A 143,759-nucleotide genomic window follows, 5' to 3' on the forward strand; every position below is an offset into this window, starting at 1 on the left:
CCAATACAGGCACGTGTCCAATCTCCCACGTCCTTGTTCATGGAAGGCCAAAAATAACGATCGGTTGTAAGCTTTCTAGTAGCCCGAATGCCAGGATGTGAGTTATTGTGGATCCCTTGGAATGTAAGCTTGCGCAAAGACAAGGGAACATACAAGCGTTGTCTTCCTGTCGAAGACTCAATAAATAGCTTAACATTGTTTGAAGATATTTGTGTCAGTTTATATTTAGTTTTTCTGTTCTGTTTTTCCAGCAATATTTTTAAATGTGAATCTTTCTTTTGCTCTTTTGAGAAAGTTTGATCCGTTAACACCGTTATGGAATCCATGCCCCCAATCCTAGATAAGGCGTCCGCTACTACATTGCTCTCTCCCCGAATGTACTGTATATCAGATGTGTACTGGGAGATGAAGTCGAGATGTCGACTTTGTCGCGGAGACTTTTCAGCCTTGGATTTTAACGCCATTGTTAGGGGTTTGTGGTCTGTTAATACCGTAAAGTCTCTCCCTTCGAGAAAATGCCGAAAATGTTTGATTCCTAGGAAAATGGCAAGTAGTTCTCTATCAAAGGTTGAGTATCTCTGTTCGGTTGGTGTTAGTGTTTTTGAGAAAAACGCCAATGGTTGACTTTCACCATTAAGATGTTGTTGTAGTACTGCACCAACTGCATAGTTAGAAGCGTCGGTAGTGAGAGAATAGTTGGCATTACTCTGTGGATGAGCTAACATGGTTGCATTTGATAGGTCATGTTTTACTTGAAGTACTGCTTGTTCACATTCCTCTGACCATTCAAAATTTTGTTTACTCTTTTTGCCGTTGTGCTCAGCGATGAGTTGATACAAGGGTCTCAACTTGTCGGAAACCTGTGGAATAAATCGATGGTAGTAATTTATCATTCCTACCAATCGCTGAAGTTGTTTAACGGATGACGGAGAGGGAAATTTAGTAATGACCTCTACCTTAGAAGAAGAAGGAGTTATTCCTTTTTCAGAAATGTTGTGGCTAAGGAAATCCAACGATGGTACGCCAAGAACACATTTAGATGACCTTATTTTTATGTCATGACTAGCCAGCCGATGGAACACTTTATGTAAATGTTCAATGTGCATTTCTTTCGTCGGACTAGCTATAAGGATGTCGTCAATATAGACAAACACAAATTCCAGATCTCTAAAAATGCTATTCATGAATCTTTGGAAAGTTTGGCTCGCGTTCCTAAGACCAAATGGCATTCTTAGGAACTCAAACAATCCGAATGGAGTGGTAATAGCAGTTTTGTGGACATCTTCCTCGGCAATAGGAATAAGGTGGTACGCCCGTACAATGTCCAATTTTGAGAAAAAATTGCACCCATGCAAGTTCATTGTGAAATCTTGCACGTGTGGTATGGGATATCGATCGGGTGTAGTTATGGCGTTTAGTCGTCGATAATCCCCACATGGTCGCCAGTCATGATCTGCTTTGGGAACCATGTGCAGTGGCGAAGAAGCTGGAGAAGAAGACGGCCGGCAAATACCTAAGTTCAGCATATGCTGGAACTCTGCCTGGGCAATCTTAAGTTTCTTCGGTTCCAGACGACGAGGCTTAGCAAATGGTAGAGAGCCTTTTGTTTCAATGTAGTGTGAAACAGAATGACTGACTGGTGTGTTGTAGTCAGGGGGCTCGATCAACGAAGGGTATTGTCGTAAGACTTCACCGAACTCATTTGTTTCCACAGAAAAATGTTTTGGTGTGGGAGTGTCCACTGTCGCTATAGTAGCTTTTGACACAAGATTTGTGGTTGGATCAATTAGGCGCCGTTCCTTAAGATCAACTAACAAACCGTGTTTGTGAATAAAGTCAGCTCCTATTATGGGACGATTCACCGCTGCTATAACGAAAGTATGAGTGAAAGACCGCCTCAATCCAAGAGATACTTGTATTAGCTTGGTGCCATATGTAGCAATGGTACTACCGTTGGCTGCAGCTAATATGTGGTCAGTTGGTTTGGCTACAATGCCTACCAAATTTTGTGGAATGACGGATATGTCAGCTCCGGTATCTATAAGAAATGTGAATAAAGTAATCTCATCATTGATGAAGAGACGACGTGAGGAGCTTAAAATTGCTCGTGGGCTATCCGTCAACGCTTCAGAGCAAATTAGTTTTTTTGAAGAGATAAATTGTTCCCTCCCTGCGTTGAATGAAAATTGCAAGGATTGATACACTTTTTTTGCGTTCCGTCCATATTTGTGGTGGTACCAACATAGTGGACGTTGTCCCTGTTGTGAGGGTGTGTTGTTCCTATTTCGCGATTTTGAGCGATTTCTCTGTCGTCCCCTCCGCTGATGATTAGAATTGACAGCCATTTGGCGAATCATGTTTCGCAGCTCCGATATTTCTTGACGAATATCGTCAGTCGCATAATTGTGCGAAAAATGATTTGGCTTAGATTCAATTGCAGAAACGCTACCTGAATTGGTGCATTCCCAGAGTCTATCAGCGATTTTCATTTGCTCATCGTGGTCCTTAGAATCGACTGCAATGAGTGCTACCTCAATGGATTTTGGTAATCTCGATTTCCACAACTTTTGTATAAGTGTAGCAGAGATATCAGCCGAACCACCCGCGAGCTGCACCATGTGCCGATAAAGTTCGGATGGTGACCTGTCACCCATCTCCACGTGATATAAAAGTTTCGAAAGTCGGGCCTCCTCACTGGTTGAAAGGCGACTCAAAACCTGTTCCTTCAAATGAGTGTATGGTGTTTTTTCATGTGGAACCTTGATAACATCCAACACTTTCGCTAAGGTTTGCTTAGGAAGAGCGCCTATAAGATACGAGTATCGGGTGCGCTCCCTTGTAATTTGAGATACCTCAAACTCAGCCTCCGCCTGAGCAAACCAAATTTCAGGCATATCATCCCAGAATGGGGGTAGCTTGGTGGCGATGCGCTCCACCTGTGGCACTGATGTGGGGTTCTGCGTAGAGATGGGTTCGCCGGATCGCACCCATGGTTCCGCTCCGATTCCGGCAAGTATGATTCCGATTCCGACTCCAGAGAAACGGAATCGCTAGTTCCACCGGAATCGTCCGGAATCGTCTGGAATCGTCCGGAATCATCCGGAATCGCCCGGAATCGACCGGAATCGCCCGGAATCGACCGGAATCGCCCGGAATCGACCGGAGTCGCCCGGAATCGACCGGAGTCGCCCGGAATCGCCCGGAATCGCCCGGAATCGCCCGGAATCGCCCGGAATCGTCCGGAATCGCCCGGAATTGTCCGGAATCGTCCGGAATCGCCCGGAATCGTCCGGAATCGTCTGGAATCGATCGGAATCGCCCGGAATCGCCCGGAATCGCCCGGAATCGACCGGAATCGACCGGAGTCGCCCGGAATCGCCCGGAATCGTCCGGAATCGACCGGAATCGCCCGGAATCGTCCGGAATCGTCGGAATAGTCGGAATTCCATTTCATTTCATGTCCAGTGGCGTTAAACGGTGGTCGGACTGGGCGGCCGCCAGGGGCCCCGGCGATCTATGGGGCCCCGTCATTGTGGATGTTCGACTTCGTATCGATTCTACCCCCCCCCCCCCCCCTGGATGGGACTTTTACCATCTATTTCAAATAAACTTATTTTTAATTAATTAATTTTTCCCATCGCTTCAAGCACTGTATTACGAGGGCCCCGAACTGCAGAAAACCGGGGCCCCATACTACTCAAAGCAGCACATAAAATGTTCTAAGAAATCTGCCAATACTTGCATCAAAGTCGCAAGCAAAGAACGCTGCGACACGCGCGCAGAGCTCAAATCAATACCTCATAATCGTTGGCGCAAAGTATTGGACAGAGCGAGAATTCGTCAATTTTTGCTAGAGTGGATGGCCTGTGCACGAGACACCCAAACCCAAAACCACGCAGCAACTTGCTGCTAAAATCAAATGCACAGAACGCTGCGCTTAACTACCACCGAAAACCCGTTACACAACACAATCATACAACACACCCAAACAAAAATTGAAAGGCCCCGAAACACAATATCAATACACCGGCTCGTAGCCGGTAAAATTAGCAGGAAAAATTGACTAACACCAAGCAAGCAACGGTGCTCCAGCGGGTAGAGGTTTCATTCGAGAAACGATTCCATCGATATCGATGTGTGCGCTTTTCAATTTGGCTTGGATGAAACGTGCCTGTGCTTGCTGGGGGCCCCTATACTTGTTTTGCAGATGTGTGCCGAAAACAGTCAGCTTTCACGCGAAAAATGGTATTCACATTTCAAGCCTGAGATCGTGGAGCGTACTTGCTTTTAACCCAAAACCTTAAATTTTCACGCGGGGCCCTACTCATCTTTTGTGGTCAACTGACAAATAGGGGAAATCGGGAAGGAGTGGTATTCATATGTTCAAAAAGGAGCTGGGCCATGTTAATATTAAAATGATGTTTTATCACTATTTACATACAACTTTTTGGGTGAAGACAAGATAAAAAACCGATACAGCTATACTGAAGCCAAAACTCAAAGGTGGTTTACGGAGCCCCAACGATTATATGGACTCTTCGATGAAGGGGCCCCGTCGGTAAGGGCCTCCGTTGGTAAGGAGGCCGCGTCAATACAGGGTTTCCCACGATTTATTGGTTGGTTCCCATCAATTTTTGGTGGGTACCCATATTTTTTTGGTGCGTTTCCACTATTTTTTGGCCGTTTCCCAGAATTTTTTGGTCCAATTGTATTGATATCCAATCGGAAAATACCAATAAATTATGGGAACGAACCAAAAATCTATGTGATTCGACCAAAAAATCGTGGGAACGCACCAAAAGCTCACGGGAACTAACCAATAAATCGTGGGAAACCCTGTAAGGGACCGCGTTTATAAGGGGCCCGTCAATAAGGGTCCCCGTCAATAAAGGGCCCCGTCAATAAGGGACCACGTCCATTTGGTGTCTTAGTGTGGATGGTCGGTGCACGAGCTCACCAAAAAAACGCGGAGACACTTGCTGCTAAAATCCAATGCACAGAACACAGAACAGAACACTGCATTTAACCTCAAAGAAAACCCGTTACAATAGCCACAAGCACACATCATACACAGACAAAAATTTAAAGGCCCCTACACAGAATTTCAATACACCGGCTCGTAGCCGGAGAAATTAGCAGGAAAAATTGACACCAAGCTCGCGTCGCTTTAAAAAGCCTAGGAAGGTCGTTTGGTCAACGGTGCTTCAGTGGGTTGAGGTTTCATTCGAGAAATGGTTAAATCGATGTCATTGTGTGCGCTCTTGGCTGGGATGAACCGTCCTGTTCTTGTATACGGGGCCCCTACTACCGCTTTGCGATTGTGTGCCGAAAGCAGACAGCTGTTTCACAGCTGAAAAATGGTATTCACATTCCTGGCCTAGGATAGTGGATTGTGTGTGTCTTTTAATGCAAAAAATAAAATTTTCATTCTTGGCCCTGGACCGAAGAGAAGGGGAAATGGGAAAGGTTTCAGGTTAGAAGGAAGGGGGGAAGGGTATAAAAATACTCAATATGGTTTTTATCGACTATTTAATTTTTTGCGAATACAACAAGACCAAAAACCGTTACAGCTGCATCTACATACAGCCATACACAGCCATAATACGAAGAACAATCTCCATTGCCTCGGCCATTTGGGGGCCCCGTTGATGATCCCGTCGATTGAGGGGCCCCAGTGAACGTATGAATGACTTGAAACGTCTAATATATAATGTAAATATAGTTTTAAGTTAGAAACTTATAGTATGTTATGATGAGTTTACGAAAAAAAAAAAAACGAAATTAAACAAAAGGTATTGTTCGTATTTCACTGCAAATATCAAGTCGTACGACTTTAAGAACATGGCCTTTATAGGTTCGATTCCTAAGCTCTTTTGTTCCGGGTTCTGGGTAAGCTCTTTTGTTGCCAGTATACTAAGAGGTTTCATGAACACTCCAAACATTTTTGGGAAGCCATACTTGCCGGAGGTGCATGCAAAGCAATGACGGAAAAAGTAAAATATGTATTAAATGTGGCTTCTAACATTTACTACTATTGGTTGACTACGATTCCTCACGATTCCGGTTGATTCCGGTCGATTCCGAACGATTCCAACAATTCTAGATGATTCCGGTCGATTCCGGGCGATTTCAGTCGATTCCGGTCGATTGCGACTGTTCACGTTCCGGCCGCCGCGCATCTGTCAATGCTGGCTGTCGTTCATTTGAGCCAGGAATGTCGCGCACTGAGTTCCTCAATATCGTTCGACATGCAATCTAGCTTCTTGTGTTAGTGGTTGTATCTATTTGTATTAGGTTATGCACTGAAGAAATGACATGAAATGAAATGGAATTCCGACTATTCCGACGATTCCGGACGATTCCGGGCGATTCCGGGCGATTCCGGACGATTCCGGTCGATTCCGGTCGATTCCGGACGATTCCGGGCGATTCCGGGCGATTCCGGGCGACTCCGGTCGATTCCGGGCGATTCCGGTCGATTCCGATCGATTCCGGGCGTTTCCGGGCGATTCCAGACGATTTCGGGCGATTCCGGACGATTCCGGACGATTCCGACGATTCCGGACGATTCCAACGACTCCGCACGATTCCGACGATTCCGACGATTCCAGACGATTCCGGACGATTCCGGACGATTCCGGGCGGTTCCGGCTTGTCGGATTGAACCTACCCTTCGGAACTGGGTTCGAAATTTGTTGGAGTCGTCCGGACCCAGTTCCGCTTTTTTGTGCGTTTTGCCCAACTCTAGTTCTGCGCCGTGCTGGCACTAGGCCTCTCAACCTCCCGTTCTAATGTCATGTTATACAATTCAAATTTTATGTGTATGTGAATTAAGATAAAAATTTAACGCAAAAAAATATAATGAAAATTTAGCGAGTAATAAAAATATAAAAAATATACCTTACCTCGTAAATGCCGTTGCCGGGGGAATCTGCTGTGCAGAATCCGTGCGCTGGATGTACCTTTTTGTCAGCGTGTGTGTAGCGTACGCTGAATACGTACTAACGTACGTTCTTTCTTTGCTGCTGCCGGAGAATTTCGCGTGAATGCAGAGCCGTTCAGCTGAAGCAGCGTGTGCCCGTGTGACGTGAGCGCGGCCGTTAACCTGCCGTCCTAGCTGTATCAGCGTGTGCTCGTGTATATCGTGAGCACGGCTTTTACACGTGGCGTCACCGCTATCGCAATGTATCCACTCTAACGAGTATTAGGATTTTTTTTCGCGACGATTAGCGTTTGCCGTATGTCTACTCAGTTGGCGTAGAGAAGACAAAAAATAACTGCTTTTTCACTTCACTGCACAAACACAAGCTACTTTATTTCACTCGTCGGGGTCACCACTTATAACTCTCGTGTGTGAGTTATCAATTACTTTTATTGCGTCCTGTCTCTACAACGGTCAGCGAGCAAAAGAGATCGAGCTAAGGGCCGCATGTCCTTAGTTCCCTAATTCTCACTCCACAACGCAGTTGGCAACCATGGCCTAACTTGATTCAGTGGAAGGTTGAGGTGCACAGCGACAGGTGGCGTACCTGCTATAATTTGTTGCCTGCTAGGCGAAGATCGCTAGAACTGGTCTAACGCGAATCGAACGGTTAGAACCGGTCTAAAGCCGTAACGGTCACTACAAATACTAAACTCCAACGGAAACCACCAGCACTGAAACAAGTGAGATTTGAGTAATGGTCGTTGGTGTCGATACCCACGTATCTGACCACACGACCATTCATGTAGATTTTTGCCCAGAAAATTAGAAGGCTATATAGGTCATGATAAGATGAAACTTGTCGAAACACATTGCAAGAAAAGGATAGCAATATAATGATGAGTTGTAATACGCCATCTATTGATCAAACCAATGAAGCTGTGGAGCTTTCATTTTTTTTCTATGGATATTCAATTTTCCAGTCGTTTAAGCTTAATCTGTTGCGCTTGGGTAGGAGCATCAATGTGGTGGTTAAGTAGTCCTGATATAAAAAGGCATTTAGCTATCTCACGGCGCTTTTTCAACGACTGAATCCCTAAAAGCAGACACCGGGAATGGTATGACGGTAACACATCGCCCTGTCGCCATGGTAAGAGTCTTACAGCATATCTAGTCGCTTTTCTTTGGATGGCCTCGATTCGATTACTCCATTGTTCGGTACAGGGGTCACTAACAATACTGCCATATTCTAACACAGATCGAACGTAGGCACAGTAGATGGTTTTTATGGTCATAGGATTACGGAAACCTTGCGTTGATCGAATAATCCAACCCAGTAGTTGGTTCCCTCTAGACACTATATTCTCTAGGTGATCGTTAAATGTTAAACGTGTGTCGAGAATGATCCCAAGGTCGCGGAATGTATCGGTGCGTTCAACGGATATGTTATCGATCTGGTAGTTAAATCGTGTGCAAGACCGAGAACGGTGAAAAGACAAAACACGATATTTTTCGATACATAGCACCATTGCATTATCACGGCACCATATGCTAAACAGGTTGATGGCATGTTGAAGATTGATGCAGTCATTGGTATCGTTGATAGGAGCGAACAGCTTAACGTCAGCAAACAGAAGAAAACGGTGTTTAGCTAGCAATTGCCCTACATCTTTTATATAAAGAATGAAGAGCAGGGCCCAAATTGCTGCCTTGAGGCACCCCTGAGGTGCCAAGCACCTCTCTAGATGTATGATCGTTTACCTTGATCTTGTATGAGCGTTCTGTGAGGTAGGAATGCAACCACTTAACTATTTGTTCCGAAAACCCTAATTTGTGCAATTTGGCGATTAAAATGTCGTGTGAGATGAGGTCGAAAGCAATTTTTTAGCTTATAATTTTCAGAAGCTATATGGCTCAATGTGGTTTGTAGCCTTTTGTTTGCCTCTCGCAGTTTTATTTTTTCTTTTAGCAACGCTGTGCTGGTGTTTTGTGGTATTTTTGAAACATCACTTACAATAAAGTGTCGGAAGTTGAAGGAACAAAATTTTCAGAAGAAACCTTTTCCTGATTCTCTGTTTCAGATGATAATACAGAGTGTAATTATGGAATCACTAAAAGCCTACAAAAACATAAAATGTTAGTTGTATCATTATTGAGAAAATAAGCTAATAGAAACTTATCGTTAGAAAGAAAAGTTGTTCTAAGCACTGTACCTCCAATAATACCGCTCTCAGGCATTTGAAAATCGCTTTCTTGAAAGTGTGCTGAGCAAATAACGTCACATTTCGAAGGTTCCCAATTTATTTCCCGGTTACAAAATTGAACCCATACATGTCGAAGGAAATTTCCGATGCACGTTTCTTTACATTGCGTCGATTATTACCACACAATTAAACGGAACACGGAACAGGCATGATAAAAATTAAAAAAAAATAAGTTCTTTTGAAATTGAATAAAACTAAACTTAACATAAATCTTAAAAGACTAAAAACCTAAATAACTTATTTGAAACTAACTGGTAAAAGGCACATTAATCCAAACAAATTATGAGCAAAAATTTATTTCAAAGATGATGTGGTTCATAAAGAATCTACACATTTAAGCAAGTTACAGGCGGTCCACGAGATACACGGTACGTCTTATGCGCGGATGCAGAGATACTCGGATTTCTAAATTTGACAATTATTTGAGCGAATTGTACTGATTTGACGCATCAATTGTAAATTGCCAAATAATTTCCGTTTTTATTGAATGCTAGAAACTATTTTACCCGGTCTCGTAGAACAGTCGTCAACTCGTACGACTTAACAACATGCCCGTCATGGGTTCAAGCCCCAAATGGACCGTGCCGCCATACGTTGGACTGACTATCCTGCTATGAGGGTGTTGTATACGACAAGATAGGTTGCTGACCCCTGGAGACGAAGTAGTGAGTGCCGCTCGGGGCTCGATCGTAGGTACGTGGGTGCAAGGAGATGGGAGTTCGAGGCTCTCTCCTACGAACCTTGATGGAGTACGGACGTTGCTGGTAGTGTGAGCAAATAAATGTAATTGTACGAATAAAGGAAATAAAGAGTAAAAGTGTAAGCGATACAACAACTGGCGACGAGGATTATTAGAAACCACCCGTGCAATAGGCAGTGATCGCGCTATGAATAGCAACGGAGAAGCTAACCAGCAGACGAGCAACGGTGATGAGGAGCGGCCATCGCACAGCGGCCATCGCGGTGACACGGGAAGCGTCGATCCAACGGAATCTGGCCCCGGCTGGATTCACGAGCTGTTTCGCCAACAGCACATGATGATGCTGGAGCAGCAACAGACGTTCATGAAGCAGCAGGAAAAGCTGATAGGCGAGATTTGGCAGACAGCGCAACTTAAGCAGCCCGTGAATGGGTCAGAGCAGCTTAGCGATGTGCTGGCGGGCCAGGTGAAAGATTTTCACTTCGATCCGGAGAGTACGACGTTCGCCGGATGGTTCTCGCGTTATGAGGATCTGTTCGAGAAGGATGCAAGTAAGCTAGAGGATGACGCGAAGGTGCGGCTGCTGCTGAGGAAGCTGGGGCAAGCAGAACATGAGCGGTACACGAGCTGTGTACTGCCGCGTAAGCCGAAAGATTTCAATTTTACGGAAACTGTAAGTACGTTAAAATCGCTGTTTGGCTCTCGTGAGTCAGAGGTCAGCAAGCGATTTAAGTGTTTGCAGTTACAAAAAAGTGGACTGGAGGATTACGTGACGTTCGGTTGCCGTGTTAATAAGAGTGTAGTGGAAGCAGAGCTCGCAGGGCTTACAGAGGAACAGTTGAAGTGTTTTCTGTTTGTGTGTGGGTTAAAGGACGACAGAAACGCTGATATCAGGTTGCGGTTGCTGAGTAGGATAGAGGATAGTGAAGTAACCACACTAACGCAGTTAGTAGAGATGTGCCAAAAGATGGTAACACTGAAAAAAGACACTGAGATGATTGAGAGTGAGAGCAAGGAGGTAAACGTCGTGAATGACGGGAAATTTGAGAGACCAGGTCCAAAGCGAGGGAGGGAGAGCCATGAGGAAAGACAGGAAGGATATTCTAATAGAGCAGCACCGAAATGTTGGCTTTGTGGTGAGGAGCATTATGCCCGAAAGTGCCATTATAAAAGTTACCGATGTAACGAATGTAGCAGATATGGTCACAAGGAAGGATTCTGCAACTCTGCAGAGCGCTATAGGAAATCCAGGATGCAATATGAAGAGGATAATTATAATGATTATAATTGAAACAGTGTATATGGTAAACGGTAAAGGCAAAGGTCACGTGAATGTGATATTAAATGGCGAGCCTGTGAGGAAGATGGTGGATACTGCTGCTGATATTCGATAATATCATCAATGAAGGAAAATATTTACCATACAAAAAAAACAGAAGAAGAAGTAGAGAAGGCTTCGGTTAGCCAATTGTACAATTGTTACAGCAAAAAAAAAGTGATGTAATTAGATAAATTTGATGAAATAGTTCATGGTGCGGGTCACCCAGGAGATATTAATTGTTATATCGTGAATGTGTGTGTATAAATCAACAATGAATAAGGAACAAAACGCGAGTCGTTCAATGTAAGGTGGAATGAGCCAAGCCGCCGGTATTAGTGGGAGAGATGTTGTATACGACAAGATAGGTTGCCGACCCCTGGAGACGAAGTAGTGAGTGCCGCTCGGGGCTCGATCGTAGGTACGTGGGTGCAAGGAGATGGGAGTTCGAGGCTCTCTCCTACGAACCTTGATGGAATACGGACGTTGCTGGTAGTGTGAGCAAATAAATGTAATTGTACGAATAAAGGAAATAAAGAGTAAAAGTGTAAGCGATACAACAGAGGGGATCAATAAGTCACTGAAAGCCAACCCCACAAGTAGTGTGGTACAGGCAGGCCTTGACCGGCAACGGTTGTTGAGCCAAAAGAAGAAGAAGAAGAAGAAAAAACAATTTTAAAAGGTTTAAAACTGTTATATTCAGTCAGAATCATATCAAATAATTCATAAAGTGACTAAAACCCCCTTTACTTGCAAAATTGCTCGAAAATTAGTGATATTTTAGCTGGAAATCAAGAGATTCCCCAAATAGCCAGAATTGCTTAAGCAGCTCATTTTGGCACGCCAAAAATCGCTGCTCTAATTTGCCTTTTGCAGTAGATAAACAGCATCAAAGTTCTATGTGGGTCTTTCAAACAGCGCCTAAGCAGGTTCCTTATGCCACGATGCCAGGGATTATTTTTCTTTGTGTTTTATTTTCAAGCAAGCGTCATCGATGAAATAAACAACAAGATTTGTTTCGTTTAAACACATATGTATATTTTTAAATATTTTGTATTGATGAATTACACAAAAGTTTACACAATTTACTGATAATTCACAATCACTTCACTCAATATTCATTCATTCAATTAACGAATCTAACTTGTGCAGCAGCAATGAGATTATTGCCGGCGTCCGTCTTTGACACTTTGACAAGAGCCATTTCGTACCGATGTCATGCATTTAAAAGCTATAAAGTTCTACCAAGTTCGGTACGCTTTCTTAACAAGCCTTCAAGTTCCACCATGAACCCTACACATAGGGCTAATCAGCCGCAAAGTTTCAAAAAGTACCATGTGCCTGTTAAAAAGCTCCATAGTTCCGCAAAGTACCGTCTATCTCTTAATCACCCACAAAGTACGACATCGGAACGATTTTTCGTTAAACAGCCCTAAATCAGCTATAGAGTTCGAGCTGGCTATTTGGGTCGACTTACGTGGAAATTCGAGATATGCAATTTTTGCGGATAGCCTGTATAGCTATTATCACTTATCCGAAAACCTTAAAATGATATAAAGTGATAATTATTTTCCACTATAACTAAAAAATAACCAAAAAAAACACACTTCCTAGCAATTTCAATTCAAAGCCATCAGAGATCGAATAAACACCTGCCGAACTGCACGAAGGAACCAAAAACTTTGAACGAAAATAATCCTCGCAAAACCAACACCCACAACCCCGTTCCTCACCAAGTGACATTTGCTCGAAATTGTTTTTCCATATCTGCTCGATTAGTACTCGATACGCCTAAAATTGTAAACTTGTGTGTGATCAAGTGTATTGAATGCGCTAAGATTTGGTGAGTTCGTAAATTAGACTTTCTTCTATCGATGCACGATGTCGTAGAGCTCATTTTACATTCGTAGCTTTGATTTTGTATGCAAAACAAAAGCAAAATTTTGTGTAACGTTTTTTTAAATAAAAAATCGATATTATTTAGGTATAAAATGGGTACATGACCAACTATAACGATAGGAAACATCATTTCCGAGCGAATCTAGAAGAAAGCAACGAAAAAGTTGCATCAGAGCTGATTTTTTTTATCTTTTCCAAATTCCCTTAAACTGGTGCAGTTTATGGGCAGTATATGGCTCCAGTTGAAGGGAATTTGCTCGAATTTCCGGTTATTCGTGCTCAAAAATATCAATTAGGAATTGACATTTTCGAGCACGAATAATCGGGAAGGCTAAGATTTCATATTTTTTAGTTTTCGCCTCGAGTTTTCGGGTCGTGTAGCTAGACCTTAGCAATTCTCAATGATGGCGCCCGGAAAACGCGCTATCAATACACCTAAATAAACACACCTAGTTAGTATGGAATGTTGTTGAGCAACAGCATTCGCATTGTTGGTCTATCGTAAACTATAGATAATTTTGTTGTGAACTATTGGATATATACCTTGGTACTGCGACTTTTCTCGAGCCATTGTGAGCAGTTAATGCATCGGAAAGTTTTTTAATGTTCTAATTTTTCCTTATTTCTTTTCGTGTTTCATAGTATAATATAGATGCTTGTTGCTTCCAAAGAAATATACAGAACGTCGAGCACTGTCAAGGTGCACTTCTGAATTAAACTCTTGAACAAAATAATATGAATATGCAACACAAATCTAAACAAGAGAAAACGACACCTTTGGACTATTCATTTTTTCCTGAATGTTGGTCCGATGATAGACGAATGGGTATTTTACTAGCGGAATTTCGACCAAGACAACTAAATATCGCGAGTTATGATTCAAAAATGAAATTCTGGAAAGATTTGATTTTATCATCATGCCGTGAATCTGGGTCCAGCGTGGTATCTGTAGCGATATTGAAAGAACGCTTTCGCCGCAAAGGCACTGTTCCACATTGCTTAAATACCGTATTTTATGATATGTTGTCAAAAAGAGAACTATGTAGTGACATCCTGCTTAAAGATCATGAGAAAACTGGAGTTTACGGTTTCAATTTGTGGACAGTAGGACAGCTCATAAAAACCCCATTAGTATGGAGTTATGAAACTGTTCGAGCTATTACAGGCTTTGTAACTTTCAATGAATCTGATAGTTTTATCGTCAAATCTATTGCAGTAGTGAGTATACCATATATCAATATAAAAAAAAAACATCAATTTTAATATTACCTTAACATGATTTATTTTAGGAACACATCAATATAATTGAAAATGTTGTTGCAACACACAACCTTCAAAACAAAACAATGAAATATGAGGATTTCCTTATTATATTGTTCCAATCGTCAAACATAACTCGCAATGGAGTCGATCCACCGATTATTTTCCTTGAAAAGGAAAAACGATTGACGACAAAAATTGTAATCATTGACGATACTAAAACTTTTCTTATAAAATTTGCATCTATTGATGGAATTGCTCAACCTATTACAAATATTGAAAAATCCATATACGAGATAGAGCAGAGAGAGAATCGACTGGTGGAAGATATTACCTCCATCGAGCATGATATAAGTCAAACAATGGAGAAAGTTCGTCAGCATATTCAAAACGGTCAGAAACAAATGGCTAAAATTGTATTAAAAAAAAAACATATTCTAGAAAAAAGTATGCAACTCAAAATTACTGCGTTAGATACGCTTCAAGGAATTCTTCAAAAAATTCATAATTGCCAGTCCGATAAAAATGTAATCAAAGCATATCAATTAGGCACCGATGCATTGAAAAACGTATTGAATACATCAGGAATCACAATTGAAGAATTAGATAACACATTGACTGATATGAAGTATGTTTTAGAACAACATAACGAAATGCTTTCAATGATCAGTGCTGTTCCTATTGATGATATTGATGAATTGGAACTTGAACTGGAATTAGGAAATCTTATAGATATGAAGCTAACTGAAAGCAATATTGACAAACATAATTTTTCAACGCCTGCTCTAGTACCTCCCGTAGACAATAGACCCAGCAATGCGCATGATTTTGATACAGAAATCGAAAAACGTTTGGCAGCATTAAGAGTCCATATCGAAAGCTCTAAATTAGCTAGTAATGCACAATGATAGTCTAAATGGGGCGGTCCCATGGTACCGTTCAAATAGACATAGAGCGAAAAAGTCGCGCGTAACAAAAAGTAGCTCAAAATTTCAACCCGGTGTAGACCAAAGTAGCTCAGTTGACTCAGTTAACCAAATTTTTTTTATGTTTGAAAACACACAAAAATAGGTTAAAATGTGTTCAAATCTAATTTTTTGCGTTTGGCATTAATCTAGCTTGTAAACAAACTATATAATTCGATTATTTCAGATGAATCAAAAATGTCGCGCGAGACGAGTAGCTCTGTTTGCAAAATAGAGCTACTGTATGTCGCGCGCGACGTTGTCGCTGTATGTCTATTTGATCGGGTACAGTCATCAATTCGTACAACTCAACAAGATGGCCGTCTTGAGCTCTAGACTAGATTAGCCCGCCCCCCGTAGCAAGGACTAACTATTTAGTAAAAAAAAATTAATTGAAATTATGTTTTATCCGTTTTTGACATGCAAACAAGTCAGAAAATGCTCCTACAACAAATAAACATGAAACAAATCGATTTATACGCCTGTTTCCATCTACGTTCGAATATCGTGCCATTTGCATCGAATCGCAAACCGCCTGCATCGAATTGAGGCACTACGATCGAAAATTGTGGTCCCTTGTTGATGGTAAAATCATTGTCTTTTACTAATATTCGGTGTTCGTTGTAGATGGTAAAATCCATGTTAAGAATCAATATTCGTAGGGTTTACCTATAATCAGAGAATAATTCCGTAATACTAATAATTTTTAGTATTTTACAGACGAAATACCATCATCGAAGAACGAATTAGCTTTCAAACGTAAACAAACAGTTAACTATGCTCTTGCTTTCAGAAATCCAATGGTAGCGACACACGATTCGATCGTAGTGGCATATGATTCGACCGTAGTGGAACGCGATTCAACCGTACTGGCACGCGATTCATCCGTGGATGCACGCATTCGATCGTAGTGGCATGTGATTCAAAGCAGGCGGTTTGCGATTCTAACGTAGCTGGAAACAGGTGTATTTCTTTTACAACCAGAATGTTCTCGCAACATGAGTGAAACTGTTCGTACCAAGGACAATTTAGGAACGAGCTCAAGTAATGTAGAACGATTTCCGTTTTCGAGAACGGACGAAAAGTAGCTAAAAGTTCGTTACAATGCGTAAAAGTAGTGACATGCGATTCGAAGCAGGCGGTTTGCGATTCGATGCAAACGGCACGGGATTCGAACGTAGCTGGAAACTTATTACTCCTTATTAGACGGAGGAAAATACTGGTGGGCTTATAGGTTTAGCGGGAAGGCCATATTGGACGAACGAATGACAGGAGGGGATTCGATTGAGATACGTAGTTTTTCACCCACACGACGACCAATGTGGAATATAGAGGAGGTTCTTCTTAGCGTTTGGCATGTTGCCATTTTGAGATTCAGTTTGACAACAGCCGCCGATATTTGTTTACAAGCAGCAGCCACAATATAACATAGAAAATGCTGATTTATAAAGTGTGGATGCCAAATATAAGTTTTTAGTGCTATACAAATATTTATTAAACGAAAACAATTCATTTATCATACCCGTAAATCAGCAACATTCATCGTGTTGTGTCTTTGGCTTGCATCAGGTATTTTATTGCAAACAAAATAACAGCACACAAAATAAATAATACTGACAAGCATAATACACATTAAAATACACGGCCGCCCGCCAGCCGTACCGTGCCCTGCCGGGAGCCCTGCTCGACCGGCTGCACGCAACACTTGCTTGTCCGAGCGCACCACACACCCTAAACGACCCGCGCTTAGTGTGCGTACACGCACACTGTCGTCCCCTGGACATTGACCAGTGGTAGCACAACTACCACGGCAAGTCCAGGGGTCGGCACGGCTGCCCACAACACATCACATTTGACAACTGCCGTCGATCCTGATTTTGTGCAAGGTTGAATGTAAAATGAGGTGTAGTTATAGCGCTTTTGGCGATCCCCCCCTAGGGCTCCGATTTTGAAAGATGGTTTTCCGCTTGTATATGTATTGATGGATTGTTTACGTTTTGCATGGTCAATGTTTGGTGGAGATCAATTTGGGTGAATATTTTAGTTTATTAGAACACAGCCCGTGATTTAAAATGGAAATTTTCCTTCGAGAACTTGAAGCGTTCGCCAAACGCGGAAAACTAACTGTCAGTTTTCTTCGTCGATTCTTCTTCCACCTAGCTGTCAAAACGGGCTTATAACTTGACCTGATATCTTTACGGTCCTTGCTTTTGTCAAAATTTTGTGACCTGGAGCCAAGGTGGATTAAAAATATCAGGTGGTGGTTAAAGGCCTTTGGGTGGTCGTTACCCTACCAGCATTAAACGGCTTTGAAGGCATTCAGAAGGCATTTAAGGCCTTAGTCGCCTTAGAAGGCGAATAAAGATTTCAACCGAAACTTTCACGGCTGAAACGGGATCTCTTCGAAATCTTTCAACTTTTTGATTCAACGAGAACAGATAACTTGCCGCCATCTTAGCTTGTTTATATACTGAATTTGCACCCATTCCAATGTAACTGCCAAATAGAGCAGTGACCACGCTTTTGGTTCCGAACCGAGAAAGCGTGTGTTCAAATCCAGATTTTTATGATCTTTTTTCTGCGTTTATTTCTTTTTAAATTAATTTTTTCTTACTATAATTACTTGAAACAAAATTTATGTGAAGCGAAATTAAAATAATACCTTTTTAAAAAACATAATAATTACACTATGTTCACCGTTCATTATCAGGATGGGAGAAATATGTATCTCATTTTTCCTTTTATTTTAGTTATCGAAATGAGTTTGATATATTATTACCTTTCAATGAGTTGGTATTTAACAACCGAATAATGTAGACCATCTTTAATAAAGTGAAATAGCTCAGAGCTTAACGCAAGAGAACATAACACGTAAATCGTGCTATCGAATCTCACGCTCATATCTGGGAACACTACAACAGTGCAGTGCTGAAGACGCTTGTAAGGTTTTCTTTTGACAGTTGCAATTTCAAATTTCAAATTAAAAGCGAAATTTTTCATTGACATATTTCAAAGGCATTTAATTACTGCTAAATGCACTGCTGATCGCCTTCAATTCGCCGGCGATTACAAGGCGATTAGAAGGCATTTAACGGAAATTTGCGGGTAGGGATGACTCACACTTCTGATCTCTCGTACATTGTCCATGCGGCTTGTAGATTCTTCTTCTTCTTCTTTGGCTCAACAACCGATGCCGGTCAAGGCCTGCCTGTACCACTTGTGTGGGGTTGGCTTTCAGTGACTTAGTGATTTTCCCCCCATAGCAGGATAATCAGTCCTACGTATGGCGGCACGGTCTATTTAGGGCTTGAACCCATGACGGGCATGTTGTTAAGTCGTACGAGTTGACGACTGTACCATGAGACCGGCGGCTTGTAGATAATGAGGTATTAATTTGAAAATTGCAAAATATAATAGTTTCTTAGTTTTTATCATCAAAAATGTCGAAAAAACAATGAATTATAAAATAAATTCACGAAATAACACAAAATACCACACTTAAATCTTTGTTTGAATGTTAAATAAGAACTCGCAAAGTTCAAAATATAATTTTCTAAGAATATTTAAACGAGAAAATGGGGTGGATAAAGTATATGAACAAATTTAATGAATGTAAACAAAGTTTGAATCCTGGGGACCTTACGTCAAATGACGAATTGTCAAAATGCACTAGAGTCCACCACCTGATATTTTTAAATTCACCTTGACCTGGAGCAGCCATGAAATTAAATTGAGAAGAGTTTACAAAAAGTGAAAAAACTTGACGTTCGCAAAAAAGCGTAGACAAACAGCTATTTGGCGCAGTTGTGACCCATTGCTATGATATAAATGCTAAAATGCATGATTCGAATTGATTTATACATCTATTTAGTACTTCTTAAACAAAATATCGATGATATTCAGATGTTGGAGCTTTTTGTCGGTCTTGTGTTTATTTTTTGTGCGGCCACGAGAAAAGCTCATTTTTGCAGTTGACAAGCAATTTTGACAAAGTTGAAAATTTTTTCAACATTTTGTCAGATCCTTGGCCACCCGCTATTATTGTTTCCAAATACAGACGGTCCCCAAGATACACGGTTAATGAGGACCGAAAACGGCCGCAAAATACCGCGTATCTCGAATTTCCGCGTAAGTCGAATCTCTTAATTTTCAGCCAAAATATTACTTATCTTCATGTAATTTGGCAAGTAGGTGTTGGTTTTAGCCACTTAATTAAATATTTGATATGTTTCTACTGTATTGAACAGTTTTAAATCTTTTGAAATGGTAATTTACATTCGATCGATACAGAAATTATTTGGTATTTCACAATGGATGTGTCAAATCAGTACAATTTGTTCAAAGAACTGTCAAATTTGGAAAACCGCGTATAAGAGGTACCGTGTATCTCGGGGACCGCCTGTAAACATTTTCAAGAATGCAAACTTACCGTATTAATATACGATGCGCAATCTCAGATTGCGCATATATTCGTTTTATCAAAATACATCAGCTACGTGAATTGACCCTGAGCTATAAACGTCATTTCCATACAATTTCGGATTGCGCCAAAATTGCGAATAAATGTTCAAGATTATATGTCTGAGATATATAAATTTCTTTTGACAGCTAAATAAATCAAACCGATCCGTTTGACATATAAATATATGCGCAATCTGAGATTGCCCATCGTCTATTCCCAAGCGCCACAGATTAAGCTTAAACGACTGGAAAATTGAATATCCATAGAAAAAAAATGAAAGCTCCACAGCTTCATTGGTTTGATCAATAGATGGCGTATTACAACTCATCATTATATTGCTATCCTTTTCTTGCAATGTATTTCGACAAGTTGCATTTTATTATGACCTATATAGCCTTCTAACTTTCTGAGCAAAAATCTATATAAATGGTCGTGTGGTTAGATACGTGGGTATCAACACCAATGACCATTGCTCAAATCTCACTTGCTTCAGTGCTGGTGGTTTCCGTTGGAGTTTAGTATTTAAACAATCGTATCGCCGTTCTAGTTCTAGCGATGCATAACTTCAATGCGAAACCATACAACAGTACAGAGGAAATGAGAAAGCTCTCCTCCAAGCGATGAAGCTCAACTGGTTGGGGTATCCCACCAACAGATAGCGCCACCAGCTTTTTTGCTATTTTTAGAATGCATGAGTCGTTTGGCGTCTGCTAAACGAAGTCTTTCTATATTCCGTTTAGGTAGAGAACTTGAGTCGTTTAGAAGCCGTTTAGTGGTCGTTTAGTGGATTTGTGGCACTTGGGTTGCTACGGTTACAGCATTTCCGTTTGAATTTCCCTGCGCTGGCGGGTGGTCCGAAAAGATCGATCGAAAAAAGAAGCAATACAATGCGTTATATTACATCTGCTACTTTTTTCTTTATGGTGCTTAATCGGTGTTTTTAGGCAGTCTGGCCTGAGTCTGCGTATCTCGCGAACAGACTGTATAACTGGAAGATAGTTGTGTGACATTCGGTAATCCGTGGCTTTCGGATTATCCGTAATTGGAATATGTGCAAGGTTGAATGTAAAATGAGGTGTAGTTATAGCGCTTTTGGCGATCCCCCCCTAGGGCTCCGATTTTGAAAGATGGTTTTCCGCTTGTATATGTATTGATGGATTGTTTACGTTTTGCATGGTCAATGTTTGGTGGAGATCAATTTGGGTGAATATTTTAGTTTATTAGAACACAGCCCGTGATTTAAAATGGAAATTTTCCTTCGAGAACTTGAAGCGTTCGCCAAACGCGGAAAACTAACTGTCAGTTTTCTTCGTCGATTCTTCTTCCACCTAGCTGTCAAAACGGGCTTATAACTTGACCTGATATCTTTACGGTCCTTGGAATATGTGGATAAAAAATCTTTAATGAATAGGGGTGATCAATAGTTAGGATTACGAGGAATTTTAGTGTAAGTACAACTTTTACACGTTATTTTTTGGCCCTTCTTGTAAATACGCTTTGAAATGTCATCTTACTTCTGTTATGTACCGATGAACATCGAAATATTCGCGGGCAGTCTCGTTTTTTGCACGCATATAGGCTATAAAACGTATATGGGTTATAAAATAGGCTTGAATCAAAGGCGCCTTACTTTTTGTTTTCCTTTAACCTAATGTATTTCTTTGCAGTTGTTTGCAGTACTCATCAATTTGATTATTCTAGGTCAAAGATTAGTTGTGTTTATTATTTGTCTTATCTTTGTTATTTCAATCGCATGGTGCCGTGTGGTGCTAAGGAAACAAGAAGAAATAATGACGACATGCGATGATGAGTGTCGGAACTCTGTTAATATTCCTTGATTTTTAACATGCTTGCATTTGCTTACTACTTTCGATTTTGTAAAATTTTCGTTACAAATATGTCCTGGCGGTTACTTGCTGATTAAACATGATTAACACATTCAGACCGATGGCGACTCCCACATTGGCAGTCCAATGAACTTTCACGTATGCCGGTGGCTGTGCCTTTTGTTAAAAAAAAAAACAACTAACACTGCAAACAACTGTACAGGCGGTCCCCGAGATACAAGGTCAATGGGGACCGAAAACGGCCGCAAAATACCGCGTATCTCGAATTTCCGCGTAAGTCGAATCTCGTGATTTCTAGCCAAAATATCACTAATTTTCGTGTAAATTTGCAACTAGGGGGTGGTTTTAGCCACTTAATCAATTATTTGATATGATTCTGAATGAAATAACAGTTTCAAACCTTTTGAAATAGTTTTTAACATCCGATCAAAACGGAAATTATTTGGTAATTTACAATTGATGTGTCAAATCAGTACAATTTGCTCAAAAAATTGTCAAATTTAGAAAACCGCGTATCTCTGAATCCGCGTATAAGAGGTACCGTGTATCTCGGGTACCGCCTGTACTTTACCCTCATGAAGAGCAATGGTGTACATGTAGTAAAATTTCTTGTTCTAAGAACTATTACGGTCGAAAAAAATCTCATCGCAGATGGTAGATGTTAGTTTTTCACAGAGAAGTGTTGAAAACTGAGCAAAACATTCAACTATACTACATGCATATACAGTGTATCCTAACAGTGTCCGTCGAGCTGAGTATTAAAAAAAATTGAATTTTGGTGGCAATAGGCATGGGTCGGTAAAAGAAGTGATGAAGTTTGATAAAGGCAGCATATTCATTGGAATAGTTCAATAGCAACAAAAGCACATTAAAAATTAAAAAAAAGTTGTTTGTCGACGCGTAGCAAGTATTCGTCTATCCGTGTTTTTTGCGTAATATGCATATTGATAAAAAAGCTTATGAAACCAAAAAAAATATTCAATCTGGTTTCTAAATACAATTATGCCTATTAGTGATAACAGGTATTCCCTGGTATACGCTATATTCGATATACAGGTATTCCCCGATATACGCTATTAACGCGGACCAGAGGCAATAGCGTATCTCAAATTTTAGCATAAGTCGAATTTCGGTTTTCAGTGAAATTATAGCTAATTTTCGTATAATTTTGCTTGAAGTGGTAGTTTTTAGTCATTGAATTAGTTATTAAATCTGATTTCAACTGAAGATCACAATTTTGTACCTTTTAAAATCGGATGCATTTCGTGTATATCGATCGAAATCGTGTATATCGAGTACGGCGTATAATCCTGTACTGTAGGTATGGGAAATACCTGTACTTGATCAAAACGCTAACTCAATTGAAGCTTGTTAAGGGTGTATTTTTTCCCACTGTTTCTACAAGACTTGTTGCAATAAATCTCTGGTAAAAATATTGTATTTACGGGTCACCAGGCCAAGTTACATTGAAAATTGACAATTGATATCAAATTGAGAGTATATTTAGCCGTTTTCATCAATTTAATTTCTGCTGGTTTGTTGTTTTTGGCACAATGCCAAATAACAATGCTCTGTATATTCTTCCGCCCCACAGGTTTTGAAATATGTGGAACTTTTTAAAGTACAATTTGTCAGAACTAGGTATAACTTACAACTTCACGCGTCTTTGAGAATACTCTTGAGTTATGCCAAAAAATCATACTGATATCTTGAAAAAACCTCTGAAAACCATGCATAAATGTAAGAAAAGGTATGAAAGTAATGCAGTCCGCCGAAAGTCGGACAGTTTCTATTCCATAGGAAAATGACTTAGTCGCTTGTCAACGTTGGCTGATATGGTTCTAAAATTGTTTGATATCAGTTGTTAGTGGTAAAACGATACTAGAGGAAGTCAGGGTTGGTTCGACACCTTGCCATTTTTGTATTTATAGCACTTTTTGAAGAAAAAAAAACTAGTACATATTATTTATGTCAACTGTTTCGAATATTTGAGTCACATTTCACTATTCAGAAACCTGTCAATTGTCAAAAAACAACAAAATAAACACATGGTGATTCTGATTTACAGTCGATGTAAGTTTTTACTTCTGGGACTTAAGGAATTGTGGCGTTATTTCAACAAAATTATAGTTTCTGTGTTAATAGTATTGTTTATAAACACTATTGATTTGTTCAGTATCACAGGGCGTAATTTGACTATATAATATAAAATGTTACTAAAACTTGTGCGGCCAATGGGGGTAAAATCGACACCCCACTTGGTAGTAGTGTAATGCTTATTTGTAGCATGATCATTTTGAATTAAATCGTAATTTGAATTAAATTTTAATTTAATTAAATTAAAATTTAATTTAAAAATTAAAAGTGCGTAATTTGATAGTGCCTGTATTTTATACAGATACCCCTTAACGATGTACGACAAACGTAAATATCAAGCTGAGCAAACAGGCAATTAAAAATACCGTAGAAGCTTTAAAACTCAAGATCTCAACAAACTAAGGAAGTTATAATTATGGAATTTAGCTATTATTCTCTCACAGAACGTTTGCCAAACTCGGACTCAAAACATGTACTTTATGGTATTGATTGAATATTTTTATATTTATATGGTTTATGCTTATGAAAATTTATATTCTTATGATTTTGACCGTATTTTAGGCTGACTTTAGGCCGGGTAGGCTTGACTGAAGAATAAAATAGCCGCTGGTTTGGAATCACATTGACCGATTTTCGTCTTTTGGCTTTCGAGTTGGCAGAGAAAAATAAAATTGAACACTTTTCGATTTTATAAAAAAAAAAAAATATAGTATTAAGAAGATTACTGGAAGATGGCTGCCAGGTTATTTTTAAAAGGAATCTTAACCAATCATTCCGTAAACCAGATGCTTTCGCCGCAACTTCTACTATATGGGGTCTGGCCCGATGCTATATGTATTGAAATTTTTGTTCTTGCTTGTAACTTTATTTCTTTCGCATATTTCAACAATCTTTTGTGTTAATTTTTCATAAAATTGGTACGAAACACTTTGTTGAACTCCGATGAAAACTACAGGCCATCAGAGTTTGTTATTTTAAAAGCTAAAACCAATGTGTCGAAATCACCCCCAAGGTGTCGATTTTACCCCATCATGATGTCGATCTTACCCGCACTGCAGTTGTGACGCAACAAAAAACATACTTTTTTATTTTTATCAAAATGTTATCAAAATCAATCCAGGAACCGTAGTTTCTCGTAAGATGGTAAATAATACATCAAAAAAGCTGTTTCGATGTCTTCTAGTAAGTTTACATTGGCAGAAGTATTGCAATCAGGGGAAAACCTTAAGGTGTCGAAACTACCCCCAGTTCCCCTACTAAGTAGCCTTTTAATGGTCCGAGTTTAGTCAAATCAAACAAAAGAGTAATTTTAAAGAGGAGATTATTGTAATTTTGCTGGACTTGTGGTACATTCGTCAACTCGTAGGACTTAACAACATGCCCATTATGGGTTCAATTCCCAAATGGACCGTGTCCCCAAACTAAAGATTATCCTATGCTGCTATGAGTAAATCAATAGGGCATTGAAAGCCTAGTCCATTAGTGGTACAGACAGGCCTTGACCGAAAACGGATGTGGTGCCAAAGGAAAAGAAGAATTATTGTAATTCATAATAATTTAATTGTTAAATCTTTTAGAAGCATCATACATGATCTATTCGTGAAGATTTACTGTCTAACTTGCCATTTGAGACCTGTTAGTTTAAGTGCTAGTGATTATTTTTTCCTTATAAGTAGTCTCAGGAAATTTCTAGGCTACCCCAAAGTCAGATAATGGGCCCTTTTCTCTTTTAAGATCGTAAGCTGAAATTTCTGCCTAACAGCTGTTTGCATTGTATAGCAGTTTTAGGCCGAAAATACACGGACCGGAATTCCGCGGCCACAGAATTCCGCCTGCTGTCAAACCCATATAAAAAGTGTCAACGGCAACTTTCCCGAATTGTCAAAGCCAAAAAATTTTCATCAAGCTGCTATCAAAGTGGCTGTAATATCCATGTGGGATTATGCCAAGGTGTATGTATTTAGTAGGTTGATTTTTTTCGCTTCTGCTTGTAAATGAAGATCCTAAGAGTGTTATGTGTATCGATCGAGTTAACAGAAAACTTGTTAGAGCCATGGTGGGTTAAAGAGATCAGGTGGTGGAATCTAGAGCATTTTAACGATTCGACACTTGACGTAAAGTGCCCAAGAATCTAATCGTTATTTACGTTTTCTTGACTTGTTCATGTATTTTATCTTCAACATTAAAACATAGATTGAAGTGAGTTCATTCGTGTTCATGAATTTCATTTCATGAATTTATATTAAATTTTCATTGTGACATATTTCTAGGATAACAACATAGAAATAATTTACTTTTCCAATTTTCACATTAATTCCTCAATGATCTACAAGACGCATTTTGACGCGCACAGACGGTAAATTTAAGTGAGAGTATTACTCTTACTCACATGATTTTAAATTATGTGATCAAATAAATCGTTAACTCTTTTGTTGATATTTCTCTTTTTTTTTGTAAAATCAATAAACTTACAAATGCACTTAATAATCAAGATATTTGTTCTAATTTTTATGCTTTGTGTTCGGGAACCAATGGTTTACGGTTTTAAAATTATGTAAGTTTCCTCAACCCAAAGGTCCTTTTCCACCATTTGGTATCTTTAATGCACTTTGATTTGAAAGTTTTCACTCGTCCTGTCAAAAAGTGACGTTCAAATTTGGTTATAAAAAAACAGATGACCGTATTACACGGTTTTACAAGTCAATGTGCAATTTGCAATGTGTGATACATATTTTGTCGCTCATGAAATTTACTTTGACTACTAGTACGTTCTTGGACTGGTCGAATGTTAATTTTATCCCATCCAAAAAGTGCTTGGCCCCCTGGGAAAGATTAACAAAAATGGTCTAGCACTCAACGAGTTAGAGAGATTAGGTTCCACCAATCTAGAATCAAAGTGTATGTAGACTATATGGTCTCATAGCGTGTTCTTTTATTTAATAGGAACGGTTTTACCGTATTGCTTAAGTATCACTGTATTAATAACATTAAAACATAGATTGATAACATTAATGCTTAAGTCTTCTTCTTTCCGTTTTTGTGCATACAATGTGTCAAAATGTGTAAAATAATGTAGAAAACATAGGAAAACCTGCACCTCGATAGGGCTGTTAAAATAAAGCTTGGGCGGGATAAAATTAACATTGGACTAGTCCAACTACGCACTAGGAGTCAAAGTAAATTTCGTGCTCGACAAAATATGTAGCACACATTGCAAAATGACTTGTAAAACCCTGTAACCGTATTAATAAACGATGCGCAATCTCTGATAGCATATCTATTCGTTTTGTCGAAAAATATATCAATTCGCGTAGCCAACCCTGGCCTATAAACGTCATCTCCACACATTTTCAGATTGCGCCAAGATTGCGCATAAATTTTTGAGATTATATGTCTGAGATATATCAATTTTTTTTTTGACAGATAAATATAACAAATAGAGTCGTTTGACTGATAAATATATGCGCAATCTGAGATTCGTTTATTCGTTCGCATCGTTTATTGATACGGTTATATGTCCGAAACATGTTAAGATTTGAAGTCAGTTATCCCTGGCTATTATATATGATAGCCATGGCACCCCAGGAAACACAACTGTTTATCATATATGATAGCCATTGTCCCCAAAGTGTTTGTGTACCTTGGGATGAATGAAAAACACGACCTTGTTTTGTCATTTTTTGGAGCAGGTACTGGAATCTAATTATAGCTTTGCGGCTGAAATAATATGGGCTGAAAATCGTAGACTAATCGTTTTGTGTGTTTGTATGGAGTGTTGACATGTTTTAGCCACCAACTGTCAAACTCTATAAATAAAGCTGACTATCGGGTATCGTGAAAGGCTTCAATATGGGAAAATATGAGGTGTCCGACTTTAAGTGGCCGCCACTGTACATTTCCCAATTTCTCATCCTATTCATTTGAACCATTTTTCTAGCTCAACTTTCCCCGCTGAGCTTTAGTATCATGGCACCATGGTGTTGTCATTACACGAGATTTTCCTGCTGCCTCTTAGTAGACTGTTTTCACCATACTAGACGACGGCCGTATGGCCTCGACAAGTTAATCTTATTTCAGTCACTTAGTACTGCGTTATTTGAAATGTATTCTTGAAATATTTGATGCTACGAACCAGATTTAGCCACTTTCGGCGGATACTATTATTCAAACGAAACATATTCGTAATAACTCATTCGTTCAAGCCATAATATGATCAGATACAATCAGTTCTACAAAATGTCAATGTCATAAAAAAATCTGACTTAAACAAAATCCATATCAGCGTCACGTACTCAATTGTGATAATCAGAGGTGATAATCAAAACACGATTAGAGTGACCAATACATGCTTCATGACATTTTTGCGACCATCGCTTGGTCAGTCACTATGTTATTACTCTTTTTTTACTGTGATCAGTTCTGATCACAGTTCTGAAATGTCACTGACATAGTCATGACAGATTCCGGCTGAAGACAAAATATTTGCAGCGTTACGAGCTCAACTGTGATGATCAGAGACGAGCCTCGAGCCTAGTGCGACCATCATATGCTTGGAGACATTGTGTGCAACCTACACTTGGTCAGTTACTTGGTATCGATATTTTCAGTCGGTGATCTTCACGATGGTCATGGAAGATATGCGATGCGTACGAGTGGTTCCAAGAAACAAAATGAGCATGTTTTCTCACTCTGTTTGAACCGACAGATAATCAAAACAGACAGAGCGAGGTAGCATGCTCAATTTACAGGGCTTTCGAGGATTATATAGGATTATATAGTTATAGATTCGTTCAGGCATGTAATAGACTCTTTTAACGAGATATAGAATCGTTCGGAAGTAGGCGTTGACATGTTCGGTTATACTTTAGAGCTATCACTTTCGTACCCCTTGGACTGCAGCTTGGATCATTCTCATCAGAAGGTAAACAAACGGTTTTCGTAAAAATATGTTTGTATTAACTTATTTATGTATTAAACAGCTTGGAGAATGATTATTAGTTATTTTTAGAACTTTTAAGAATGACAAAAAGAAAACCCTACGGCACAGTGTGTAAACAAAACAAATGACAGCACTACAGAATCGCTGAACATGTCAACGCCTACTTCCGAACAATTCGATATCTCACTGAAAGAGTCTATTATATGCCTGAACGAATCTAAAAATAGCTAAACATGTCTATATAATCCTCGAAAACCCTGTATTGCTTGAGCCCACACGCCAAGTATATTCTAAGATTGTCGTGATTAACGCCGACAAAAATGTCGTGACCAAGTGAGTGACCAAGAGTTGGGTGCTAATCAAAATGTCACCAAACATGTGATTGATTCACCAACTGTTTGACTCTCAGTGATGACAGTGATGATGATGATGATGATCAGTGATGATCATCTCAGTTGTGTACGTGATTAAGGCTTCATTTCAGTCATGAGTGACTGAAACAGTGGCATTTGGCAGCACTGTTCACAGCCAGAACAAATCATGATTGTGTTTGCGCCGGCATTAAGCTCAGCTTGTCGGTCAGAGTATCGGGTTTGACTTAAACACTCACACGTCGCGGTCGGGTTGTCATGACGCAATTTCATTGAATATCAGCAATGAGCATAAAGTTACCTCGGATATGTTCATTGTCTTCGTTGGTGAAAATCTCGTGATGGTCATGACATTTTGCAGCACTGGAGGATACAATGAATTTCACCATGACCCATCAACAATATAGACACATAAATACAGGCATGAATTAATTTTGAATAGAGTCACTAGCAGGTTGATAATAATACATTAAATTCGTGTGTACGTATTGTTTCGCCAGCGTAAATGAGTCTAACCGCGAGGCTACATGAGGTGAAATATACAGCGAAATGAACAATTTGACAGGCGAAATATCTGACGGATAAAGCATCACAGCAACCAGCTGATGTGCAATGTAAACTAATAATGTGCACAAAATCGTTACTAAATCCATTGAATAACTTCAATATCCAGTACTTCGTCAATTCTGAGTCAACAGTTCACAATTTCTTCCAATTTGTGAATGTTCTACTTAAGAAGATATAATTTTTAAGTGAATTTCGAAAGCGGATGTTGTGTCTCCCCCAACCCTTAAGCTGTACCTGTCATATATTTCGCCTCTCAAATAGTTCTTTTCGCTGTATATTTCACCTCATGTAGCCGCGCGGTAAAGCTAGATAGACTAATACTTTTTTCGCGTTCATAAAACGACCTTTTTTGTGTTTTAGTTACTGTATTTGTATTTTGTATTGCTCAATTTTTAGCAAAACGTGTGAATTGATGGTTTATTAAACCTCATGATTACTTTTACTAACCCATGCCAATTACGGCTATTGTTCGCCTTTTTTTTGTAAAATATTCAGCCAGACGAACGGAACGGGAAATCAGCGTTGAATGTGTTAATCAATAATTTACTTATTGCAGAAAAAAAACGAAATCCAACAAAACATTTCTTCCCATCAAGGCAGAATTAACTACATGTGCGTCAATATTGAATAGCCGCAGAATGGAATAGAATGAGTTTTACACATACAACGAGATGTTTTGTTTACACCAGATTGATTAAAATCAACGGGGCACTGCCTAGATTAGTCAGTAGAAGTTCAACTCTTGTTGACGTACAAAGCACCAATTCGCATACAAAAAACGTCAACATATATGGAGTGAAAAGAAATTTACTTTATAATTCAATAAACAAGGATCTAATAATGGTGCATAGCAAGTCCGGTCCTTTTCTTGAACAGCCGAAGGTGAATCTTGTCTCTGCAAATGCAACTATAGATCGAATGTTTCATTGTGCAACGAAATCAAATACCAGGTAAGCGTGGGAATTTTTGTTCCATAATGTTAAGGAACAGTTGGTTACCAAGATACTAACTGTTTGAATATAACAACCACGAGATTTTGTAACATACTTCGATGAAATCGCATCGGATAAGCCACTGCCACGGGCTTTATTTCCACGTCCACACTAAGCGTAAACTTTTTCATCAATTTGGAATTTGATTTAAACATCTGTACAAAAGTGTATGCTTCGTGTTTTTTGTTGGATCGTCTGCTATTGCGTAAACTTGCTTTCAAATTTATTGGATTTATTATTGTTAACATTTTATTTCAAGCATCGTGAGTGTGTCCCAGCGTGAGCGCTGGGCACACCTCCCCTCATTCTCAATGCCGCGTTTTTGGTTAATCCTCACTCCCACCCTTTCTTTCCTTCTCCTCAACGGACACACCATTCCCGCGAGCGTTGCCCGACCAAAAAATTCCAGGAAATTCCGACAGTAAGTGTGCAGTTTTTTATTCACAAAGCTATTCGGGAATATTTCAATTCTTGATGGTGCGTGTTGGGCGAACAAATCATTAGCTGCTTGATCCACCGATGGTGCGTGCTGTTGGAAGAAAAACATTTGCTGTTGGATGCGTTTGCCTGAGGAATGAAAGATAAATCGAGCATTAGAAAGGTGAACAAAACTAGTACTATTTAAAACTTACCGATCACGAAGATATTTTAAACGGCGACTCTGTATGCCCGTTCCATCTGCTTTGATCTGTTATCAGTAGCTTTGGTAATGAAATAGCTAGGTGTGATGGAAAATAATAGCAGTTGGAGCCGTCGGAGCCGTCCGGAGCCGTTAGTCGGCAGCTGGAGCCGGTCGGAGCCGTCGTAGCAGTTGGAGCCAACGGAGCCGGTTGGAGCCGGTTGGAGCCGACGGAGCCGACGGAGCCGTCCGGAGCCGCTAGTCGGAAGTATTCTGAAGCGCTTTAATTTCCCGATATTAGCGATAATTTTATTTTTAAAAACAGTCTCGAGTAAAAAAAGAGCCTTCTTCATTTATTGCTCTGTAGTTTTTTTTGTCTTTTAAAAAAAATTAAAAAAAATGTTTGCTCCGTGTATATAGATATATATATATATATATATATATATATATATATATATATATATATATATATATATATATATATATATATATATATATATATATATATATATATATATATATATATATATATATATATATATATATATATATATATATATATATATATATATATATATATATATATATATATATATATATATATATATATATATATATATATATATATATATCAGGGAGCAATAGAACTATGGCGGGAGGTGGAGTAGTGGTAACAGTCGGAAGTATTCCGAAGCGCTTTAATTTCCTGATATTAGCGATAATTAAAAAAAAACAGCTCACGAGTAAAAAAAGAGTCTTCTTCATTAATTGCTCTGAAGTTTTATGTGTTTTTTTTTGTTTCAAAAATAAAGTAAAACATAATTGTTTGCTCCGTATATATATAGGAAAAAAATGAATCAAACGATTATTGATCTTTATTTTCATAAAATACGAAACAACGAGGCAGACGAGTGTAATTATGGCAGTTTTGCACGGTTGTTTACATCGACAAACGTGTATGGTTTAGGCCGCACTTGTTTTTTACCGAATAACATGATGGCACATGGACAAGACAAAGAATATAACTATTAATCATCCGTCCAACTTTTATGAAAATAAAGATCAATAATCGTTTGATTCATTTTTTTCCTATATATATACGGAGCAAACAATTATGTTTTACTTTATTTTTGAAACAAAAAAAAAACACAAAAAAACTTCAGAGCAATTAATGAAGAAGACTCTTTTTTTACTCGTGAGCTGTTTTTTTTAATTATCGCTAATATCAGGAAATTAAAGCGCTTCGGAATACTTCCGACTGTTACCACTACTCCAACGGCTCCAATCGGCTCCGTCGGCTCCAACGACTACGACGGCTCCGGACGGCTCCGTCGGCTCCGTCGGCTCCGGACGGCTCCAACGGGCTCCGTCGGCTCCAACTGCTACGACGGCTCCGACTGGCTCCAGCTGCCGACTAGCGGCTCCGGACGGCTCCGATGGCTCCAACGACTCCGGACGGCTCCGACGGCTACGAAGGCTCCAGCTGCCGACTAGCGGCTCCGGACGGCTCCGACGGCTCCGGGCGGAACCAACGGTTTGAATTTTTCGGAATCGGAGCCGGAGTAGCAATGCTCGGAAGCGATTCCGAGCCGTGGGTGCGATTCCGGTTACCCATCACTATCCGGTATCCTCATGACATGCCCCAGCCATCGTATCCTGCCAGCCTTCGCCACCGTCAGGATGCTCGGTTCGCCGTACAGTTCAGCAAGCTCGTGGTTCTTCTCCTCCACGCTCCATGCTCGAACACACCGCCAAAGATGGTCCGGGGGATGCGTCGCTCGAACACGCCCAGAGCGTTTGCATCCTCCGCTCGGATTGTCCAGGTCTCATGTCCGTAGAAGACCACCGGGCGAATCAATGTGCGGTATATTTCACATTTCGTACGGGCTCGAAGTGTTTAGGATCTCAGCAGTCGGTGAAGCCCATAATATGCACGATTCCCCTGCACAATGCGTCTCCGGATTTCGCTGCTCATGTCGTTGCCCGAAGTAACGACCGTCCCGAGATAGCAAAACTCCTTTAGCACTTCGAGACTGTCGCCGTCAACTAATACACTGCTGCCAAGATGGTTTGAGTCACTGGCAAGCAGGTACTTCGTCTTCGTCGCATTGAATCTCAATCCAATTCTTGCTGCTTCGTGTTTGAGTCGGCTTCGCTGTTGTCCTGCCGATGATGTCGATATCATCAGCGAAGCCAAGAAATTGGAGAGACCGGTTGAGGATTGTGCCACGGATGTCGTTGTCCAGCCCCGCGCCTCTAATAACACCTTCCAGGGCGATGTTGAAGAGCAGACAGGAGAGTCCGTCACCTTGCCTCAGACCCCTATGAGTTTCGAACGATTCCGACGTCAAGTTCGATACTCTCTCCTTGCACTGCACCCCGTTCATGGTGACCTCTAACAGCTGGATCAACTTCCCACGGAAGTGGTACCGCTGCATGATGCTCCATAGCTCCTTCCGGTCTATGGTGTCGTAGGCCGCCTTGAAGTCGATGAACAGGTGGTGCGTTGAGATCTGGCGCTCTCGGCACTTCTGGAAGATCTGCCGTAAAGTGAAAATTTGGTCGGTGGTGGATTTGCCTCCAACAAACCCAGCTTGGTAGCTGCCGACAAAATTTGTAGCAAGGGGTGCAAGTCTCCAGAACAGGATCTGGGACAGGATCTTGTAGGCGGCATTCAGGACTGTGATGGCTCGGAAATTCGAACAATCTAGCCTGTCGCTCTTGTTCTAGACTGGGTGAATAACACCCAGCTTCCATTCCTCCGGTAGTTCCTCCTGTTCCCAGACTTTCACGATCAGCTGATGCATTTCGACGGTAAGCCTCTCCGGCCCCATCTTGAAGAGCTCGGCCGCCAGTCCATCGCTGCAAGCAGACTTATTGCTCTTAAGCTGCTTGATAGCGCTGGCAATCTCGTCCAGAGATGACGGGGGCACCTCGTTGTCTTCATCGATGCTGTCGCTGTTGTTGGCAATGTTTGCTGTTTCCTCAGTCGTCTATAGATCTCCACGTTCTGACGGGTTTGATGCCGTAGCATTCTTCTCGGATAGTGCAGACCACTCTTCGTCGAACCATTTCTTTTGCTCTCTACGAGGTAAGCGGACGATCTTGTGTTCGGCTGTGGTGCCAATGGCTCGTTCCACCATACGCCAGTGATTGGCGAGGGGCATCGCGGCGATGTTGTTGTCGGTTGGAAGCGCTTCCCCAAGCGTTGTCGCGTACCCCTCCGCCAGATCATCACACTACAATCGATTCAGGTTGAGCCTTGGGGTGGGCTGACTCCGTTGGTTGTTAACCACGGAGAGTTTCTGGCGCAGCTTAACCATGACCAGGAAATGGTCCGAGTCGACGTTTGCGCCTCTACGTTTTAACGTCGATAATATCCGAGAAGTGTCTTCCGTCAATCAGAACGTGGTCGATTTGGGACTTTGAAACGCCCTTCGGGTGTTTCCAGGCTATGGCGGTGTGCATGCTGGAAGAAGGTGCTGCGGATGCTCATGTGCTTCGAGAAGGCAAAGTTTATCAGCCTGAGGCCGTTTTCATTTGTCAGCTGGTGGACGTTGGTTTATATGCCTCCTCCTGTCTGACCTGAGCATTAAGGTCTCCGATGACGACCTTCACGTAATGTTTTGGGCAGCGGTCGTACTCCCGCTCCAGCTGCGTATAGAAGGCCTCCTCGTCATCGGTGCTCCCAAGATGTGGACTATGCGCATTAATAATGCTCAGGCCGAAGAATCTGCCATGAATTCTCAACCTGCACATCCGTTCGTTGATCGGCCACCACCCGATCACTCTCTGCTGCATCGCACAAAGCACCATGAACGCAGTACCGAGCTTGCGCGTCTCTCCACCGCTCTGGTAGATCGTGGAGTTGCTACGGTACTGGCGCATCGTCACGCCCTTCCAGCATACCTCCTGAAGTGCTACTATTTCGAAACCGCGGGCCCCCTCATCGAACGCAATTCGAGTCTTCACATCCGATGAGAGGTTTTTGCAGTTCCAGGTCCCTGGCTTCCAATCGTAAGTCCTTTTCGGTGCGTGGGTCTAAATCGATTGGTCCGATACGGTACTTCTTCTTGTTGACTGTTCGTTGTTTTGGTGTTTTTATCGAGAGACATGTTACCGTTCTGTACGACGGGGACGTATTGAGTAGGAGTAGGAGGTGAAGAGCCTATGTTAACCTTCTAGAGGCTTCGGATCAGCGAGGTATTGCTACAACACTGCCAACAGAACTGCTATATATATATATATATATATATATATATATATATATATATATATATATATATATATATATATATATATATATATATATATATATATATATATATATATATATATATATATATATATATATATATATATGAATAATATAACAATATATGTACTAGGTGTTCGTAATAAAATAATATTGAAGGGTGATAATGCATTAGTTAAAAACTTCTTAGTCTTGAAAAAGTAAGAAAGTAAATAAAGGATTATGAAATTTTAAAAAATATAATCAATTTATTAAATTGTAATATGAAAATTGTTTATCGTTCGACATTTCACTTCAGACATGTGATCGTCCACTCGATCTTGGAAATTTTCCTTACTGGAATTGCTGGAGCTAAGAGGCCTTCCCTTGGAAGGGGGACACTCCAAGCTCATGAGTAAGGACGTGTAGTCTCATGTATTGTATAATTTAATCTGTGTTTATTTCAAGAAAAATCTGGTTTATAGCTCGGAATTATTGGTGTGTGTTGGATGAGTATGTATATCTTATGTCCATGTGTAGGTGCATATGAATATGCTATGCCTATTTTGTATTTCTTTCCATTGGTCTGTTTTCGGATTTTATGGTTCTCTATGTATCCTTATGTTTCGCCTTAATATGTTTGTCTTCAAATGCTTCGCGTTTCTAGAACGTTCCTAAACACACTTGAGATTTTATGACCATGCGTCTTGCGTTATCCTACAGCAGCTGTGTCAAACTCATTTCATCATAGGGCCGCATATACAGATTTTCAATGATTCGCGGGCCGCAAATTTGAGAATAAAAAATATACCTAAATATTTATATAAAATATTGTTTAAAAACGTTATTGTTAAACAAATTGACTTTTTGGACTCCTCGCTTCAAATCTGAAATCGTTTTTTATTTACAAATTTTTCAATGTTATTTTTCTTTGTACTCTTTCATATTAAAAAAAAAAGTTTAATACAATATAATACAGTTTAATACAGTTTAGTACAGTTTTAAAGTCACATGCAATTTCTTTTATCCTTATTATTAAAAAAGGATATTTTTCACTAGTCGCGTTCTCACACGGCAGTTCTCTTAGAAAATATCGCTCAACCCCACTGTTTCACTGAGGTAGTAGATTTACCCTCGCAGCCTGTTGCGAATCTTTTTCAAGCAATCCGAGCTATCCATTGCTGGATGAATAACAAAAATATTTGCCCGCAATTTTTTGACAGATCAAGAGAAAAATTGTAATGAAACGTGTTTAAACATTATTCCAAGTTCCAAGTGTTCTGGTGGTATATTCATTTCTTATAACAAGATCCCGTATTTTACGAATATTTTTGTTTAAATAACGATAATTTTGTCTGACGAAGATTCGTGGTGTGTGATCCTATAAAGATCGGCAAACCTCTTTTTGACACTTGACTGGAGATGATTCGCGAATTGAGGAATTGAGGACTGTGTGAGCTAATCTATTAATAAGCTTTGTATTGCAAGGCTTCGGCATTTCGGTTATTTTAATCCTTAATCTAAATCCTTTAGGCTTAAGTGTAATCATATCATTTTGGTTTTGATTTTTGGGGTGGTTGGAAAGAACCGGTTAATTCGTTTGCAGAATGTGGGGTACAAATAATTACAACTTGGCTACAATCATTTTTATTAACATTTATGGTGGCATGATTATGAAAAAAAAACAGATGTTGCTCCAATCGAACATCAAAGATGTAACATTCTAAGGTCGGAGCCGTGCAAATCCGTTCAAAGAAATTCGGAGCCGAATGAATCGATTTCTCACTGCAGATTAGCCGCTCTGTGCGACAACCGATGACTCCAACGGTTCCGAATGGCACTAAACGGCTCTATAGGCTTCGGACGGCACCGAACAGAACTGTTGGTTTGATTTGGCCGGAGTTGGAATAGCTAAGATCGGAAATGGTTTTGAGCCGTGGATGCAATTCTGACAATCCATCACTAGTTGTTGCAAAGATTGGTTGTGTGTGTATCAAGTTATTTTCATTCCTTTTTCGTTTATAGACAGTTCACACAAATCTATTTTTCCACACAGAATGTGCAATTGAGAGAGCACAAAATTATCCTAATATTCAGAATTTCATCAAAACATAATACGACTGAGTTTGCATTCGATTCAATGTTTGTTGCGGGTCTCGATTGCTCTGTACGATTGTATAGAATAAGTTTATGAGATGTTGTGGGTACATTCATGTTAGTTTCGAAAAATATACCAACAAAAGGATTGTTCTTCTCTGGAAAATGTAATACACTTCGACAAATAGTAATAACAGATTTTTGGTTTGCAGTGCAAAAGCAGAGTGATTCTCAAAATAATCTCGCGGGCCACATTCAGAATCGACAAGGGCCGCATGCTGCCTGCGGGCCGCCAGTATGACATACCTGTCCTACAGGATTCAATTATTGCTACGCATATGCATGTTGCATCATGCAGTCTGTTTCCTATTTTCTTGCCACGCTGTATGGACATACGCTGAGATATATTATTGCCCTTCGCTTACCGATTCAGTCAAGTACCGGGCCGTTCCAAAATGCTTATTTATTTAGGCCAACGATAATGATTCCATACGATAAGTTTCAGTTTGGTTCTATCTTTGCATTTGCTGCATTTCTCAGTTATGTTTCAAATGGGTTTTTATTACTATGCTGTTTAACCGGATGTGTCAAGGATTTAACTATCTGTAAAATGTGATAGTTTCCAGATGGTTCTGTGATTATATAATTTTATATAGCAGACATGCTACAAAATGGTCAATGAAATAAGTAGTTTATTTGTTACGCCCATTAAACATCGCTTTATTATTGAAACCAGGACTAGTAATATTCAATCACTACGATCTCAAATGTAATACAAATGTGCTTTATAAGCCAGCAATTGACGATGTAAGAAATCAAAATAACAAACCGTACACAATGAAGGCGATCGTAGAAATACAAAGTAAGTTTTTTAACCAGTAATAAAAACATAGAAACACATTTTTTTTAGTTTCCGGAAGAACTGTTAATCGTTAAGCAACAGGATGACTTAGCTTTGATAACAATTTCAAGCAAATACGACGAACAGATCAAAAGAATACAAGCTGTAGAATCAACATAACTGCATTCTCTAGTATAAAATGTATTGTCGTTGGGTATGCAATCGTTGAACAACGTGTATTTTTTGGTCGTAGCCACAAAGGTTAAACGCTTTTTAACACTTTGAAAGCATGTCTGTTTTTGTTCAGCCTTGCTTTAAAAAGGAAATGTGATTTTATTATTTTTTATCATTCTAACCGTCATCATCATCATCATCATAAATTCCTCTCGGTATAGAATCTACATAAGGCAATCCGAATTCATTTTTTGACCCATGGTAGCTTCTGTCTAACGCTCTTCGACATAACGATTTTAATACCATCTACCAAACGTAGTAGCACTGTTAGGAGTTACAAGTCTATTTGTTGTATTTATTATATATAAAATAGATTATCTGAAGTGTATTCTATTATGAAAGCCGTTCCACATTGAGCGCGATTGCAAACGCGATTGCCTCTGCCATGCGGCCAGTGCTGGCAGTGTGTCAACCTTAAAAAAGTATTTCTGATTCTACGCATAATTTGAATTTTTAGGAAAATATCATTTGATTTTTCAGCGAAAAGAAATATTTTTAAAGAAGGGGTGAAACCCATTTTTGAAAACCGTTCCCCAGGAGTTCGCGTAATTCGAATATCCGCGTAAGTCAAATATCTCATTCAACGGCCATAGTACAACTGATTAGTTTGTATTTTTGATTAATTGTATTATTTTTATACATTTTATCATTTTTTGATACAATCCGTGCAGTAAATTCTGATATTTTTTACTCTAAAGTGAATAAAATTTATCAGCAAATATGCAATTTATTCTGACTTGAAGCAATTTTTACTGATTTGACATTTGATCTGGCAAATTTTGAAAACTGCGTATCTCTGAATCCGTGTATGTCGAGAACCGCAGTACTTGGGAACAGACTGTATTGATTTCGGATGTATCTGTTGACATGTTCCGCGATTCTATTGACTTGCCACTTTCCACGGCACCTTGAATCATAGGTAAACAATGCTTTCTATATTTTAATGCTGTAAGCAAGTAATATCGACCATATATTCTCTTCTATTTCATTTATTCATTAATTTTTTTTTATTTTATTATAAAAATAACGGTCGAATTGAAATTTGGAATCGCTTGAATTTGACTCGAAAATAGGCACAATACGAAAAAATGAAGAAGAGAAACGTCATTCTCCATACAAAATGTATGGAATACCCGGGTATGCTGGTTACCAACTTACGTGGTAAAGTTAAAAAAATCAAAATAAAATACTTACAGACTGTTTAAAATTACAATTTATGCACCAAAAAATCAGAAATTAAATGTTGGGAGGCTACGGAAAATTTCAGGTCAATAAAAGCAATGAATCAAAAGTTATTGCAGTTCGAAGTTTAAAAAAATACCCGGGTATCCGGTTGCCAACTTAAAGGTTAATGGAAGCTTCAGCAAGATTTCAAGTGCTGAGTATAAACGAAGAAGTGCCACATAGGGGTAAGCAAAGAAATGCTGTACAGGCGGTCCCCGAGATACACGGTACCTCTTATACGCGGATTCGGAGATATTTATTTAAATTTGACAGTTCTTTGAGCAAATTGTACTGATTTGACACATCCATTGTGAAATACCAAATAATTTACGTATTGAACGAATGTAAAATACTATTTAATAAGGTTTAAAATTGTTCAATTCAGTAGAAACATATCAAATAATTAATGTGGTGGCGAAAACCACCCCCTACTTGCAAAATTGCTCGAAAATTAGTGATATTTTGGCTGGAAATCACGAGATTCGACTTACGCGGAAATTCGAGATACGCGGTATTTTGCGGCCGTTTTCGGTCCCCATTAACCGTGTATCTCGGGGACCGCCTGTATTTTGTATGTGAATACTTCAACTTGGAGGGTATAAACGTATGTTTAAATGGAACATAATTCATTTTGTACTGAGCGCCGAAACGGATTTCGTCGAACGGAGTCCATGCTCTGGCCGAATATCTCGCTGAAAGAATCAATTATATGCTTGAACAAATCAACAACTCACTAAACATGTCAATAATATAAAAGAAAACTCTGTATATTATTTATTAAAAATTGAATGATAAATAAATGCCCAATAAGGCGGTAAATTACAAGGAATTGAAATATTGTGAGGATTTTGTTTCTCTTGTTTCTCTAGTGTTTCTAAAATGGCTCAACTGATAGACGGTAAGCAGATTGCCAGGGAAATACAAGAAGAGCTGCAAAAAAAAATCGAGTCATGGAAAGCTCAAGGGCATCGTTCTCCGCAGCTGACTGCAATACTAATTGGAGATGATCCAGCTAGTACTACCTATGTTAATAACAAAATGAAGGTAAGTAAGGTATCACTTACGAAGGGAATTGAGAACGATTCAGGGGCCACATTAATTATTAATAACAAATAACAATTTTTTTATTCTTTTGTATGATACTTTATACACTTGGAGTGCCAGTTTTCTGTTTGTTACCCTGGCCCCCAAGCACTTTTTGAAATTGTATGTGACTTTCATATATGATAGTCATCATTTATTGCAAGGAAATAGCGATCATGAAAATAACTTATATTTACATGTTTAGTATATTTAAAGTAATATCTGTTATATGAAGGAAAGAAAATTCACAACATCGATGAAATACATATGTGGTTACAGTATATTTATCAAAGAAATTATTATTTTCTATTTACACCTGTTCTCACTTTCCTCTGAATCGTTATCCGGTTGCTATGGATCGCAATCCATGAGAATGGATCGCAATCAACTACGTCTGAATCGTTGTCAGCTACATTGGGATCGTTTTAAGCTACGTTTGGATCGCTCTCAGCTCCGTTTGAATTTTACAGTAGCTCGCGCAAATTTCGTTGCCGCGCAAAGTTTATTTAGTGACTGCTTGGCGTACCGCACGATTCACATCATAACAGACAATATGAAAAGCAACAATTTCATATTGTTCTTTGTTCGAACCCAATTGAGAACTTGTGTTGAAAACCCATTTTTAGGCAATGAATTGACTTTGAATTAAATTGAAATTTGACAGATTTGACGGCTTCTACGCATCAGAATAGATCCAGACCGTCCCTCCATAGCAAAGAAGGAATATCCGACTAAATCTCGAAAGCCTAAACAGGATGACCACGTAGGCCGTTACGTCATAAAGAAGAAGATTGTGCAGGTTTGTTTGGAAAACTTGGTCAAATAATCAATCAAGTATGAATGGTGATGTAAGCCTCTAATAAAAAATACGATTAGATTTTACAATCCAATGTATTAATTATTTAATTCTTTTTATGGGATGCAAATGTGTCCCCCGGTCACTGAATAAATGATTGCGCTGCAATGAAATTTGCGCGAGCTACCGCAAAATCCAAAGGTAGCTGAGAGCGATCCAAACGTTGCTGAAAACTATCCAAACGTAGCTGAAAACGATTCAGACGTAGTTGATTGCGATCCATTCTCATAAATTGCGATCCATAGCAACCGGATAACGATTCAGAGGAAAGTGAGAATAGGTGTATATGCTCTATTCTTGACCCTTGATTGAAAATCAATAAATTATTCATAAAAAAAAACTTGTACGTTTGCATGAACCCCTATACATTACACGGTTATTGAACATTTTGTAGATTTTGTTACAAAATGTCATGATCATACTTCTCAACTATAAGAATATATTAAGATTTAAAGTCAATAACTCTTGGTTATCATATATGATAGCAATAATTCTTCACATCCTGGCCACCCACCCCCCCCTCCGAGGGCACACAAGGTGTTACAAATAACAACTAAACACTACTTTTCGGTGCACTTTTAGGCTGCAGCTGATGTTGGAATCGAAAGTAAAACAGAACGCTTCGGTACTGAAATTACAGAAGAGCAACTTCTTGAACGTATTGACCAATTAAACAACGATGACGCAGTTGATGGAATTTTGATTCAGTTACCGGTACCAAATCATATTGATGAAAGAAAAGTATGTAATGCAGTATCATGCGACAAAGATGTGGATGGCTTCAACGAACGTAATATTGGTCGACTTTGTTTGGATATGAATACCTTGATTCCGTGTACACCGTTAGGAGTGCAGGAACTAATTAAACGAACAGGAATTGAAACCTTTGGGAAGAATGCCGTAGTTGTAGGCAGATCAAAAAATGTGGGAATGCCAATAGCTATGTTGTTGCACGCAGATGGACGAAATGACACATGTGCCATGGACTGTACAGTAACTATATGCCACCGGTTTACTCCACCTCAAGAACTTAAAAGGTTTTGTCAAACAGCTGATATAATAGTGACGGCTACTGGTGTTCCGGGACTTATAACATCAGATATGATAAAAGAGGGAGCTGCTATAATTGATGTTGGTATAACTAGAATAACAGATCCATCAACAGGAAAAAAGAAGTTAGTAGGAGATGTTGATTTCGAAGGTAAGTTTCGTCTATCAAGTTTTATGTAAAAATGTTGACACTTTTTTCTTACTAGAGGTTCGCAAAAAAGCTGGCTTGATTACTCCAGTGCCGGGAGGAGTTGGACCCATGACTGTTGCGATGCTGATGAAAAATACAATGATTGCTGCTAAAAACTTGGCTAAGAAAAGAAATGCATTTTAAATATTGTTATGTATTAAATAATATTGGAAGTTCATGTAACAATCGTAACTTATGTTCATTGTTTTTTTTATTACTCTTTAACATCATATGTCAAAGCTATTCGAATCTAGCGATTATCACGCACCAAGAGTTTGAAACCAAATTTACACACGTAAGTTAGCAATCGGCATACCCTTGTATTCCATTTTCCATATTTGACGTATTCAGTAATGTTGGAAACTGTTATAAGGTTCTAACAAACTGTCAGCTAAGGCGATGTTTTGTGTATGGACATAGGCATAAAAAGGGAGAAAACCGCGCAAAATGGGACAATTGCGATAAAAACACCCAAGAGCGAAGATAACGGAGAATAAAGAAAAAAAAAACTAATTTTTTGGTGCACCCTCAGTGCTTACCTATCAAATTGACTTTGTTCTCTTATTTTTTGGTTAGAGCGCCAGTTTCTAACATTCCAAAAAAATAGTTTGGAACACATCGACGCTTAAAACTAAATCGCGAAACGAAAAATATCGGTAGCCACCGAAATACCGTTAGTGTAGAATCGCGCTCGTGATAAAAAGGAAAACGTTCACTAGGTCGAGTAGTGCAAACACCATGGATTTCATGCAGTATTTACACGGAGTGGAACGGGAGAAAGCAAACATTCCCGTAGCGAGTCGGACGGCAGGACGCAATAGTTCCTTCACAACGTCCTTTAGCTCGCTCGTAATGTGTGAAGCTGTAGCAGAATCTTCGCGTGAGGCGGGCACGAGCAGGTGCGTCACGGGCCGTGACGCGACACCAAGAATGCAGGTGCGGGACCACATCGCGACAGACTCAATCCATGACTCCAGGGCTGCAGTAATGACTACTGGCAACGTAGGTGAGACCTTTTCTGCGTCTGCAAAACGCTTAGACCCAGCGTAAGATCCGCGAATCACATAAAAGACAGCAACGAATAAAGCAACTAGAGCGTGAGTAAATCATATCCGTGGGCTTGAAAAGGATGAGGAACGGTGCCGGGCAACAGATCGTTCGGGCGCACCGTATCCTGATCAATTTGGCTACGGGCATCACGAGCCGCACGGGGACATGTTCCGGGGTCAAACCCCTTCCCCGCCGTGTATTGACCTCGACCACAATGGTGATGCGAATCGGACGCACGTCAGTGGCGACACAACTACACACACATGCCCTGATAAACGTCATTACCTAAATCATGATGTTACAGTGAGCGTAAATAAGAACTATTTTATATTTTGCATAATAAAAAAAATAAAATAAATAAATATGGTTCGGTGTCTCCGAGTGGACGTTAACCGATAATTACCGCAAAAGATAGATACTCCCCGAGTGGAGAATTAAAGATATCAGGGAGGATAGCATAATATCGGTGTCTCCGAGTGGGCATAAACCCGAAAATAATCTTAGAATTTGTTTAATTAAATTAATAAAAAAAAAACAATGTTTGGTGTCCCCGAGAGGATGTAAAACCAATGATAATTATTATTATACTAATAGTAATAATAATTATAACAAAGAAAAATACTCCCAGAGTGGAACATTCACGAACCCTACGAGAATATGAAGCCATCGGTGTCCCTGAGTGGACGTAAACCCGAAAATAATCATATAGTTTAGATAAGTGAAACAACACAAATTAACTGAAAAAATCGGTGTCTCCGAGTGGACGTAAAACCGATAACCTTAGAATTTGTATAATTAAAATAAAAAAAAAGAAAAACATTGTTTGGTGTCCCCGAGTGGACGTAAAACCAATAACAATTATTATTATACTAATAGTAATAATAATTATAGCAAAGAAAAATACTCCCAGAGCGGAACATTTACGAACCCTCCGAGGACATCAAGCCTTCGGTGTCCCCGAGTGGACGTAAACCCGGAAATAATCATATAATTTAGATAAGTAAAACAACACAAATTAACTTAAAAAAAAATCGGTGTCTCCGAGTGGACGTAAAACCGATAGTTACCGTAAAAGAGAGATGCCCTTCGAGCGTAGGATTCAAGATACCTGTGATGATAACAAAATATCGGTGTCCCCGAGTGGACGTAAACCCGATAATTATAACAAAAGAGAGATTCTCTCCGAGCGGAGAATTCGAAATCCCCGTGAGGATATTAGGACATCAGTGCTCCAGGTGGACGTTAACCTGAAAATGTACCTAAAAATGGAAAATTGGAGGAATATTGTTCGGTGTCTCCGAGTGGACATAAAGCCGATAATTACTGCATAAAAGAGATAATTTTTTTACTACAATTTACGACCCCTAATAATAACATAAAAACAATAATCACCGCATATAAGTGTTATTTAACACATTATTCAAAAAACATTATTTTATGATATATCCATGATTCGTTATCTACGAAAGAACACAAGTTCGAAATTACTAATGTCTGACAGTCATAGCGTGTGGGACCTTTCGGGAATATTTTATTTATATATGTTTACGTATTTGAGAGTGTAAGTAGGTGTATGTATATATTTATATAGATGTATATGGTTTTATGTATATACATATATGTATGTATGTATATATGGATACATGTACATGCATGTATGGATGTATATAGGCAGCAAGTACAGTTCTTTAGAGATAAATGCTCGTTAATTACCCTTACAATTTTCACTATTCATGTACAACCACAAAAACAAAAATAATTTGTACAAGATATTATACTTGCGGTGGATTGCTTATAGCAATGTCTTAGTTGTAATCAAGTAGCCATTGGTTACAGCAACCGTGGTTACACTGAATATCGAATAAATGTAGTTAGTCTTAGTTCACTCTTAGAACGGTTTACATCGTCTTTCAATCGCTCCTACATTGGTGACCCCGACGTGATCTCCGGATTGTTATTAGTTCTCCTAATTTGAAAATTTGTGAACGAACATGTCTACCGAAAACGTTACTAACGAAGAAACTTCCCCTGCTACTGCAGCCGTTTCGGTTAAACTTCCGGAATTCTGGAAGAACGATCCATCATTGTGGTTTTCGCAAGCTGAAATTCAGTTTTTGTTGGCCGGCGTTCATAAGGATGAAACAAAATTTTATCATATTGTCGCTAAACTCAAACAATCCGTGCTTTGTCATATCGCCGATTATGTAAAACAGCCTCCTGCGACAGGAAAATATGAAGCCGTTAAGCAGCGCCTCATCTCTCGATTCGAGCTCACGGAACAAGCCAAAATGGATCAGCTACTTGGATCGTACGATTTTGGAGACCTTCGTCCTACGCATCTTTTAACGAAGATGCAGGAACTTGCTGCCGGATTGAATGTGAATGATTCCTTGTTAAAAAGACTATTTCTGCAAAAACTTCCAGCTAATATACGTGCAATACTTAGCATCCACGATGGAAGTCTTTCGAAGCTGGCGGAGATGGCAGATAAAATGATAGAAATGGCTCCTCAAACATCAGTTATCCATGCTTCTGTGCAAAAAGAAACGACGGAAAATTTAGCAGAAGAAGTTGCTGCCATGAAAGTAGAGCTACGCCAAATGAAAGCACGGCAACCTGAGCGCGGTCGATTGCGTTCCACTTCTCAAAATCGTACCAATGAAAACATCTGTTGGTATCACCGGAAGTATGGAAATCGAGCTACGCGATGTCGAAGCCCTTGTCAGTATCATCAGTCAAAAAACTAGATTTCCGCCCATCCGAAATCGGCGAGGTGGGCGGATTAAGAATTAGTCGCCGTCTGCAAATCTTCGACAAATCTTCTAGTATTCGGTTCTTAATCGACACGGGATCGGATGTATCGATAATACCTGCATCCAAGATAGAGAAGACTCGAGAACCATCGCCGTTTTTACTCCATGCAGCAAACGGAACGAAAATACGAACGTATGGGAGCAAGTTTGTTTCAGTGGATCTCGGACTACGCCGAAAGTTTTCGTGGAATTTTTTGCAAGCCGACGTTACTTCTGCAATTATTGGTGCCGATTTCCTCGCGCATTTTGGTCTTCTTGTAGATCTTGGAAACAGAAGACTTATTGATGGTGGTACGAAATTACACACTGTTTGTGGATTATCGAAATCTTCGGTTTACGGTGTAACAACTATAGCAAAAGATCATCCTTTTCGAGACTTGCTGGTCGAATTTCGAGAAATCACCGCCCCGCCGACAATGCGCACTGAGGTAAGACATAATGTAACCCATCATATTCAAACCACTGGACCTCCAGTTGCTTCCAAACCTCGTAGAATGCCGCCAGACAAACTCCAAGCCGCTAAAAAAGAATTTGAGACCATGATGGAGCTCGGGATTTGTCGCCCTTCCAAAAGCAGTTGGGCAAGTCCACTTCATTGCGTACCGAAAAAGAATGGTCAATGGCGCTTTGTCGGAGATTACAGGAGTTTAAACCGGATAACTGTGCCAGATCGTTATCCTGTGCCACATATTCACGATTTGCTAAACAATTTCTTAGGTAAGAATTGTTTTACCACTCTAGATTTGGTACGAGCATATCATTTTGTTCCGGTCGAGGAAAGCGACGTTCCAAAGACTGCTGTAATCACTCCGTTCGGGCTCTTTGAATTTACCAAGATGCAATTTGGATTATGCAACGCGAGCCAGACATTTCAGCGCTTTATGCATCATGTCTTCGGTGATTTGGATTTTGTGGTGGTGTTTGTCGATGATATATGCATTGCATCGTCTAATGAGGAGGAACACCTATCGCACGTGCGAACTGTCTTTGAGCGTCTCAAATCAAACGGCTTGGTACTGAACTTGGACAAATGCAAGTTTGTCCAAACAGAAGTTAACTTTTTGGGGTATCACATCAATGCATCTGGTATCAAACCTCAAGCTAATCGCGTTCAAGCCGTTGTTGATTACAGTCGTCCGATTACGGTGAAGGATCTTCGACGATTTTTGGCATTGCTGAATGGTTACAAACGCTTCATCCGGAATGCTGTCTCATTGCAACAACCATTGCAAGCACTCATTATTGGGAATCGAAAAAACGATACAAGAAAACTTCAGTGGACGATCGAAGCAGACGAAGATTTCGTGAAATGCAAGGAAAGTTTAGCAAACGCAGCTTTATTGTCCTATCCTGACTCGTCAAAACGAATGGGACTGATGATTGATGCTTCGGATACAGCGGCAGGAGCTACTCTACAACAAAATGTCGCTGGCGCATGGCAACCGCTGGGGTTCTTCTCGCAGAAATTTTCCCCTTCACAGAAAAAGTATTCTGTCTTCGGTCGCGAGTTAACAGCCATGAAATTAGCGGTGCAGTATTTTCGACATCTAGTGGAAGGGAGAGAATTCACTGTTTATACTGATCATCGTCCGCTCACGTATGCTCTGAATTCTAATTCAAATCATCTTCCTCATGAAGAACGATATTTGCAGTACATTTCGAGTTTCACAAAAGATATTCGGCACATTAGTGGCAAAGACAATTCTGCTGCAGACGCATTATCCAGAGTCAACACCATCTCAGCTCCTTCAACAGTGGATTTTGAATTATTATCGAAAGCGCAGCATGACGATCCAGAACTACAGAAGCTACTTGCTGATCGAACTACATCAATGAACTTGCAGTTAAGATCATCTGTTTCAACTAATCAATTGCTGTATTGTGATGTGTCGGATAATGTACATGTCAGACCGTATGTACCAGAGAAGTTACGGTTAGAAGTTCTTCGCAACATCCATTGCCTTTCTCATCCCGGTGTTCGAGCAACGAGAAAAATGGTTGCGCGAAGGTTTGTTTGGCCCTCAATGAATCGAGACGTCGCCCGCTTCGTCAGATCTTGTATTGATTGTCAACGATCGAAAATCCATCGGCATACATCTGCGGCGCTCAACGAATTCGAGCTTCCAAAAAGTCGTTTCCGCCATGTTCATATCGATTTGGTTGGACCACTTCCGACGTCGAACGGAAAGCGGTATTTATTAACGATGATCGACCGGTTTAGTCGTTGGCCGGAAGCAGTTCCTTTGCCAGATATACTAGCAGAAACAGTCGCTAAAGCATTTTGCGAATGTTGGATTTCTCGGTTTGGTGTTCCAGAAACAATCACGACCGATCAAGGACGACAATTTGAATCCGAATTGTTCACGGAATTGACGCGGCTTCTTGGGGCTCTCCGTATTCGTACTACAGCGTATCATCCCGAAGCTAACGGTCTTATCGAGCGTTTTCATCGAACGTTAAAAACTTCGCTCACTTGTGTCGATTCGAAACGTTGGTGCGATAAACTGCCGTTGGTCCTGCTCGGTTTGCGAACTGTTATCAGGGAAGATATCGATTGTTCTGTTGCCGAGATGACATACGGACAGCCACTACGAATTCCTGGCGATTTTTTGGAACCCTCGAAGACGGAAATATGTCGCTCAGAGTTTGCCAAACTGCTTTGCCGGACCATGCAACAAATTGGACCAATCAGAAACTCGCATCATGACAAACGATCGGTATTTGTTCCGAAGGATTTGCAAAGTTGCAAAAGCGTTTTTGTTCGAATCGATTCAGTCAAGCGGCCTCTTACACACCCATACGAGGGACCTTTTCAAATAATCGAAAGGCATGAAAAGTATATGGACTTAAATATGAACGGTGAGAAACGAAGGATTTCGATTGATCGTATTAAACCAGCATATATTTGCGAAAAGGATTCGAATGAAGATAACGAAAGAACAAAAGTTACGCCATCCGGTCACCGTGTTCGTTTCTTGGCGTAACTGAGGGGGACTCTGTGGTGGATTGCTTATAGCAATGTCTTAGTTGTAATCAAGTAGCCATTGGTTACAGCAACCGTGGTTACACTGAATATCGAATAAATGTAGTTAGTCTTAGTTCACTCTTAGAACGGTTTACATCGTCTTTCAATCGCTCCTACATACTCATCCTAGTTCATACATTTACTTCCGTACATTTAATCCGTATTACTTATAATTATATGAAATTCCAAGAAAATCAAGATCGTATTAAAGGAATACTTCACTGTCTATGATAATATATAATGATATGTACATGGGTATGTGTGTTTGTGTACGTGCATATGTGTGGATATGTGTATTTATGTATACAGATGTACATATGCATTTATGAATACATATGCAGTTGTATCCATCAATACGCGTCTACATATCTTACAAAACGCAATATGATAAATTCTTCAACATATAATTTTAGCAAAAGTAACAAAACAGCACCGGACGTCGAAGCGTTAGTAAAGGCTCTGCGAGAAGAGAAAATGCGTAACGCTAAATTGTCCTCACTATTGGCTAAAAAATCTATGCAGGCGAATTGTTGGTTAGAAGAACCGATTGAAAATTCTGGGTTGAGAACATCACCACGGGCAGCTCCAACCCCACTTCATGATCCATTGCAATTTTCTAACGAACCATCCATAATATCAACAATGTCTTTCGCTACGCTTCAAATATCCGAGTGTAAGCCCAAAGAGGGGGAGGATGAAATCGATAAGAAAATATTCGTTCGTTGGAAGGATCAATTCGAAGCAGGAATGCATTTCGCTGGTATTACTAGTGAATTCATGAAAATAAGCGCTTTCAAAATAAAGGCAGGAAGTAAGTTGATAGATATGCTCGATAGTATTCAGTCTATCATCAAGTATGCAAACGAAGAACTACGTCCATACTCAAATGCGATTCAAAGATTGGAGACGCATTACAACTTACGTGACTACATATTCCTGCGGAAGCAAAAACTACGATCGTCAACTCAAAATATCGATGAAACAGATTTGGCTTACGTTGAAAGAATTATCGAACTTGCTAAGCTATGTGACTACAATGACGAACAAATGACTGAAATAGTAGTAGACGTGATTCAATCGCATGCTTTGAACGTAAGGATTCGCGAAGCAGCAAGGAAAATTGTACGTAAAAACGGTACTATTACAAACTTAATAGACAAGGTGCGAGAATGTGAGATCGAAAAGCTAAACGAAGAAATATTTAAAAATAACGTTCAGCAAACCAGGGCTCCTGCAGAAGTAGCAGCGGTATGACGCAGACCCCAAACTGGTTACGGAGCTCGATCCAAAACAATAGAGCGGGATAACTGGAAGAACATGTACGGACCTCAAAGACCTTATCAACAATCGGGGAGCATGCAAAAAGGCAGAGGCATGCATAGAGATAATGCAGATAAAAATTCAGGCACACGACGACCACAGTGCTGGAGATGTACGAGCTTTTTCCATACTCCAGGAAATTGTCACGCTATCGACAAACGCTGCCGTCGTTGTCAATCCATGGGCCACATCGAACGCGCGTGTAACAATTATGCAGGAACAAAACGCCGCCCAGCAGAGGAAGAAGGACCGCACCATCCAAAAATACGGAAGATCGCAGCAATCACAAATGGAGAAGACAATGTGAGCGTAATAGCGGATGAGGACAAAGAAACCGTAAGTCTGTCCGAAACAAACAATTAGGGATGTCATTTCATCGTATAATGTTTTTCGTATTATCCTTAAACGATATTAAAATTTTCATGGTATGTTTCCAATTTACTTCATAGTTATTGAATGGTAGAACGAACTCCTTATTATACAATCTTATTAACGCTGAAATATAATCCACATTTTCAAAAATTAAATAGCATCCCAATTAATCTAGTTCAACAAAACAACTTGCGACTGTGAAAGAAAAAATAGTTAGGAAAATGAATGTCGCTTGATAAATTTCATACACTCTTACTCACAGATTTTTTTTTACAGGCAGAAGTAATGGCAATCGATAGCCAACAATTCTACGCTTCACTTTGTTACGAAAACTCAAACAAAGCAATCATTCGAGGCTATGTTGCGGGAATTCCCGTGGGTTTTTTAATTGACTCGGGAGCAGACGTGAATACAGTCGACGAGAATACCTTCACCCAATTAAAAAGTAGCGGCGTTACAGAAGGAATTATATTTAATTTAAAAGGAGGCTCAGACCGACCGCCAAAAGCTTATGGAATGACGGGCGAAATTCCAGTTGTAGCCTCGTTTGCGGCTCAATTACGTATTACTGAGGAGCGTCCCTGCTATATGGAACAGTTTTACGTTATACAACAAGCTAGACCGCTACTAAGCAGAAGTACATCATTGAGATACAGTGTACTACAACTCGGAATAAACGTTCCAATTAATTCTCCTCCAGGAAGATTCACACCAAAAATATCACCAGGAGAAATATTCGTTTTATCTACGACAAACGAATTTCCAAAGTTCAACGTTGCCCCCGTCATGATTTTCTACGACAAAACCGCCGCACCATCAAGAAATATTTTTACTAATATTCCTCCGGCATTTAGAAAAGAAACCGAGCGACGGTTGGAGGAGTTATTATCGTCAGGAATTGTAGAAAAGGTCACCAACACAATGGAGAAGTCATTTTGCTCGTCGCTGTTAGTCGTTCCAAAAGGAAAGAACGACATTCGCTTAGTGGTTGATTTAGGGCGGTGGCAACGCTAATCGGATGCGATTTTATCGGACGAGATTTATCTGTCAAATCCCATATAAATCTCGTCCGACAAAATCGCATCCGATTAGCGTTGCCACCGCCCTTAAGGCCGAAAATACACGGACCGGAATTTCGCGGCCGCGGAATTCCTGTAGGACAGTTATGTCAATAACTGCAATTTGACAATCAATAACCTACAGAAATTTGACCCGACCTGGACGTTTGCTTACAAATATTGAGCAACGCTTGTTACTCGAATCGGATCTAATATACTCTAAACTCACTTCCTAATTGTTGTGTACAGAAACGGTGCAGTGTAACCGCGACTCGATGCTGTCGTGCAACTGACAGCATCCGACGTCCGAATGGCCGTTAAGGGCTTCGGGAGCGATCGGGCTACCGAGGGTCGGCACTCGATCATATGCCGCGACCCGACACGCACAACAGTCTTGTAGCATATATGTTATTTATATTAGAATATAAGTGGTTGATACAGAAGAGCCGCGTGTGTCTTTAATATCCTCAATTGTGCACCTGTCCGAAACACAAAAGTGGCGACGAGTTTCTTATTGTTTGTTGTTTCGTTTCATTTATTCGTGTGAAAATTCCGCGACCCAAGCGGCGAAGGATGTCCTCTGAGGAGACTGGTGCCATGGACGAAGAGATGCGCCGTTCATCGCTAGGGCTAACTAGCGCGAGCGGAGGGCTAATTCCGCAGAACGGTGCGATGCTGCAACCCAACGTGCATCTTTTGGGCGACCAGCGCATTCTCGGTGGTATGCAGTGAAGTGAAGATGCCGCGCCGTTGCAGATACGTGCGCAACCGCCATTGCAATCCGGGTCATTGCCACTGTTCCACGGTGGTCAGGCGCCATTGCTGTCAGCTCCAACAGCGCCATCGCAGTCGGCTCCCGCACAACAGCACCAAAGTACAGGTCCGTATTTGAGTGGAAGTGATAATACGATGATGCAAACGCTACAGCAGCTACAAAAGCAGATGGCTCAGCAGCAGCAGCTTATTAGTGAATTATTATGCCAGCGTTTAAATAACTTAGGTGCGTCTACGGCCGCGGTACACCCCGAGCAGATCATTGACACACTAGCGAGAAATATAACGGAATTTCGTTATGATGAGGAAGGAGGTGTAACGTTCGGTGGGTGGTTTGCGAGATATGAGGAGCTGTTTAGGAAGGATGCGGAGCGTATAGATAAAGCCGCGAAAGTCAGGCTGTTGATGAGGAAGTTAGGTCCGGTCGAGCACGACAGGTACACGTCGTTTATATTGCCCCGGAAAGCGGGAGATTTTTCATTTGCGGAAACGGTCCAGAGGTTGACCGAGTTGTTTGACACGCGAGAGTCGTTGCTTAGCAAAAGGTTCAAGTGCTTGCAAATAGCGAAAAATAAGAATGAAGACCATATGTCATATGCGTGTAGGTTGAACAAGGCGTGCGTCGGATTTGAGCTTGGAAAGCTTACAGAAGAACAATTTAAGTGTTTATTGTATGTGTGCGGGTTGAAGTCAGAGCACGATGTTGACTTCCGTACGAGGCTGCTTGCGCGAATAGAAGATAAAGCAGATATTACGCTGCAGCAGTTGTCGGCGGAGTGCGGCAGGATAGTTAACTTAAAGAAGGATAGTGCCATGATCGAGTCCCCAGCACATGAGAATGTGTTGGCTGTAAAGTCGGAAAGACACTTACAAGTCAAAAGATCGCAGCTAGAACAGCGTACGACGCAGAGTAAGCCCTGCTGAGCATGTGGGGATAACCACTGGCAACGTGATTGCCCATATCGTACTAAAGAATGTTTTAAGTGTAGGCGGATAGGCCACAAAGCGAGTCATTGCAACAAAAATCGAAGGAAATTTAGGAAGCCTGAGTATGGCCTCGGATATGAGGAACAGGAAGGGAATGTTGCAAAAATGGTAACTGTGAGTGTGCAGAGCGTAGCATCTAGGAGAAAATACGTGGAGGTTACCCAAGCGCCACAGATTAAGCTTAAACGACTGGAAAATTGAATATCCATAGAAAAAAAATGAAAGCTCCACAGCTTCATTGGTTTCATCAATAGATGGCGTATTACAACTCATCATTATATTGCTATCCTTTTCTTGCAATGTATTTCGACAAGTTGCATTTTATTATGACCTATATAGCCTTCTAACTTTCTGAGCAAAAATCTATATAAATGGTCGTGTGGTTAGATACGTGGGTATCAACACCAATGACCATTGCTCAAATCTCACTTGCTTCAGTGCTGGTGGTTTCCGTTGGAGTTTAGTATTTAAACAATCGTATCGCCGTTCTAGTTCTAGCGATGCATAACTTCAATGCGAAACCATACAACAGTACAGAGGAAATGAGAAAGCTCTCCTCCAAGCGATGAAGCTCAACTGGTTGGGGTATCCCACCAACAGATAGCGCCACCAGCTTTTTTGCTATTTTTAGAATGCATGAGTCGTTTGGCGTCTGCTAAACGAAGTCTTTCTATATTCCGTTTAGGTAGAGAACTTGAGTCGTTTAGAAGCCGTTTAGTGGTCGTTTAGTGGATTTGTGGCACTTGGGTAGTCTCAACAACAAGCCAGTTCACCTGCAACTCGACTCAGGGTCGGATATTTCTATAATAGGCATGCGTACATGGAAACAAATACCCAAGCGCCACAGATTAAGCTTAAACGACTGGAAAATTGAATATCCATAGGAAAAAAATGAAAGCTTCACAGCTTCATTGGTTTGATCAATAGATGGCGTATTACAACTCATCATTATATTGCTATCCTTTTCTTGCAATGTGTTTCGACAAGTTTCATCTTATAATGACCTATATAGCCTTCTAACTTTCTGAGCAAAAATCTATATGAATGGTCGTGTGGTCAGATACGTGGGTATCAACACCAACGACCATTACCCAAATCTCACTTGCTTCAGTACTGGTGGTTTCCGTTGGAGTTTAGTATTTAAACAATCGTATCGCCGTTCTAGTTCTAGCGATGCATAACTTCAATGCGAAACCATACAACAGTACAGAGGAAATGAGAAAGCTCTCCTCCAAGCGAGGAAGCTCCACAGGTTGGGTATCCCACAAACAGATGGCGCCACCAGCTTTTTTGCTATTTTTAGAATGCATGAGTCGTTTGCCGTCTGCTAAACGAAGTCTTTCTATATTCCGTTTAGGTAGAGAATTTGAGGCGTTTAGAAGCCGTTTAGTGGTCGTTTAGTGGATTTGTGGCACTTGGGTAGGGAGCCCCCGGCTCAAACCCCTTTCCGTCGCAGCGAGAACTGCTTCAGGAGCTGGTCTTATGCTCGAGGGTGAATTTCTATGTGAGGCCACACTAGGCAATGTTACGGCTGAAGTAACCATAAGAGTGGCAAAACATGATCTTATGCTATTCGGTGCGGATCTGTTTGAGTTGTTGGGTCTGTGGTCAACACCCATTGAAAGTTATTGCTATAGAGAGGGCAGAAATTTAAAGCAGCATGATAGGCTTGATCAAAAACAGACGGAATGTCTAGTAGCTAGTATAAAGGCTGGTGATGGTATAGATTATGCAGCAGGCACGGGAAATGCAATTCCATTCCCTTACAATGAGGTGGTTAAGCCCATGCAACGTGATACAATGCTGCGCAGATTATATAGCTATGGCAATTATGAAAGTCGAATAGATAGCGCCAATTACCTTCGTAAACAGCCCTCGCCGATAATTTGTCACGAAGCGTACCAAAGAAAAGGGAGACATATGAGGTCGCAAGAACCTTAGCGTGGGCGTAAATAATGATTTATAAACGGGCATATGAGTTAAAGGATCCCTGGCGAGAGGGTACATGTCTCAAGGAAGTGCTAGAAATTAAGTGATACAAGAATGGAAAATAATGGTATTAATTTACGGTAGGATGTTTTAATGGCAAAGGGTAGAGTTTCTGGAACAAAATAGCCGTCAGAATTTTTAGCATTTTAGCACACCCAGTTTTAGCCATCGTGGCACAACATTCCCCTAGCATAGTCTGCGTATGTGTAAAAATGAATGGTCCACCTCGCCGCTCTTCTCGTGATAGAAGGGCGCCGCGCAGGTTGCAGCTGTACCAGCTGAATTAAGAGAGGGAGATGTTGTGTACAGAAACGGTGCAGTGTAACCGCGACTCGATGCTGTCGTGCAACTGACAGCATCCGACGTCCGAATGGCCGTTACCGTAGCAATAGACGATGCGCAATCTCAGATTGCGCATATATTTATCTGTCAAACGGGTCGGTTTGATATATTTATCTGTCAAAAAAAAATTATATATCTCGGACATATAATCTTGAAAATTTATGCGCAATCTTGGCGCATTCTGAAATTGTATGGAAATGACGTTTATAGCTCAGGGTTGGCTACGCGAAATGACATATATTTTGATAAAACGAATATATGCGCAATCTGAGATTGCGCATCGTGTATTAATACGGTTAAGGGCTTCGGGAGCGATCGGGCTACCGAGGGTCGGCACTCGATCATATGCCGCGACCCGACACGCACAACAGTCTTGTAGCATATATGTTATTTATATTAGAATATAAGTGGTTGATACAGAAGAGCCGCGTGTGTCTTTAATATCCTCAATTGTGCACCTGTCTGAAACACAAAACTAATTATTATAAGCAAAAAATGTTTCGTGTAAAAAGAGCAGCTGCATTACGATGGACAAGTGCGTGGGCAAATTTCATTCGTTTGCATACGATTTCGCTTCAGTAAGCTCCGTCAGCTAGAGAATGGATGCGCCCAATGCTTCGCGAAAGGAATGAACAAGCGAGTCGGTTGCTAGCGTCTATTTTACAAGAGGAATTGGATAATACCATAATTAATTTTATGAGATTGTCGAGAAACGATTTTGATTACCTTCTTAAGCAAATTGGACCAAAGATGCAAAGAATGGATACGAACATGCGTTTAAGTTTGTCTGCCAAAGACAAGCTGATAATTACCTTGCGATATTTGGCTACAGGAGACTCATACAAAACCCTTGAATATGCCTTCCGGGTATGTCGGAGTTTTGTTTATTATCCAAAATACACTAATCTTTGTTTGTTGTTTAATTCATATTTGTTTTAGATTTCAGCACAGGCAATCGGTCAATTTGTGCCGCAAGTGTGTGACTGTCTTGTGGAAGTCCTTCGAGAGCAGGTAAAGGTAAGACCCAAAGAAATATCATCATGTTGATCTGTTGTTTTACAAGTATATTTCTGCAGCGAAACTAACAGTGAGATGGGTAGATCTTGAAGACGTTGCAATGAGTGGATGGAAAGATAATGAATACAGTGATTATAACGAATATAAGTTAATATTTTGGAATTGTTAAAGTGTCTGTGTACGAGAACGCTGGTTAAAAATTAGGAACGTGGCGGCTTTAAAGATGCATGTAAACTATGCGTATATGAGCAAACTGCTCCGTACATGAGTGTATAAGCTCCGTATATGAGTTACTTGTAAGATAATGGTCTGATGTAGACGCCGGCTAGTTTCTTGCATGCATACAAGTCTAAGTCTGTTTACTAACAATGATTAAAATATTGGAATTTAAATTCAATAATTCGTTGTATATTTCATGTAATAATATATAATTCATGTCTTTGCATTGAATGCATTTTACTTTACTTAAACTTAAAACATGTTCATTCACGTCTAGAGAAAGCGCCGCTTTACATAAACTGTAAAAGAAAAGAAAATTTATTAGTTTACATGCCAAAGTCGCTGATAACTAGCTATGTACAAATAACGCTTGCTAACTTAAAGAAGGGATCTGAAAATCACGACTACTCTTCTCTTACCTATTCTATCGCCTCACCGGGTATCCGAAATTTCCCTGGAAATACTCCTGTTCCTCCTCTTGGACCACCATGCGTATGCGCATTAGGCATCGCATCCGGTTTTCGAGCGGCCAATCTCGAATGATGTGGGCAATCCCGGACAGCTGACAGCAGATCCACTGTATCGGTTGGGTTTTTGAGCTGGCTGGCCAGCTCGATTGAGGCATCACCCACCGTCCGCAAAGCTGCAACCACCTCCTCATTGTATGCAAGATTAGCCTCTTGCCAACGCCGTTTATACCGCCTTGACGCTACATTTGGCGGAGTAGATGGACGAGGCGGTGTGGCATAATGTGACCGTCCACGTTGCGGTGACGGCACACGCGAGGGTCCAGGTCGAGGTGATGGCACACGCGAAGGTCCTGATCGCGGAGAAGGTACACGCGACTGTCCAGGTCGTGGAGACGGTACACGCGACGGTCCAGGTCGCGGAGATGGCACACGCGACGGTCCAGGCTGCGGTGACGGCACACACGACCTTCCAGGAGAAGGCGTGAGGGCCTCGTCCAACACCTCTATTTCCAAATGAGAAAGCTAAACAAAAAGATGCTTTAGTTTAAATATAGATTGACACTTTCTGATAGGAAATACATTCTTGTTTTATTTCTCTTTTTTTCTTTTCGCAGTTACCCACATGCTCCGACGAATGGAAACGAATTGCGCAAGGCTTTCAAGACAAATGGAATTTTCCACATGCAATCGGAGCAATTGATGGAAAACACGTTATGATAAAATCTCCTCCACATAGCGGAACCGACTATTTTAATTACAGAAGGCATTTTAACATCGTTCTGCTGGGTGTAGTTGATGCCAACTATAATTTTATCTATGCAGACATTGGCGCAAAAGGTCGAATATCTGATGGAGGGGTTTTTAAAAACTCAATGCTATACAAAAAGCTTGAAAGAAATGAATTGGGAATACCAAGCCCTGCCCCATTGTACCAAACATCTCGCATCCTCGTCCCCTATATGCTTTTAGGCGACAAAGCCTTTCCTCTAACAAAATACTGCCTTAGCCCATTCAGTGGTTTCACGGAAAGAGGATCGGTAGAGCGTAATTTCAATCTTCGTCATTCAACTGCCAGGCGGTCTGTTGAAATGGCTTTCGGGATACTCTGTGGAAGGTTTCAAGTATTAAGAAAGCCTATCGAACTGCGTCAGGAAAATAGATTAGAAGAGATTAGGATGTACGGAGTCAGGATAACCGTCAATTTCTTTCCAATGAAGAAGAGGAAATAAATAACATGCGTGCACTCGAAACAAACAGGTCGCGACCTAATTTGAATATGTTGCAAATTCGGATGCATATTGCAAACTATTTACAAGAAAATTGAATTCAACAATTAATTTTTATAATGATATTTTTAATAATCATACAGTTGAATTTGAATAAAGAGATACTACTAATTGGCTATAAAAGAGTGATTTCCTTTTAACATGTTTTTTAATATGTAAAATAAAAATATAACTCAAACCATATCCAAAAACCTTTTTCCAAAAAGCGAACCACCGTGGGTGATCAATTTCATCAGCTCCTGAAAATAAGATATGAAATGTCCATCATAAACATATTGTTATTACTTTCACTTAAAACATACATACCAGATCCAGTTACCATGCTCCGGTTCAATTTTGAGCGGTACTTCCGGTAAATGGATTGGAGCGATGCCCACTTCTCTTTAAGTTCATCGATTGGTTGGTCCATTTCTGCTGCGATGTCGTTCCACTCATCATTTCTATGATGAATATTTTGGTAGTCTGGATGTTGCCGGTTCCAGACCGCCTCATGCCGAAAAACGCAATCGATAAACGCAAGCACAACCTCATCACTCATGTAGATCGTCTGGAAAGAGAACATTTTTGTGAGAATATTTGTCGGATCATACGCACTGACAGAGCCGTTTCGATAAAGGGTTTTTTTCGTGAGAGTCATTGTTCTGTTTCGCTGAGACCTGGTTAAACAAATCCAGCTCTTGCCGTTAATTGGCAGCAAATTGCTAGCACAACATAAATCATTAGTATACAATTCGTTTATGGACTGCACCAGAATGCGCTTTGCCAGCTTAACAATTACGGTAACTCACAACAACTTCTTGACCTATACGTGCCAGCGAGCTCCAGCTACTGCCAATACCACTGCTGCAAAAATAAGGTTCAATTACTCATTCACTGACCTTACTGAAGTCTAGAGACTAATTTCCTCCTTCGATCAATCATTTCAATCGTCAAACTATACATTCGACCATGCTACGAACATTTTCACAGATTTCATGAGAACCGCGTTGCGGAAATCTGCTCCTATTAAACAGCCCCATCGCGAACCTCCGTGGGGTGACCGCACATTGCTTGCCCTAAAAAAGCGAAACGAGCTGCCACAGCAATGTTTTCAAATCTGTCAGCTAGAAGGAGCCATCTTCGACTAAAAGCCATCCTGGCTAAGTTTTTCTCCTGGTGCAAACGTAACGCACTAAGTCAATAACTTCCGCGCAAACCAATTATACGTCTTCCTACTAGTTGCTAGTTGCTAGATGCAGTTGACTAGTTGCTGGATGCAGTTGACTACTTTGTATGGTCATAAACATGGCGCGCGCTTCGTTCCTGTGTGTTATAAGACACTGCGCATTTATCACGATTCACTTCTACGTTCCTGCCTGAACACTCCGACGTCGACCAATACTGGCGGTCACTGAAACCCGGACCCTTTTTCGGCTCTCGAAACCCCCATCATAATATCATCCTTTGACATACCTTCTTTCGTTTTTTCTTTGCTGGTTTGATATCTAGAAGTTAAACACAAAGTTATTTATCCTGTAATTATATTTTGAAATGCAATATTTACCCATTTTCCGTCTTGATTTGCTCAAATTTAAGGCAACAGAATTCGAAGTGCACAATGTTAACCTTTTCAAACCGTACACAATAACGCAATGACAACGGAATTTTCCTGCCGCGAAACCGCTGAAATACTGCATGTGGGTATCTTTGCGAAACAGCAACCGGGATAGCCGGCGCGGAAAAGTGACAGTTTGATTGTTATACATCTGCTATACGCAGGCGGAATTCCGCGGCCGCGAAATTCCGGTCCGTGTATTTTCGGCCTAAGAGGGCCCAACAAGAACATCATACGGACACCCTTCAAAATGCCAACGCTCGAAGCAATTCTAGCTAAACTAAATGGAGCATCCTGGTTTTCTACAATCGATCTTACGAGCGCTTTCTTTCATGTTGAATTACACGAGGATTGTCGCCACCTAACAAACTTCCTCGGAGGAAGTGGCACATATCGTTTCAAAAGATTACCATTTGGGCTGTGTAATTCACCCGACATATTTCAAGAGCTACTTCAAACCGTAGTTCTGGAGAATTGTCGGGGGGTTCTAAACTATCTGGACGATATTCTAGTTTACGGGCGTTCCAAACTAGAACATGATGAGAACTTGCAAGCAGCTCTTAAAAGTTTACGTAGTCATAATGTCTGCCTTAACACCAGAAGTGCGTATTCGCAGCCCGTTCCGTCAAATTCCTCGGATTTAAGTTATCGGGAGACGGTTGGAGAGTCGAAGAGGACAAAAAGAAGGCAATTGCAAATTTTCGCAGACCCGAAACACTATCGGAGGTGAAAAGCTTTTTAGGCTTAATTAACTTCATTGAAAGATTCGTCCCCCATCGAGCAGATAAAACAATAAAATTAAGATCATTAGCAAAATCTGACAACTTCTACTGGTCAGAAGAGGAAGAAAATGAATTCGGTTATCAGTCCAAAGGGGTGAGCGTACGTAAATCCTTACCTCTGAGTGCACAATCAAATGGAGCTATTGAGCGACAAAATCAAGGGGTGATTAAGGCCATGACCGCTGCTAAAGCCGAAGGAAAACACTGGAAGACTGCAATGGATGAGTATATCCATACTCACAACACGAGGAAGCACCATTCTCGTTTAGGCATCACACCATTTGAGCTGTTAGTGGGATGGCGTTACCGAGGCACTTTCCCGTGCCTGTGGGAATCGAGGCAACCGCTGGACCGCTTGGCAGTACGAGAGGACGATGCGTTTGCGAAACTAGTTAGCAAAACGTATGCTGACAAACATCGGGGGGCGAAAGATAGCAATATAATGGTCGACGATAGGGTGGTGGTAGCAATTGTACAAAAAACAGAAACCGATCCCACATTTTCAAACGAAAGGTATACTGTACTAGCCAGAGATGGGGCAAAAGTTGTACTAGTGAACGAAAGAGGGACAAAGTTAACTAGGAACGTAAGCGATGTTAAGCGTGCTCTAGAGGTAGACGATCAAAAAGAAAGGCAACAGCATAGCAATAGTGAGACATTGGAATACTCTGAACCAAAAATTGTTACACAAACGGCCGAATCCATTAGTAATAGTCGAACAAAACGAGAAGTTCGCTTACCAGAGAGGTTTAAAAATGCAGTTTTGTATAATATTAACCAGTAAAGAGTGGGAATCAATTAGTCACTGAAAGCCAAGCCCACAAGTGGGTACAGGCAGGCCTTGACCGACATCGGTTATTGAGCCAAAGAAGAAGAAGAAAGAGTAGGAAAGGGAAAGATGTAGAGAATGGAAATAGCATAGGAGCAGCAAAAGAAGAAAGAACGTAAAACTTGTACTAAAAACATCAAGAAAGTAATTAATTTCACATAGAAGAACGTAACCGGCTTTGCGACGTAACAGAGATTTCAAATAGCCGGCGAATCAGAAGGAGATGGAAACGGAGAAGCAGAGAGAGATAGCAATATCAGGGCGAAATAAAACCCAAACGTAGGAAACGTCAGGCAAGGAAAATGAAGAAAACGTCAAAAGAAGGAAACGAGTCAGTCTTGTGTTTAGAGAAGTCGAAGACAGACGTAAAGCAAGAACAAGCTAAATATAATTTAAAGAACCCTTTTGATTAGAAGGAACTTATTTTAAATAAAAAGATGTCAAAAAGAACCTTAAATCACGACAGGCTCCACGCAGACGTCACTGGCTCTGGGTTTTCTTCACTTTTTGTGCACCACAGCTCATCGCGTTCGAGGAGCATTTGCATTTTAAACCTCCACGTTTGGTAGTTTTGGTTCGTCAACCTTTGCACAATAAATCGCTGGGAGTCCGCCATTTCGCCTGGGCCTGTTAGCCTGTTAGCAGAATCGCAATAAAGTAACGCAGCACACTTGAGGGGTAGAGTTCAGAACGCAGAGAGAGATTTTATTCAACATAGCAACCTACTTTATACCCTTCCTCCTGTCACTTAACATTATATTCATGCCAGGTAGCATCACGCCTGACAGTGGTAAACCATTATTCCACAAGCACCACACTTATAGTCATATATTGCTTGTCAAATTATGAGAGTGTGTGAGTTATCGTCCGAAAATGTCCGCTTGGGTCGTTTATTTATGCGGTAACCGTATACCCGATGCGCAATCTCAGAGCGTTTCTACATACACCGAGACTGCAGGTGAGAGATGGCTGTGAGAGAATTGACAATCGGTTTCTATAATTGATGTAAACTATAATTGATCGTTCGCCATAAACTGCCAATTCATTTTTTCTCAGCTCTATCGTTCTTTGCATGCCGAGGAGAATTCTCTCACCGAAAATGCTGTCAGTCGCTGTCAAAGCATGCTGTCAGTTATTTTCTCAGCTGCTTTCTCGGTGTATGTAGAAACGCTCTCAGATTGCGCATATATTTGTTTTATCAAAACATAGGTAAAAGTAAGGCTTAGCCCTCTACGTTACGCTAGCGTTACGCGTAACGCCTGTTTATCGCAAACCCAAGCAGCATTTTTTGAACGCCTGTTTTAACCGGTAGATGCGGTATGATGCTTGAAAACGTTGATGATACCTAAATTCATCGGATGCAATGCTGAATCTGCGGCACATTTCTCGAACACACTGTTCCGCGCCGAGGACATGCAGTCGAATATTTTTTACACGTATAACCTTTGTGTACATCCCCCCTCCCTTCTTCCAAATCGCCTCAAATTCTGGTGCCGGCTGTTTGTGGGTCTAAAGTGTTTTTCTAGAGTAATTAATAAATACATTATGAAGCGGTAATCCTTGCATGTGCACTGCTTACGAGAGTTCATACATAAATGTTTGGATCAGCAAACTGAGTCTGGCAATATATGTAGGATGCAGGATCATTTGACCAGCTAGCAGAACCGATAACTGCTTCTAATCATATGCACATGGTTAATAAAACACCACTCGCCCGCGCCACGTATGTTCTAAGTCTATCGCGATAATAAAATACCAAAAAATCACGACAAACTGATTGACCAGGAGTTGGTTACCAAAATATCACCAATCAGATCAGACGCCACAACGACCATGTGCGTCTTACCTCTGATCATCGCACATGTGTACGTGAACCGAAATGAATTTCATTTCAATCACGAGTGCTGGTGATAGCATCAGTGGCATTTCGAAATTGATCACAGACAAACAAAGTCACGTCAAAGTGACCGACCAAGAGGTGCTTGCTGCAATGTCACCAATCTGGTCACACGTCACAACGACTACCCGCTGCGCAAATTCGAGCAGTTTTCTGCGTAGTTTTTTGCGTCGTTTTGTGTCAAAAAATACGCAAAAAAATACGCTAAACTTCAGCCAAAACTACCCCGCTGCGCAAATTCGAGCAGTTTTCTGCGTAGTTTTTTGCGTCGTTTTGTGTCAAAAAATACGCAAAAAAATACGCTAACCCGCTGCGCAAAGCGACGGAAGAAATCAAGGCGTTCGGAGAATTTTAACATGCCTTCCTTTTCTCTCCAACGGCAAATTTGTCGAGCAGCTCGTCGAGCTGCCCGTCCCTGGCTCCGCCTCATTCCCCTCGCCTGAACACGCTGTCGAAGGTTTAGATGTGTTGGTGCGTCAGACGGCCAATCGCTATCAGCCGTCGTCCGTGCTCTTTCCCTCCATAGCGCTATCTCTTTCTCGCGTGTGGTCAATGCTCGCGAGCTGTTGTGGCGCCTAAAAATGCCGTTAACAAACATTGCGGCGATGAAGTTGCATTTTCACAAATCAAACCAAAAAAGCGCAATGAGTTTAATCGATGCAATGTAAAAATGGCTACGGAATCACTAGCGCACGATGGAGGGTTTGCTGTGCAACGCGCAGAACCCTTATTCGCATTAACACGTTCAGCCCGGCGCTGATTTTCATCAACTTTCCTTTCCGCCGGCATCTAGAACGCAAGCTGATCGTGCAACCGGCATACTGGAAAGTCTGTGTTGTCTTCTGGAATGTTATGATTCATTGGTCAAAGAAAGGAAGGTGTTCATGACAGTGGCGGATTAGGGGAATCGGGGGAAAGATGAGATGAGGCTCCTGTACATGGTAACTGATGACCGGGAGGAGGGGGTACTGGCACACAGCTGTTGGGAGATTGAACAGCATACTTAAATTGACGGCGGGCGCGGGCTTCGACCATGGGACCCCTACGCTCATCGGTCACAGGCCCTAAAATTGTTGTCGCCATGGGGGGAGGGGAGGTGCAAATGGTTCTCCCGCCACGGAGCCCTAACGACCATCTTTCCGGGGACCCTTGTCGCTAATAATCTGTCCACTTGTAGACATACGGCATACTACAGACTAAAAATCTTCGGCGACCGCCTAGTCCGCCAACCGTTAGATCCGCCGCTGGTTCATGACGGTGTTTTTTCTATCGTGGAGGTGCATCCTTCCCCCTGCCTGCAGCGTATGCATCGAGCAGGAGACAGTGTGGCAGTATGCAAGTTGCACGCTGGATAGGAGCGGGCCCGCAACACCGCCATCATTCCGCACATCTGCATGCCCGTCGTGGGTTCTAACCGCGTATGAACCGTCCGCCGTAGCAAGGGCTGACTATCCGGCTACGTGGTACTCAAGTCCTGAAAAGGCCGGCATGATCGCGTAGACTATTACGCCAAATAATAATAATAATAATAATAATAATAATAAGAACTTAGCAAAGCAGTCCACACTCGGGGAAGGTTTTTGTTTTGACTTTGGTGCTGCCGGGTCTACCGCTGTGGCGCGACAAATGCACGGAATTCACTCGACTAAAACATGAACCTACCGATCCGAACCCATTCCAAGGCAATGCCGGTCAATCGGCGTCATGATAACTTTTCCAAACCAACAAGCCGCCAGATTCTGGACGGGCAGGTGCAGCACCATATGCGCGAAAGAAATTTGCTACATATCACACGCACGTTTGCTTCGATCGTGTGCCTTTTTAACACCCCCAACAGCAGAACCGATCGCAAAGATCGTGGTGCCAATCCGATAGTTGTGTTGTCTCTCAGGTAGCGAAATCGAAAATGCATGGACTTTGTAGCCGCAGCGGATGAAAATGTACGCATCAGAATCAAATAGTTTTGGGGTTTCCACACGCACACACACACACACACACACACACACACACACACACACACACACACACACACACACACACACACACACACACACACACACACACACACACACACACACACACACACACACACACACACACACACACACACACACACGCGAGCACGCACGCACGCACACATGCACGTACGCGTGTACGCGGGCAGGCACCCGCGAAAGCGCAAACGCAAGCACGCACCCACGATAGCGCGAACGCAAGCACGCACTTCCCCCCTTCCCACATGATCGATTACGGCTACCGTATAGGTAGAACGGCTGGTTCAGCTTTCTTGTATCGCATCCTCATCCAAAGCGCCGGGCGGGGTGGGGGATCGCGACATGATAGAGTGAACGGTCACTTTCCCCGCGCTGTGTGTGTGTGTGTCGCGACCCGAAAACTCGAGACAGATTTCTGCACATTTCAAAAAAGTTATTTTATTTCCATTATAAACTGTGCTACATGATGCATAGAAGGTCGTTGAAGCATCCAACATGTTCAAATCAAAAAAAATTAGATTAGTGTTAGACGTTCTCCTACGCTTGTTTTAAATAGGCTTCTTCACCCTCAATTGGCAGGGGCATCGAATGGTCTCATCAGCAGCGGCACGAAATAAAATAAACCATCAATACACCGATAACACTTTAAATCCCAAAATGAACCAGCTTCTCCTCCCGCATCGTCAAGGTCACACACGAATAAATAAATGCTAACACCCACCAATTACAATACACAACCGCAATGTACATATACACCAACGCATACACACTGATTAGCTGACGGCGAAAGGCACGGGCTGAAGCGCAAGTATAAGGCAAGGCAGGGAGGGGAAGGGAGTTAGAGGAAGAAGGAGGAGGAAGGAATGGGCGCCAACCCGCTGCGCAAAGCGACGGAAGAAATCAAGGCGTTCGGAGAATTTTAACATGCCTTCCTTTTCTCTCCAACGGCAAATTTGTCGAGCAGCTCGTCGAGCTGCCCGTCCCTGGCTCCGCCTCATTCCCCTCGCCTGAACACGCTGTCGAAGGTTTAGATGTGTTGGTGCGTCAGACGGCCAATCGCTATCAGCCGTCGTCCGTGCTCTTTCCCTCCATAGCGCTATCTCTTTCTCGCGTGTGGTCAATGCTCGCGAGCTGTTGTGGCGCCTAAAAATGCCGTTAACAAACATTGCGGCGATGAAGTTGCATTTTCACAAATCAAACCAAAAAAGCGCAATGAGTTTAATCGATGCAATGTAAAAATGGCTACGGAATCACTAGCGCACGATGGAGGGTTTGCTGTGCAACGCGCAGAACCCTTATTCGCATTAACACGTTCAGCCCGGCGCTGATTTTCATCAACTTTCCTTTCCGCCGGCATCTAGAACGCAAGCTGATCGTGCAACCGGCATACTGGAAAGTCTGTGTTGTCTTCTGGAATGTTATGATTCATTGGTCAAAGAAAGGAAGGTGTTCATGACAGTGGCGGATTAGGGGAATCGGGGGAAAGATGAGATGAGGCTCCTGTACATGGTAACTGATGACCGGGAGGAGGGGGTACTGGCACACAGCTGTTGGGAGATTGAACAGCATACTTAAATTGACGGCGGGCGCGGGCTTCGACCATGGGACCCCTACGCTCATCGGTCACAGGCCCTAAAATTGTTGTCGCCATGGGGGGAGGGGAGGTGCAAATGGTTCTCCCGCCACGGAGCCCTAACGACCATCTTTCCGGGGACCCTTGTCGCTAATAATCTGTCCACTTGTAGACATACGGCATACTACAGACTAAAAATCTTCGGCGACCGCCTAGTCCGCCAACCGTTAGATCCGCCGCTGGTTCATGACGGTGTTTTTTCTATCGTGGAGGTGCATCCTTCCCCCTGCCTGCAGCGTATGCATCGAGCAGGAGACAGTGTGGCAGTATGCAAGTTGCACGCTGGATAGGAGCGGGCCCGCAACACCGCCATCATTCCGCACATCTGCATGCCCGTCGTGGGTTCTAACCGCGTATGAACCGTCCGCCGTAGCAAGGGCTGACTATCCGGCTACGTGGTACTCAAGTCCTGAAAAGGCCGGCATGATCGCGTAGACTATTACGCCAAATAATAATAATAATAATAATAATAATAATAAGAACTTAGCAAAGCAGTCCACACTCGGGGAAGGTTTTTGTTTTGACTTTGGTGCTGCCGGGTCTACCGCTGTGGCGCGACAAATGCACGGAATTCACTCGACTAAAACATGAACCTACCGATCCGAACCCATTCCAAGGCAATGCCGGTCAATCGGCGTCATGATAACTTTTCCAAACCAACAAGCCGCCAGATTCTGGACGGGCAGGTGCAGCACCATATGCGCGAAAGAAATTTGCTACATATCACACGCACGTTTGCTTCGATCGTGTGCCTTTTTAACACCCCCAACAGCAGAACCGATCGCAAAGATCGTGGTGCCAATCCGATATTTGTGTTGTCTCTCAGGTAGCGAAATCGAAAATGCATGGACTTTGTAGCCGCAGCGGATGAAAATGTACGCATCAGAATCAAATAGTTTTGGGGTTTCCACACGCACACACACACACACACACACACACACACACACACACACACACACACACACACACACACACACACACACACACACACACGCGAGCACGCACGCACGCACACATGCACGTACGCGTGTACGCGGGCAGGCACCCGCGAAAGCGCAAACGCAAGCACGCACCCACGATAGCGCGAACGCAAGCACGCACTTCCCCCCTTCCCACATGATCGATTACGGCTACCGTATAGGTAGAACGGCTGGTTCAGCTTTCTTGTATCGCATCCTCATCCAAAGCGCCGGGCGGGGTGGGGGATCGCGACATGATAGAGTGAACGGTCACTTTCCCCGCGCTGTGTGTGTGTGTGTCGCGACCCGAAAACTCGAGACAGATTTCTGCACATTTCAAAAAAGTTATTTTATTTCCATTATAAACTGTGCTACATGATGCATAGAAGGTCGTTGAAGCATCCAACATGTTCAAATCAAAAAAAATTAGATTAGTGTTAGACGTTCTCCTACGCTTGTTTTAAATAGGCTTCTTCACCCTCAATTGGCAGGGGCATCGAATGGTCTCATCAGCAGCGGCACGAAATAAAATAAACCATCAATACACCGATAACACTTTAAATCCCAAAATGAACCAGCTTTCTCCTCCCGCATCGTCAAGGTCACACACGAATAAATAAATGCTAACACCCACCAATTACAATACACAACCGCAATGTACATATACACCAACGCATACACACTGATTAGCTGACGGCGAAAGGCACGGGCTGAAGCGCAAGTATAAGGCAAGGCAGGGAGGGGAAGGGAGTTAGAGGAAGAAGGAGGAGGAAGGAATGGGCGCCAATATTTTTGAATTTTTCGGCCGTTTTTTTTTTGCTCCACCGTCTGAAATAGTTCATCCATTCCTTCAACAGATGGCGCTCGTTCCGCACCTAAAAACTGCAATAAATACGCTGGCTATCGTAGTTTTGGCTGAAGTTTAGCGTCCCGCTGCGCAAAGCGACGGAAGAAATCAAGGCGTTCGGAGAATTTTAACATGCCTTCCTTTTCTCTCCAACGGCAAATTTGTCGAGCAGCTCGTCGAGCTGCCCGTCCCTGGCTCCGCCTCATTCCCCTCGCCTGAACACGCTGTCGAAGGTTTAGATGTGTTGGTGCGTCAGACGGCCAATCGCTATCAGCCGTCGTCCGTGCTCTTTCCCTCCATAGCGCTATCTCTTTCTCGCGTGTGGTCAATGCTCGCGAGCTGTTGTGGCGCCTAAAAATGCCGTTAACAAACATTGCGGCGATGAAGTTGCATTTTCACAAATCAAACCAAAAAAGCGCAATGAGTTTAATCGATGCAATGTAAAAATGGCTACGGAATCACTAGCGCACGATGGAGGGTTTGCTGTGCAACGCGCAGAACCCTTATTCGCATTAACACGTTCAGCCCGGCGCTGATTTTCATCAACTTTCCTTTCCGCCGGCATCTAGAACGCAAGCTGATCGTGCAACCGGCATACTGGAAAGTCTGTGTTGTCTTCTGGAATGTTATGATTCATTGGTCAAAGAAAGGAAGGTGTTCATGACAGTGGCGGATTAGGGGAATCGGGGGAAAGATGAGATGAGGCTCCTGTACATGGTAACTGATGACCGGGAGGAGGGGGTACTGGCACACAGCTGTTGGGAGATTGAACAGCATACTTAAATTGACGGCGGGCGCGGGCTTCGACCATGGGACCCCTACGCTCATCGGTCACAGGCCCTAAAATTGTTGTCGCCATGGGGGGAGGGGAGGTGCAAATGGTTCTCCCGCCACGGAGCCCTAACGACCATCTTTCCGGGGACCCTTGTCGCTAATAATCTGTCCACTTGTAGACATACGGCATACTACAGACTAAAAATCTTCGGCGACCGCCTAGTCCGCCAACCGTTAGATCCGCCGCTGGTTCATGACGGTGTTTTTTCTATCGTGGAGGTGCATCCTTCCCCCTGCCTGCAGCGTATGCATCGAGCAGGAGACAGTGTGGCAGTATGCAAGTTGCACGCTGGATAGGAGCGGGCCCGCAACACCGCCATCATTCCGCACATCTGCATGCCCGTCGTGGGTTCTAACCGCGTATGAACCGTCCGCCGTAGCAAGGGCTGACTATCCGGCTACGTGGTACTCAAGTCCTGAAAAGGCCGGCATGATCGCGTAGACTATTACGCCAAATAATAATAATAATAATAATAATAATAATAAGAACTTAGCAAAGCAGTCCACACTCGGGGAAGGTTTTTGTTTTGACTTTGGTGCTGCCGGGTCTACCGCTGTGGCGCGACAAATGCACGGAATTCACTCGACTAAAACATGAACCTACCGATCCGAACCCATTCCAAGGCAATGCCGGTCAATCGGCGTCATGATAACTTTTCCAAACCAACAAGCCGCCAGATTCTGGACGGGCAGGTGCAGCACCATATGCGCGAAAGAAATTTGCTACATATCACACGCACGTTTGCTTCGATCGTGTGCCTTTTTAACACCCCCAACAGCAGAACCGATCGCAAAGATCGTGGTGCCAATCCGATAGTTGTGTTGTCTCTCAGGTAGCGAAATCGAAAATGCATGGACTTTGTAGCCGCAGCGGATGAAAATGTACGCATCAGAATCAAATAGTTTTGGGGTTTCCACACGCACACACACACACACACACACACACACACACACCACACACACACACACACACACCACACACACACACACACACACACACACACACACACACACACACACACGCGAGCACGCACGCACGCACACATGCACGTACGCGTGTACGCGGGCAGGCACCCGCGAAAGCGCAAACGCAAGCACGCACCCACGATAGCGCGAACGCAAGCACGCACTTCCCCCCTTCCCACATGATCGATTACGGCTACCGTATAGGTAGAACGGCTGGTTCAGCTTTCTTGTATCGCATCCTCATCCAAAGCGCCGGGCGGGGTGGGGGATCGCGACATGATAGAGTGAACGGTCACTTTCCCCGCGCTGTGTGTGTGTGTGTCGCGACCCGAAAACTCGAGACAGATTTCTGCACATTTCAAAAAAGTTATTTTATTTCCATTATAAACTGTGCTACATGATGCATAGAAGGTCGTTGAAGCATCCAACATGTTCAAATCAAAAAAAATTAGATTAGTGTTAGACGTTCTCCTACGCTTGTTTTAAATAGGCTTCTTCACCCTCAATTGGCAGGGGCATCGAATGGTCTCATCAGCAGCGGCACGAAATAAAATAAACCATCAATACACCGATAACACTTTAAATCCCAAAATGAACCAGCTTTCTCCTCCCGCATCGTCAAGGTCACACACGAATAAATAAATGCTAACACCCACCAATTACAATACACAACCGCAATGTACATATACACCAACGCATACACACTGATTAGCTGACGGCGAAAGGCACGGGCTGAAGCGCAAGTATAAGGCAAGGCAGGGAGGGGAAGGGAGTTAGAGGAAGAAGGAGGAGGAAGGAATGGGCGCCAATATTTTTGAATTTTTCGGCCGTTTTTTTTTTGCTCCACCGTCTGAAATAGTTCATCCATTCCTTCAACAGATGGCGCTCGTTCCGCACCTAAAAACTGCAATAAATACGCTGGCTATCGTAGTTTTGGCTGAAGTTTAGCGTCCCGCTGCGCAAAGCGACGGAAGAAATCAAGGCGTTCGGAGAATTTTAACATGCCTTCCTTTTCTCTCCAACGGCAAATTTGTCGAGCAGCTCGTCGAGCTGCCCGTCCCTGGCTCCGCCTCATTCCCCTCGCCTGAACACGCTGTCGAAGGTTTAGATGTGTTGGTGCGTCAGACGGCCAATCGCTATCAGCCGTCGTCCGTGCTCTTTCCCTCCATAGCGCTATCTCTTTCTCGCGTGTGGTCAATGCTCGCGAGCTGTTGTGGCGCCTAAAAATGCCGTTAACAAACATTGCGGCGATGAAGTTGCATTTTCACAAATCAAACCAAAAAAGCGCAATGAGTTTAATCGATGCAATGTAAAAATGGCTACGGAATCACTAGCGCACGATGGAGGGTTTGCTGTGCAACGCGCAGAACCCTTATTCGCATTAACACGTTCAGCCCGGCGCTGATTTTCATCAACTTTCCTTTCCGCCGGCATCTAGAACGCAAGCTGATCGTGCAACCGGCATACTGGAAAGTCTGTGTTGTCTTCTGGAATGTTATGATTCATTGGTCAAAGAAAGGAAGGTGTTCATGACAGTGGCGGATTAGGGGAATCGGGGGAAAGATGAGATGAGGCTCCTGTACATGGTAACTGATGACCGGGAGGAGGGGGTACTGGCACACAGCTGTTGGGAGATTGAACAGCATACTTAAATTGACGGCGGGCGCGGGCTTCGACCATGGGACCCCTACGCTCATCGGTCACAGGCCCTAAAATTGTTGTCGCCATGGGGGGAGGGGAGGTGCAAATGGTTCTCCCGCCACGGAGCCCTAACGACCATCTTTCCGGGGACCCTTGTCGCTAATAATCTGTCCACTTGTAGACATACGGCATACTACAGACTAAAAATCTTCGGCGACCGCCTAGTCCGCCAACCGTTAGATCCGCCGCTGGTTCATGACGGTGTTTTTTCTATCGTGGAGGTGCATCCTTCCCCCTGCCTGCAGCGTATGCATCGAGCAGGAGACAGTGTGGCAGTATGCAAGTTGCACGCTGGATAGGAGCGGGCCCGCAACACCGCCATCATTCCGCACATCTGCATGCCCGTCGTGGGTTCTAACCGCGTATGAACCGTCCGCCGTAGCAAGGGCTGACTATCCGGCTACGTGGTACTCAAGTCCTGAAAAGGCCGGCATGATCGCGTAGACTATTACGCCAAATAATAATAATAATAATAATAATAATAAGAACTTAGCAAAGCAGTCCACACTCGGGGAAGGTTTTTGTTTTGACTTTGGTGCTGCCGGGTCTACCGCTGTGGCGCGACAAATGCACGGAATTCACTCGACTAAAACATGAACCTACCGATCCGAACCCATTCCAAGGCAATGCCGGTCAATCGGCGTCATGATAACTTTTCCAAACCAACAAGCCGCCAGATTCTGGACGGGCAGGTGCAGCACCATATGCGCGAAAGAAATTTGCTACATATCACACGCACGTTTGCTTCGATCGTGTGCCTTTTTAACACCCCCAACAGCAGAACCGATCGCAAAGATCGTGGTGCCAATCCGATAGTTGTGTTGTCTCTCAGGTAGCGAAATCGAAAATGCATGGACTTTGTAGCCGCAGCGGATGAAAATGTACGCATCAGAATCAAATAGTTTTGGGGTTTCCACACGCACACACACACACACACACACACACACACACACACACACACACACACACACACACACACACACACACACACACAACACACACACACACACACACACACACACACACACACGCGAGCACGCACGCACGCACACATGCACGTACGCGTGTACGCGGGCAGGCACCCGCGAAAGCGCAAACGCAAGCACGCACCCACGATAGCGCGAACGCAAGCACGCACTTCCCCCCTTCCCACATGATCGATTACGGCTACCGTATAGGTAGAACGGCTGGTTCAGCTTTCTTGTATCGCATCCTCATCCAAAGCGCCGGGCGGGGTGGGGGATCGCGACATGATAGAGTGAACGGTCACTTTCCCCGCGCTGTGTGTGTGTGTGTCGCGACCCGAAAACTCGAGACAGATTTCTGCACATTTCAAAAAAGTTATTTTATTTCCATTATAAACTGTGCTACATGATGCATAGAAGGTCGTTGAAGCATCCAACATGTTCAAATCAAAAAAAATTAGATTAGTGTTAGACGTTCTCCTACGCTTGTTTTAAATAGGCTTCTTCACCCTCAATTGGCAGGGGCATCGAATGGTCTCATCAGCAGCGGCACGAAATAAAATAAACCATCAATACACCGATAACACTTTAAATCCCAAAATGAACCAGCTTTCTCCTCCCGCATCGTCAAGGTCACACACGAATAAATAAATGCTAACACCCACCAATTACAATACACAACCGCAATGTACATATACACCAACGCATACACACTGATTAGCTGACGGCGAAAGGCACGGGCTGAAGCGCAAGTATAAGGCAAGGCAGGGAGGGGAAGGGAGTTAGAGGAAGAAGGAGGAGGAAGGAATGGGCGCCAATATTTTTGAATTTTTCGGCCGTTTTTTTTTTGCTCCACCGTCTGAAATAGTTCATCCATTCCTTCAACAGATGGCGCTCGTTCCGCACCTAAAAACTGCAATAAATACGCTGGCTATCGTAGTTTTGGCTGAAGTTTAGCGTCCCGCTGCGCAAAGCGACGGAAGAAATCAAGGCGTTCGGAGAATTTTAACATGCCTTCCTTTTCTCTCCAACGGCAAATTTGTCGAGCAGCTCGTCGAGCTGCCCGTCCCTGGCTCCGCCTCATTCCCCTCGCCTGAACACGCTGTCGAAGGTTTAGATGTGTTGGTGCGTCAGACGGCCAATCGCTATCAGCCGTCGTCCGTGCTCTTTCCCTCCATAGCGCTATCTCTTTCTCGCGTGTGGTCAATGCTCGCGAGCTGTTGTGGCGCCTAAAAATGCCGTTAACAAACATTGCGGCGATGAAGTTGCATTTTCACAAATCAAACCAAAAAAGCGCAATGAGTTTAATCGATGCAATGTAAAAATGGCTACGGAATCACTAGCGCACGATGGAGGGTTTGCTGTGCAACGCGCAGAACCCTTATTCGCATTAACACGTTCAGCCCGGCGCTGATTTTCATCAACTTTCCTTTCCGCCGGCATCTAGAACGCAAGCTGATCGTGCAACCGGCATACTGGAAAGTCTGTGTTGTCTTCTGGAATGTTATGATTCATTGGTCAAAGAAAGGAAGGTGTTCATGACAGTGGCGGATTAGGGGAATCGGGGGAAAGATGAGATGAGGCTCCTGTACATGGTAACTGATGACCGGGAGGAGGGGGTACTGGCACACAGCTGTTGGGAGATTGAACAGCATACTTAAATTGACGGCGGGCGCGGGCTTCGACCATGGGACCCCTACGCTCATCGGTCACAGGCCCTAAAATTGTTGTCGCCATGGGGGGAGGGGAGGTGCAAATGGTTCTCCCGCCACGGAGCCCTAACGACCATCTTTCCGGGGACCCTTGTCGCTAATAATCTGTCCACTTGTAGACATACGGCATACTACAGACTAAAAATCTTCGGCGACCGCCTAGTCCGCCAACCGTTAGATCCGCCGCTGGTTCATGACGGTGTTTTTTCTATCGTGGAGGTGCATCCTTCCCCCTGCCTGCAGCGTATGCATCGAGCAGGAGACAGTGTGGCAGTATGCAAGTTGCACGCTGGATAGGAGCGGGCCCGCAACACCGCCATCATTCCGCACATCTGCATGCCCGTCGTGGGTTCTAACCGCGTATGAACCGTCCGCCGTAGCAAGGGCTGACTATCCGGCTACGTGGTACTCAAGTCCTGAAAAGGCCGGCATGATCGCGTAGACTATTACGCCAAATAATAATAATAATAATAATAATAATAATAAGAACTTAGCAAAGCAGTCCACACTCGGGGAAGGTTTTTGTTTTGACTTTGGTGCTGCCGGGTCTACCGCTGTGGCGCGACAAATGCACGGAATTCACTCGACTAAAACATGAACCTACCGATCCGAACCCATTCCAAGGCAATGCCGGTCAATCGGCGTCATGATAACTTTTCCAAACCAACAAGCCGCCAGATTCTGGACGGGCAGGTGCAGCACCATATGCGCGAAAGAAATTTGCTACATATCACACGCACGTTTGCTTCGATCGTGTGCCTTTTTAACACCCCCAACAGCAGAACCGATCGCAAAGATCGTGGTGCCAATCCGATAGTTGTGTTGTCTCTCAGGTAGCGAAATCGAAAATGCATGGACTTTGTAGCCGCAGCGGATGAAAATGTACGCATCAGAATCAAATAGTTTTGGGGTTTCCACACGCACACACACACACACACACACACACACACACACACACACCACACACACACACACACACACACACACACACACACACACACACACACACACACACACACACACACACACACACACACACACGCGAGCACGCACGCACGCACACATGCACGTACGCGTGTACGCGGGCAGGCACCCGCGAAAGCGCAAACGCAAGCACGCACCCACGATAGCGCGAACGCAAGCACGCACTTCCCCCCTTCCCACATGATCGATTACGGCTACCGTATAGGTAGAACGGCTGGTTCAGCTTTCTTGTATCGCATCCTCATCCAAAGCGCCGGGCGGGGTGGGGGATCGCGACATGATAGAGTGAACGGTCACTTTCCCCGCGCTGTGTGTGTGTGTGTCGCGACCCGAAAACTCGAGACAGATTTCTGCACATTTCAAAAAAGTTATTTTATTTCCATTATAAACTGTGCTACATGATGCATAGAAGGTCGTTGAAGCATCCAACATGTTCAAATCAAAAAAAATTAGATTAGTGTTAGACGTTCTCCTACGCTTGTTTTAAATAGGCTTCTTCACCCTCAATTGGCAGGGGCATCGAATGGTCTCATCAGCAGCGGCACGAAATAAAATAAACCATCAATACACCGATAACACTTTAAATCCCAAAATGAACCAGCTTTCTCCTCCCGCATCGTCAAGGTCACACACGAATAAATAAATGCTAACACCCACCAATTACAATACACAACCGCAATGTACATATACACCAACGCATACACACTGATTAGCTGACGGCGAAAGGCACGGGCTGAAGCGCAAGTATAAGGCAAGGCAGGGAGGGGAAGGGAGTTAGAGGAAGAAGGAGGAGGAAGGAATGGGCGCCAATATTTTTGAATTTTTCGGCCGTTTTTTTTTTGCTCCACCGTCTGAAATAGTTCATCCATTCCTTCAACAGATGGCGCTCGTTCCGCACCTAAAAACTGCAATAAATACGCTGGCTATCGTAGTTTTGGCTGAAGTTTAGCGTCCCGCTGCGCAAAGCGACGGAAGAAATCAAGGCGTTCGGAGAATTTTAACATGCCTTCCTTTTCTCTCCAACGGCAAATTTGTCGAGCAGCTCGTCGAGCTGCCCGTCCCTGGCTCCGCCTCATTCCCCTCGCCTGAACACGCTGTCGAAGGTTTAGATGTGTTGGTGCGTCAGACGGCCAATCGCTATCAGCCGTCGTCCGTGCTCTTTCCCTCCATAGCGCTATCTCTTTCTCGCGTGTGGTCAATGCTCGCGAGCTGTTGTGGCGCCTAAAAATGCCGTTAACAAACATTGCGGCGATGAAGTTGCATTTTCACAAATCAAACCAAAAAAGCGCAATGAGTTTAATCGATGCAATGTAAAAATGGCTACGGAATCACTAGCGCACGATGGAGGGTTTGCTGTGCAACGCGCAGAACCCTTATTCGCATTAACACGTTCAGCCCGGCGCTGATTTTCATCAACTTTCCTTTCCGCCGGCATCTAGAACGCAAGCTGATCGTGCAACCGGCATACTGGAAAGTCTGTGTTGTCTTCTGGAATGTTATGATTCATTGGTCAAAGAAAGGAAGGTGTTCATGACAGTGGCGGATTAGGGGAATCGGGGGAAAGATGAGATGAGGCTCCTGTACATGGTAACTGATGACCGGGAGGAGGGGGTACTGGCACACAGCTGTTGGGAGATTGAACAGCATACTTAAATTGACGGCGGGCGCGGGCTTCGACCATGGGACCCCTACGCTCATCGGTCACAGGCCCTAAAATTGTTGTCGCCATGGGGGGAGGGGAGGTGCAAATGGTTCTCCCGCCACGGAGCCCTAACGACCATCTTTCCGGGGACCCTTGTCGCTAATAATCTGTCCACTTGTAGACATACGGCATACTACAGACTAAAAATCTTCGGCGACCGCCTAGTCCGCCAACCGTTAGATCCGCCGCTGGTTCATGACGGTGTTTTTTCTATCGTGGAGGTGCATCCTTCCCCCTGCCTGCAGCGTATGCATCGAGCAGGAGACAGTGTGGCAGTATGCAAGTTGCACGCTGGATAGGAGCGGGCCCGCAACACCGCCATCATTCCGCACATCTGCATGCCCGTCGTGGGTTCTAACCGCGTATGAACCGTCCGCCGTAGCAAGGGCTGACTATCCGGCTACGTGGTACTCAAGTCCTGAAAAGGCCGGCATGATCGCGTAGACTATTACGCCAAATAATAATAATAATAATAATAATAATAAGAACTTAGCAAAGCAGTCCACACTCGGGGAAGGTTTTTGTTTTGACTTTGGTGCTGCCGGGTCTACCGCTGTGGCGCGACAAATGCACGGAATTCACTCGACTAAAACATGAACCTACCGATCCGAACCCATTCCAAGGCAATGCCGGTCAATCGGCGTCATGATAACTTTTCCAAACCAACAAGCCGCCAGATTCTGGACGGGCAGGTGCAGCACCATATGCGCGAAAGAAATTTGCTACATATCACACGCACGTTTGCTTCGATCGTGTGCCTTTTTAACACCCCCAACAGCAGAACCGATCGCAAAGATCGTGGTGCCAATCCGATAGTTGTGTTGTCTCTCAGGTAGCGAAATCGAAAATGCATGGACTTTGTAGCCGCAGCGGATGAAAATGTACGCATCAGAATCAAATAGTTTTGGGGTTTCCACACGCACACACACACACACACACACACACACACACACACACACACACACACACACACACACACACACACACACACACACACACACACACACACACACACACACACACACACACACACACACCACACACACACGCCAGCACGCACGCACGCACACATGCACGTACGCGTGTACGCGGGCAGGCACCCGCGAAAGCGCAAACGCAAGCACGCACCCACGATAGCGCGAACGCAAGCACGCACTTCCCCCCTTCCCACATGATCGATTACGGCTACCGTATAGGTAGAACGGCTGGTTCAGCTTTCTTGTATCGCATCCTCATCCAAAGCGCCGGGCGGGGTGGGGGATCGCGACATGATAGAGTGAACGGTCACTTTCCCCGCGCTGTGTGTGTGTGTGTCGCGACCCGAAAACTCGAGACAGATTTCTGCACATTTCAAAAAAGTTATTTTATTTCCATTATAAACTGTGCTACATGATGCATAGAAGGTCGTTGAAGCATCCAACATGTTCAAATCAAAAAAAATTAGATTAGTGTTAGACGTTCTCCTACGCTTGTTTTAAATAGGCTTCTTCACCCTCAATTGGCAGGGGCATCGAATGGTCTCATCAGCAGCGGCACGAAATAAAATAAACCATCAATACACCGATAACACTTTAAATCCCAAAATGAACCAGCTTCTCCTCCCGCATCGTCAAGGTCACACACGAATAAATAAATGCTAACACCCACCAATTACAATACACAACCGCAATGTACATATACACCAACGCATACACACTGATTAGCTGACGGCGAAAGGCACGGGCTGAAGCGCAAGTATAAGGCAAGGCAGGGAGGGGAAGGGAGTTAGAGGAAGAAGGAGGAGGAAGGAATGGGCGCCAATATTTTTGAATTTTTCGGCCGTTTTTTTTTTGCTCCACCGTCTGAAATAGTTCATCCATTCCTTCAACAGATGGCGCTCGTTCCGCACCTAAAAACTGCAATAAATACGCTGGCTATCGTAGTTTTGGCTGAAGTTTAGCGTATTTTTTTGCGTATTTTTTGACACAAAACGACGCAAAAAACTACGCAGAAAACTGCTCGAATTTGCGCAGCGGGGTATTTTTTTGCGTATTTTTTGACACAAAACGACGCAAAAAACTACGCAGAAAACTGCTCGAATTTGCGCAGCGGGTCCATAGTTCACCTTGACCTTCTATATACAAACACCTTGTTGCACCACCTAATATTTTTAATCCACCTTGCCCGCAACGACCTCTAACCGTTCAATTAGACATACAGCGATAACGTCGCGCGCGACGAACAATAGCTCAAAATTTGACTCTGTGTAGATCAAAGTAGCTCATTTGACTCAGTCAATCAACTTGTTTTATATTTGAAAACACACAAAAATAGTTTAAAATGTGTTTAAATCTAATTATTTGTGTTTGGCATTAATCTGGCTTGAAAAAAAACGAGATCATTCGATTATTTCGGATGAAGCAAAATTGTCGCGCGCGACGAGTAGCTTTGTTTGCAAAATTGAGCTACTTTTTGTCGCGCGCGACGTTGTCGCTGTTTGTCTATTTGGACGGTAAAAAGCGCTGTCATCAAGGTGAAATGTATAATGAGGTGTAGTCAAGGACCGTAAAGATATTAGGTCAAGTTATAAGCCCGTTTTGACAGCTAGGTGGAAGAAGAATCGACGAAGAAAACTGACAGTTAGTTTTCCGCGTTTGGCGAACGCTTCAAGTTCTCGAAGGAAAATTTCCATTTTAAATCACGGGCTGTGTTCTAATAAACTAAAATATTCACCCAAATTGATCTCCACCAAATATTGACCATGCAAAACGTAAACACTCCATCAATACATATACAAGCGGAAAACCATCTGTCAAAATCGGAGCCCAGGGGGGGGGATTCTGAACAAGATAGAATAAATTAAATAAGCATAAAATCTTTACTCTACACCACTTTTTCTTTGTTTTACTGCTCTGGTTCTCTTAATCACAAAACCTGCCGAACTATTGGCTGACAGCAAATCTGCCGAAAAAAAAGCACAGTTCATTTGATATTTTGAAAAATACGCAATGAAATGGTGTGAAACTTCTTATGTGAATAACAAATAAGGACACTTTCACTATAAAATTGTGTTTTGTGAAAATTTTTACCGCGTTTGTGCCGAATTTCACGTTTTTAGCTACCCTGCCGAAAATAGGTACACTGCCGAAAACTGGTACAGTTACCCTACATAGTTTTTCACCCTCACTACGACACATCAACCAAAACAGCCATTGGAAATCACACGCAAACATCAACAAATGATCGAATTACCTGCTGTCATTCCGTTTTCATTTTTCTGCAGCACGGTTGTCAAATTGTTCGGGATAAGCCCACCTGTATAATAAACCCACTTTGATCTTTACGGTCCTTGGCTGTCATTTTATACGTGCGAAAATTGTTGAAGCTCTTAGTCTGAACTATCAAGAGGTTTCTCTACGATTATAAATAACAAGAAAACGTAAAGAATGGCGAGTACAGTTTCAATTAAAGCCAATGCTGAACATTCAACAATTCTTGGAAAGAGGTATGTCACTCATCAGATCGACGGATTTAAGGTTAATTCTTGAATTTACTTATTAGATTAGGATACTGTGAAGCTTGCTCTGCGAATGCAGCCAAATACACTTGTCCTCGTTGTGATGTAAAAACATGTAGCATGGAGTGTCTGAATATTCACAAAGCCGAACTGAAATGTAATGGCATTCGAGACCGTACAAAATACATTCCGCTAGTGAAAATGACCAAAATGGATCTCATGAACGATTATTACTTTCTGGAAGATTGTACGAAATTCGTTCAGAACCGCAAACGCGATCAAAGAAAACGTTTCACTTGTCTCCAAAAAAATCTTCCAATTCACATGATGCGTCTTCAACAAGCTGCTTTAGATCGCGGGATTGCACTTAAGTTTATGTTGCAAAATTTCAGCAAACGGCAAAAAAAATACATCCTATTTGGATTTTAAAAGTGAAAAAATATTTGGCGTATTGAATGGTGTTTCCCCCAGACCAATGAAAACTATGTGTATATCGACAAACATATATGCGAAGACTCAAAACTTTGTGACATAGTAGACACATATTTACAACCCTCATCGAAACACATCATCCCCGGTGTCAACAAACTGGCAAATTATCAAGCACGAGGCGTAGCAGGAGTCTCATTACTTCTTAAAGCGGAAGGAGTTCAACAGAGTTACGATCGAGTAACACTGCTGAACATTCACGATACGCTTCGCGAATCTTTACAAGGTAAAACTATTGTGGAATATCCGACAATTTATGTGGTGTTGAATGATCAGCTCGACCAGTTCCACATCATCGATAGTGATGATGATCTGAAACACGAAATATGCCATATCAACCATATTCTACATAGATGTAGTGGAGTGCAACCTTATAATGGTGGTTGTTTAATTAATGCGAAGAATGAACGCAAGAACCGTAGCAAGAGGATAAATTTTTTCAGCTTTGAAATGTTGCCGAATGACTCTTCAGATTCAGACGATGCAACATTGAATGAGCATTTCAAAGCGACTTAAATCGTAACCAATTGATTTGAAAAAAAAAAAAAAACTGCAGTTTAATTTCATTTAATTCATTAGGATGAGAATTGATTGTTTGGTGATAGAATTAATCCTTAAACATCTTAGTTTGTTTCCAATTATGACATCCTAAGTGTGAACTGTGTGTTCCATCTATTTTACACAATAGTCGTTATGAGTATAGGTTTGTAATAAATAATATAATCTGAAACTGAATTACTGCATTGGTTATTCATGTTGTACTGGATTACCTATGCCTGAATTGCCAGTTTTACGCAGGGAGAGCGTATGGGAGAGCGTAAACTTCCTGTCAAAAGATAATAGGGTTGTATGCAAGGTGGAATGTATAATGAGGTGTAGTTAACCGTAGAGTTGGCAACCAGATTTACACACGTAAGTTGGCAACCGGCATACCCGGGTATTCCACACGTTTTGATGTGAAAAATTCAGGATTTTCATAGGTAAACAATGCTTTCTATATTTTAATGCTGTAAGCAAGTAATGCCGACCATATATTCTCTTCTATTTCATTTATTCATTAAGTTTTTTCATTTTTTTGATAAAAATCAAATTGAAATTTGGAATCGCTTGATTTTGACTCGAAAATAAGCACAATACGAAAAGAGGAAGAAGAGAAACGTCATTCTCCATACAAAATGTATGGAATACCCGGGTATGCTGGTTGCCAACTTACGTGGTAAAGTTAAAAAAAAATCAAAATAAAATACTTACAGGCTGTTTAAAATTACCACTTATGCACCAAAAAATCATAAATTAAATGTTGGGAGGCTACGGAAAATTTCAGGTCAATAAATGCAATGAATCAAAAGTTATTGCAGTTCGAAGTTGAAAAAAATACCCGGGTATCCGGTTGCCAACTTAAAGGTTAAAGCGCTTTTGGCAACCCCCCCCCCCTTGGCTCCGATTTTGACAGATGGTTTTCCGCTTGTATATGTATTGATGGATTGTTTACGTTTTGCATGGTCAATATTTAGTGGAGATCAATTTGGATGAATATTTTAGTTTATTAGAACCAAGGTGTTATAAATGACAAGGTGAAGTTGTTCAGAGCAAAATGACATTTCTCGACTTGACATTTCTCTTCCGGGGGCTCCGGTATAAAAATCAGGGAGGGCTGGTGCGGGGTAATGAAATTTGTATGCAGAGAGTGACAGATGTCCCCCACAATGTCGCCCAGCAAAAGCGATAAAAATCAACCTTCTAAATACATTATCCTTGATTAGAACACAGCCCGTGATTTAAAATGGAAATTTTCCTTGGAGAACTTTAAGCGTTCGCCAAACGCGGAAAACTAACTGTCAGTTTTCTTCGTCGATTCTTCTTCCATCTAGCTGTCAAAACGGGCTTATAACTTGACCTGATATCTTTACGGTCCTTGGTCGATGGGCAAAGGTACCCTACCAGCATTAAACGGCTTTGAAGGCATTCAGAAGGCATTTAAGGCCTTAGTCGCCTTAGAAGGCGAATAAAGATTTCAACCGAAACTTTCACGGCTGAAACAGGATCTCTTCGAAATCTTTCAACTTTTTGATTCAACGAGAGCAGATAACTTGCCGCCATCTTAGCTTGTTTATATACTGATTTTGCACCCTCACTAATGTAACTGCCAACTAGAGTAGTGACAACGCTTTTAGTTCCGAACCGAGAAAGCGTGTGTTCAAATCCTAATTTTTATTATCTTTTTTCTGTGTTTATTTCTTTTTAAATTAATATTTTCTTGCTATAATTAGAACAAATCAAATTTATGTGAAGCGAAATTTTAAAAACACCTTTTTAAAAAACATAATAATGACTATGTTTACCCTTCACAATCAGGATGGGAGAAAAATGTATCTCATTTCTCCTTTTACTAGAGTTATCGAAATAAGTTTGATATATTAATACCTTTCAACGGGTTGGTCTTTAACAACCGAATAATGCAGACCATATTTAATAAAGTGAAATAGCTCAGAGCTTAACGTAAGAGAACATAACATGTAAATCGTGCTATCGAATCTCACGCACATATCTGGGAACACTACAACAGCGCAGTGCCGAAGACGCTTGTAAGGTTTTCTTTTGACATATGCAATTTCAAATTTCAAATTAAAAGCGAAATTTTTCAATGACATATTTCAAAGGCATTTAATTACTGCTAAATGCACTGCTGATCGCCTTCAATTCGCCGGCGATTATAAGGCGATTAGAAGGCATTTAACGGAATTTTGCGGGTAGGGTAGTCATTCAAACTTTCCGATTTTACGTACAAACGGCCGTAAATACAAACGGTACCGTTGCGCAAAAAGTTTTTTGATTGATTCAAATGATCATCAGCGAAGGCCTACCGGCTTTTTAATAAGAGCGGCATGTATGAAAATTGAGCAGAGTATAGCAAGTGCAAATATTCTTGCTCTTCGTATGTGTGGCTCTTCTCTTATCCCCTCAACTACACTCTCTCCATGTGTTGTCACGCTCCTTGTTTTATATCACTGTCCCTCTTTCTTTGTCACCGCTCATTATAGCATCCTCGCACTCCGTATGTGTTGCTGTTTGCTTCCTCCGTAGCTCCTTTGTTACTCCTCACCAAACGACCAAAACGCGATGAATGGGTAAAACTATGAACCTGAGATGGGGCCCTATCTCAGTACCCAAACTGGTACCCAACGGCAGACAATTTTGGACTTCTTTTTTGAGAGAGAGCAAAAAAGCTGATGCTCCTCCCTCTCTCCCCATTCTCTCATTAATATTGTTTATACGAGTTCTAGGAGAGGGAAAGGAGAGGAAATGTAGCAAGTGGTTTACTACATATAATTTAATGAGAGGGGAGACACCGTCACGCCAATATCGATATATAGGGTTTTGATATAGGGCGGTAGTGTTTGGTTAATCGGCGTTCCGTGTGGACCACGGATGTTTAATGGAAATACTCTGTATTTTTGCGTACAGTACCTCATTGCGACGGAACCATATAAATGTCATTGCGCGGTCGAATCAGCCCTACCAGCATTAAACGGCTTTGAAGGCATTCAGAAGGCATTTAAGGCCTTAGTCGCCTTAGAAGGCGAATAAAGATTTCAACCGAAACTTTCACGGCTGTAACGGGTTCTCTTCGAAATCTTTCAACTTTTTGATTCAAGGAGAACAGATAGCTTGCCGCCATCTTAGCTTGTTTATATACTGAATTTGCACCTGTACCAATGTAACTGCCAAATAGAGCAGTGACAACGCTTTTGGTTCCGAACCGAGAAAGCGTGTGTTCAAATCCAGATTTTTATGATCTTTTTTATGCGTTTATTTCTTTTTAAATTAATTTTTTCTTACTATAATTACTTTAAACAAAATTTATGTGAAGCGAAATTAAAATAATACCTTTAAAAAAAAAACATAATAATTACACTATGTTTACCGTTAATTATCAGGATGGGAGAAATATGTATCTCATTTTTCCTTTTATTTTAGTTATCGAAATGAGTTTGAAATATTATCACCTTTCAATGAGTTGGTCTTTAATAACCGAATAATGTAGATCATCTTTAATAAAGTGAAATAGCTCAGAGCTTAACGCAAGAGATCATAACACGTAAATCGTGCTATCGAATCTCACCGTATTAATACACGATGCGCAATCTCAGATTGCGCATATATTCGTTTTATCAAAATATATGTCGTTTCGCGTAGCCAACCCTGGGCTATAAACGTCATTTCCATACAATTTCAGATTGCGCCAAGATTGCGCATAAATTTTCAAGATCATATGTCCGAGATATATATTTTTTTTTTGACAGATAAATATATCAAACCGACCCGTTTGACAGATAAATATATGCGCAATCTGAGATTGCGCATCGTCTATTGCTACGGTCACGCTCATATCTGGGAACACTACAACAGTGCAGTGCTGAAGACGCTTGTAAGGTTTTCTTTTGACAGTTGCAATTTCAAATTTCAAATTAAAAGCGAAATTTTTCATTGACATATTTCAAAGGCATTTAATTACTGCTAAATGCACTGCTGATCGCCTTCAATTCGCCGGCGATTACAAGGCGATTAGAAGGCATTTAACGGAAATTTGCGGGTAGGAAGAAATCGCCCATCTCATCAATGGAACAAGGGAGTGCGAACGAGGGGGGAGAAGAGGAAGCACAGAGAAAAACGCTGCACATTCACTCATACATTCTTACAGCAGCAGGCAATTCGCGAGAACATGAAATCGGGAGAGTATATTTTAACGCTCGCGAATGAGTGCAAGCAGGTGCGGTATAGAAGATAGAGCAAGACATCTCAGTTTTTGTTCAAGCTAGGTCCAAAATGTTTCTTTGGGTCGCCATGGCATTCTCGCTCTCCTTATGTGTTGCTCTTCGCTTCCCCCTTTATTTAATTCCCCTCTCTTTGAATTAATAGAGCCTCTCGCCCGCCGAAACTTGTTACTCACACCCCAAGCACCGTAAAGATATCAGGTCAAGTTATAAGCCCGTTTTGACAGCTAGGTGGAAGAAGAATCGACGAAGAAAACTGACAGTTAGTTTTCCGCGTTTGGCGAACGCTTCAAGTTCTCGAAGGAAAATTTCCATTTTAAATCACGGGCTGTGTTCTAATAAACTAAAATATTCACCCAAATTGATCTCCACCAAATATTGACCATGCAAAACGTAAACACTCCATCAATACATATACAAGCGGAAAACCATCTGTCAAAATCGGAGCCCAGGGGGGGGATTCTGAACAAGATAGAATAAATTAAATAAGCATAAAATCTTTACTCTACACCACTTTTTCTTTGTTTTACTGCTCTGGTTCTCTTAATCACAAAACCTGCCGAACTATTGGCTGACAGCAAATCTGCCGAAAAAAAAGCACAGTTCATTTGATATTTTGAAAAATACGCAATGAAATGGTGTGAAACTTCTTATGTGAATAACAAATAAGGACACTTTCACTATAAAATTGTGTTTTGTGAAAATTTTTACCGCGTTTGTGCCGAATTTCACGTTTTTAGCTACCCTGCCGAAAATAGGTACACTGCCGAAAACTGGTACAGTTACCCTACATAGTTTTTCACCCTCACTACGACACATCAACCAAAACAGCCATTGGAAATCACACGCAAACATCAACAAATGATCGAATTACCTGCTGTCATTCCGTTTTCATTTTTCTGCAGCACGGTTGTCAAATTGTTCGGGATAAGCCCACCTGTATAATAAACCCACTTTGATCTTTACGGTCCTTGGCTGTCATTTTATACGTGCAAAAATTGTTGAAGCTCTTAGTCTGAACTATCAAGAGGTTTCTCTACGATTATAAATAACAAGAAAACGTAAAGAATGGCGAGTACAGTTTCAATTAAAGCCAATGCTGAACATTCAACAATTCTTGGAAAGAGGTATGTCACTCATCAGATCGACGGATTTAAGGTTAATTCTTGAATTTACTTATTAGATTAGGATACTGTGAAGCTTGCTCTGCGAATGCAGCCAAATACACTTGTCCTCGTTGTGATGTAAAAACATGTAGCATGGAGTGTCTGAATATTCACAAAGCCGAACTGAAATGTAATGGCATTCGAGACCGTACAAAATACATTCCGCTAGTGAAAATGACCAAAATGGATCTCATGAACGATTATTACTTTCTGGAAGATTGTACGAAATTCGTTCAGAACCGCAAACGCGATCAAAGAAAACGTTTCACTTGTCTCCAAAAAAATCTTCCAATTCACATGATGCGTCTTCAACAAGCTGCTTTAGATCGCGGGATTGCACTTAAGTTTATGTTGCAAAATTTCAGCAAACGGCAAAAAAATACATCCTATTTGGATTTTAAAAGTGAAAAAATATTTTGGCGTATTGAATGGTGTTTCCCCCAGACCAATGAAAACTATGTGTATATCGACAAACATATATGCGAAGACTCAAAACTTTGTGACATAGTAGACACATATTTACAACCCTCATCGAAACACATCATCCCCGGTGTCAACAAACTGGCAAATTATCAAGCACGAGGCGTAGCAGGAGTCTCATTACTTCTTAAAGCGGAAGGAGTTCAACAGAGTTACGATCGAGTAACACTGCTGAACATTCACGATACGCTTCGCGAATCTTTACAAGGTAAAACTATTGTGGAATATCCGACAATTTATGTGGTGTTGAATGATCAGCTCGACCAGTTCCACATCATCGATAGTGATGATGATCTGAAACACGAAATATGCCATATCAACCATATTCTACATAGATGTAGTGGAGTGCAACCTTATAATGGTGGTTGTTTAATTAATGCGAAGAATGAACGCAAGAACCGTAGCAAGAGGATAAATTTTTTCAGCTTTGAAATGTTGCCGAATGACTCTTCAGATTCAGACGATGCAACATTGAATGAGCATTTCAAAGCGACTTAAATCGTAACCAATTGATTTGAAAAAAAAAAAAAACTGCAGTTTAATTTCATTTAATTCATTAGGATGAGAATTGATTGTTTGGTGATAGAATTAATCCTTAAACATCTTAGTTTGTTTCCAATTATGACATCCTAAGTGTGAACTGTGTGTTCCATCTATTTTACACAATAGTCGTTATGAGTATAGGTTTGTAATAAATAATATAATCTGAAACTGAATTACTGCATTGGTTATTCATGTTGTACTGGATTACCTATGCCTGAATTGCCAGTTTTACGCAGGGAGAGCGTATGGGAGAGCGTAAACTTCCTGTCAAAAGATAATAGGGTTGTATGCAAGGTGGAATGTATAATGAGGTGTAGTTAACCGTAGAGTTGGCAACCAGATTTACACACGTAAGTTGGCAACCGGCATACCCGGGTATTCCACACGTTTTGATGTGAAAAATTCAGGATTTTCATAGGTAAACAATGCTTTCTATATTTTAATGCTGTAAGCAAGTAATGCCGACCATATATTCTCTTCTATTTCATTTATTCATTAAGTTTTTTCATTTTTTTGATAAAAATCAAATTGAAATTTGGAATCGCTTGATTTTGACTCGAAAATAAGCACAATACGAAAAGAGGAAGAAGAGAAACGTCATTCTCCATACAAAATGTATGGAATACCCGGGTATGCTGGTTGCCAACTTACGTGGTAAAGTTAAAAAAAAATCAAAATAAAATACTTACAGGCTGTTTAAAATTACCACTTATGCACCAAAAAATCATAAATTAAATGTTGGGAGGCTACGGAAAATTTCAGGTCAATAAATGCAATGAATCAAAAGTTATTGCAGTTCGAAGTTGAAAAAAATACCCGGGTATCCGGTTGCCAACTTAAAGGTTAAAGCGCTTTTGGCAACCCCCCCCCCCCTTGGCTCCGATTTTGACAGATGGTTTTCCGCTTGTATATGTATTGATGGATTGTTTACGTTTTGCATGGTCAATATTTAGTGGAGATCAATTTGGATGAATATTTTAGTTTATTAGAACCAAGGTGTTATAAATGACAAGGTGAAGTTGTTCAGAGCAAAATGACATTTCTCGACTTGACATTTCTCTTCCGGGGGCTCCGGTATAAAAATCAGGGAGGGCTGGTGCGGGGTAATGAAATTTGTATGCAGAGAGTGACAGATGTCCCCCACAATGTCGCCCAGCAAAAGCGATAAAAATCAACCTTCTAAATACATTATCCTTGATTAGAACACAGCCCGTGATTTAAAATGGAAATTTTCCTTGGAGAACTTTAAGCGTTCGCCAAACGCGGAAAACTAACTGTCAGTTTTCTTCGTCGATTCTTCTTCCATCTAGCTGTCAAAACGGGCTTATAACTTGACCTGATATCTTTACGGTCCTTGGTCGATGGGCAAAGGTACCCTACCAGCATTAAACGGCTTTGAAGGCATTCAGAAGGCATTTAAGGCCTTAGTCGCCTTAGAAGGCGAATAAAGATTTCAACCGAAACTTTCACGGCTGAAACAGGATCTCTTCGAAATCTTTCAACTTTTTGATTCAACGAGAGCAGATAACTTGCCGCCATCTTAGCTTGTTTATATACTGATTTTGCACCCTCACTAATGTAACTGCCAACTAGAGTAGTGACAACGCTTTTAGTTCCGAACCGAGAAAGCGTGTGTTCAAATCCTAATTTTTATTATCTTTTTTCTGTGTTTATTTCTTTTTAAATTAATATTTTCTTGCTATAATTAGAACAAATCAAATTTATGTGAAGCGAAATTTTAAAAACACCTTTTTAAAAAACATAATAATGACTATGTTTACCCTTCACAATCAGGATGGGAGAAAAATGTATCTCATTTCTCCTTTTACTAGAGTTATCGAAATAAGTTTGATATATTAATACCTTTCAACGGGTTGGTCTTTAACAACCGAATAATGCAGACCATATTTAATAAAGTGAAATAGCTCAGAGCTTAACGTAAGAGAACATAACATGTAAATCGTGCTATCGAATCTCACGCACATATCTGGGAACACTACAACAGCGCAGTGCCGAAGACGCTTGTAAGGTTTTCTTTTGACATATGCAATTTCAAATTTCAAATTAAAAGCGAAATTTTTCAATGACATATTTCAAAGGCATTTAATTACTGCTAAATGCACTGCTGATCGCCTTCAATTCGCCGGCGATTATAAGGCGATTAGAAGGCATTTAACGGAATTTTGCGGGTAGGGTAGTCATTCAAACTTTCCGATTTTACGTACAAACGGCCGTAAATACAAACGGTACCGTTGCGCAAAAAGTTTTTTGATTGATTCAAATGATCATCAGCGAAGGCCTACCGGCTTTTTAATAAGAGCGGCATGTATGAAAATTGAGCAGAGTATAGCAAGTGCAAATATTCTTGCTCTTCGTATGTGTGGCTCTTCTCTTATCCCCTCAACTACACTCTCTCCATGTGTTGTCACGCTCCTTGTTTTATATCACTGTCCCTCTTTCTTTGTCACCGCTCATTATAGCATCCTCGCACTCCGTATGTGTTGCTGTTTGCTTCCTCCGTAGCTCCTTTGTTACTCCTCACCAAACGACCAAAACGCGATGAATGGGTAAAACTATGAACCTGAGATGGGGCCCTATCTCAGTACCCAAACTGGTACCCAACGGCAGACAATTTTGGACTTCTTTTTTGAGAGAGAGCAAAAAAGCTGATGCTCCTCCCTCTCTCCCCATTCTCTCATTAATATTGTTTATACGAGTTCTAGGAGAGGGAAAGGAGAGGAAATGTAGCAAGTGGTTTACTACATATAATTTAATGAGAGGGGAGACACCGTCACGCCAATATCGATATATAGGGTTTTGATATAGGGCGGTAGTGTTTGGTTAATCGGCGTTCCGTGTGGACCACGGATGTTTAATGGAAATACTCTGTATTTTTGCGTACAGTACCTCATTGCGACGGAACCATATAAATGTCATTGCGCGGTCGAATCAGCCCTACCAGCATTAAACGGCTTTGAAGGCATTCAGAAGGCATTTAAGGCCTTAGTCGCCTTAGAAGGCGAATAAAGATTTCAACCGAAACTTTCACGGCTGTAACGGGTTCTCTTCGAAATCTTTCAACTTTTTGATTCAAGGAGAACAGATAGCTTGCCGCCATCTTAGCTTGTTTATATACTGAATTTGCACCTGTACCAATGTAACTGCCAAATAGAGCAGTGACAACGCTTTTGGTTCCGAACCGAGAAAGCGTGTGTTCAAATCCAGATTTTTATGATCTTTTTTATGCGTTTATTTCTTTTTAAATTAATTTTTTCTTACTATAATTACTTTAAACAAAATTTATGTGAAGCGAAATTAAAATAATACCTTTAAAAAAAAAAAACATAATAATTACACTATGTTTACCGTTAATTATCAGGATGGGAGAAATATGTATCTCATTTTTCCTTTTATTTTAGTTATCGAAATGAGTTTGAAATATTATCACCTTTCAATGAGTTGGTCTTTAATAACCGAATAATGTAGATCATCTTTAATAAAGTGAAATAGCTCAGAGCTTAACGCAAGAGATCATAACACGTAAATCGTGCTATCGAATCTCACCGTATTAATACACGATGCGCAATCTCAGATTGCGCATATATTCGTTTTATCAAAATATATGTCGTTTCGCGTAGCCAACCCTGGGCTATAAACGTCATTTCCATACAATTTCAGATTGCGCCAAGATTGCGCATAAATTTTCAAGATCATATGTCCGAGATATATATTTTTTTTTTGACAGATAAATATATCAAACCGACCCGTTTGACAGATAAATATATGCGCAATCTGAGATTGCGCATCGTCTATTGCTACGGTCACGCTCATATCTGGGAACACTACAACAGTGCAGTGCTGAAGACGCTTGTAAGGTTTTCTTTTGACAGTTGCAATTTCAAATTTCAAATTAAAAGCGAAATTTTTCATTGACATATTTCAAAGGCATTTAATTACTGCTAAATGCACTGCTGATCGCCTTCAATTCGCCGGCGATTACAAGGCGATTAGAAGGCATTTAACGGAAATTTGCGGGTAGGAAGAAATCGCCCATCTCATCAATGGAACAAGGGAGTGCGAACGAGGGGGGAGAAGAGGAAGCACAGAGAAAAACGCTGCACATTCACTCATACATTCTTACAGCAGCAGGCAATTCGCGAGAACATGAAATCGGGAGAGTATATTTTAACGCTCGCGAATGAGTGCAAGCAGGTGCGGTATAGAAGATAGAGCAAGACATCTCAGTTTTTGTTCAAGCTAGGTCCAAAATGTTTCTTTGGGTCGCCATGGCATTCTCGCTCTCCTTATGTGTTGCTCTTCGCTTCCCCCTTTATTTAATTCCCCTCTCTTTGAATTAATAGAGCCTCTCGCCCGCCGAAACTTGTTACTCACACCCCAAGCACCGTAAAGATATCAGGTCAAGTTATAAGCCCGTTTTGACAGCTAGGTGGAAGAAGAATCGACGAAGAAAACTGACAGTTAGTTTTCCGCGTTTGGCGAACGCTTCAAGTTCTCGAAGGAAAATTTCCATTTTAAATCACGGGCTGTGTTCTAATAAACTAAAATATTCACCCAATACGCAATAATATGGTGGTGTGTAGTGTTGGATAAAGTAGAACAATTCAGTGTGCTGTGCGCACACGCACATTACCCTAACTATGCTGTGCGCACTGAGCGCACAGTGTGCACTTCAAACCAGTGCGCCCATATAACAATGGGGAATTATTTCTATGGCAAACGGGGTGCGAGGTAGCGAGAAACAGGTTGCGACGAGCGAGAGGCTCTGTTAATTCAGAGAGAGGGGAATGAAATAAAGGGGGAAGCGAAGAGCAACACATAAGGAGAGCGAGAATGCCATGGCGAGAAGTAACAAATGATGAGGAAGAAATAGAAGAAGCTATGGAGGAAGCAAACAGCAACACATACGGAGAGCGAGGATGCTATAATGAGCGGTGACAAAGAAAGAGAAAGAGTGATATAAAACAAGGAGCGTGACAACACATGGAGAGAGTGTAGCTAAGGGGATAAGAGAAGAGCCACACATACGAAGAGCAAGAATATTTGCGCTTGCTATAGCTTGCTCAATTTTCATACATGCCGCTCTTATCAAAAAGCCGGTAGGTCTTCGCTGATGATCGTTTGAATCAATCAAAAAACTTTTTGCGCAACGGTACCGTTTGTATTTACGGCCGTTTTGTACGTAAAATCGGAAAGTTTGAATGACTAGCTTTGCCCATCGACGCATTCGCCTGGAACCGTCCGAAGCCATCCGCAACCGTCACGAGCTGTTTGGAATCGGCTTCGGATGGATCCAACGAATACGACGGCTGAAGTTACCGACTAACGCAACCGGCCAGTCCTGGTCGGCTACAACAGATGACACCAAACATTACCGAGATTGCATCTACCTTTCACAACTTGCGATTATTGTGGAGTAATTCGGTAGCGATTGCGGTGTTTTTACAAATTTATCCATCGCTAGTAGCTTGGCCCTAAATGGCCTCATTCATGATTCTCAGATGGAGAAGAAAACAAAGACAAATTGACTTGCGAGCGCGCTAGGGTTTTTCTTCTCGAGACCTTCTGGCGAACTCAAAGAATCCTTTCGATCTCCAAGACTCGCTCGGCCACTTATTTTGCGTAGAGATTAATGGCAAGAAACAAGAACGCATTGAATAGTATTTTGTTCACTCATAGCGTAGGCAGGTACGTGCAACCAAGATAGCCGAAAACATTGACGATGGATCCAACACAACGCCGGTAAAGTATGAAAACCTAAATGATTACGCTCTTCCTCCAATATTCTCTTCAATCACAGCAAAGAAACGCAGCGAAAAAAAACGTGCGAGAGAAACGAAGATCCGCCCTCAGATTAAAAGCCACAACGCACCAAGAACAACTGTGCACAATACACACATAAATACAAATACAGAGCGAACAGAGCGGATACAGGTACAAGCCACGCACGGCCGTGGCCCCACCCCCTTTTTTCGCAAACCGCCGTTTGCATATGACGTCATATTCACCAAACCTCTTGTTTTGCTGAAATCAAGAGGTTTTGAGGTGAATTTGTGGTGAAAATTGTTATATGGGACGCGAATTCGCAGTATTTTTCGCAGAAAAAAACACATAAAGGTCAACATATGAAACATCCGGAATCTTACGAAGGGAAATTCATAGCAAATGTGCTTTTCTCACTAGTTTAAACTATCAGTTACCCAAGTGCCACAAATCCACTAAACGACCACTAAACGGCTTCTAAACGACTCAAGTTCTCTACCTAAACGGAATATAGAAAGACTTCGTTTAGCAGACGCCAAACGACTCATGCATTCTAAAAATAGCAAAAAAGCTGGTGGCGCTATCTGTTGGTGGGATACCCCAACCAGTTGAGCTTCATCGCTTGGAGGAGAGCTTTCTCATTTCCTCTGTACTGTTGTATGGTTTCGCATTGAAGTTATGCATCGCTAGAACTAGAACGGCGATACGATTGTTTAAATACTAAACTCCAACGGAAACCACCAGCATTGAAGCAAGTGAGATTTGAGCAATGGTCATTGGTGTTGATACCCACGTATCTAACCACACGACCATTTATATAGATTTTTGCTCAGAAAGTTAGAAGGCTATATAGGTCATAATAAAATGCAACTTGTCGAAATACATTGCAAGAAAAGGATAGCAATATAATGATGAGTTGTAATACGCCATCTATTGATCAAACCAATGAAGCTGTGGAGCTTTCATTTTTTTTCTATGGATATTCAATTTTCCAGTCGTTTAAGCTTAATCTGTGGCGCTTGGGTAGCGGTCAACGAATCGTTTGTATTTTGGAAACAACCTGATATTTGTAATATGAACATACTCAGATTGTTTATCAAGGAATCTGCGACTTTATATCACGCTGAAAAGATTTGTTTATAAAAGTTGTAGAAATATAAAGAATTCATTTGTATTTACATAGTAATAAAATAAAAATAAAGTTATTAAAAAACATTAACAAGTCTGAGTTTTTATCCTTTTCATACCACTTATATTATAAAACACATAGCTTGAATGCCATATAAATTACTATCAAATTACCCAAAAATATAACACAAACAAAATTAAAATTATTCCAGCTACTGCTCCTTTGACGTACAGCGATTTGCGGTTCAAATATGAAGCATCCTTCTTGTACTTCTGAGAGAGCATCGATAAATTTTGTGTTTTGGTATCCAGTTCAGATAGAACAGTCCCGCGTTGCAAAACATCATCAATATTTTGTACCTGGACAATCAATGAATTAGAAAATTGAAATTTCGCTGTTAGGGCCATGGCAACGCTGACCCGATGCGATTTTATAAGATTAGATCTATCTGGGATTTGACAGATAACGTCGGACGTGCGATTTCATAGTACAACGGATTCAATTTTTTTTATTTCGTCGGATTGTAATCCCATTTTATCTGTGAACGTAATCATGTAGGACATGTAAGAAGAACATCAATTTTTTTTAATGGTTTAATGATCTTAATACATCCAAATAATTGCAAAATAAACCAAAAAAGCGTTTGAAAGCAGCGTCTGAGAAAATCACATCCGATGAGCGTTGCCACGGCCCTTTTAGGAACACATTTTTAAAATTGAATTGTACGTACCATAATCCTTTGCACATCTTGTAACTGATTATTTATAGCATTTATATTTCTTCTACGATCGGTAAGGTTTTTCCGGGCTTTCTGAATATAAATATCAAATTCAATAAAAGCGTACGGTCTAGTCACTGTATTTACTCTCCTTCCATAGTTACTGTGAAATTCCTGGGCGATATCTTCCAGATAGTTGAAAGCGATTCGTTTAGAAAACACCTTGTCGCACATAACTAAATAGCAAACATCATGTTCGATGAAATAACTAAAACGAATGTTAATTACTAGGTTTAAGTTCCCCAAAACTGAAATATATTCAAAAACTCACTGAAACAAATAAGGCCCGGTTTCTATGCTGCATCGGGTTGGTGAGTTGGGTCCCAGTTTTCGAAACAGCAATTTAGCTTGATTTTGATACTCCAATATGCTTCGGCCGGACTGCAATACAACGAACGAATCTGATAAATAAATGACACAATAATACATAAGTATTTTGGTTCACCTGTTCATCTTCCTGCATAGTTCCCACGAGCGGAAGGCCGTCTACAAAGCGTGCAATCATCGTCATGAGGGCCATTCTCTAGACTTATTCACTTCAAGCGGTTTGCACTCAAACAAAAATATAATGCAAGGTAACATCCACGTCACCTTAAAAACAAATCAATCCATAATTGACGCAGCGAACCAATCAAGATGCATTAAGAAGATCAGGTGGTAGAACCCAAGGACTGTGTAGGAACGGGGTCATATATTACCGCTTTAACAGAGTGACCAGATTATTTTTGCGGTTTTCGGTAGGCGCATCAAAGTTTTATCGGTGGTTTTCGGTAGGAGTTAAAGATTTTTTCGGTAGTTTTCGGTAGGCTTTGAAGTGTTGAGTGTTGAGCAGAGGGGGGGGGGGGGGGGGGGGTGTCAAAAATGGAAGCTAATCTGTCCAATGAAGAGCAGTACGAGAAAATATCATCTTTCATTTATTTAAAGGAGATAGTTTAGATTTGGTTCATAGCGGTCACATGAGGCCTTTCTGAAGTGTCGATCTGTAAATTGTACTAGGAAACTTAACCCAACAAATGATTGGGACGCTCTAGAAGCAATCGAACGCGACATCGAACATGAAAAATATATGGGATTTTACATTTTCGATGTGATAACCCACAATTCAAACATGTGAAGTCCTATACATGTTTCATGTTCGATGTCGTGTTCTATTGCTGCTAGACAATTCGACAAATTTTATATGCAATTTGACATTGCATATAAAATTTGATCAGCCCGTTCGATTTCGTTCCTAAATATATTAAAGTCTACTTCGATTATACGGCTACTTCGTTTACACCCCCTCTCGATCGTTCAACCCAAGTTTCTTCCTCAAGACTTAGAAGCTGGTTGATTCAAATGCTTTATTGGAATGTAGCTTCGGAAGAGTTCGAATCAATTTCATTACCTTCAATCCAACATCCTGTAACAATCCCAAGAATTGCCTCAACAAACCAGGAAGAGCTTCAGGCAGTTTTCAATGAAGAAATGCTACTTTAAAATCAGGGCTTGATGTTAACGATTCACCTTTGATAGCTTTCTTCCTAATTTCACAATTATAACGACTTACATTTGCGCTGAGTTTTGAAGTTATCGGTTCTTCCCTTTAGCCACTTTCTTTTTCACGTATTCCTTTAACGCTTAATATTTCAAAATCTTCCTCATTATTCTCTTCAATATCGACTAAATTTTGATGCACTTGCAAACCGTTGGCAGCATTATCTTTTCCGACCATTTCCCCCTCTTGCTGAAAACGGTCATTGTCCCGCTGTTCACGAAAGGGGAATTTTACTTTTCGATTTTCAGAACCACAAGTGTCGTTATCCAATGAGATAAAGGCCAATTCTTGATTTTCTTTATATGGTTGTCGGCATGCGTCGCAAAAATGTGTCGATTTTCGATCGCGACCGTCTACCATCCAGTTTTGCATCACCATGCCTGTAGCTTGAAATCGAAAATATTCATTACGAGGCTTTAGTGTACTCACCGCTGTCATACACATATTTGCAGATCGTCTCGTTTGTAACTGCAACTTTAGCTCATAAAGATTTTATTTCATATGAGCAACGCCAATTACATCCTTCTCTAGCTTCATTAGGGCTATTTGAAAGCCATCTTCACGAGTGAAAAGGGCATCGAAAACCAGCAAGCGTCATTTTCTTTACTGAAACTACCCGTCAAACATTGCGAGGGTTGGGAGTGGTATCATCTGCTCGAAATCATAAGGTCATTAAATAATCTTTATTTTTCACACATAAGTTTTTATTGTTCAGGTGTTATTCGCCGAAAAGATTACTTCTCAAATTTTTGTGGATTTTTGCCAAATAAAATCTCAAAATGTAGGTGTTTAGTAAGCTATAATTTTCAATGTTATACCTGCTCTCGGGGTGCTATTATTATAACTGCTAAAACTAGGGGTGAAAAAATTACCAAGGCTCGCAAGCTCTTTAATGCGAGGGCTCTGGGGCGGTGAACTTGTATGGCGTGCGAGCCCTCGCGCGCCCTCGCAAATCGCTGTCAATTGCAAGGCGGGTAAGTTCCCAAATAGCCAGAATTGCTTAAGCAGCTCATTTTGGCACGCTAAAGATCGCTGCTCTAATTCGCCTTTTGCAGTAGATAAACAGCATCAAAGTTCTATGTGGGTCTTTCAAACAGCGCCTAAGCAGCTTCCTTATGCCACGATGCCAGGGATTATTTGTCTTTGTGTTTTATTTTCAAGCAAGCGTCATCGATGAAATAAACAACAAGATTTTTTTCGTTTAAACACATGTGTATATTTTTAAATCCTTTGTATTGATGAATTACACAAAATTTTACACAATTTACTGATAATTCACAATCACTTCGTTCAATATTCATTCTTCAATTAACGAATCTAACTTGTGCAGCAGCAATGAGATTATTGCCGGCGTCCGTCTTTGACACTTTGACAAGAGCCACCTTGAACCCATGTCATGCATAAAAAAGCTATAAAGTTCCACCAAGTTCGGTACGCTTTCTTAACAAGCCTTCAAGTTCCACCATGAACTCTACACATAGTGCTAATCAGCCGCAAAGTTCCAAAGAGTACCATGTGCCTGTTAAAAAGCTCCATAGTTCCGCAAAGTACCGTCTATCTCTTAATCAGCCACAAAGTACGACATCGGAACGATTTTTCGTTAAACAGCCCTAAATCAGCTATAAAGTACGAGCTGGCTATTTTTGATTACTTGACCAAAAATGAGTTTATGGACTAGGTGGGCCTAGGCAGCTTTCTAAAATTTTTGCGCGTAACATTATTGCTGGCAAAAAGTATGGATTTTTACAGCTAGCACAAATTTGTTGCCGGCCAAAATCAAACCAATTTGATTTTTGTATGGCAACATTTTGTATTCACCTTGGTCATAGTAATCAGGTGTTTGAACCCAAATAACCAAATCGGCCTTAATCCCAAGATGGAATGTATAATGAGGTGTAGTTATAGCGCTTTTGGCGATCTCCCTCCTGGGCTCCGATTTTGACAGATGGTTTCCGCTTGTATATGTATTGATGAATTGTTTACGTTTTGCATGGTCAATATTTGGTGGAGATCAATTTGGGTGAATATTTTAGTTTATTAGAACACAGCCCGTGATTTAATATGGAAATTTTCCTTCGAGAACTTGAAGCGTTCGCCAAACGCGGAAAACTAATTGTCAGTTTTCTTCGTCGATTCTTTTTCCACCTAGCTGTCAAAACGGGCTTATAACTTGACCTGATATCTTAACGGTCCTTGCTTAGGCCTGTGTCTGTGCTCCATTGGATGCAATTTTATCGGAAGGCCTGTCAAAATTTTATATGGGATTTGACAGATAACGTTGGACGTGCGATTTCGTCGTACGACGGAATCAAAAAAAATTGATTTCGTCGGACGCCGCATCCGATTTTATCGGTCAAACTAAATGTGTGGTGTTTTGTAGGAACAATCTCAACTACATTTTTCGTAATCGTTATATCATTAAAATCATCCAAACAATCGCAATATTCTACGAAAAAGCGTTTGACAGCACGTGCGATAAAATCACATGCGATGGAGCACAGACACGGGACTTAATCCACTGTAAAACCACTTCAAACCCTCGTGGGTTTGTGGTGGTCGATTCAGTCGTTAACCCACCAAATTTTTACTTAATCCACTGTAAAACCACTTCAAACCCACGTGGGTTTGTGGTGGTCGATTCAGTCGTTAACCCACCAAATTTTAGAACAATCGGAGCTGCTAGTTCCGATCCGATGTATTTATCTTGCCCACCCTTAACCCACCTTTTCCAAAAATGCTTTGAGGAAAAGTTTTGTCAAGGGTTGGCTTAGGTTATTATGCTGGACAGGATTTTAACTCCTCGGTTGTTTAAATTCATTCACTTACATCACTGCTCTTCAACTTCAGTAATAATAATAGTCTATGAACTAAGCACTGACCAGCGAAATGGAAGAGTTCATTCGCAAGTAAACAAACACACATATACACACATACATAAAACATGTTTGTTTTACAACAAACCAACTTAAACACACACGTTTAATTGCTTCCTTTGCACAATTAACCCAAGCGCCACAGATTAAGCTTAAACGACTGGAAAATTGAATATCCATAGAAAAAAAATGAAAGCTCCACAGCTTCATTGGTTTGATCAATAGATGGCGTATTACAACTCATCATTATATTGCTATCCTTTTCTTGCAATGTGTTTCGACAAGTTGCATTTTATTATGACCTATATAGCCTTCTAACTTTCTGAGCAAAAATCTATATAAATGGTCGTGTGGTTAGATACGTGGGTATCAACACCAATGACCATTGCTCAAATCTCACTTGCTTTAGTGCTGGTGGTTTCCGTTGGAGTTTAGTATTTAAACAATCGTATCGCCGTTCTAGTTCTAGCGATGCATAACTTCAATGCGAAACCATACAACAGTACAGAGGAAATGAGAAAGCTCTCCTCCAAGCGATGAAGCTCAACTGGTTGGGGTATCCCACCAACAGATAGCGCCACCAGCTTTTTTGCTATTTTTAGAATGCATGAGTCGTTTGGCGTCTGCTAAACGAAGTCTTTCTATATTCCGTTTAGGTAGAGAACTTGAGTCGTTTAGAAGCCGTTTAGTGGTCGTTTAGTGGATTTGTGGCACTTGGGAAATAACATTTTAACACAGGTGAAACATGTTGAGCAAACAAATTTCCCGTGCATAAAAATCTGATTTCAAAAACATTGAAGTGGCTGCTTCTGTGGCCGTGTGGCTTAACCCACCAAACTGATAGTTTTTTACAATATCAATAAACGATGCACAATCTCAGATTGCGCATATATTTATCTGTCAAACGGATCGGTTTGATATATTTATCTGTCAAAAAAAAAAATTATATATCTCGGACATATAATCTTGAAAATTTATGCGCAATCCTGGCCCAATCTGAAATTGTATGGAAATGACGTTTATAGCTCAGGGTTGGCTACGCGAATTGACAAATATTTTGATAAAACGATAATATGCGCAATCTGAGATTGCGCATCGTGTATTGATACGGTCAGGGCGATGGCAACGCTGATCGAATGAGATTAATATGGCCTGTGTCTGTGCTCCATCGCATGCGATTTTATCGCACGTGCTGTCAAACGCTTTTTCGTATTATTTTTCGATTATTTGGATGATTTTAATATTTTAACGATTACGAAAAATTAAGTTGAGATTGTTACACAAAACACCACACATTTAGTTTGACAGATAAAATCGGATGCGGTGTCCGACGAAATTAAAATGTTTTGATTCCGTCGTACGACGAAATCGCACCACCGACAAACCGACGTGACACTGGCGTTACAAAAGTGTCTCACAAAAAGTACTGTCATTTGCATGTGAGGTGATCACTTCTGTCAAAGTAAGCTCTGTTCACTGCTGCTTCGATGTAAACAACTTTTGTGAATACAAATTACGAAGGAATTGTGAGGCATGATTTTGTGAGAATTATTGAACAAAACACCCAGGAAAATTATTTTATAACTTTCCAAATCAATCCAAAAGACGTAAGAAGTAATTAAAACAATGCGCATTGGAATTTGCGGAGAAAAACAAAAAGGGGATTTAGCAGTTCCTCCTTTGTGTCACTGTAGTAAGCGAATCATTACAGAGATGGCGCTAGTGTTTAACGTATTTTATTTGAAATAAGGAGACAACTTTTGAAGCTAATTTTGTTCGAAGTGTCATGTCGGTTTGTCGGTGATCGCACGTCCTACGTTATCTGTCAAATCTCATATAAAATTTTGACAGGCCTTCCGATAAAATCGCATGTGAAAAAGCGTTGCCACGGCCCTCAAAAAAGGTTATGTCCAAGGTCTGTGTAGCAATGAGGTCTTAGGGCGGTGGCAACGCTTATCCGATGCGATTTTATCGGACGCTTCTGTCAAACGCTATTTCGGCTCATATTGCGAAAATTTGAATGGTTTAACCATTATAAAAAATAATTTCATATTGTTCCTACATAACCTGCATGATTACATTGACAGATAAAATCGGATGCGACGATCCGACGGAATCAAAAATTTTTGATTCCGTCGTACGACGAAATCGCACGTCCGACGTTATCTGTCAAATCCCATATAAATTTCGTCCGATAAAATCGCATCGGATGAGCGCTGCCACGGGCCTTAGCCAAAATCGGATTGGCCATCTTGGATGCCATTTGACAGCAGAAAGCCCTTATCATTCATCATTCCCTAAAAACTTTACTATTACTACAGACATACTTACTGTTGTGGACAGACCGCTGCCTCATCCTGAGGGCTCACTGTTGACAGCAGGGCTGTCATCCTGTGACGTCCTCAGTGAGGATCGCGGCGCGAGCAGGGCCAGTCGTCCTCTCCCCGCATTGTGTTGTGTATATTATTTATTACCTGTGTTTATCGTACCCATACCAAAGATAGGAATAAAACACATATTCTGTTTGTGCCGTACACCACCGTCTACTATGTTTCATTTGTGCAAACACAACACTTACTCTTCCTGTATAATGTATGAATCAATTAACATTTTTCTTGCAATGACTAAATCGATTTATCATTTTAATTACAAGTAAAATTAAAATCGAAACGAGCAAGGTGTGTTTATTTACCAGGTGAATTATTAGCACGTTTGACAGGCGCCATCATTGAGTATTGTTATGTCAAAACACTTACAATTTTCTACACCTCCCTCCAGCTCTTCTCGATTTTAATACCAGAGCACCCAGTATTGTTATGTCAAGTCGTGAAATGTCAATTTGCTCTGAAGCACTTCACCTCCTAATATCCATACACCTTGGAAACGTAGATGTCAAACTACCTATAACGAACTTATGGCTACTTGTCAAATAGTTCTACATTACGGGGCCTCGTTCCTAAACAGTCCTTGACCTTCCCAGTCTAATAGGGCCACGGATAGTTAATCTCGGGATACGCCTGCATATGGTGTTAGAATGATCATATTTAAGAATGTTCATGAGAATAACATGTTGATAAGAGAATTTTGATAAGAGGCAGTCGAAAAAACACAACACATTTACAAGGTTCAAAGATTTTACGAGCTCTGTCCAATCAATCGTTAATCATATAATGCGTCTTGAATTTTTTACTCGATTTTAATAGGTTATTTCCATTGCTATAGCTAAAAACATTATTGCTACATTTCATGTTTCGTATTGCTGATTTTACTGTGAGGCGGAGAAAAATGATGGATATAATTACATGTGAAACGGCTTCGATTTCTTTGTTGCATATTTCTAGCGTTAAATCGCACATATTGTCAACAATGAAAGGTTCCAACGTTTCATCTATTCTAGACGAGAGCTACGAGGTAAGCATTATCTTGAGGATCTTAGAAGTACGTATTTTAAAGTATATTCTTGTTACAGAATGCAATTTCTTCATTAAACTCATTACAATCCAACTCCAGCGTTCTTCAAGATTCAATTCTTCGAAAGCATAGTGAAGACAATAAGCATATAAACGACACGCTCAAGTACTTGTTGCGTGTTGGTGTTTCCATGGATCATTTGAACAAACTTGCTGTGATTCACGTGTCTGGAACAAAGGGAAAGGTAATACTTTGGGTTATGTTTCTTTCCAATGTTATTTTAATGATTTTGATGCTTTCATTTGTCATCAACACAGGGATCTACTTGTGCTATGATAGAATCAATATTGAGGTCAAATGGTTATCGTACCGGATTTTTTAGTTCGCCGCATTTAGTTTCGGTTAAAGAACGCGTTCGACTTAACGGAATGCCTCTATCGAGAGATAAATTTCGTTTATATTTTTGGAGAATTTATAAACAATTACTTGCATATCGAGAGCATAGCAGAGATATGCCATCATATTTTTGTTTCTTGACAATTTTGGCCTTGGATGTGTTTCTACGAGAAAGTGTTGATGTGTGCGTCATTGAGGTGGGCATCGGAGGTAGATATGACTGTACGAATGTTTTACCTAAAACTGGTACCGTAGGTATAACTTCCCTTGGTTTGGAGCACACAAAACTGCTAGGCAATACATTAGAAGAAATTGCATGGCAGAAAGCCGGTATAATAAAACGTGGCTCTGACGTGTTTTCAGTTGTTCAACCCTCAGAGTGTATGGAAATTATAAGGGAAGAATGTCGTAAGTTAAAGGTTTGTTTCATGACCAAATGATAATGGAATAACATTTCTACAATACATCTTTGTTGTACTTTTTTTTATTTTTTGAACAGGCAAATCTGTTTGTCGTACCATCAGAATTAAAAGCATACCAGTGGGCTAAGAAACCCGCATTGATTAACGAATCGTGTGATATCCTTGATATTCTTGAATTGAACACCTCATTAGCTATTCAGATAGCAACAAATTGGATGAACAAGAATCTTTCCGAAATGTCGCAAGAAAACATACCATCAATTGTTACAGAACAAACAGTGGAAGGCATTGACCGCTGTTTCTGGCCGGGAAGGTTACAGAGGATACTGTATGATACAAAAAAGACACTTTATCTCGATGGAGCACATACGTTAGAAAGCATACATTTATGTGCCCGATGGTATAAAATGAAATCCGATAGGTAAGGTTGCAAATTGAGCATCAAAGATAAAAATTTCCTAATGTTATTTAACGTTTTCAGCCAATACAAACGACTCCTGATTTTTAACACCACTGGAGACAGAGACTCAGTAAAGCTACTTTGTACTCTTTCGTCTATGATCAAATTCGACGCTGCATTTTTTACTCCTAGTGTTCCTCGCGATACAGTGACGTGCGTAGATGCTATAAATCATAATTTTCCATTCGAGCTTCAATTACAGCGGTGCAGACAAAATTATGAATATTGGAATCAGACAATTCAACATAAAAAGGGGTACCTACATGAATCAATTGAATCTGTTTTCAAGCAAATCGATGAAGACTTTGTATTTAAAGGTGAAACCTGCGATATATTAATTACTGGTTCGATTCATTTGATAGGAGCCGCATTCGTAGCTCTAAATTTAGAGAGATTTATGTATACATCTACTACAAAATAAAAATTCTTGTGGTAACGAATGAATTCAAATAATCGTTGGATAAAAAACTAAACAAGAAATAATCATCCGATTTCAGTAAATAACCTGATTTCTGCAAAAAAGAAGGGAAAAATTGAGAAATGCAGTAACACATGAATCATCTGGGCGGCTTGTCCCTGCATCCATGCCCAAATAACATGAGAGCATTACTTTCAGCGATTTATGTATGAAGGCGTTACTGCTCATTGACTGCTCATAGCACTGCTCGATAGCAGTCCTTGAGAGCTAAAATCGTGTTACATTCTATCTAAGCTCAATGAAAGCTCAAGCGTTACCTAGCGGGTGTTTGAACCACAGTATAACACTATGAATTGTTCGGATGTAAACAAAAACACACACTTTTTTTAAAATTTCGATGCACGTTGTCCAGTACAACGATAACACATAATTTATGTATCTAAAATTAATACTTACACGCCATAATATTGTTGAGAGAAGGTTGAGCGAGAGAAACGGAACTCAGGGTGAGTGACTTACGCCACATCATATTAAGAGATGATGTTTGTTCCACGCACTCACTCGTGTACATTCCTTTGAATAAATCAGATCAGTGAATTAAGTCCGAGTCGGTGTGTTCTGTGTCCGTTCAATTTCTCATTCGTTTAATCATATGATATATCACATCCGCCTAACCAGCAGCTTATGGGCCCAGTACTCTCGTAATAAATCAAGTTATAGTGATATAGTGACGTTATCTATCGATATAGTGACTATTTTATAATGGAAAAAGTGAACGTAGAAAAACTAAACGACCAGAACTATGGTATCTAGAAATTCAAGATGCGTCTCCTTCTTACAAGAGAAAAGCTGTTCGATGTCGTGACTAATCCCAAGCCTGAAAATGCTAATGCTACCTGGATCTCGAACGACGAGAAGGCGCAGAATGCCACTGGGTTAGCGCTGGAAGATTTACAACTAATACATGTGATGCAAGCCACATCGTCCAAGGAGATGTGGGACGGCTTGAAGGGATACCACGAACGAGCATTATTTTCTTCAAAAATACATACAATGCGCCAAATTTTCGCTGCCCGTATGTCGGAAGGTGACAACATAACAAGAAATAAAGGATCCATCGTTCGTTGCTCTTACGCTTTCTAGCTTGCTCAAATCATACGACGGCTTGATCACTGCTTTAAAAAGTCGACCAGACGAAGATCTGACGGTCGATTTTGTGACTGGTAAGCTATTGGACGAGGGGCGGCGACGCATGCAAGATAGCGGACTAAATGAAAAAGCGCTTGTGTCGAGTGGATCAGTGGATCAGAAAAAAATTAAAAAGAAAATTTGTCATTACTGTAAGATGGAAGGTCTTTTTGGGAGCGACTGCAGAAAAATGCAGTAAGATAAGGAAAACAGATCAAATGCCAATATGGCTGGTGGACCAGAAGAAGAATTGGAAATGTGTCTTGCTGCTGTGGGTCGAGGAGAGGTAAGTTTTGTTGAACTTCTCAGCTTGACACGACAAGTGCCTATCAGGCAACACCGAATGGTAGCCAATCGGGCAACACACACATTGAACTCTGAATAAAGACCATTCCTGCATTAAGCGTACAAGCGAACAGACGTATTTTTTCTTTTGGTAAATCAGTCCACTCGGTAGTCCACTTTGCGTGTCCCTTACAATTCAACAGGTTATGGGCCCAGCTCTGTGTGGCCAGTTGAATTGAAAAGTACGCGACGCGGTTTGGAAAAACAGTTATTTTTTCGGCGTGAAAAAATAGGACATTTCCGGAAGGTACGCGGTGCGGTTAAGGAATCGTGTGTTTTTTCGTGGTGAAAGAAAAAATCCAACCGGGAAAGGTTTTTGCACAGGCAAAAATGGATTTTTCGAAAGTGGGTGTCATCCGGCTGAACAACCGAAACTATCGGTCGTGGGCTTTCAAAGTGCAGATGTTGATGATGCGGGAGGGTACGTGGACGTACGTTGACCCGGGTGTCGCGCCGACACCGGTAACTCCGGAGTGGACGGAGGGTGATTCGAAGGCGCGGGCGACCATTGCTTTGTTGGTTGAGGATAACCAACACAATCTCATCATGACAAAGAACACAGTGAAAGAAACATGGGATGCGCTCAAGGCACACCACCACAAAGCCACTCTTACCGGGAAAGTTTCGTTGCTGAAAGAGATTTGCAACGCAAACTATCGTGAAGGTGAGAATATGGAAGATTTTTTATACGGCATGGAAGATCTTTACTCTCGGCTGGAGAATTCGGGTGAAAAACTCTCGGCGAACATGCAGGTGGCCATGATTTTGCGGAGCCTTCCAAAAGCATTTGACGCACTTACCACAGCTTTGGAAAGTCGTTCAGATAAAGAGCTAACGATGGATCTTGTGCGGGCAAAGCTGATCGACGAAAGTGAGAAGCTGTACGGCGGAAAGGTGCAGGAGGAGCGAGTGCTGAAGGCGAAAAGTGAAGCAAAACCAGGCGCGTGTTTCTTTTGTGGTCAATCTGGCCATAAGAAACGAGAATGCAAAGAGTTCCTGAATCGGAAGAGCAGCGGGGAAGGTGAAAAGAAGAAAAAGATTAAGCCGAATAAAGAACAACAAGTGAAAACAGTGCGCGAAAACGACACAAGTTCGTTCACGTTCATGGTTCGTCAGCCTGAAATTCGCGGTAACGATCGGTCGTGGCTAATCGACTCGGGTGCAAGTTCGCACATGTGTAGTGACAAAAGCGCGTTCACGGTAATGGAACAAAGCTTGCGTTCAAATGTTACCGTCGCGGATGGCAGCGAAAATCGCGTTGAAGGCGTTGGCGATTGCCTGATCAAGTGTGCGGTCGAAAACGGTGAAATAATTGAAATCACGCTACGGGGTGTGTTGTATGTCCCTACGCTAGAGGGAAACATGATTTCAATCGGTAAACTCGCGGAAAAAGGTGTGCGTGCGGTTTTTGACAACACCGGGTGCAAGCTCGTTTACGGAAATACGGTCGTCGCGGTCGCGGATAAAGTGAGCGATATGTATTGGTTGCGAATTGCACAGGATCGAGTGATGAAATCAGTGGTAAAGGAGCACACGAAAAACTGCCAACACACTTGGCATCGTCGTCTTGGGCACAGGGATCCAGCTGTCATCGGTGAAATGAAGCGGCGCGATTTGGTGTCGGGGCTAAAAGTGGTCGACTGCGGTATCCGCTGGACCTGCGAATGCTGCATCGAATGCAAAATGGCACGCTCGCCATTTCCACCAGTTGCGGAAAAAACCTCGACAGAAGTGCTGGATATAATCCATAGTGATGTGTGCGGCCCAATGGAGGAAACGACCTTAGGGGGATGCCGTTACTATATGACCCTAATAGACGATCATAGTCGGTATACTTTCGTCTATTTTCTCAAAAAGAAATCGGAGGCCGAGGATAAGATTCGCGAGTATGTAAAATTGGTTCAAAACCAATTTGGCCGGAAACCGCGAATCATTCGCTCCGATCAGGGAGGAGAATACTACAATAAGGCGCTTCGGAAGTTCTGTGCGGACGAAGGGATAAAGATGGAATTTACTGCAGCATATTCACCCCAGCAAAATGGAGTTGCAGAGCGGAAGAACCGATCGCTCACGGAGATGGGTCGGTGTATGCTTCGGGATGCAGGTATGCATAAGCGATTTTGGGCGGAAGCAGTCAATACCGCTTGCTACTTGCAAAATCGATTGCCGTCTGCTGCAGTAGAACGTACGCCATTCGAGATCTGGTTCGGCAGAAAACCAGATTTGACCAACCTGCGACTGTTTGGATGTGTTGGGTACGTACTGATTCCGTCGGTGAAACGAAAAAAGTTAGACGTCAAGGCGGAGCGTATGACTTTTGTCGGCTATTCCGGCGAGCATAAGGCGTATCGGATGCTAAACACTCAAACGGGAGAAATTCAAATCAGTCGGGATGTCCGTTTTCTTGAGATTGATGACGGATCCAAGGAGCAGACATACGGCGATCCCAAAATAGAGGATAATCCGACTGAAAGCGTTGAAATCGAGTGGTCTCTCGATGAAAGGAAACGGGAAGCTAAAACTAACGTGGCCAATGATACAATCTCCGAATCTGAATTTTACGGTTGGGATTGTTCAGACGATGGCTGGCCACAAGGTTTTTGGAACGACAATGATAACAATTTGCTTCGCGGACTGTGGGACGATGACGACGCTGAAGCTGTAGCTACGGTGCCGGAGGTGGTGCTGGATGCGATACCGGAGGCGATGCCAGAGGCAGTGCCGGAGGTGTCGAGTACTCCCGTTCGTCGTTCACAGAGGGCGACAGCTGGCGTTCCACCGGCAAGATATGACGAAGAAGTATATCTGGTGAAGGAAAGTGTAGCAGAACCAAAAACGTATAAGGAAGCTGTATCCGGTCCTCAGAGTGCCGAATGGAAAACAGCGATGGCAGAAGAAATGCAGTCCCATCAGGAAAATGGAACGTGGGAGCTAGCGGAGCTGCCGCCACACCGGAAGGCTATCGGGTCGAAATGGATCTTCAAGTGTAAGGCGGATGAAGACGGTCATTTCGTTCGGTATAAAGCACGGCTGGTGGCGCAGGGTTTCTGCCAGAAATTCGGGACGGATTACGACCTGGTGTTTGCCCCCGTCGTAAAGCAGATTACTTTCCGGACGATGCTGGTTCTGGCGAGTAAAAGGAAGATGTTAACGAAGCACGTTGACATAAAGACGGCGTACCTACATGGTCTTCTCAAGGAGGAGATTTTTATGCGCCAGCCACAGGGATTCGAAAGCGATAACCCGAACGAAGTATGCAGGCTGCATCGCAGCATTTACGGGCTCAAGCAGGCAGCTCGTGTCTGGAATACGAAGATCGACGACGTACTGAAAACTATGGGTTTCATCCAATCAACGGCGGACCCATGTTTGTACATACGCGAAAAAGCGGGTAAGTCCATCTTTATTCTAATTTACGTTGACGATATGATCGTCATATGTAACACGGAGGAAGAATTTTCTGAGGTGGTCCACGTCTTGACACTGAATTTCACGATCAGCGTCATGGGTAACCTAAGATTTTTTCTCGGCATACGAATTCGGCGTAACGATGGGTGTAACTGTATGGACCAACAAGCTTATTTGGAACGAGTTCTGGAGCGTTTTGGCATGTTGGATGCTAAACCGTCCAAATACCCGATGGATCCCGGCTTCCTAAAACGAAAGGAGGAGAATGGCAGGAAGTTGGATTCGCCAAAAGCGTATCAAAGTCTCATAGGAGCTCTGTTGTACGCTGCAGTGACCAGCAGACCCGATATTGCTATCGCCACAGCCATTCTGGGCAGGAGAGTGCAAGATCCATCAGAAGCAGATTGGAACGAGGCCAAACGGATACTACGTTACCTCAAGGGCACACTGGATAGTGTATTGTACCTTGGAAGCGGCGGAGAAAAGCTGGAGTGTTTTGTGGACGCCGATTGGGCAGGCGACGAGAGCGACCGCAAATCCAATTCGGGGTTCGTGTTTAAGTTCGGCGGCGGGCTCATCGGATGGGGCTGTCATAAGCAGAAGTGTGTGGCACTATCTAGCACCGAGGCCGAATATGTTTCCCTTGCCGAGTGTCTACAGGAAGTAAAGTGGATCCTGAAACTGATGGCGGATGTTGGCGAGCAACTGGATGGTCCAGTTCTGGTCAACGAAGACAATCAAAGTTGCATTGCGCTGACTAAAGGAGACCGAGCCGAACGCAAAGCAAAGCACATCGATACGAAATTTAATTTCGTGAAGGATATGGTTCGGGACGGCATCGTGAAACTGCAGTACTGCCCAACTGAACACATGCAAGCTGATTTGCTTACCAAACCGTTGCAAGCAGTGAAACTTCGACAACTTAGGGAAGCGATCGGAATAAAACCATTCAGTGTTGAGGAGGAGTGTTGAACTTCTCAGCTTGACACGACAAGTGCCTATCAGGCAACACCGAATGGTTGCCAATCGGGCAACACACACATTGAACTCTGAATAAAGACCATTCCTGCATTAAGCGTACAAGCGAACAGACGTATTTTTTCTTTTGGTAAATCAGTCCACTCGGTAGTCCACTTTGCGTGTCCCTTACAATTCAACAAGTTTATGGTACCTTGACTCCGGAGCAACCTCTCATATGACAAAAGACGCATTAATTCTTTCAGGATTAAACGAAAACAATACAACTATTTGTTTACCCGATGGAAAACAAAAAAAAAATCGGTTACTTAAAGTAAGCAACCCGACTGTTCTCTAGCTCACAACCAATTCACTTTCGGATCGATCGGTTCACTTCCAAACATCGCGGTGGTTACGTTAAGACTAATTTATTATACATATTTACAATTCACTAACACCTTAATCCTATTCTAATCCTAAGTCTGTCACCAATATATACACATTTTAGATCCGTCTAGCGGATTGCCTACTCATAGGCGCAAACATTCCCGACCACCTAAAAATTCATATTTTTACCCACTTCATTGAATTTCCTTATTTATCTGCCGATACCTTAATTCATCATATCTCACATCAATTTCATAAATTGATGTTTTAAATATTAGATCCCTCTCTTATGCATTCCTCCACCACTTATAATTATATATGTATGTTGTACTCATTATCTATATTTTATCAATCACTCCTCTAACTGCTACTTCCTTTTCACCTTTTCGACGATCACTGGTTAGGCAAAATACAAATACGAACTACTGGTCGCTTGATATCTTTCGCGTTGGACGTTCGCAATGTTACTACCCGTACCACACCGTCACTCCCTGGATGGACTTCTGACACCCTTGCTAATGGCCATTTCGTTGGGCGTACATTATCCTCGCGTAACAAGACTAACATACCGGGCACGATTGCGGTTACAGATCCATGCCACTTAGTTCTCGCATGGAGCTGTTGAAGATATTCAGTCTTCCATCTGACCCAAAACTGCTGCAACCGTTTTCTGACCAACCGCCAATGATTTAAACGGTTATCTGGGATGTCCTTCACATCGATCTCTATAACGTGCTGCAGGTGAGATCCCGTCAAAAAGTGCCCTGGGGTTAGCGCTTCAAAGTCCGACGGGTCATCTGACAGTGGGGTAATGGGCCTCGAATTCAAGCACGCTTCGATTTCTGTAAGTAAAGTGGTCATGTCTTCGTACGATGCTGAAGCATTTCCAAGAACTCTTATTAAGTGAAATTTCATTGATCTTACGGCAGCTTCCCACAATCCACCAAAGTGTGGGGCACGAGGTGGGATGAACTTCCACTGGATTGTATTTTCCGCACTCCATGCTGAAACCTCTTCTCTATGCTTTAGCGAGCATAGCATTTCATATAATTGATGTAGCTCGTTTGCTGCTCCCTTAAAGTTGGTTCCATTGTCTGAATGCAGCTCCGTCACCAGCCCTCGTCTTGCAACAAATCTCCTGAGTGCAGCCAAGAAGGCTGGAGTGCTTAAATCGGATACTAATTCCAAATGAACGGCTCGAGTTACAAAGCAAACAAAAACGGCTACAAATGCCTTTGTCGGTGCTCCTCTTCGATGTTGTGCCTTGATCCATACAGGTCCGCAATAGTCCACCCCCGATATCGCGAATGGTCTTGCTTCTGTTACTCGATTTACAGGAAGATCGGCCATTGGTTGAACCACTCCCTTTGGATTACATTTAAAGCACCTAATACATTTGTGGCATACTTTTTTCACTATCGATCTTGCCCCAAATATCCAGAATCGTTGTCTGATCGCAGTCAGAGTTGTTTGTACTCCAGCGTGCAATTGTTTTAGGTGATAATGTTCAGCCAGCATTTTTCCCAACATATGGTTTTTTGGCACAGCTATTGGATTTTTTGCATCTATACCCATGTGAGCATTTTGTAATCTTCCATTTAACCGAATGATCCCTTCTGCGTCGATAAATGGCTTATATCCTCTCAATGGAGATGACTGGGGAATTTCCTTCTTACTTGTGAGACAATTTAATTCCTTTTCAAAACATTGTTTCTGAGCTAGTCGACACAATACCCGCTCTGATCGCAAACGTTCTTCTGTGGTGAGGATTAGCGTCTCGTATTGAACTACTGAAGATCCATGCTGTTCTGACTCTCTCTTTGATCGCATTCGCACACCTTGTAGGCACCTTAAGCAGTAACCTACTATTAGCCGAAGCTTAGCGAAAGATGAACAACGATCGAACAACCAGTCAACAAATGTCTCTTCATTGACTGAAGAGGCTATTAACTCCACCTTCCGTTCTTCGCCTGTTGATATTGCTCTTGCTTCAGGCAATGTTGGCCATTTTTCTTCAGCTTCTGATAGCCAAGTAGGCCCCGACCACCAAAGCGCATTATTGATTAATCGCGATGGTTCACATCCTCTCGACACTAAATCGGCTGGATTGTCTACTCCCGGTACATGTCGCCAATTACATCCAGCGGTCAACAATTGGATCTTTGCCGTGCGATTGCCCACAAACGTTTTCCACACATGATGAGGGGACTGGATCCAATGCCATGTTGTCATAGAATCAGTCCATAGGAAACACGGCCCTCCACGCAGCCTCCCCTTTCTTGCAAAGTCCCATAGACGGCTTCCTAACAGCGCTGCACACAACTCTAATCTCGCAATGGTCAAACGCTTTGCCAATGGAGCAACCTTGGATCGAGAGATCAGCAGCTGCACCTTCGCTGCTCCCGACGGGGCTACATTTCGCACATACAAACATGCACCATATCCACGCTCAGATGCATCACAAAATATATGATACTCTATCGTCTCACTCGAGCACACCAACCGTGGAAGTTTTACATCTTGCAGCACATGAAGTTGGGTTGCAAAATTTGTCCATTCTCGACACAAGTCTTCCGGCAACTCTTTATCCCAAGGCCACGAAATTCCATTAACATCTTTCAGCTTCCATAACTTCTGCATAAAGATTTTTGCCACCATTTTGACGGGGTCCACAAATCCCAGAGGATCGTAAATCCTAGCGATCGCACCCATTACATTTCGCTTGGTAGCACTGGATGACAACATGATGCTAGGAACTCGTACTCTCATTATATCCGTCCTCGGCTCCCATATTACTCCTAATGTACTGACCATGCTTTCTCCCACATTTAATACGTGCACATCTGTCTTGGCTAGATCTTCCTTTGGAATTCCCTTTAATGCTTCTACCATGTTTGAAGCCCATTTCCGGAGCTTAAATCCTGCCTTTGCCAACATTTCGACCACGTCTTGTCGTATTAGTTTTGCTTGATCTGCAGATTCGGCACCCGAAATCAAATCATCAACGTAGAAATCGTTGTACCATCGTTTTGACGCCGGAAATTCACTCTCACCATCTTCAAAGGCTCGCCTTAACGTTTTTATTGCCAGGTACGGGGCACATGCGGTTCCATACGTGACAGTGTTTAGTTTAAATGTACCCACTGGCTCTGACTCATGTGATCGCCAAAAAATGCACTGCAGTTCTCGATCCTTCTCATCTATTAACACCTGCCGATACATTTTCTCCACATCGGCTACCATTGCAACTTTGTTAAATCGAAAGCGCAATAAAATAGAGACAAGATCGTCTTGCAATTGAGGTCCGGTCAACAAAATATCGTTCAAAGACCTTCCACTGTCTGTTTTGCACGAAGCATCAAACACGACCCTGCACTTGGTAGTTGTGCTGTCTAGCTTCCATACGGCATGATGAGGTAAATAGTATCGTATACTCTGTTTGTTCCTCTCATCGGTTACCTTTGTCATGTGACTTAATTGAAGATATTCATCCATAAACTTATGATATTCTTCGCTCAAGCATGTATCCCTCTTCATTCGCCGCTCTACTGCTCCGAATCGTTTTAGAGAAATTTCATATGATTCTCCTATTTCCCTTTTATAGTTGTCCTTCTTTGGCAACTGTACTATATATCTCCCATCTTCATTTCGTCGTGTTGTTTTATCATACCATTCTTCACATAGTTGCTCCTCTGTTGACAAAATCTTCTCCTCAGGAATATCTTCCAATCTTACTAGCCTTTCCATTGCAGCATTAAACTCATCATCTATCGCACATCCCGCAATGCTTTCGTTGAAATTGTCCTCAATAGCCTCTGTCATTTTCCCGCTGACAATCCAACCTAACTTTGTTTCGAGCAATCGAGGAAGATATGACGCCAACCTTATTTTTCCTTCACCCAGCAACTCTGCAAACAAGCCGGCTCCTATTAGAATATCAATTCGCTCTGGCTTGTTGAACGTTGGATCTGCCAAGGCTATACCTGATGGTATGTTCCATCGATTGACTTCTACCATCTGACTCGGATAGTCGGATGTAACCTTCGGTAACACCAAAAATTGCAATCCTGCTTGGAAATCGGAAACACGCGATCTAATGCTGGTAGAAACCATACTGGTTGCAGTAACTGCCACTGCACCAATTCCTGATAACGGTCTGGACATTCGCAATCTATTCAATTTTAGTTGTTGTGCCAGTCGTTCAGTAATAAAGTTAGACTGCGATCCTTGATCTAGCAACGCCCTAGCTGGTAACTCTTCATTATCACTTCCGCGTATCCATACCAGTGCTGTTGACAACCACACCATGTTTCTAGTTCTACCTGATACTCTGGTTGTCGCATTAATCGTTGTCGTTTCTTCTCCATTGGGTGTAAGCTGCTCTACCTGTGATGCCTGTGCTGCCACTTGGATCGCTTCCTGTCGTTTGCAAAGCAGCGTGTTATGTTTGCCGTGACAATGACTGCATTTACTCTCGTTCCGACAAAATCTTATTTGATGGTTCCCCTTCAAGCAGCTAAAACATAACTTGTGTTTCTTCGCCAACCCTTCCCGTTGCAAAAGTGACATACCTTCAAACGTCGTACATTCCAACAAGAGGTGATTTGCCTTACATGCTGGACAAACCCTTTTGTCATTGTATGAAGACTGGGCGGCGCATGTGACAGCATATGAGTGCGGCAATCTGTTTATCTTCTGGTCCGGCAAACGATTCCGCTGGTATGCCTTTGTTGCTGACCTTGTCCCGATCACACCGATGCTATGAAGCGCTGTGCTGTTTAGAATTCGTATCCTTTTCTCGCAGAATTCCATCAACAGGTCGTAGGTGTCGGTCTTGTTTTCCACTGCAAAATGTTCATACGCAATTAGTGTGGTGTTATCGAATTTGTACATTACCAGTGTCGTGAGCGGTGTGTTCCAATGTTGCGTTGGTTCTTCCAGCCGTTTCATTCCTTGAACCAGTCGTCGTGTTTCGTTAACAATTCTGGTTAATTCAGATGACGTTGCGGCACTCATCGGTTCCAGCTGAACAAGTGCTTTAAAATATTCCCTTCGCAGCTGCTTATTGTCGTCGTATCTCTGCAACAGGGTGTCCCAGGTTGACGCGTAGCTTTTCTCCTCCAGCGGCACCTGCTCAAACTGTAGTGCAGCTTCTCCCTTCAGCGAAGCTAAAAGGTACTGAAGTTTGGCTACATCCGGTAGCTCAGCCACATCATGCACTAAAGACACAAAACGATCCTTATACGTTACCCACTGGGTAATGTTACCATCAAACGTCGGAAGCTCGAGTTTTGGTAAACGCATTTTAACACTCGCTGTAGTCGTATTCGCCATCGTGCTACTTGCGATCGGCTGCACACTTTCATCAGTCTTCAACATATCCATGATAAACCCTCTCACACGGTGAAACTTTTTAAAGAAATCCCTTCTATCACTTCGCATCTGCACTTCATCTGCTTCTTCATCTTCAATAAGCAAATTTTCCCTCGCCTCTTCGTACGCATCCTTCGCTCCTTCTAACGCTTTCAATTGACTTTGTAGTTCTACCCGCTGTTCAGAATCTTTATAGTTATCCACAAAATCCACAAATTCTTCCATCCACGTACGGCGGTCCTTATACACTTTTGTTAGTTTCGTAACCTTTTTGTCCGCAGGCATTTTGCTTTATTTAAACCACTTTATTATTAATCCAAACGCTATCAATTTACGAGAATCACGATGGCTACTTCTAAACCCTACAATGTCAATGACCTATCAAGCCAAACCGCTGCGTGCGCACCTTCACTCAACGCACTTCACAGTTCACCAGCACTCACACGAACACAAATGCTACCACTTTGCGCACTCACTTCTCTAATCGCGATGGCTGTTCCTAAACTCCTGGTCAATGACCGACTAAGCCAAGCTGTAGTTCGCACAATTTCACACAAGGTGCACAGAATCAAACTCGTATAATATTACAATCTCGTCTTACAGTCCGTTTTAACGTCTTTGCAATTGCTTTTTTTTTTCTTCTTTTTTCTTTAGTCCGCTCTTGTCCCACGTTGGCCTTAACTTTCCTTTATCCCTGTTTGACAAGGGTCACCGCACCATCAACATGTTTGAGTGAATCACAAAACAGCCGAACGATTTTCTACCGAAACTTTTCATCCACGCTTTATAAATTGTGACTGTACTTAACACAATTTCCAAATCCGGTTCGATAGGACCAAATGTTCTCTAGCTCACAACCAATTCACTTTCGGATCGATCGGTTCACTTCCAAACATCGCGGTGGTTACGTTAAGACTAATTTATTATACATATTTACAATTCACTAACACCTTAATCCTATTCTAATCCTAAGTCTGTCACCAATATATACACATTTTAGATCCGTCTAGCGGATTGCCTACTCATAGGCGCAAACACCGACGTTAAATAAAACGGCCACGTGAGCGCTGGGCCAGTCACCCAGTCTCATGGATATTGAAACTACGGAAAGCAACAGGAAGTAACGATACCAAACCTACGCAATGCCCCAGGACAACGATCAAAATGGGCTCATGGAACGTACGCACTCTTAGCAAAGCAGGAGCCTTGAACAAATTTGATGACGCCTAGCCACAGTGAGCATGGACCTCGCAGCTCTACAAGAGATTCGGTGATACGTTGTAGAATCGCCCGCCCCCGTGCCAATGGGGGCGGAGAAAACACGCAGCCTTGGCTCAACAAGGACTCTCTAAGGGACATTACTGTCCAACAGGAATTCAAAGCCTGTTTAGACGAGTCTCTACTACCAGAAAACAGATTTGAAACTACGAGCGAGAGTTGGAACTAGTGATGTGGTGTATGGAGCGCACCCACGACTCCGATCCGATTCCGACTATTGTTAGTTCGATTCCGACTCTGGCAAAAAGGAACCACTAGATCCGCCCGGAGTCGGAGTTGTCCGGAGTCGAACGACTCCGAACGACTCCGATCGACTCCGGACGACTCCGGACGACTCCGGACGACTCCGGACGACTCCGACTTCGGGCGACTACGGACGACTCCGAACGACTCCAAACGACTCCGAAAGACTCTGGACGACTCCGACTCCGAGCGACTCCGGGTGACTCCGAACGACTCCGGATATTGCAGCGCGGACCTACCTTCCGGAGTCGATTCCGAATTTATCGGAGTCGGATCGGAGTCGACTCCGGATTTTTGCCAACTTTACCCATCACTAGTTGGAACGCTCTAAAACTCAAAATAATAAACTGTGCAAGAAATATACTCCCACCACGTCGTGGAAACATCAAATCTGGCTGGTTCGACGATGAATGCAGACAAGTGGCTGAACGCAAGAATACTGCATACCGAGAAATGCAGCAACGGCACAGAACGCGGGCATGCGCAGAGGAATATTCACGGCTCAGACGCGAAGAGAAACGAAGAGTTCACCGCTCCAAGAAACATGCTTTGGAAGAGCAAAACATGCGGGAACTCGAGCAAACCAGAGAGGCGTACGGACCGACACGAAAGTTTTACCAAGCGATAGCAGGTCACCGAAATAACGTTGTACCTAAGGTAACCTGCTGTCCCAACAAGGATGGAGATCTGGTTAGTAACCAGCCAGAGGTCCTCTCGCGGTGGGCTCAGTACTTTGATGAATTACTCAACGATCAGGTTTATGAACAGCTAGAGGCTCCACTAGCTGATAGTGTCATGCTACTGCCACCTAGCATAGAGGTGGCAAACACAAAAGGCTATCCGTCGGCCGAAAAATAGCAAGGCACCCGGAACCGACGGAATTGCAGCTAAACTGGTCAAGAATGGAGGTGCACCACTAGAAAACGAAATTCATCAAATTGTTACTGAGGTGTGGGATAGCGAATCGATGCCTTGTGATTGGAATCTCGGCATCATCTACCCCATATACAAGAAGGGAGACAGGTTGGACTGCAACAACTACAGGGGTATTACGGTGTTGAATACCGCCTATAAAATATTCTCCCTGATCCTTCAGGATCGCCTTGTCCCGCACGTCGAAGAGATAGTAGGAAACTATCAAAGAGGATTCCGAAACGGAAAATCAACCACTGATCAGATCTTCACCATGCACCAGATCTTGGAGAAGATGGATGAATACAGAAACGACACATACCATCTCTTCATTAACTTCAAAGCCGCATATGATAGCATAGCCAGGGTAAAAATGTATGACGCTATGAGCTCTTTTGGAATCCCGGCCAAACTAACAATGCTAGTTAGAATGACTATGACCAACGTCACATGCCAGGTGAGGGTGGATGGAAAACTCTCAGGACCTTTTGCTACCACCAATGGTCTTCGCCAGGGGGACGGGCTTGCCTGTCTCCTATCTAGCTTGGTGTTAGAGAGGGCCATCCGCGACTCGAGGGTGGAGACTTCGGGAACCATCTTCTATAAGTCAACCCAGATCCTGGCACACGCTGATGATATAGACATCATTGGTCTGCGGCTCTCCTATGTACTATGTATGATAAACGACGCAAAGACTAAACTGATGGTGGCAAGATCAGCCACCAATAAATAATCAGAACCTACGTATGCGTAACTTGCAGATAGCTGAACGCACTTTTGAAGTCGTCCCACAATTCAACTATCTTGGGTTAAAGGTCGGCAACGACAATAGTATGGAAGCTGAGTTGCGCGCAAGAATGCTGTTTGCAAACCGGTAATTGTACAGTCTGAAAAATCAGTTCACCTCACAGAATCTGTCGCGACGGACGGAGCTGGGACTATATAGTACCTATATGGTACCGTTACTCACATACGTCTCTGAGACATGGACACTGTCTAAATCTGACGAAACCATCTTAGCCGCGTTCGAGAGGAAGATGCTCAGAAGAATACTTGGCCCCGTATGTGTGGAAGGACAATGGAGGAACCGGTATAATGACGAGCTATACGAGATGTACGGCGACTTCACTGTCGTGCAGCGTATCAAGCTCGCCAGGCTCCGGTGGGCTGGCCATGTTGTACGCATGGAAACGGACGACCCAGCCCGTAAAGTCCTTTTAGGCCGTCCACAAGGACAGAAGAGGCGTGGTAGGCCCAAATTGAGGTGGCAAGATGGCGTGGAGGCGTCCGCCATTAAGGCCGGGATAACGGACTGGCAGAAGAAGGCGCGAGACCGTGAGCGGTTTCTGACACACCTGAAGCAAGCCAAGTCTGCAAAGCGGTTGTAGCGCCGGATAAGCGTAAGCGAATAATGAAGGTGTGCGGGTTACCCGGCGCTCTAGCACCAATCGAACACGACATCGAACATGAAAAATGTATGGGATTTGACATGTTTGTCTTGTTTGTTTATTTGTGTCTGACAGGAACCTCCATATGATTATATGGGTTTGTTCGAATCGGATGTCGTGTTCGATTGGTGCCATAGCGCAGCCTTAGAGTTAATTTAAATAATGTTTTGCACGTGCCAACACTTGCGGGTAATTTACTATCTGTCACTCACGTGACGTGAGAACCAGTGAGTGTATGCGTAGGCTACGTGAGTAACACAGTGAGCGTAGGCGGAGCTTAGTAGTACCACTACTACTAAGCCGAAAAAACTGTTTCTTTGCGGAACACATGCATCAGTGCTGCGCGGCACCAAGCGCAAGTTGGCGAACTTGCGCACAGGAACTCTGGTTCGATTCCGCGCAGCGATTATTATTTTCGTCGTTACGTCCCACAGCAGGATTAGACTATAATACGGGAAAATGACTAAACAACTAAATGTAATTATATTTTCGCGGAAATTCTCTAGGCAATCGCTACTACAGAATGTCGCTTGTAAACGACTCCAGTGGAAGAAAAATATATAGTTAGTAGCACAAGGAGAAATTTAGTGCAAGAGATTAATACTTCCAATTATTCCTAACGTATTTAGATCCGTTCCACACAAGCCCTGTACACCCTTCGAGACCCTACCCATGGCAATCTTGACTGGACATTACTTGCCAAGAAGGCGTGGTCACCATCCTCTCCTTAACTACCCGGGCTCGTTCCCTTGTGTCAACTGACCAAGGTGTTCGACATTGGCAGGATTCCCCTTCCGTCCGCATAGGCCCCCGCAAGCTTGGGGCAACTAGCTGGAAGGCAGCCGTGAGGCGCGAATCTCTGTTGGTGAAGACGCTGCGGGAGGGAAGCACTTGGTGCAAGACCGTGGGTCGGCGGATCCGCTTCGTCCATCCGCTTCGACAGCACGGGAAGGCAGCGGGCATATATTTGCAGCACGGAAGCCGACGACATCGCCAGGACCAGTCACCTTCGCGGCTGGTCGGTGTACGACGGAGGCCGGGCGACACTATCTGTTAGTAGAATTATAGATTTAGGTTTTAGTGTGGGTTCGGGAAATCGGGGTGTAAAATTTTAAAAGATTATAAAGTGCTACTAGTACACCTGTAAACATAAAAATAGGAACTTATTTTCCTGACCGAAAGAGGGTGGTGGTGTTAGAAAACAAATTCTAACGGTCAATGAGTTGACCATTATTGTCTTTCACTGCCTGGCAGCGAGTAGCCATATCGCGGATGAGATTCTGGCATCTTTCTGGAGGAATGCGTTTCCACAAATCCTTGCAGCGTGCCCATAGGTTATCCGCTGATGATGCATGCTGGTTCTTGAGCTGGTCCTTAAGAATTGACCACAGATTTTCAATTGGATTGAGGTCTCAACGCAGGCCATGGTAGAACTTGCACATCTTGGTTTGCCAAATAACATCTAACTGTTCGTGATGTGTGCTTTGAGTCGTTATCATGCTGAGAGATGTAATGCTCTTCTTCGTCGAATTTTTGTCGAGCGTATGGCAACATCTTACGACAAAGTATTTTTCTGTACCCTTCCGAGTTCAGTGTCCCGATGATACGGACCAAAGGACCCGGGCCGTGCCAGGAGAAGCAACCCCACACCATTACGTGGCCGCCTCCGTGACTAAGGGTTTTTATCGTGTTTTTCGGATGATACGCCTGATTGGTGTAGAGTTGCGTACAAGCAGTGTTGTATGCAAGAGAGAGAACAAACATAGAATGAGGGGAAGTGTGAGAACGTTGACTAAAAGAGAGGGAATTGTGGGAGAGAACATTGGTCACTGTTGGAAGTTATATAAAGAGAACGTTGGTGAGAATCGAGGAGATGGTTAATAAACGGTGACGAGGAAACATCAACGATACCGTGTTTATTATTTAAAAGAGGAGGATTCTACAATTGGGAAGGCACCAGGCGTATTTTATGCCGTCCGAACCATCCAGATTGATTCTGGACTTATCAAAAAAAAATATTTTCATCCACCAAGTGATGGATGCAGTTAGATGTTCTTCGGCAAACCGAATGCGCGCTTCTACGTGGTGCGGGTAGCTTCCGAACCTTCCGTGGTCTCCGGGCACAGAACCCAGCCTTTCGTAAACGGCGAGAGTCCGTCTTCGACGAAACTTGCAATCCAAGCTCCTGCTTGATGCGAGTGCAAGTAGTGAAAGGGTCCGCCCTGACCTTTTCAAAAATCTGCACGTCAACGCTAGCCGTAGTTTTTCGCGGACGACCGGTCGACTTACCCTTAGCTTCGCTACGAATGGCGTTGTCCACAAACGTCCGCGAACGGCCGAACGCCTTGCAGATTGTCTTTATTGGGACGTTCTCACGAAACAGCCCCTGAATGTGTTTCCGCTCCTCTGGTGTGCAGTGCTTACCGCGACCCATGATGATTTTGTGGAATTTTTTAACAGCAACGTTACACCTTGACCACTGACTGAAGAATGAAATGCAAAACGATTTGGCTCTCGTTTTATACTGCCGCGACACGTCATCGGCACTCGTAACTCAGGTTAGTAGCGCACTAAACATGGGAGTATAAAAGGCAAAAATTGGCGATTGCAAAATCAGCACGCCTCGCACTCTTGCCGATGACACATCTAGCGCATGCATTGAGCCAAACACAAAAATCACACACAAATTATTTTTTCTGATTTTTATGTCCAGCGGTGTAGGTAGACGGAAGGGTGGTTTATACTATTTGGAACAGTTTTCCGACAACGTTATCATGGCTGAAAGCAAACACAGTGAATTCTGCAAACACGTATGGCATCGTAGATTGGGTCATCGTGATCCAAGCGCAATGATGAAAATTGTGAACCAAAATGTTTGGCATGGTTTGAAAATACAAAAATGCGACATAAAATCCGTGTGTGAGGCATGTTGTGAAGGAAAACTGAGTAGAAACTCTTTTCCAAAAATGTCAAAAAGTAAATCGAACGCAGATGGGAACTTGGTGCACAGTGATTTACGAGGTTCCATGGAAGTGATGACTCCTAGCGGGAATCGATTTTATATTGCTCTCGTAGATAATTACAGCCGTTATTCAATGATTTATTTGCTTAAGCATAAAAAAGATGCTGCTGAAAAGATCCGTGAATATTGCCAATTAGTAAAAAATAGCCGGTCTCATGGTACAGTCGTCAACTCGTACGACGTAACAACATGCCCGTCATGGGTTCAAGCCCCAAATAGACCGTGCCGCCATACGTAGGACTGACTATCCTGCTATGGGGGGAAATCAATAAGTCACTGAAAGCCAACCCCACAAGTGGGTTGGCAGGCCTTGACCGGCATCGGTTGTTGAGCCAAACAAGAAAGAAGAAGAAGAGTAAAAAATCGATTTGGAAACTATCCCAAACGCATTCGATCAGACGGCGGTGGCGAGTATTCTGGTAACGGTTTTAGACAATTTTTTTCTGATAATGGTATCATCCAGAAATGTCAACTCCATATTCTCCACAGCAAAACGGAGTAGCTGAACCAGGTCAACGAACGAGATATCAGGTCAAGTTATAAGCCCGTTTTGACAGCTAGGTGGAAGAAGAATCGACGAAGAAAACTGACAGTTAGTTTTTTGCGTTTGGCGGACGCTTCAAGTTCTCGAAGGAAAATTTCCATTTTAAATCACGGGCTGTGTTCTAATAAACTAAAATATTCACCCAAATTGATTTCCACCAAATATTGACCATGCAAAACGTAAACAATCCATCAATACACATACAAGCGGAAAACCATCTGTCAAAATCGGAGCCTAGGGGGGGGGGGGGGGGATCGCCAAAAGCGCTATAACTACACCTCATTATACATTCCACCTTGAGCTGAACGCAAAAATAGGCTTTTGAAAGAAATGACCCGCTGCGCAAAGCGACGGAAGAAATCATGGCGTTCGGAGAATTTTATCATGCCTTCTTTTTCCCACCAACGGCAAATTTGTCAAGCAGCTCGTCGAGCTGCCCGACCCCTGCCTCCGCCTCATACCCCTCGCCTGAACACGCTGCCGAAGGTTTGGATGTGTTGGTGCGTCAGACGGCCGATCGTTGTCAGCCGTCGTCTGTGCTTTTTCCCTCCATAGCGCTATCTCTTTCTCGCGTGTGGTCAATGCTCGCGAGCTGCTGTGGCGATTAAAAAAGCCGTTAACAAATATTGCGGCGATGAAGATGCATTTTCACAAATCAAACCAAAAAAGCGCAATGAGTTCAAACGCTGCCAAGTAAAAATGACCACGGAATCGCTAGCTCACGCTCGAGGGTTTGCTGTGCAACGCGCAGAACCCTAATCCGCATTAACACATTCAACCCGGCGCGGGTTTTCATCAACATTCTGTTCCACCGGCTTCAAGAACGCAAGCTGATTGTGAAACCATTATACTGGAAAGTTCACTGGCACCGCCCTGGGGCCTGCCATCGAACTGAACGTGTTAAGCATTAAGCATAACTTTGATACCATAAGCTTTTGCTTTCGTATGGTGTAGATTACACAGATATGCTGAGCCGTCTGTGCAAGGGTGTGAGTGTGCGTATGTGTGCAAAACTGTCGCGGAATGTATGCTCTTCCGGAATAGTATGATCCATCGGAAAGGAAGGTGTTCATGAAAGGCTGAAAGACGAGTTGAAGCCCCTGTAAATGGTAACTGATGACCGGGGGAGGGGGTACTGGCACACAGCTGTTGGGAGATTTAACAGTATATCTAAATTGCCAGCGGAGGGAGGGAGGGGGGAGGGGGCTTAGGCCATGGGACCTTTATGATCATCAGTCACAGGCCCTACAATTATTGCCGGCATGAGGGGGGAGCGGGGGGGGGGGCAAATGGTTCTCCCGCCACAGGGCCCCAACGACCATCTTTCCGCGGGCCCTTGTCGCAAAAACTCTGTACACTTGTAAACATACGCCATACTACAAACTAGAGATCTTCGGCGACCGCCTAGTCCGTCTACCGTTAGATCCGCCGCTGGTTCATGCCGGGGGTTTTTTTTTAATGTGGATGTGCATCCTTCCCCCTGCCTGCTGCGTATGCACCGGGCAGGAGACAGTGTGGTAGTATGCAGGTTGCACACTGGATAGGAGCGGGCCCGCGGCACCGCCATCATTCCGCACATCTGCATGCCCGTCGTGGGTTCTAATCGCGTATGAACCGTCCGCCGTAGCAAGGGATTAGTCACCGGCTCCGGCTACGAGGTACTCAAGTCCTGGATAGGCCGGCATGATCGTGTTGGCTATGATGCCAATAATAATAATAATAATAATAATAATAATAATAATAATAATAATAATAATAATAGTAATAATAATAATAATAATAATAAAAAGAACTTAGCATAGCAGTGCACACCCGGGTAAGAGTTTGTCTTGACTTTGTTGCTGCTGGGCTACCGCTGTGACGCGACAAATGCACGGAATGCACTCGATCAAAACATGAACCTACCAATCCGAACCCATTCCAAGGCATTGCCGGTCAATCGGCGTCATGATAACTACTCCAAACCAACAAGCCACCAGATTCTGAACGGACAGGTGCAGCACCATACGCGCACCGTAATAAACAAATCCAGAATCCTCTTTTGTATGAACTCAATTCAAAATGTTGTTTCCACTTGCGTCCGCTAGCTGAATTAGAAATAAATGTCCAACATATCACACGCACGTTTGCTTAGATCGTGTGTCTTTTTAATACCCCCAACAGCAGAGCCGATCGCAAAGATGCCAATGCCAATGGTTGTGTTGTCTCTCAACATCGAAAATGCGTGGTACTTTGTAGCCGCAGCGGATGAAAATGTACGCATCAGAATAAAATAGTTTTGGGGTTTCCAAACGCACGCACACACACAATGACACAAACACGCGCGCGCAAACTCACACACAAACACGCACGCGCAAACTCACACACACACACACACACACACACACACACACATAAACACACACGCGCGCCCGCACACACATGCATGAACGCGCGCACGCCAGCACGCACGCACGCACACACACACGCACGTACGCGCGCCCGCGAGCATGAAAGCGCGCACGCCAGCACGCACCCACGAAAGCGCGCTCGCGAGCACGCACCCCCGAAGTCGCGCAAGCACGCACTCCCCCACCCCCCCCACTAGACCACCCCCACCCCCCCCCCGCATGATCGATTACGGCTACCTTATCGGTAGAACGGTTGGTTCAGCTTTCTTGGCATCCTCAACCCTAGCGCCGGGCGGGGAGGGGGATCGCGACATGATAGAGTGAACGATCACTTTCCCCGCGCTGTGTGTGTGTGTGTCGTGGCCCGAAAACTCGAGACAGATTTAGGCATATTTAAAAAAAATATATTTTATTGCCACTATACACCGTGCTACATGATGCTTAGAAGGTCGTTGAAGCATCAAACATGTTCAAATTAAAAAAATATTAGATTAATGTTAGACGTTCTCCTTCGCTAAATAGGCTTCTTAACCCTCGATTGACAGGGGCATCGAATGGTCTCATCAGCAGCGGCACGAAATAAAATAAACCATCAATACACCGATAACACTTTGAATCCCAATCCAGCTTCTCCCACAGCGTCTCAAGGTCACACACAAATTAATAAATGCTAACACCCACCAATAACAATACACAACCGCAATGCACATATCAGAATCAACGCATACACCACAACAACCAATCAGCTGGCGGTGGAAGCCACGGGCAGAAGCGCAAGTAAGGCAAGCCAGGGTGAGGGAGGAAGAAGAAGCGGACGAAAAAATGGGCGCCAATATTTTTAAATTTTTTGACCGTTTTTTTTGTTCCGCCGCCATAAATAGTTGGTCCATTTCGCCAACAGATGGCGCTAAACTTGCTCGACCCAGCGCAGGAATCGCTGAAGTCCAGCGCGGGAGACCAGCCAAAATCTGCGCTGGCCAGCGCAGATTTTGGTACATTTCCTGCGCTGGAAACTGCTCGAATTTGCGCAGCGGGTAGCATTTCTCGATGCAGATACCCGCTGCGCAAATTCGAGCAGTTTCCAGCGCAGGAAATGTACCAAAATCTGCGCTGGCCAGCGCAGATTTTGGCTGGTCTCCCGCGCTGGACTTCAGCGATTCCTGCGCTGGGTCGAGCAAGTTTAGCGCCATCTGTTGGCGAAATGGACCAACTATTTATGGCGGCGGAACAAAAAAACCGGTCAAAAAATTTAAAAATATTGGCGCCCATTTTTTCGTCCGCTTCTTCTCCCTCCCTCACCCTGGCTTGCCTTACTTGCGCTTCTGCCCGTGGCTTCCACCGCCAGCTGATTGGGTGTTGTGGTGTATGCGTTGATTCTGATATGTGCATTGCGGTTGTGTATTGTTATTGGTGGGTGTTAGCATTTATTAATTTGTGTGTGACCTTGAGACGCTGTGGGAGAAGCTGGATTGGGATTCAAAGTGTTATCGGTGTATTGATGGTTTATTTTATTTCGTGCCGCTGCTGATGAGACCATTCGATGCCCCTGCCAATCGAGGGTTAAGAAGCCTATTTAGCGAAGGAGAACGTCTAACATTAATCTAATATTTTTTTAATTTGAACATGTTTGATGCTTCAACGACCTTCTAAGCATCATGTAGCACGGTGTATAGTGGCAATAAAATATATTTTTTTAAATATGCCTAAATCTGTCTCGAGTTTTCGGGCCACGACACACACACACACAGCGCGGGGAAAGTGATCGTTCACTCTATCATGTCGCGATCCCCCTCCCCGCCCGGCGCTAGGGTTGAGGATGCCAAGAAAGCTGAACCAACCGTTCTACCGATAAGGTAGCCGTAATCGATCATGCGGGGGGGGGTGGGGGGGGTGTGGTGGGGGGGGGGGGGGGGGGGAGTGCGTGCTTGCGCGACTTCGGGGGTGCGTGCTCGCGAGCGCGCTTTCGTGGGTGCGTGCTGGCGTGCGCGCTTTCATGCTCGCGGGCGCGCGTACGTGCGTGTGTGTGTGCGTGCGTGCGTGCTGGCGTGCGCGCGTTCATGCATGTGTGTGCGGGCGCGAGTGTGTGTGTGTATGTGTGTGTGTGTGTGTGTGAGTTTGCGCGTGCGTGTTTGTGTGTGAGTTTGCGCGCGCGTGTTTGTGTCATTGTGTGTGTGCGTGCGTTTGGAAATCCCAAAACTATTTGATTCTGATGCGTACATTTTCATCCGCTGCGGCTACAAAGTACCACGCATTTTCGATGTTGAGAGACAACACAACCATTGGCATTGGCATCTTTGCGATCGGCTCTGCTGTTGGGGGTATTAAAAAGACACACGATCTAAGCAAACGTGCGTGTGATATGTTGGACATTTATTTCTAATTCAGCTAGCGGACGCAAGTGGAAACAACATTTTGAATTGAGTTCATACAAAAGAGGATTCTGGATTTGTTTATTACGGTGCGCGTATGGTGCTGCACCTGTCCGCCCAGAATCTGGTGGCTTGTTGGTTTGGAGTAGTTATCATGACGCCGATTGACCGGCAATGCCTTGGAATGGGTTCGGATCGGTAGGTTCATGTTTTGATCGAGTGCATTCCGTGCATTTGTCGCGTCACAGCGGTAGCCAGGCAGCAACAAAGTCAAGACAAACTCTTACCCGGGTGTGCACTGCTATGCTAAGTTCTTTTTATTATTATTATTATTATTACTATTATTATTATTATTATTATTATTATTATTATTATTATTATTATTATTATTATTATTATTATTATTGGCATCATAGCCAACACGATCATGCCGGCCTATCCAGGACTTGAGTACCTCGTAGCCGGAGCCGGTGACTAATCCCTTGCTACGGCGGACGGTTCATACGCGATTAGAACCCACGACGGGCATGCAGATGTGCGGAATGATGGCGGTGCCGCGGGCCCGCTCCTATCCAGTGTGCAACCTGCATACTGCCACACTGTCTTCTGCCCGGTGCATACGCAGCAGGCAGGGGGAAGGATGCACATCCACATAAAAAAAACCCCCGGCATGAACCAGCGGCGGATCTAACGGTAGACGGACTAGGCGGTCGCCGAAGATCTCTAGTATGTAGTATGGCGTATGTTTACAAGTGTACAGAGTTTTTGCGACAAGGGCCCGCGGAAAGATGGTCGTTGGGGCCCTGTGGCGGGAGAACCATTTGCCCCCCCCCCCGCTCCCCCCTCATGCCGGCAATAATTGTAGGGCCTGTGACTGATGATCGTAAAGGTCCCATGGCCTAAGCCCCCTCCCCCCTCCCTCCCTCCGCTGGCAATTTAGATATACTGTTAGATCTCCCAACAGCTGTGTGCCAGTACCCCCTCCCCCGGTCATCAGTTACCATTTACAGGGGCTTCAACTCGTCTTTCAGCCTTTCATGAACACCTTCCTTTCCGATGGATCATACTATTCCGGAAGAGCATACATTCCGCGACAGTTTTGCACACATACGCACACTCACACCCTTGCGCAGACGGCTCAGCATATCTGTGTAATCTACACCATACGAAAGCAAAAGCTTATGGTATCAAAGTTATGCTTAATGCTTAACACGTTCAGTTCGATGGCAGGCCCCAGGGCGGTGCCAGTGAACTTTCCAGTATACTGGTTTCACAATCAGCTTGCGTTCTTGAAGCCGGCGGAACAGAATGTTGATGAAAATCCGCGCCGGGTTGAATGTGTTAATGCGAATTAGGGTTCTGCGCGTTGCACAGCAAACCCTCCAGCGTGAGCTAGCGATTCCTTAGTCATTTTTACATTGCAGCAATTGAACTTATTGCGCTTTTTTGGTTTGATTTGTGAAAATTAAACTTCATCGTCGCAATGTTTGTTACCGGCTTTTTTAAGCGCCACAGCAACTCATGACCATTAACCACACGCGAGAAAGAGATAGCGCTATGGAGGGTAAAAGCACGGACGACGGCTGACAACGATCGGCCGTCTGACGCACCAACACATCCAAACCTTCGGCAGCGTGTTCAGGCGAGGGGTATGAGGCGGAGCCAGGGACGGGCAGCTCGACGAGCTGCTCGACAAATTTGCCGTTGGAGAGAAAAGGAAGGCATAATAAAATTCTCAGAACGCCATAACGCCTTCCGTCGCTTTGCGCAGCGGGTACTCAGTCCGTTTCGCTTGCACTACGAACAGAAAATTTCGATGCAGTCTTGCAGAAATGAACAATCACCTGTGTTGTGGATAGGCGCAAACATTTTTGCGTCGTCTGCAAACAGACTGATACTGTCGGGAGGTAAAGCGAGGGTAACATCGTTGATAAACAATATGAAGAGAAGCGGGCCAATATTGCTTCCTTGTGGCACACCCGAGCTGCTGACTATTTCTTTGGACATGTGCTTATCAATTTTCACGATGTATGTGCGATTAATTAGGTAAGACTTAAGCCACTGTACGAGCGAGCTGGGAAATCCTAGCTTATCGAGTTTAGCGAAAAGAATTGCGTGCGGAAGAGAGTCGAATGCTGCTTTCAGATCTGTATAAATTGCATCGACTTGAGCTCCGGCATCAATTTGACCAGTGCAATAGGTTACAAATTCAACCAGGTTCGTGGTAGTCGACTTTTTTGGCACGAATCCATGTTGATACGGGCTTAGGCTAGCTGCGGCATGCATGTAGCAGATGTTTGTATATCACTAGTTCGAGCACCTTGGCAATGGCACACAAAGATGTAATACCCCGGTAGTTGATGGCATCTGTCCTGTCACCCTTTTTGTAAATAGGAACAATCCAAGATTTCCTTCATGTTTTGAGAAAGTAGCTATTGGCAAGCGATGCATTGAACAATTTTGCAAGGATAGGTGCTACTGTCGTTTGCCAGCGTTTCAGCACGGTAGAAGGAATTCCGTCGGGTCCAGGAGCGAAGGAAGGCTTTAGTTGCGCTAGGGCAGATAAAACGATCTCACTGTCGATGAAAGGAGTGCTCATGTTAATTGCGCCAGCCGGAGTGTTGACGAGAGCAGCATGAATGGTATCGATATCATTCATGGCCGGTGAAAAGCAATCTGCGAAGCGATCCGCGAAGAGATTACACATTTCATTAGTGTTGGCACTTGTTGCTCCTTTGTACGTAATGGATTTCGGTGTATGCGTGGATTTTGTTTTGCTTTTGTAGAAGCGCCAAAACGAGTCAGGCCACCTGCAGAGGTTACGTTGAATTTTACTCAAATATCTGCCATATCGAAACCTGTTTTAGCTGCAGTATAAAGAGTGCGTGTCAAAGTAGATCGTGCGAGACCTTTGGCAGCGGCGCGTTTGGTAGTGACGATAAGCAGCTCTTTTTACACGTTTGAGTCGTTTGAGTGTGCGGCCCGCCCAGGGGGGTTAGGTTTAGGACGCTGAACTGGGACGCATACAACAAAGGCTTGCAGCATGAAGGACGAGATTGAACATACTGCTTCGTCAAGTGAAACAAAATTGGAACAATGAAAGCTATTGTTAAACATTGATATCATGTCGTTCAGTTTCACATAGTCAGCTTTAGCAAAGTTATAACGATAAAATGCGGTTGTCGTCGAGTTTTGTCGAGTCGTCGAATTGCGTCGAGTCGACGAGTTAATACGACGAGTATATTGAGTTAATAGACGAGTATATTGAAGTCAAACGCCGGATGGTAGGAGTCAAAAGGTACAAGCGGAACAACACTTGGAAAGACAGGCGAACACAATTTAGCTGCAGCATTGTTAGCGTAGAGCAGGTCAAGCATGCGTCTGTGCGAATTATTGATGTGATTAAGTTGCACTAATCCGTTAAATTTAAATCCATCCACAAAGGTGTTGTTGGCCAGTGAGCGCTCATTTGTTTGATGAGCATACTGGCGAGGACGAAGGATCAGCTGTGGACCAGCTTATGCTAGGCTGATTGAAATCGCCAATAACAAACAGCAGATCCGAAGGCTTCAGTGTGAGAGTGAAGCCGCTGATACAATCATGTAGAGAGCGAAGAGTCGATATCTCGGAGCTAAGCTGCGGTGGAATGTATACTACCATGACGTACAGATGTGCGTTATTGCAGGTGACGCGCACACATATATACTCGAGAGAACGATCACGGGAAGGTAATTCTATAGACTCGTATGCGTTAAAAACGGCTAGCAAAACACCACCACCGCGAGAGCTAGAGCCGCTGAGAGAGCGATCACAGCGGTAAACAGAGAAGTTGTTGTTGAAGAGAAGAGCAGATGGAATGTTGTCAACAAGCCAAGTTTCCGTGAGGGCGATGAGGTCGAAGTCAGCCTCCGACGCACCAACACATCCAAACCTTCGGCAGCGTGTTCAGGCGAGGGGTATGAGGCGGAGCCAGGGACGGGCAGCTCGACGAGCTGCTCGACAAATTTGCCGTTGGAGAGAAAAGGAAGGCATGATAAAATTCTCAGAACGCCATAACGCCTTCCGTCGCTTTGCGCAGCGGGTACTCAGTCCGTTTCGCTTGCACTACGAACAGAAAATTTCGATGCAGTCTTGCAGAAATGAACAATCACCTGTGTTGTGGATAGGCGCAAACATTTTTGCGTCGTCTGCAAACAGACTGATACTGTCGGGAGGTAAAGCGAGGGTAACATCGTTGATAAACAATATGAAGAGAAGCGGGCCAATATTGCTTCCTTGTGGCACACCCGAGCTGCTGACTATTTCTTTGGACATGTGCTTATCAATTTTCACGATGTATGTGCGATTAATTAGGTAAGACTTAAGCCACTGTACGAGCGAGCTGGGAAATCCTAGCTTATCGAGTTTAGCGAAAAGAATTGCGTGCGGAAGAGAGTCGAATGCTGCTTTCAGATCTGTATAAATTGCATCGACTTGAGCTCCGGCATCAATTTGACCAGTGCAATAGGTTACAAATTCAACCAGGTTCGTGGTAGTCGACTTTTTTGGCACGAATCCATGTTGATACGGGCTTAGGCTAGCTGCGGCATGCATGTAGCAGATGTTTGTATATCACTAGTTCGAGCACCTTGGCAATGGCACACAAAGATGTAATACCCCGGTAGTTGATGGCATCTGTCCTGTCACCCTTTTTGTAAATAGGAACAATCCAAGATTTCCTTCATGTTTTGAGAAAGTAGCTATTGGCAAGCGATGCATTGAACAATTTTGCAAGGATAGGTGCTACTGTCGTTTGCCAGCGTTTCAGCACGGTAGAAGGAATTCCGTCGGGTCCAGGAGCGAAGGAAGGCTTTAGTTGCGCTAGGGCAGATAAAACGATCTCACTGTCGATGAAAGGAGTGCTCATGTTAATTGCGCCAGCCGGAGTGTTGACGAGAGCAGCATGAATGGTATCGATATCATTCATGGCCGGTGAAAAGCAATCTGCGAAGCGATCCGCGAAGAGATTACACATTTCATTAGTGTTGGCACTTGTTGCTCCTTTGTACGTAATGGATTTCGGTGTATGCGTGGATTTTGTTTTGCTGTTGTAGAAGCGCCAAAACGAGTCAGGCCACCTGCAGAGGTTACGTTGAATTTTACTCAAATATCTGCCATATCGAAACCTGTTTTAGCTGCAGTATAAAGAGTGCGTGTCAAAGTAGATCGAGCGAGACCTTTGGCAGCGGCGCGTTTGGTAGTGACGATAAGCAGCTCTTTTTACACGTTTGAGTCGTTTGAGTGTGCGGCCCGCCCAGGGGGGTTAGGTTTAGGACGCTGAACTGGGACGCATACAACAAAGGCTTGCAGCATGAAGGACGAGATTGAACATACTGCTTCGTCAAGTGAAACAAAATTGGAACAATGAAAGCTATTGTTAAACATTGATATCATGTCGTTCAGTTTCACATAGTCAGCTTTAGCAAAGTTATAACGATAAAATGCGGTTGTCGTCGAGTTTTGTCGAGTCGTCGAATTGCGTCGAGTCGACGAGTTAATACGACGAGTATATTGAGTTAATAGACGAGTATATTGAAGTCAAACGCCGGATGGTAGGAGTCAAAAGGTACAAGCGGAACAACACTTGGAAAGACAGGCGAACACAATTTAGCTGCAGCATTGTTAGCGTAGAGCAGGTCAAGCATGCGTCTGTGCGAATTATTGATGTGATTAAGTTGCACTAATCCGTTAAATTTAAATCCATCCACAAAGGTGTTGTTGGCCAGTGAGCGCTCATTTGTTTGATGAGCATACTGGCGAGGACGAAGGATCAGCTGTGGACCAGCTTATGCTAGGCTGATTGAAATCGCCAATAACAAACAGCAGATCCGAAGGCTTCAGTGTGAGAGTGAAGCCGCTGATACAATCATGTAGAGAGCGAAGAGTCGATATCTCGGAGCTAAGCTGCGGTGGAATGTATACTACCATGACGTACAGATGTGCGTTATTGCAGGTGACGCGCACACATATATACTCGAGAGAACGATCACGGGAAGGTAATTCTATAGACTCGTATGCGTTAAAAACGGCTAGCAAAACACCACCACCGCGAGAGCTAGAGCCGCTGAGAGAGCGATCACAGCGGTAAACAGAGAAGTTGTTGTTGAAGAGAAGAGCAGATGGAATGTTGTCAACAAGCCAAGTTTCCGTGAGGGCGATGAGGTCGAAGTCAGCCTCCGACGCACCAACACATCCAAACCTTCGGCAGCGTGTTCAGGCGAGGGTATGAGGCGGAGCCAGGGACGGGCAGCTCGACGAGCTGCTCGACAAATTTGCCGTTGGAGAGAAAAGGAAGGCATGATAAAATTCTCAGAACGCCATAACGCCTTCCGTCGCTTTGCGCAGCGGGTACTCAGTCCGTTTCGCTGGCACTACGAACAGAAAATTTCGATGCAGTCTTGCAGAAATGAACAATCACCTGTGTTGTGGATAGGCGCAAACATTTTTGCGTCGTCTGCAAACAGACTGATACTGTCGGGAGGTAAAGCGAGGGTAACATCGTTGATAAACAATATGAAGAGAAGCGGGCCAATATTGCTTCCTTGTGGCACACCCGAGCTGCTGACTATTTCTTTGGACATGTGCTTATCAATTTTCACGATGTATGTGCGATTAATTAGGTAAGACTTAAGCCACTGTACGAGCGAGCTGGGAAATCCTAGCTTATCGAGTTTAGCGAAAAGAATTGCGTGCGGAAGAGAGTCGAATGCTGCTTTCAGATCTGTATAAATTGCATCGACTTGAGCTCCGGCATCAATTTGACCAGTGCAATAGGTTACAAATTCAACCAGGTTCGTGGTAGTCGACTTTTTTGGCACGAATCCATGTTGATACGGGCTTAGGCTAGCTGCGGCATGCATGTAGCAGATGTTTGTATATCACTAGTTCGAGCACCTTGGCAATGGCACACAAAGATGTAATACCCCGGTAGTTGATGGCATCTGTCCTGTCACCCTTTTTGTAAATAGGAACAATCCAAGATTTCCTTCATGTTTTGAGAAAGTAGCTATTGGCAAGCGATGCATTGAACAATTTTGCAAGGATAGGTGCTACCGTCGTTTGCCAGCGTTTCAGCACGGTAGAAGGAATTCCGTCGGGTCCAGGAGCGAAGGAAGGCTTTAGTTGCGCTAGGGCAGATAAAACGATCTCACTGTCGATGAAAGGAGTGCTCATGTTAATTGCGCCAGCCGGAGTGTTGACGAGAGCAGCATGAATGGTATCGATATCATTCATGGCCGGTGAAAAGCAATCTGCGAAGCGATCCGCGAAGAGATTACACATTTCATTAGTGTTGGCACTTGTTGCTCCTTTGTACGTAATGGATTTCGGTGTATGCGTGGATTTTGTTTTGCTGTTGTAGAAGCGCCAAAACGAGTCAGGCCACCTGCAGAGGTTACGTTGAATTTTACTCAAATATCTGCCATATCGAAACCTGTTTTAGCTGCAGTATAAAGAGTGCGTGTCAAAGTAGATCGAGCGAGACCTTTGGCAGCGGCGCGTTTGGTAGTGACGATAAGCAGCTCTTTTTACACGTTTGAGTCGTTTGAGTGTGCGGCCCGCCCAGGGGGGTTAGGTTTAGGACGCTGAACTGGGACGCATACAACAAAGGCTTGCAGCATGAAGGACGAGATTGAACATACTGCTTCGTCAAGAGAAACAAAATTGGAACAATGAAAGCTATTGTTAAACATTGATATCATGTCGTTCAGTTTCACATAGTCAGCTTTAGCAAAGTTATAACGATAAAATGCGGTTGTCGTCGAGTTTTGTCGAGTCGTCGAATTGCGTCGAGTCGACGAGTTAATACGACGAGTATATTGAGTTAATAGACGAGTATATTGAAGTCAAACGCCGGATGGTAGGAGTCAAAAGGTACAAGCGGAACAACACTTGGAAAGACAGGCGAACACAATTTAGCTGCAGCATTGTTAGCGTAGCGATCAGGAAGAGGAAGATGCGAGCGTTCGAGAGGAAGATGCTCAGAAGGATACTTGGCCCCGTATGTGTGGAAGGACAATGGAGGAGCCGCTATAATGACGAGCTATACGAGATGTACGGCGACCTCACTGTCGTACAGCGTATAAAGCTCGCCAGGCTCCGGTGGGCTGGCCATGTTATACGCATGGAAACGGACGACCCAGCCCGTAAAGTCTTTTTAGGCCGTCCACAAGGACAGAGGAGGCGTGGTAGGCCCAAATTGAGGTGGCAAGATGGCGTGGAGGCGTCCGCCATTAAGGCCGGGATAACGGACTGGCAGACGAAGGCGCGAGACCGTGAGCGGTTTCGGACACTCCTGAGGCAGGCCAAGACCGCAAAGCGGTTGTAGTGCCGGATAAGTAAGTAAGTAATTGTTAGCGTAGAGCAGGTCAAGCATGCGTCTGTGCGAATTATTGATGTGATTAAGTTGCACTAATCCGTTAAATTTAAATCCATCCACAAAGGTGTTGTTGGCCAGTGAGCGCTCATTTGTTTGATGAGCATACTGGCGAGGACGAAGGATCAGCTGTGGACCAGCTTATGCTAGGCTGATTGAAATCGCCAATAACAAACAGCAGATCCGAAGGCTTCAGTGTGAGAGTGAAGCCACTGATACAATCATGTAGAGAGCGAAGAGTCGATATCTCGGAGCTAAGCTGCGGTGGAATGTATACTACCATGACGTACAGATGTGCGTTATTGCAGGTGACGCGCACACATATATACTCGAGAGAACGATCACGGGAAGGTAATTCTATAGACTCGTATGCGTTAAAAACGGCTAGCAAAACACCACCACCGCGAGAGCTAGAGCCGCTGAGAGAGCGATCACAGCGGTAAACAGAGAAGTTGTTGTTGAAGAGAAGAGCAGATGGAATGTTGTCAACAAGCCAAGTTTCCGTGAGGGCGATGAGGTCGAAGTCAGCCTCCGACGCACCAACACATCCAAACCTTCGGCAGCGTGTTCAGGCGAGGGGTATGAGGCGGAGCCAGGGACGGGCAGCTCGACGAGCTGCTCGACAAATTTGCCGTTGGAGAGAAAAGGAAGGCATGATAAAATTCTCAGAACGCCATAACGCCTTCCGACGCTTTGCGCAGCGGGTACTCAGTCCGTTTCGCTTGCACTACGAACAGAAAATTTCGATGCAGTCTTGCAGAAATGAACAATCACCTGTGTTGTGGATAGGCGCAAACATTTTTGCGTCGTCTGCAAACAGACTGATACTGTCGGGAGGTAAAGCGAGGGTAACATCGTTGATAAACAATATGAAGAGAAGCGGGCCAATATTGCTTCCTTGTGGCACACCCGAGCTGCTGACTATTTCTTTGGACATGTGCTTATCAATTTTCACGATGTATGTGCGATTAATTAGGTAAGACTTAAGCCACTGTACGAGCGAGCTGGGAAATCCTAGCTTATCGAGTTTAGCGAAAAGAATTGCGTGCGGAAGAGAGTCGAATGCTGCTTTCAGATCTGTATAAATTGCATCGACTTGAGCTCCGGCATCAATTTGACCAGTGCAATAGGTTACAAATTCAACCAGGTTCGTGGTAGTCGACTTTTTTGGCACGAATCCATGTTGATACGGGCTTAGGCTAGCTGCGGCATGCATGTAGCAGATGTTTGTATATCACTAGTTCGAGCACCTTGGCAATGGCACACAAAGATGTAATACCCCGGTAGTTGATGGCATCTGTCCTGTCACCCTTTTTGTAAATAGGAACAATCCAAGATTTCCTTCATGTTTTGAGAAAGTAGCTATTGGCAAGCGATGCATTGAACAATTTTGCAAGGATAGGTGCTACTGTCGTTTGCCAGCGTTTCAGCACGGTAGAAGGAATTCCGTCGGGTCCAGGAGCGAAGGAAGGCTTTAGTTGCGCTAGGGCAGATAAAACGATCTCACTGTCGATGAAAGGAGTGCTCATGTTAATTGCGCCAGCCGGAGTGTTGACGAGAGCAGCATGAATGGTATCGATATCATTCATGGCCGGTGAAAAGCAATCTGCGAAGCGATCCGCGAAGAGATTACACATTTCATTAGTGTTGGCACTTGTTGCTCCTTTGTACGTAATGGATTTCGGTGTATGCGTGGATTTTGTTTTGCTGTTGTAGAAGCGCCAAAACGAGTCAGGCCACCTGCAGAGGTTACGTTGAATTTTACTCAAATATCTGCCATATCGAAACCTGTTTTAGCTGCAGTATAAAGAGTGCGTGTCAAAGTAGATCGAGCGAGACCTTTGGCAGCGGCGCGTTTGGTAGTGACGATAAGCGGCTCTTTTTACACGTTTGAGTCGTTTGAGTGTGCGGCCCGCCCAGGGGGTTAGGTTTAGGACGCTGAACTGGGACGCATACAACAAAGGCTTGCAGCATGAAGGACGAGATTGAACATACTGCTTCGTCAAGTGAAACAAAATTGGAACAATGAAAGCTATTGTTAAACATTGATATCATGTCGTTCAGTTTCACATAGTCAGCTTTAGCAAAGTTATAACGATAAAATGCGGTTGTCGTCGAGTTTTGTCGAGTCGTCGAATTGCGTCGAGTCGACGAGTTAATACGACGAGTATATTGAGTTAATAGACGAGTATATTGAAGTCAAACGCCGGATGGTAGGAGTCAAAAGGTACAAGCGGAACAACACTTGGAAAGACAGGCGAACACAATTTAGCTGCAGCATTGTTAGCGTAGAGCAGGTCAAGCATGCGTCTGTGCGAATTATTGATGTGATTAAGTTGCACTAATCCGTTAAATTTAAATCCATCCACAAAGGTGTTGTTGGCCAGTGAGCGCTCATTTGTTTGATGAGCATACTGGCGAGGACGAAGGATCAGCTGTGGACCAGCTTATGCTAGGCTGATTGAAATCGCCAATAACAAACAGCAGATCCGAAGGCTTCAGTGTGAGAGTGAAGCCGCTGATACAATCATGTAGAGAGCGAAGAGTCGATATCTCGGAGCTAAGCTGCGGTGGAATGTATACTACCATGACGTACAGATGTGCATTATTGCAGGTGACGCGCACACATATATACTCGAGAGAACGATCACGGGAAGGTAATTCTATAGACTCGTATGCGTTAAAAACGGCTAGCAAAACACCACCACCGCGAGAGCTAGAGCCGCTGAGAGAGCGATCACAGCGGTAAACAGAGAAGTTGTTGTTGAAGAGAAGAGCAGATGGAATGTTGTCAACAAGCCAAGTTTCCGTGAGGGCGATGAGGTCGAAGTCAGCCTCCGATACAGCTAGGTGAAATTCTTTTGTTTTAGTACACAAACCTCTAACGTTTTGATAATAGCAGCTTAAATACTCAGCGTTAGCATTGTCATTGTGGTGGTTGGATAAAGCGGGTAAACGGTAAGTCAATTGAGCTGCGTTGTCAGAGCATGAGGCTTGGCGTGTTTGTTGCGTGCAATGAGCGGAACTTCGTCTAGTTGAGAAAAAAGCGATCGATTGTAGACTGGTGCAGGTGCGGAGATGAAGCGCGGTGGTTTTGGGGCGGTCCAGAAACAAGTGTTGGGTTGGGTGCTTCCAAGGTATCATTCATCGGGGGGTGACACTGTTGTGATGATGTTGTTTCAGGACCAGGTGGAGTAGACGTGCGTGCGGCTAAACGTTGAGTCGTTGTTGGTGTGCGTGTGGTGTAGCGGTGATCAGTACTAGTAGCTGGTGTGCGTGTTGTAAAGCGGTTTCGGGTGGTTACCCAAGTAGCAGAGCCGAAGTTGTTCAGAGATTTTTCTGTGTGCCAAAGCGAGATGCCCTGTCTTCTCTTTCTAGATTTTGGACAGCAATCCGCCGCGCGTGTAGAAGTGTGTGCGTGTGACGAAAAACGATGGACGAAAAACGCGAGGAGCGGGATCTGAAGTCTTTCGTTGGTCACACATACATGCATTTACCAGCGGATTGCGCTACACCGTGTCTACCCATCTTTTTCGATCTATCATGATTTTTTCTGCTATCGCACTCATCCGGGTGTAAGGCATTCTCAGTCTGTCCAGAACTTTCGTTGTGGAAGGATGTGCGGGAGTGATGTGCGATTTCTTGTGTCCCCTACTTTCCATGTTTACGTTTTGCCCAGTGTTGCTTCTTATTCCATTATGGAATGATTTATCCTAGCTAACTTGTTGAAGTAAGTTTCTTGATCTCATATGTGCTTCAATGTACTAATTCAACTAATGCTTATCGGCTTCAAAGTTACAGGTGCATGCGCCATTCATCAGCGCCTACGTGTTGGCATCATCAAAAATCTTCAAAGTGGGTGACGGAAAGAAATTGTTTTCCAGTTTTAAAATATTAAGGTAAGTGTTGCTCTCATGATATACGCAAAACTATCCAAAGTAATACGTTCTACATACATTAATTATTGGTTCATTTTTATTGACAGCGTCCAGCACAATTCAGCCACAAAACAACGCACTGGATTACGTTAAGAACCTGTCAAAACGCCAGCAGCCCCCGGGCGTGGTAGGAGAAAGGAAGAACGAGAGGAGGAAAAACTAAAGCCAGCGCGCAGCTCTGATGGTACCCCGGACGCAGTAAGGAGAAAAAAGATCGAGAGGAGGAAGAACGGTAAAT

General features: G+C 42.8%; 10 protein-coding genes across 30 annotated transcripts; 7 read left to right on the forward strand and 3 right to left on the reverse strand.

Moving 5' to 3' along the window:
* Positions 1-13,504: 13,504 nt before the first annotated feature.
* LOC121592020 (charged multivesicular body protein 7) lies at positions 13,505-15,801 on the forward strand. Of its 2 annotated transcripts, none has more exons than XM_041913223.1 (3): positions 13,505-13,675; positions 13,746-14,321; positions 14,393-15,801. In XM_041913223.1, the coding sequence occupies exons 2-3, from the start codon at positions 13,839-13,841 to the stop codon at positions 15,269-15,271; spliced, it is 1,362 nt and encodes a 453-aa protein (XP_041769157.1). In that variant the 5' UTR covers positions 13,505-13,675; positions 13,746-13,838; the 3' UTR covers positions 15,272-15,801. The 2 variants fall into 2 exon arrangements, with proteins under 2 accessions (XP_041769157.1, XP_041769158.1); XM_041913224.1 differs by having other exon boundaries at positions 13,505-13,650.
* Positions 15,802-21,129: 5,328 nt separating this feature from the next.
* LOC121592021 (bifunctional methylenetetrahydrofolate dehydrogenase/cyclohydrolase, mitochondrial) lies at positions 21,130-43,223 on the forward strand. 3 transcript variants are annotated; one of them, XM_041913225.1, is made up of 5 exons: positions 21,133-21,237; positions 30,168-30,561; positions 40,722-40,896; positions 42,374-42,992; positions 43,048-43,223. In XM_041913225.1, exons 2-5 carry the CDS (start codon positions 30,260-30,262, stop codon positions 43,173-43,175), a joined length of 1,224 nt encoding a protein of 407 aa, XP_041769159.1. In that variant the 5' UTR covers positions 21,133-21,237; positions 30,168-30,259; the 3' UTR covers positions 43,176-43,223. The 3 variants fall into 3 exon arrangements, with proteins under 3 accessions (XP_041769160.1, XP_041769159.1, XP_041769161.1); XM_041913226.1 differs by lacking the exon at positions 30,168-30,561 and having other exon boundaries at positions 21,130-21,237; XM_041913227.1 differs by lacking the exons at positions 21,133-21,237; positions 30,168-30,561 and adding an exon at positions 31,061-31,204.
* An 8,013-nt stretch (positions 43,224-51,236) lies between these two features.
* Positions 51,237-52,625, forward strand: LOC121594793. The gene is made up of 2 exons (XM_041918467.1): positions 51,237-51,575; positions 51,888-52,625. The coding sequence occupies exons 1-2, from the start codon at positions 51,237-51,239 to the stop codon at positions 52,623-52,625; spliced, it is 1,077 nt and encodes a 358-aa protein (XP_041774401.1).
* Positions 52,626-57,050: 4,425 nt separating this feature from the next.
* Positions 57,051-59,696, forward strand: LOC121592024 (protein ALP1-like). The gene is made up of 3 exons (XM_041913229.1): positions 57,051-57,628; positions 57,701-57,778; positions 59,082-59,696. The coding sequence occupies exons 1-3, from the start codon at positions 57,365-57,367 to the stop codon at positions 59,694-59,696; spliced, it is 957 nt and encodes a 318-aa protein (XP_041769163.1). The 5' UTR covers positions 57,051-57,364.
* Positions 57,943-82,348, reverse strand: LOC121592026 (putative uncharacterized protein DDB_G0290521). 12 transcript variants are annotated; one of them, XR_006004618.1, is made up of 4 exons: positions 70,076-70,115; positions 62,246-63,628; positions 58,417-58,989; positions 57,943-58,296 (listed from the first exon to the last, which is right to left on the reverse strand). XR_006004618.1 is itself a non-coding variant. In XM_041913233.1 (3 exons), exons 1-2 carry the CDS (start codon positions 82,326-82,328, stop codon positions 58,417-58,419), a joined length of 681 nt encoding a protein of 226 aa, XP_041769167.1. In that variant the 5' UTR covers positions 82,329-82,348; the 3' UTR covers positions 57,943-58,296. The 12 variants fall into 12 exon arrangements, 3 of the variants coding, with proteins under 3 accessions (XP_041769167.1, XP_041769168.1, XP_041769169.1); XR_006004619.1 differs by lacking the exon at positions 70,076-70,115 and having other exon boundaries at positions 62,246-62,536; positions 63,410-64,172; XR_006004620.1 differs by lacking the exon at positions 62,246-63,628.
* Positions 82,346-83,872, forward strand: LOC121594794 (box C/D snoRNA protein 1-like). Its single transcript, XM_041918468.1, has 3 exons — positions 82,346-82,636; positions 82,693-83,065; positions 83,099-83,872. Exons 1-3 carry the CDS (start codon positions 82,578-82,580, stop codon positions 83,651-83,653), a joined length of 987 nt encoding a protein of 328 aa, XP_041774402.1. The 5' UTR covers positions 82,346-82,577; the 3' UTR covers positions 83,654-83,872.
* A 4,760-nt stretch (positions 83,873-88,632) lies between these two features.
* On the forward strand, positions 88,633-90,274 carry LOC121592023 (box C/D snoRNA protein 1-like). The gene is made up of 2 exons (XM_041913228.1): positions 88,633-89,039; positions 89,096-90,274. Exons 1-2 carry the CDS (start codon positions 88,981-88,983, stop codon positions 90,054-90,056), a joined length of 1,020 nt encoding a protein of 339 aa, XP_041769162.1. The 5' UTR covers positions 88,633-88,980; the 3' UTR covers positions 90,057-90,274.
* Positions 90,275-97,120: 6,846 nt separating this feature from the next.
* Positions 97,121-98,406, reverse strand: LOC121592028 (vesicle-trafficking protein SEC22b-B). Its single transcript, XM_041913236.1, has 4 exons — positions 98,235-98,406; positions 98,061-98,170; positions 97,742-97,997; positions 97,121-97,370 (listed from the first exon to the last, which is right to left on the reverse strand). The coding sequence occupies exons 1-4, from the start codon at positions 98,307-98,309 to the stop codon at positions 97,176-97,178; spliced, it is 636 nt and encodes a 211-aa protein (XP_041769170.1). The 5' UTR covers positions 98,310-98,406; the 3' UTR covers positions 97,121-97,175.
* Positions 98,407-104,610: 6,204 nt separating this feature from the next.
* Positions 104,611-107,332, forward strand: LOC121592019 (folylpolyglutamate synthase, mitochondrial). Of its 7 annotated transcripts, none has more exons than XM_041913219.1 (6): positions 104,611-104,791; positions 105,541-105,610; positions 105,669-105,854; positions 105,928-106,425; positions 106,506-106,849; positions 106,910-107,332. In XM_041913219.1, exons 1-6 carry the CDS (start codon positions 104,748-104,750, stop codon positions 107,307-107,309), a joined length of 1,542 nt encoding a protein of 513 aa, XP_041769153.1. In that variant the 5' UTR covers positions 104,611-104,747; the 3' UTR covers positions 107,310-107,332. The 7 variants fall into 7 exon arrangements, with proteins under 7 accessions (XP_041769153.1, XP_041769156.1, XP_041769154.1 ...); XM_041913220.1 differs by lacking the exon at positions 104,611-104,791 and adding an exon at positions 104,954-105,227; XM_041913221.1 differs by lacking the exon at positions 104,611-104,791 and adding an exon at positions 104,955-105,323.
* Positions 107,333-118,402: 11,070 nt separating this feature from the next.
* LOC121594818 lies at positions 118,403-119,249 on the reverse strand. The gene is made up of 2 exons (XM_041918518.1): positions 118,488-119,249; positions 118,403-118,435 (listed from the first exon to the last, which is right to left on the reverse strand). Exons 1-2 carry the CDS (start codon positions 119,247-119,249, stop codon positions 118,403-118,405), a joined length of 795 nt encoding a protein of 264 aa, XP_041774452.1.
* Between the last annotated feature and the right edge of the window lie 24,510 nt (positions 119,250-143,759).

The sequence above is a fragment of the Anopheles merus genome, chromosome 2L (assembly GCF_017562075.2).
Source record: "Anopheles merus strain MAF chromosome 2L, AmerM5.1, whole genome shotgun sequence".
Taxonomy (NCBI): Eukaryota; Metazoa; Arthropoda; class Insecta; order Diptera; family Culicidae; genus Anopheles; species Anopheles merus.

What these genes read in the sequence shown, in the direction of transcription:
- LOC121592026 (XM_041913233.1), bottom strand. Translation starts at nt 82,328, where the DNA reads ATGTGTCGTAGTGAGGGTGAAAAACTATGTAGGGTAACTGTACCAGTT. An exon ending in TGAAATTCGGCACAAACGCG is followed by an intron (nt 58,990 to 82,220) that starts GTAAAAATTTTC and finishes CTTTTTGTTTAG; the next exon opens with CTTTCTCATTTGGAAATAGA.
- LOC121592021 (XM_041913225.1), top strand. Translation starts at nt 30,260, where the DNA reads ATGAGTTTTACACATACAACGAGATGTTTTGTTTACACCAGATTGATT. An exon ending in GCAACGAAATCAAATACCAG is followed by an intron (nt 30,562 to 40,721) that starts GTAAGCGTGGGA and finishes TTGTTTCTCTAG; the next exon opens with TGTTTCTAAAATGGCTCAAC. An exon ending in AGGAGATGTTGATTTCGAAG is followed by an intron (nt 42,993 to 43,047) that starts GTAAGTTTCGTC and finishes TTTTCTTACTAG; the next exon opens with AGGTTCGCAAAAAAGCTGGC.
- LOC121592023 (XM_041913228.1), top strand. Translation starts at nt 88,981, where the DNA reads ATGGCGAGTACAGTTTCAATTAAAGCCAATGCTGAACATTCAACAATT. An exon ending in TCAACAATTCTTGGAAAGAG is followed by an intron (nt 89,040 to 89,095) that starts GTATGTCACTCA and finishes TTTACTTATTAG; the next exon opens with ATTAGGATACTGTGAAGCTT.
- LOC121594794 (XM_041918468.1), top strand. Translation starts at nt 82,578, where the DNA reads ATGGCGAGTACAGTTTCAATTAAAGCCAATGCTGAACATTCAACAATT. An exon ending in TCAACAATTCTTGGAAAGAG is followed by an intron (nt 82,637 to 82,692) that starts GTATGTCACTCA and finishes TTTACTTATTAG; the next exon opens with ATTAGGATACTGTGAAGCTT. An exon ending in GGCAAAAAAAATACATCCTA is followed by an intron (nt 83,066 to 83,098) that starts TTTGGATTTTAA and finishes AATATTTGGCGT; the next exon opens with ATTGAATGGTGTTTCCCCCA.
- LOC121592020 (XM_041913223.1), top strand. Translation starts at nt 13,839, where the DNA reads ATGAATATGCAACACAAATCTAAACAAGAGAAAACGACACCTTTGGAC. An exon ending in TCGTCAAATCTATTGCAGTA is followed by an intron (nt 14,322 to 14,392) that starts GTGAGTATACCA and finishes GATTTATTTTAG; the next exon opens with GAACACATCAATATAATTGA.
- LOC121594793 (XM_041918467.1), top strand. Translation starts at nt 51,237, where the DNA reads ATGTACGGACCTCAAAGACCTTATCAACAATCGGGGAGCATGCAAAAA. An exon ending in CGGATGAGGACAAAGAAACC is followed by an intron (nt 51,576 to 51,887) that starts GTAAGTCTGTCC and finishes TTTTTTTTACAG; the next exon opens with GCAGAAGTAATGGCAATCGA.
- LOC121592019 (XM_041913215.1), top strand. Translation starts at nt 105,446, where the DNA reads ATGTTTCGTATTGCTGATTTTACTGTGAGGCGGAGAAAAATGATGGAT. An exon ending in TGTCTGGAACAAAGGGAAAG is followed by an intron (nt 105,855 to 105,927) that starts GTAATACTTTGG and finishes TCATCAACACAG; the next exon opens with GGATCTACTTGTGCTATGAT. An exon ending in TATAAAATGAAATCCGATAG is followed by an intron (nt 106,850 to 106,909) that starts GTAAGGTTGCAA and finishes TAACGTTTTCAG; the next exon opens with CCAATACAAACGACTCCTGA.
- LOC121594818 (XM_041918518.1), bottom strand. Translation starts at nt 119,249, where the DNA reads ATGCCTGCGGACAAAAAGGTTACGAAACTAACAAAAGTGTATAAGGAC. An exon ending in ACACACCGCTCACGACACTG is followed by an intron (nt 118,436 to 118,487) that starts GTAATGTACAAA and finishes AACATTTTGCAG; the next exon opens with TGGAAAACAAGACCGACACC.
- LOC121592028 (XM_041913236.1), bottom strand. Translation starts at nt 98,309, where the DNA reads ATGGCCCTCATGACGATGATTGCACGCTTTGTAGACGGCCTTCCGCTC. An exon ending in CTATGCAGGAAGATGAACAG is followed by an intron (nt 98,171 to 98,234) that starts GTGAACCAAAAT and finishes GTTGTATTGCAG; the next exon opens with TCCGGCCGAAGCATATTGGA. An exon ending in ACCGGGCCTTATTTGTTTCA is followed by an intron (nt 97,998 to 98,060) that starts GTGAGTTTTTGA and finishes CATTCGTTTTAG; the next exon opens with TTATTTCATCGAACATGATG.
- LOC121592024 (XM_041913229.1), top strand. Translation starts at nt 57,365, where the DNA reads ATGCGCCCAATGCTTCGCGAAAGGAATGAACAAGCGAGTCGGTTGCTA. An exon ending in CCCTTGAATATGCCTTCCGG is followed by an intron (nt 57,629 to 57,700) that starts GTATGTCGGAGT and finishes TATTTGTTTTAG; the next exon opens with ATTTCAGCACAGGCAATCGG. An exon ending in TCCTTCGAGAGCAGGTAAAG is followed by an intron (nt 57,779 to 59,081) that starts GTAAGACCCAAA and finishes TTCTTTTCGCAG; the next exon opens with TTACCCACATGCTCCGACGA.